The 107962-nt window shown below is 52.2% G+C and overlaps 5 protein-coding genes and 1 long non-coding RNA gene across 12 annotated transcripts; 2 read left to right on the forward strand and 4 right to left on the reverse strand.

Moving 5' to 3' along the window:
- Window positions 1-2196: 2196 nt before the first annotated feature.
- On the reverse strand, window positions 2197-3666 carry LOC116497376. Its single transcript, XR_004254101.1, has 3 exons — window positions 3551-3666; window positions 3333-3424; window positions 2197-2325 (listed from the first exon to the last, which is right to left on the reverse strand). It is a non-coding gene; the product is annotated as an uncharacterized LOC116497376 (long non-coding RNA).
- Window positions 3667-5413: 1747 nt separating this feature from the next.
- On the forward strand, window positions 5414-67808 carry TAOK1 (TAO kinase 1). Of its 2 annotated transcripts, none has more exons than XM_032200756.1 (20): window positions 5414-5472; window positions 33648-33874; window positions 37611-37682; window positions 40597-40698; window positions 42395-42440; window positions 43337-43433; window positions 44232-44345; window positions 45159-45250; window positions 47794-47887; window positions 49306-49387; window positions 51350-51517; window positions 52430-52633; window positions 53863-53997; window positions 54582-54818; window positions 55591-55719; window positions 57186-57389; window positions 57865-58104; window positions 61780-61992; window positions 63075-63257; window positions 67149-67808. In XM_032200756.1, the coding sequence occupies exons 2-20, from the start codon at window positions 33743-33745 to the stop codon at window positions 67608-67610; spliced, it is 3006 nt and encodes a 1001-aa protein (XP_032056647.1). In that variant the 5' UTR covers window positions 5414-5472; window positions 33648-33742; the 3' UTR covers window positions 67611-67808. The 2 variants fall into 2 exon arrangements, with proteins under 2 accessions (XP_032056647.1, XP_032056648.1); XM_032200757.1 differs by lacking the exon at window positions 5414-5472 and adding an exon at window positions 32225-32570.
- An 8743-nt stretch (window positions 67809-76551) lies between these two features.
- Window positions 76552-78825, reverse strand: ABHD15 (abhydrolase domain containing 15). Its single transcript, XM_032201161.1, has 2 exons — window positions 77969-78825; window positions 76552-77017 (listed from the first exon to the last, which is right to left on the reverse strand). The coding sequence occupies exons 1-2, from the start codon at window positions 78823-78825 to the stop codon at window positions 76552-76554; spliced, it is 1323 nt and encodes a 440-aa protein (XP_032057052.1).
- A 265-nt stretch (window positions 78826-79090) lies between these two features.
- On the reverse strand, window positions 79091-87708 carry GIT1 (GIT ArfGAP 1). Of its 5 annotated transcripts, XM_032201104.1 has the most exons (21): window positions 87589-87708; window positions 84655-84788; window positions 84449-84561; window positions 84257-84362; window positions 84080-84166; window positions 83825-83955; window positions 83638-83732; window positions 83504-83546; window positions 83240-83266; window positions 82918-82966; window positions 82747-82819; window positions 81988-82085; window positions 81651-81890; window positions 81405-81557; window positions 81084-81311; window positions 80874-80927; window positions 80523-80609; window positions 80354-80427; window positions 80067-80249; window positions 79924-79987; window positions 79091-79850 (listed from the first exon to the last, which is right to left on the reverse strand). In XM_032201104.1, exons 1-21 carry the CDS (start codon window positions 87638-87640, stop codon window positions 79638-79640), a joined length of 2304 nt encoding a protein of 767 aa, XP_032056995.1. In that variant the 5' UTR covers window positions 87641-87708; the 3' UTR covers window positions 79091-79637. The 5 variants fall into 5 exon arrangements, with proteins under 5 accessions (XP_032056995.1, XP_032056996.1, XP_032056997.1 ...); XM_032201105.1 differs by lacking the exon at window positions 83240-83266; XM_032201106.1 differs by lacking the exon at window positions 80874-80927.
- A 2485-nt stretch (window positions 87709-90193) lies between these two features.
- ANKRD13B (ankyrin repeat domain 13B) lies at window positions 90194-98226 on the forward strand. Of its 2 annotated transcripts, none has more exons than XM_032200868.1 (15): window positions 90194-90316; window positions 93808-93943; window positions 94076-94200; window positions 94295-94340; window positions 94520-94663; window positions 94747-94936; window positions 95488-95554; window positions 95643-95724; window positions 95802-95866; window positions 95954-96084; window positions 96199-96356; window positions 96484-96636; window positions 96727-96887; window positions 97708-97788; window positions 97951-98226. In XM_032200868.1, exons 1-15 carry the CDS (start codon window positions 90206-90208, stop codon window positions 98176-98178), a joined length of 1878 nt encoding a protein of 625 aa, XP_032056759.1. In that variant the 5' UTR covers window positions 90194-90205; the 3' UTR covers window positions 98179-98226. The 2 variants fall into 2 exon arrangements, with proteins under 2 accessions (XP_032056759.1, XP_032056760.1); XM_032200869.1 differs by having other exon boundaries at window positions 97708-97784; window positions 97951-98204.
- Window positions 98227-99516: 1290 nt separating this feature from the next.
- Window positions 99517-105370, reverse strand: CORO6 (coronin 6). Its single transcript, XM_032200926.1, has 11 exons — window positions 105323-105370; window positions 103154-103353; window positions 102487-102609; window positions 101938-102067; window positions 101663-101844; window positions 101391-101510; window positions 100567-100671; window positions 100328-100473; window positions 100186-100243; window positions 99859-100089; window positions 99517-99710 (listed from the first exon to the last, which is right to left on the reverse strand). Exons 2-11 carry the CDS (start codon window positions 103349-103351, stop codon window positions 99588-99590), a joined length of 1416 nt encoding a protein of 471 aa, XP_032056817.1. The 5' UTR covers window positions 103352-103353; window positions 105323-105370; the 3' UTR covers window positions 99517-99587.
- Window positions 105371-107962: the final 2592 nt, after the last annotated feature.

Here is a 107962-nt window from a genome sequence, read left to right on the forward strand (position 1 = left end):
AACTAAATCATTGCAAAGGTCCATCCAGAACCCTTCTCCAACAGAAGACATGCCTACCTGGAGTTTCTTGGTAACCTGACACAGGTGCAAACGACATACTGGCAATTATTTGTAGTTGCCCAGCTTGCCAATTGCTGAGGAAGGAAGAGCTGCTGAGTCACACTGCAAGCAAGCCACTTTTCCACTTTTGCCTGGCTGCCCAGAGGGTAGAGTGGGACAGTCACCAGGCTGAGATTCTGTTTATGCCTGAGATTGATTTTCCCCTGTGACAGTAGTAAGTACTTGTGCCTCTGTTTCCCCACTTCTTAATGGACACCTCAACTCCCTTGACTCACGGGACAGGGATAAGTGCACAGCAAAGAACAATTCTGTTTGTCTAACAGAAAGCAGGAGAAGAGTGAAGCAGTATTGTTTTTGTGTAATACAAATGGGGTTATGTAATAGTGTCAGTATTGCCTCATTTTTGTCATTATGGCCTAACAAACTGTCAGAAGGATACTGCCTGACATGGTATCTTCATCCCAGTGAATGTACTGAGCTATTTAACCCGGTGATACAAAACCGGATCGTTACAATCTGTAAGACTACCTCGCTTCTTTTTGACCAACCTTCCTCCAGAACATGTTTTTCCTGTATAACCTCGTAACCCATAATAATGGCCTAAACTACGCTATAGGAATGATGTCATGTTTCATGAGCTAGTAAAAGCAAAACAATCCCTCACTTGTGCATTTCATAACGAGCAACACACTAAAACACACAACCACTTATCTTTACAAGCAGAGAACAAGGTGAAAGTTGGTTTCTAAATCAGTATATAATAGATTCGTAATAGCTTCTTGAAAGAATCTAAAAAAAAATGGATCAATTACATTCACTTACTTGACAAGTTCCCTAGAACAGAAGCAGTGACAAATGCAGTTCATAACCACAATTATAATTAATAACTAAATTTCATTAATTCAGGTTCCATGATTTATTCTGCAATTTATATTTGTTTGCTTAAAAAAAGGTCAGACTAAAGCAGCGTGTGGACTGAAGACTAAGGAAGGTATGCCCGTGATTACAGTGGCTGAAACTGCCCTAATCACACTCTTATCGTTCCTTATCTACTGATAGTATTTATATAGCAATGATTACTGAAGTAGGCCCCATCACTCCACTGAGTTACTACTGCACCAGCGCCTTCGTGTTGTAAGAAGTTTATACTGCTAGAGGTGTTGTCATTCTGCTGAGACAGAAAGCCAAGCTTCTCATCACTTAAAGTCATTAAAAAAAATAAACTATGACACTTCTGAAGAAGTAGGGGTGTTAACCCCAATGTCCTGGCCAAATTCCCAGCTTGAGTAATTACAATGCGCCTTGAATAAATTCTTGCCACAGCTTCCGTTGGACACAGCATTGTTCTCTACTTCCTCTCCTACAGTATTATGTAGTGCTGATGCATGCTCTTAAAGGTCCTGTCTACAGGGGAATGTCGTAAGGGTCTACCCCCAGCCCAGCTCTGCTGCAGAACATTGGGAACACCACACGGAAACCAGTTCTGCCTGTCAGCTGAACCGTTAGGCAATTTGTAATTTTTATTTATTGATGTTCTGGCACCTCCTTCAGACAGAATTAACTTTGTGTATTGCTATCTGATAGATAAACTGCTGCAAATCCCAGATGCAGACATACGTGATGTTGTTTAGTTTTTCTTTAAATCAGCTAGATTTGCATTAATAGGCTAGCAAACTATGCTAAAGCAATTTAAGCTTCCTAGAAGCCTACTACAGTCAGCAGGAAAAGCAACCAAGTCATACCTATTACAACAGGCCTAGAAAACCATGTTAAATATGTCTAGTTCAGCTAGCAACAATAAACATTGTAATTTTTATAGTGCCTGTTCTTTAACAATTTCAGTTGACTTTTTCTAAACGGGTGGTCCACAGCTGATACTGTTTACTTTTGAAGCAGTCACTGAAGACTTATCAAATGTATATCTAGCACTTTAAATAAACTACTTGACAATTAATAGTGAAGCATTACTCATGTTTTTCAGCAGCCACCATTAGACTCTACAGCTTTTTACCCAGAGATTTTATCTTTTTATGTGTGTAATACAAAGAGCTGAGGCCTAGACTCTCTGCTGGTGTTTTGCTGGGTTGGCTCTACGTACCTCACTAACTGAAGCTTTTACTCTCATAATTCACGAGCTTTAAAGGCAACTTGTCTGCAGGAAGAAGTACAAGACCAAGATTTGGAAGAACCTGATCCTTAATTCCACCTTATGACCCCATGGGCAGGCATATCACTCCCTCTTTCTGCTCCATTTAGTTCTCCCATCTCCAAAAAGTAAACGATACCCACTAATGTGACAAAACAAGTACAAAAAAAAATATGTTTATAGGCCATGCTGAACAGATTTGTGTTAAATACTATTGTTCCAACATTTGCAAATACAAATATTTACCTTTCCTCGTAGGCCCTTAATTTCCCCAGAAGCATGCATCCAAAACCATATTATTTTTAAAAGACAGAAACTGTAGTTTCAGAAAGTGGATGGTTTTATTTTTGTGCCATTACAAAAATGCCTTTTAACTTGTCAAACGATACGCTACAAATATCTTTGGCAGATGAATGAAACCAAGTTTCCTGTCATAGCTGCCAACTTCAAGGTTGAGATAATCAGATAAACCTTTAGTTTGCCTTTCCCAATACTTACAACAACATATGTTTGAAGTGATCCACATTTGTCTTACTTTTCCTACTGGGATTTGAAAAGGCAAAGTATTAGACCACTATGTGACACGTTTGCAAAACACTAGATGTGGTCCACAACTATTACAGTCAACCTCTGTTCTCAACATTCCTTAGGTTTCCTCTACCCCAGGTTAAATAATCCCCAGTAGTTCTGTCTGCTTGTTTGGAAGTAAATGTGAAGTTTAGATTAATAGTCTCCAGTACCATCTTCAACATCTGCTGGATACAAAGCCTTCTTACGGTACAAAATACCTCTTTATTTATAGGAAAAATAGGAAAGATGTTTGCTTGGTTTTAGTAGTATCAGTAATATAGGAGCTTACAGAATTGTATTGTTTTATACTGGGGACACCTCAAAGCTCTTAAGTGTTTGCAGGGCACCTTATAACCTGAGAACACTTACTTTGTGTATAATCCTGAATTTAAGAGTGAAAGCAACACCTGCAAGAACACCTCTTCCAAACTTTGTCACTTACGTAATTATTTCTATCGATTTATTATCTGGACATCAGTATAAGTTGTTATTTTGATGATTCTTTGCCCCCATGCTCCTGAAAGGGAAAGCAACTATAAACACAAGGGCGACTGACCTCAGCGATTTCCTCTGTTCAGACAGGAGCACAATGCACTTAAACACCATGACAAGGAGACTTGGATTGTTTAGAATTCCTCCAGCTGTAATCTATGGTAAAAACAAATAAACAAATACGTGACTACAAGACACGATAATTAATCCCTGCACGAAGCCAACTGTTATCTCTAGCTCGTAGACGGAGATACCAAAGCACACAGAGGTTCAACAACCTACCAAGTTCAAAACCCACCGCTGAGAGCCAAGACTACCGCTCAGGAGGCCATGTGCTCGCTCTGTGAGATATTTTTTTCCCCTCTTCTGGCCCTAAGCCAGAGACGGTTGGGGCAGGCGGCCTGAAACACGCTGCTGTGCTCAGGCCAGGGGCGCTGCAGACCCCTGCACCAGCAGGCCCTCAGGGGTACTGCTGGTGGCTGAGCTGCTCCAGCACAGCCCTGTTGGGTCTCACAATTCTTCTTCACAGAATCACACAGAATTTCTAGGTTGGAAGAGACCTCAAGATCATTGAGTCCAACCTCTGGCCTAACACTAACAGTCCTCCACTAAACCATATCACTAAGCTCTACATCTAAACGTCTTTTAAAGACCTCCAGGGATGAGGTCTTCACCCCCTCACCTGCCCCCAGTCCCCACCTTCCCCATCCCTAATCCCTCTTTCTCTCCACACCTCCTTCCTCAAAACCCTTCCTCAGTTTCCCCTTGGCTCCTGCAGCCCCACGGTGCTGTTACACCCTCAGCTCCCCCAACCTCAAGCAGAACCCTCTCAGCCTCCCCCTCATCCCCCTCATTTCCCTCACACCCCTCAAGTACCCCCCATTTCCCTCACACCCCCTAGACCCCTTTGCCCACCTTCCCATCCCTCAGCCCCCTCCCATCCCTCAGCTCCCCTCTTCCTCATCCCCCTCCTCTTCCTCAGCTCCCCTCTTCCTCAGCTCCCCTCTTCTTCCTCAGCCCCCTCCCATCCCTCAGCTCCCCTCTTCCTCACCTCCCCTCTTCCTCAGCCCCCTCCTCTTCCTCACCTCCCCTCTTCCTCAGCCCCCTCCTCTTCCTCACCTCCCCTCTTCCTCAGCCCCCTCCTCTTCCTCACCTCCCCTCTTCCTCAGCCCCCTCCTCTTCCTCACCTCCCCTCTTCCTCAGCCCCCTCCTCTTCCTCAGCCCCCTCCTCTTCCTCACCTCCCCTCTTCCTCAGCCCCCTCCTCTTCCTCAGCCCCCTCCTCTTCCTCAGCCCCCTCCCAACCCTCAGCTCCCCTCTTCCTCAGCTCCCCTCCTCTTCCTCACCTCCCCTCTTCCTCAGCCCCCTCCCAACCCTCAGCCCCCCTCTTCCTCAGCCCCCTCCTCTTCCTCTCTTCTTCAGCCCCCTCCTCTTCCTCAGCCCCCCCCTCCACCTCACCTCACGCCCCCATCACCCCCCTTTACCCCAAACCTCTCCCTCACCCCCCCCTCCAACCCCTCCTCGCCCCCTTCCCTCCCTCCACTCCCACAGAAGGAGAGGGGGGGGGGGGACGAAGCAGAAGGAGGAGGAGGAGGAGGAGGAGGAGGGCGGCGAAGTCTCGCGAGAGGGGCGGGCGGGGGCCGCTGGCTGCGGGCAGCGCGGAGCAAGCAGCGGCGGCGGAGGCGGAGGCGGAGGGGAGCAGCCGGAGCCCCGGGAGGCGCTGAGGGGAGGCGGCCAGGCGGGGCGGGCGGCGGCCATCGCGGCCCGGCCCGGCCCAGGCGAACCCCGCTCGCTCCGCCGCGGGCGGGCAGGCAGGCAGGCACGGCACGGCCCGACCAGCCGCCCGCCCGCCCTCCTTCTCTCCCTCCCGCAACGCCGTGAGGCCTGGCCGCGGCTCGGCGAGCGGGGCCCTGGTGGTGGTGGCGGTGGTGGTGGAGGAGAAGGAGGAGGTGGTGGTGGTGCTGGTGCTGGTGGCCGCCCTGCCATCTTAGCTGCCGTGCCCCGCCGCCTTTGTGCCCGCCGCGCCCGGGCACCCGGGGGGGGCCGGGCCCGAACGCCCCTCCGGGGGCGCCTCCCCCCGCGGGGCCGCCGCCCCTTGCCCCGCTCCTCCTCCTCCTCCTTCTTCTTCTCCTCCTCCTCCTCCTCCTCCTCCTCCTCCTCCTCCGCGGGGGGCCGACCGGCGCTCCCAGCCCGGCTGCGGCGGAGGGTAAGGCGGGCAGCACCGCGGGGGGCTCGGGGTGGGGGGGGGGGGTGGGGAGGATGAGGAGGAGGAGGAGGATGAGGAGGAAGAGGAAGGAGATGGCGGAGCGTGGGGGGGGGGGGGCTACGAGGAGAGATGGAGGGGAGAGGCGAGGCGGAGAGATGGTTGGTGAGGTATGGGGAGGGGGGGGAGGAAGAAGAAGAAGAAGAAGAAGAAGGCGGCGGTGGTGGTGGTGGGGCCGGCGCCTCCCCCGCCGGGCTCTGCGGCACTGCCGCAGGACCCGGGGCCGCTTCCCCGGCCTGGGGGGGGCTCCTTTTGGGGGGGGGGGGGCTGCTCCTGTGGGGGGCTGCTCCGGGGGGGCTCGGGGGCTGAGGTGGCGGCGGGGAGGGAGCGGTAATGGCGCTGCCGGGGTGTTCCCCGCGCCCCGCCGCTGTCACGGCCGGCTGAGGCCTAAGGGCTGCGGCCCGGCCCCCCCCGGGATTTTGGGGATTGGGGGGGGGGGCGGGGGGGGGGGGGAGGTCCCGATGGGCCCCTCTCGGTACTCGCTACCCCCCCCCCCCACCCCCGTGTTCCCGCAGATCTGACCGCGGATGCTTTATTTTTGATGATTATTTCATTATTATTTGATTATTTTTTTTTTCCCCCCAAGCTCTTTTTTTTTTTTTTTTAATTATTATTTTATTTATTTATTTATTTTATTTTTCTCTCTCTTTTCCCTACCCCCCCTCGCTCCTCCTCCCCGAGCGGTGAGTTCTCGGTGTAAATACCACTCGGCGCGGCGCTGGGGTGGGATCGGGAGGAAAGTGACCTATTTTGAAGGCCTTTTGATCGCTTCCCCCCTCCGAACGGGCATGTGCCGGCCGATTCCGTTAGCCAAATAGCGTTTCCCAACCATTTTAATTTGCCAGATTAAAATATCTCGCCGGGGCTAGGCTCCTGCAAGCCGGCGTGCGGGTATGCCTTTAGACAACCTCGCTCGGTCGCCTCTGCTGCAAGCCTCTCGGGAGCCTCGGAGTTCACCTTTGTCACTGTGGGAGCAAAAAAAAAAAAAAATAAATTAAATAAATAGAAAAGAGAGAGATGCCCGGCTGCCTGTAACGTGCAGTTGTACCATTGTGCTGGGCGCGGTAGGAGAACCGAGGGGGGGGGGGGGGAAGGAAAAAAAAAAAAAAAAACAAGGATTAAAATGGTTGTTGTCAAACGTAAGATCTTTACGTGTCTCGGGAAGAAAACGGCAGAGGGGACTTTGGGGTTATTTTCTGAGCAAAAGGCTCGGTGTCGGTGGTGCTCGCCCCTCCTGCTTGTCACGGCGTGGGGCGTTTGGCCGGGTGGCATTCTGGTGGCTGAGGTTACATGGCACTTGCCTTAACTACTTGGCCAAATCGTGTCCTTCACCTTTGCCCATCGCGTTTGGAGAGCCCTCACGGCCGTGTGGCCCTGCGTGCCGAGGGCAGATTAATAAGATGGTACCTAAAGGTTTGGCTGCTATCGATTCCTTACTATTACTGCTATTTATAGAGCGTGTGACATGGCTCTTGTTTTATGTATTTGGGTAGAGGTTACCGGCTTGGAATGCTTCAAATGAAACGTTCCCAAAATACCACCCCTAATGCTTCATATATTGTTGAATGGTACAGCTCAGATCCCCAGAGTCTGAAAAATAGCTTTGGCTATTAGCACGTCATAATAGTGCAAATATTGTGGCAAACCCTGATATATTTTGACACTGCTGAAGGCTTGTTTTCACTTCTCAGGATTACAAAACACCAACTTTTGTTGCAATAAATGCAATTTTAGATATGTGATCCTTGAAACAACTCCCGAGTCTACGTTTTTGTTTCGATTGCCCCTGCTCCTAGTGAGCGTGCTGTGATTTTTGCTGCTTGTGTCCAAGGACAAACCTAATCAACAACTGGTTCGAGCCTTCGTGTTAGGTTCTCCACAACACTGGCCTAGTTCTGGCTGGTGCCTTTGCCATTTTTAGGACTCCTCTTCCTTTTATCTGTTGACTCAAATACATTGATAAACTTGAACCTCCATTTATCCTTTGAACTTGAGGGAATGTTTTTCTCCTCTGTTAAGAATGTCTCGCTGAAGAGAAAGGGATTCTGGCGGAACAGCTTAAATTAAATTTAATCTTGTTAAAAACTGGCTGAAGTAAGAACTCCTTGGGTAGTTTGATTTTTATTTATTTATTTATTCTTTAACTAGGCTGAAATTAAGTGCTGCATGTAGAGGAGCAGATGTTGGTGTCAGAATTATGTACAGATAAGGTGACTTAGGCCTCAAGTGAGACTGCTGGAAAAAGTTATCTGTCACGGCCTTCCATTGAATTCTTCTGCAAGCTAAGTTGGAGAATTTTAAGTCTGTACTTCCATCTAAATAACATTTCCATTTGTGCAGCTTTCATCTGGGCCTTATCCATGATAATTCATCAGGTTTTGTCACTAGAGTAACGTATTTTTAATGTGTTGTAAGACAGCCGCCGTTTTTGCGCGTGGTGAAATATATCAGAAGAGAAGCAAATATCACACCAATAATTACATCTTCAGATGTATCCTAGTAGTGAATTTCCTGTAATGGGGATGTTTTGTGGAGAACAATAGATGTGGCAAAGGATTCAGAGATTTGTTTTAAAGATGTCGTAGGTAGCTGACTCTGCAGCAGAGCGCCCCTTGGACGCAACCTGTGCGTTCCCATCCCTTACCCCAGGTGGTTCCCAGGTACTTCGTCTTGGTGCTAATTCTCCTTTCCAGCAAAGAAAGAGTGGATGTGCTGCTGCTGTTCTCTCTTTCCTGCCTCTTTTGCAAGAATATGCTTCTCTAACTTTGTAGAGCCTACAGAATAGTTGCAAAATATTCCTCACATAGGTTTATTGGGCAGTATATCTGTGTTTGTCGAATAAGAAAATGTTTAGGGTTGATCTGGGCCTCTCTGATCCAGCAGTGGTAAAGAAGCCGTGATAAATATCTCTTCTCCTATTCCACTCTCAATGTATTTTGGAGAACGCTTGCATAATTAATAAGATCCTATCTTAGAAGAATTTTCTCTTCATATTAAAATCCTTTTAACTACATAATATTACGTTGAAGCGCACACCAGAAGCTCTGAGGACTTCTGGCTGCTGGTGTTACCAGTGGTGATCCTGGCTCTTGTCTTCTGAATCACGGTGGTGCTGGCCATTGTGTGCTCCCTTTTCCAAGTGCACTATGGAGCCTGAGGGTTTTGGTTGTATTTTCTTACACAAACCCAGACAAAGAGGAGAGCTTCAGCTCCGGGCCAGAGTCACGCCTGCATCAGAGAGTGTCCCGAGCCTGGGTTGAGCTGTGGATAATGTTGGTGCCCTCCTTCAGTCAACCATGTCTGAGACAACCTTTGTCATAGCAATACAGAGAGGAGTATTTCATTCCTTTTATAACTCATGAGTGTGTCCTACTCCTCTCCACAAAATGCTCGTTCTTGACTGAATGGTGCAGAACAAATCCCCGGTCTGTGCCGTCCTGTGCTCTGTGGTGAGTTCCCGAAACTCTAAAAGTCGATTTGGTTGTGTGGTGCCATCCTCCACCTGCTTTTCTGCGTGTGTCACTCCAGTGTTTCTGGTCTTTGTCTGATCCTGAGCTAAGCCCCTGCGGCCGCACCAGCAGAAAGCTGACCTTGGGAGAAATCTGCATGGTTTGGTGCTGGTTTGGTGAGCTCGGCTGGCTCAGCACACTGCTGGGTGAGTGCAGGGACAACTATGGGCACTGGGCTGCACGAGAGCCCGCAGCTGGATGGAGCTTGTGCTGCCTGCCACCACGGCTGGACCGAGGAGGGACACTCAGATACAGTGGTTGGTGGCACCTCTTCCAAAATATTTAGTAGCTAGGTTTGGGGATTCTTTGTTTTTGTTGTTCTGTAATGGGCGGAGGAGATGATCACCCTACATTGATTTCTGCGGGGAGAAGAGACTGGAAAAAAATCCACTGGATAAAGGGTCAGGAAAGCACTAATCCCCCTGTGTGAAGCTCCAGCGGGAGCTCAGCTGTTCAGAGCTGCAACAGAAAGAGTGAAAACGGAACCTAAAATGTAAAAACGTGAAATGAGAGGTGAAGTGCAAAGTATCTGAGGGGCAAAAGTGCACGAAACAGGAGGGAAGGATGGGGAGCTGTTTGAAGCACGGGTGGCTTTTAACACCATATTCCTTCCTCCTTATCTAAGTGCTCATTTACAGCACAAAACATGGAGGCAGAAAGACTTTCTGAAGGTCCTTAGACATCAGACAGCATAATGGGTGCTCCAAACATGGTTTCTTAAAGCATTTTTTTTTAATATTTGATGATCACTGGGATGACAGCCTTCTTTATTATTATTTTTTGAAATTACCAAAGGGAAGCCATCGAGAAGTTTTAATACTTCATCAGAAATTATTACACTGGACACTCTTGACAACTTTTTTTATTTTTTTGACATCCTGCTAAATCTTCCTGGTTTCTCTGGCAGAAGAAAAAGCAAAGTAGCCACCGGAAACATCTGACAAAAATTGCCAAAACAGCCAACAGGCTTTGTTAATCCAAGGTGATGGCTTCTTACTTGGTGTGGACAGGAGGTGATTGCTCTGCCTCTTCTATCGCTTGGCTAGAAACCCTTTTGATTTTCCTCTAGGGGTCGGGATGGGGTGACAGCACGAGGTTTGCATATTGGGTTTTGTCCTTAGAGTGGAAGAGGCTAAAAATGGTTTGTTTTGGGGAAAAGTTAGATCTTGAGGGGAAAAAGTAAAAATCGCAGAACTTTGAAGCTTGGCTCTGCCGTTCTGTGTGCCTGTGATCTTCTGCTGACCCTTAGAGCAGTCCTACAGCCATGCAAATGTTTTGTCAGGGTGAGATGTAATTTTGTAAGAACAGTTTTCTCCTGTGCTCATCCAGGGTAGGGTGCTGCCAGGGCAGCCTGCTGTCAGTGCGGGTGCGCGGTGTCCGAATTTGGTTAGGAGCCTCTGCTGTGTGTTGGGGATGGTTGGGGATGCCAAGCCTTATTTAAAAAGTAAATTTGGTTCAATTTGGGTGTTTAATGTTAATTGCAGAGATTCTTGCTGGTAGCTTTTGGATTGAAAGCCAGCGTGTGTTTTGCTGGATTTCTTAAATTGCAAATCAAGTTGGTTTCAGTCTTCCAATTAGTTCAGCTAAACCTAAAACCCCCCTAATTCTCCCCGTTAGTGCACTGCTGGTCACCAGATCTCCGAGTGGCATCATCCTGCAGGATGAGCACCCCTCCTTGTGCTGCTGGTTCAGCTTTGGTTCATTTTGCCCTGGGCTGGCTTCGAACCCAAGGAAATCGTTGGAGTCCAGGACCTTGGGACAGGCTGCGTGCATGTTGAAAGATAAGGAGCGATTCTTCCAACAGCTTTTGGCTTGTTCCCCATCCCTGTGCTCAGCCTGTTGTCCGAGCACCCAGAAACCTTTCCTCTTCCCTGCCACACCACTGCTCAAAGGTTGTAGCAGCCCCGCGAGCCTGTTCCCAGGGAGCTGTTGCGCTGGGATTTCTTGGAAAGAATCGCATGTGGCACTGCACATGTTCGCTGTTTTGGTTTCCCTCCCCCTTCTTCATATGCAATTGTCCCTTCCCGCCTCGGTCCCCTTTTCATCGTTGCCTGTTCCTCCCTGCCCCAGCCAAGGAGACGAGAGGAGAGGTTATTTTTGCTGCTTCTCAAATAGGCCACGAGCGTGCAGTGAGGAGCGCGGTGACTTTCTCCGTGGGAAGCCGTCGGTGGCTGGGATTTCTCAAGCCGTGTCCCCCTGGCAGCGCGAGATGTTCCTTCGCTTGCAGCCTGCAGTTGTCACCAAGCTGCCCAAGCTCCTCCCAGTCCCCACTTCCTTGTAACCCAATCTGCAGGGAGATCATGGGATTTGAATGCTTTTCCCCTGCTCCCAGTGTTTGGGTTGTCCCTGCGCTCCTCGCGGAGCCATCGCTGCGCCGCGCTCTCCATTTCTCTGGCTTTGCCTGTTCCAAAAAGCAGTTGACAGTTGTTAAAATCAGTTCTGGGCCAGCCACGATTTGATGCAATTAAACTGTGTTAAATGCGTTCCAGAACTGCTTCTTGGCCTAGATAGCAAACTAGTTAAACCCTGGGTTTGGAAGCTATTTCTGTAGGATTTGACCCTGTACCCTGGGTGAGCTCGCTCTCTACCTTTGTAGATCTCAAATGCAGCACAGGGTCTTCTGCCTTCCCGTGTCTCCTGGGGCCTTTTTGTTGCTCTTTGCTTATCTGAGCCTTGCCTTGAGAATTACAGGCTGCTCTAACCCTAATAATCTCACCCCACCACCCAGAAAGACTAAATGTGTCGCAGCGATGGGATTTACCCTGGCACCAGCTGAACCGGTGCAAACCCCACTTCATACCTGCTCGGTACACCTAGCACAGAGGCAGGCTCTGAGATAGAGGTTTTTGTGAACATTTGCCATTTTAATTAAAAAAGGAAGGTAACCTAGGCCTCGGCAGAACCTCCTGCTGGCTTCTAGAAGTGCTTCTCAAAGTTGGGAAGGAAATAATGCCACATTCACAGGCAGTGCCTTACTGAGAATGCCAAGCTCCGTTTTTCTTACAGGTTAATTTGCCATATAGGCAAACCCTGAACTCTTACCTGGGTTTTTGGCTTGATTTTCCTCCTTCCCTTTCCACGCAAAACCCCTCTAACTCCTGCTTTGAAGTATTTGGAACTGGGTTAGTCTCTGGCTGGAGGTGTGTGGTAGAACCTCGTGTTAATTCTTGCCGGGACCTGCCCGTTTTGCAGCAAGAATGCAGGCAAACCCATCTGCATGCTGATCATCTGTCCTTTGAGGAGAACGGGAGATTATTTTTCCTTCGGTTAACACACTACGTGGGCAGACGAACCCCAGAGCATCGCCATTCCACAAGCCTCAGGTACCTGAGTCAGGGGACAGCTTTTTCGGGATGCTCGGGGCTGAGCTCCGTTGACCTGGGGGTGGTCACTGCAGTTATTTCCCTGCCCTGGGACCAGAAGGTGCTGCTGGAAGCTGCTACTGGAGGAAAATGGCCAGAAATGGCCTGGGCTTAAGAAGGGGTCTCTATGAGAGCTTTGTGTCCCAAGCAAAATATGTTGTGGAAGAAGCAAGTCCTCACCCAGGCTGTTAGTTTGGTTTGCATTGCACTACACGTTTTAAATTGATTTGCAAAACCAAGACCGGACAAAAGATTTATTCCTGACTTGACAATACCGAGCAGAGAGCTCTGGATACTAGAATAACATGACAATTGTTTACTTGGAAAGAACATGATTTATATTCACTAGCTTGTAATTAGTCAGGAAAGCATAAAAAAAATAATTAAAGAATGATTTGTAGTTTATTAAAGAAATGTTTTGACAGTCAGTTTTTGATGTATATATCAGCAGTTCTTTTATTTTTTCCCCCATATTTTGGAAGAGCCCCTACATTTTTCAAATTCTTTCGTTTAGATGGCAGGTGTTCTTTCTGAAATAGCCCCTATCTCCTAAAATAACGTGTGAATTAATAGAATTAATATTTTCAACTATCTTGTATTTTCCCCTGTTGCAGGAATTGGTGGCTGTGGGCCATCGCAGCCAGCCTGGTCCAGCACCAGGGTGCGTGGCCCCCTTTCTGTAGCCTTTCACAGTCTTCCCGTTGCTCTCTCTGGTATTGAAGGCTGATAACTGTAGTGGCTATAAACTGGCATAATCACTACGCGTTTTGCAGGTATTGCAAATATTTTTATGTTTAACTAGAAATAGACGTCGTTAATATTAATACGGGGAGAAATGAAATATTAATCCACAAATAGAAATTTCAGTAAGCTGTAACACAGGAAGATTGTCTTAAATATGTGATGCTTTTATACTTTCCTCTGAGCTGGCAGGGTGATAATGGTAATCCCCGGATCTTAATTTCATCCCTAACTCTCAAGGTACATGAAATGAGTGATGAATACATATTTGTCTCACGTTTATATGGCAGGGGTAGGGAGGTCCAGGTGGAGCAATGAGTGATTTGCTCATGATCTTCCTGGAGTGGCTGACCTACTCGTAGAGCAGCCTGCAAGGGGGTTTTGTTTCTTTACATATTCACTATAGATTTTTCTCATCACAATGGTCACTTAATGTTGCTTGTGAATGAGCTGGATAAATGGTGAAATTTGTAACGTGATATATTGCTGTGATGGGACTCGTTGCCTGATTTGTGCTTATTTTATATGGAAGTGTGAAAAGGGCCTTTAAATACGCCATCAATCGGTCCTTAAACTTGATGAACAGCAAACTCAATCTTTTTGTTCTGGAAGCCAGTCACGCCCAGGGATAACTGGGGACGGCTCACCTAAGCAAAAATATTCCTGAGTGTGTGCAGTTGCAAGAAGGGGAGGTTGTCTGGGCATCTTTATGGAGATCTGTGAGGGTGAAGTGTATCCTTTTATCCTCTCTGTGCAGTCCCTACCATAGCTGTATCCCAAACCTCCGTAAGGGTCTGGATGTTGTGCAATGCCATGACACGCTGATGTTTTTGGTAAAAAAGCTTTCTCACCTGGTGTGCTAGGAAGAAAGAAGAGCTTCGAGCCCCTGTGCCTGCCAGGAGTCTGTAAGCATTGGGCTCAGTTCATCGCAAGAAACTTTTCATCTGTTCTGGATTCTGCTTTAGCTGTCTCCACAGAGAAGTTTACAGCATTGGTATTCATTTAAAACATATCTACGCAGTAAAATTGCTGTGGCTTAGTTGGAAATAATCAAGCTAAGGATTATATTGCTTCAGTTCCATTATTTTTAAACTTGGATAACTGAAACAGCATAAAGGCCTTGAAATTTGAGCCCAAGTGTAGAAGTGCTCAGTGTGCAGGACCTTGGTTTGCTGCGGGATTTCAGTTTGGTGTTGCCACAGCCATGGAGTATACAATTCAGTGAGTTTTTTTTGTGTGAAAATCTGCTTTTAGCTTTGGAACTAACACCACCTGTGCTGCTTTGGAATTGTTCATACCTATTTAGCGTCTGCATTGCAAAATCTACCTCCCTATTTCCACGGGTGTTGGAGAAACAAGGCTGCTAGGGCCCTGTGTGAGTGCAAGGGGAGTATCGTGTGAGGTGTGCTTCTACTTGTCTGCTTACGGTCTGGTCTGGAGGCATCGAGCACCTGCTGATTTCGGGGTTTTCTCTATGTGATTTCATGCCTGTGATTAGCATTTCTGAGGACATGACACATAGGGCCTCACCACGAAGGTATGTTCAGTAAATACATAAACAGAATTACAGCCATGGTCATTGTCAGTCTGTCCTGACTGGTTTCCAGAGGTAACCCAACAGGACACGGCATGCTTCCTTGGGTCCGTGTGATATAACAGCTCTCAGGCTTGAAACTTCTCAGGAAAATTCCTGCCCTGAATGGAGTTCCCACCTCCTTTTGATGCCTCCTCAATGGCATGTGTTTGTCTTTTGTTTTTAATGATCAGGGCAGGATATTGAAGTATTTAGATGGCGTATTCCAGCGCCTCACCATTTTATTGTTCGGAGACTTCAAGTCAAGCTCTGCAGAACACTTCAGCTGCTTCACAGAAATCTGTGGTTGCATTTATCCGAACCCAACCATTTGCTTTGCCGGGATTTCTCAAGGTAGAAGATGACTGGTAATAATAGGACCTGTAAGTTCTGGGAGGTGTGAGGGGTGTGGTCTGATGGCATCTTCTAAAAGCTTTTTCTGGAGAACATCTCGGAGCAGTCCCTGGTTAGCTGATGTTATCATTGCTGCCTTGTCCCTAAGTTAACAGCAAGGCCGTGTTTGTTTTGCTGTTTGGAGAAACTATTAGTATTCTGCCTGAATTGAGCAGGCTGCTAATAATACTGATCAGCTTCTGCATAAGGTGGAGATGGCAATCTCATTAATTTTGTATTTAATTACCAAAAAATCAAAGCAAAGAGCTCTGGAATGATTTGTAACCATTGTGCTGTTCGGTAGCTGTCAGTGGAGCCACGTGACCACTATATATTCAATATTTAATTCTATCATTTACCTGTTTCTTTTTGCTTTGCTGGATTTTTTTGGTATATTTTTACTTAAAATTAAGTCATAAATTGTTAAGAGCAAGGAACATGATTGTGTGGCATCTGGTTTGGTGCCTTGACTCTCCACGAAGCATCTTGAAGCTTCTCTTCAAAGATCTTGAAGAGATTTCTCACGTAAAGCCTGTTATTTCTGAGCCTGCCAGCCACGTCGGTCTGTTGAGCTCAGGTTTGACTTGAGGGATAGATCTGCTGGTGACGTGGGGCAGTCAGCTCACGGGCTTCTAGCACGGACCTCTCCTGAGCTGTAATAAACACGGACAAGGTATGAATGTCTCCTCTCGGCAGGAAACGGGGCTTTCCTGCTGCAGATGCTGCTTTCTGCATGCATGCACATCTCCACATTCCCCCGTCTCTGGCGTAGCGTATTGTACTTGCTCTGCAAGAGGGCTGCTTCCTAGAACGCTTACCTCACGTGGAAGAAATAATTTTATAAAGCTTTTAAGTAAGAGCAGCTTCAAATTTACAGCGACTCAGACGTACTGCGCTCTGCTTTGTTCCGTCATGGTAGAAGCCACTTGCCTGTGTAACTCGAAAACAATAATAAAACAGGCATAAACAGGCATAAAACAAGGCAGTGTTCGAGGTATTTTTTTGGCGAGCAGTAAGTAAACACCTTTCACTTGATTCTGCCTGGCCTGGATAGCGTCAGGGTTGTCGCCTTCCCCTTTGGAATGGCTGCTCGCGGGCAGAGCTCCGAAGGGGAAATTCTTCTGCACGGACATGTGGAGTTGTGAGTTGTCCAAACGTTAACAACCGCAGGCAGCCCCAAAGTTGAAGCTTTTATTTGCCAGAGAGCTCCTTCGCCCTTGTTTGGGTTTTGCTTTTTTTTTTTTTTTTTTGTACGTGTGATGTCATCATTCTGCGAGGTCTGCGCTCCGGCGTCCTCCAGGAAAACAAAACAGGGGACGAGACCGGAATTTCAAATGCAAGAAAACAAGCCGATCTGATTCTTCCTCTCCTCCCGCCCTCTTTTTCTTTGAAAGGAGCTTTCAAGCTGACTTTTTACAGCAGGAATTAGTTTAATAGAAAAAAAGAGCGTTAGGAAGCACGGCTATTTCTCTCCAGTTCTCACTACCAAGTTCTCCAAAATAAACTTTCCTTCCTGCCTTGTGTGCTGTAGGTAGTGAGGGATGTGATGCCTCCTGTGTGCCAGATAGGAGTGGATGGCTACCTTATAAATAGCCAAGGCCTTTAAATATCCAAGTCCTTATTTCAGGGATCTTTTTTTTTCTTTTACTGTAACTTTGCTTTGTTTTTTACTGTTCGGGAGACATTCAAGCAAGCGTGGTGTAGTGGCTTATTGCCACGTTTGTGTTAGTTCCTTCCCATAGAACTATCCCATATAGTTTTTAGGAAGTTGTGGTACTACCAGCAGCCTTCCACTGAGGATACTGCAGGCCCTGGCCAGGGTCAAGGGAGCAGCCAAACCCAACGGTGTGACTGCTGCAACCAGGCTGGAGCTGGAGGTGTCCCGCAGTTCTCGCTTTTTGGGAGCCCTTCAGTGGCCCAGCAGCCACCGCCTTCCGCACACCGAGCTGTACATCCCACCTAAGCACCAACACGTTGTTCTTTTCCAGGCTAGAGCTCATTCATAATGACTTTGCAAAATAATCTGCAGAGAGGTGTTTTTTGATATTTGGAGGACGTAAACGCTGAGTATTGGTCTTCAGAGGTAGGTTGGGGTCTCCAAAAAGCCGTCCAGATGCAGTAAGAACTTGGGGCAGCAAGCAAGGCTGGAGCTGATACTCTTTGCCCCGGTGTGTTCAGGAACTTTAATTAGTTCCTGGTTGCTCTTTCTAGCTCGTGTCCCAAAAGTAAATACTGTTTTCTGGCATGGCACGTTGGGTTCTCAGTAGCTCCCTGTGCAGCTGGGCTGCAGGGGTGATCCGCATGCGGTACGAGCGAGCAGCTCTCATGGTTTGCTGGCCGGTTGTGAGGGCAGGATCTGCCCAAGGTATTCGGGCTTGTCCTACTTTCCCTGCTCAAAATACAAGATCCTTAACGTGTGTAAAATGGACATCTGGCATCCCCTTGGTTTACTGGCCAACAGGAGCAGTCAGCAAATAGATCTTCCTTTTAATATTGAAACTTGACTGGTTTTGTTTTTTTTTCCCTAATTTGTCTGTTCCTTCTGACAAACAAAAAGCATAATCCATCATTCCAAACTGCTGAAAAAAGAGGCCTCAAATTGCCAGGTATGAAATTATGCTGCTTGTTCACTTACCAGTAGGCAACGGCGTGCCAGATGTTTCAGAACCTACAAAGAAGAAAGTTCTTTGTACGTGTGATGTTAGTATTCACAGAAGGTGTCAGATTGACAGCCTTGGAGATTGTGGAGATTGGAATGTTATTTATCCCTATGAAAGGTGCAGTGCAGACTGCAATAGTGCAAAAATTTCTTTCCTTATTCTGCTGTTACACCCTATTAGTGCCCTTCAGAGGCAGCCCCCAGGCGTAAGGAGCACTTTCTCTGTGCCCATTTAGGTAGTTGGCTGCTTTGATGAAACTGCCAGAAGGATATGAAGGTGTTGTTGTTGTTTATTTTTGTGATGTGGGTGCTTGTCTCTTGAAAGCCAAATAACAAGAAAGGAATTCACTAACATCTGCCTCTAAACAGCTCCTGCAGCAGAGGCAACCTTCAGCCACCACGTTCTCCGGTCGTATACAGGCTGCCAGGCTCAAGTGAAAAGATGCTAGCCATCCTAATTCATTCAGTGAGTTATTCAGTGAGTTACCCATTCTTCTGCAAAGCTGTAGCACAGAATCAGGTAAATATATAATGCTGTTCCTTGTTTTAATAAGCTGGGCACTGGATGAAACTTAGAAAAAAAAAATAAAAAATGAAACGACCCAGAACTTGTTCATTTAGCAGTTGGCATAAGGAACTGGACATCAGACCTTTCTGGTTGTGCTGTGAACTTGTGTGATCGTAGGTCACCTCTTATTCACATAGTTCACATCTTGTTTGTAAGGTAAGAATGCTTATTGCAACTCTACCAAGCACCCAGCAGATATCAGGTGCTTTTTAAGTGTCTATAATGCAAGTCTTATTCTGATGTTCCATTGCAATTTTGCCAATTGAATAATACCTCCTTAGGATAAAGTGCTGCAGAAGAAAAGGACAGGAGAAGGAGCAGTGTTTGCACCAGAGTTCGGACCCGTGTAAGACAATAAATGCCAAAGACCTGTGAATGGAGATACCGTAGGTGTGGTCCTGCTGCACTGACACGGTTGGTTGATGTTAGTCATGCAAAGCCTCATTCTTCCTCATTCTGCAGGCTGCAAAACAATAGATCTGGGTTGTGATCTGCTTGCTTCAAGCTGTGGTGGTGATATGTTTGAATACGGTTGGCTAATAACGTTCCAGCTTCAGAATGAATCGTCTTTATTTCAGAAATATGGCTTAATTTTACTTTTAACCAACAATTAAAAACCATCAACCGCAGTGCAAACCATCGTTTCCATCCCAAAAGGCAAGCCTCTTTGTTAAAGCTTTCAGTGTTCACCAGGACTAAATTTCTAATATATAAAATTTTAATATATTTGTAATATTGTTTCTCAGTATGAAATATCTGTTATGATAAAATTTAAATATGGATAGCAATGATTAATTAAGCTGGACTTTAGGTAACAGCTGGTCTTCTCTAGCATAACTCCATCAATTCCATCACAGCATTTTTCACTTACTGTGAGGCAGAAAAATCTAATTTTCTTAAAAAGTAAGGACTACTTCACTGCAGCTGTAGCTGACTGTAAGGCAGATCCTTCAGTAATCGTAAGGAACCTGGACAGAAATGGTGACAGTACTGAACTCTAATGCAGCCAGCTTCTCTTATTTTTTAGGAGTGTTCACCAAACTCTCCAGGGATATAGGAGGGTCTCTGGGAGCTGTCATGTGGGAAAAGTGTAGTGTTTTGTGTGAACTCAGGCCCATCTGCTAAAACAAAAGTGGAGAAAGAATGCAAAGACCTGGTTCTAGGAGAAAAACAAAACCAAACCACATCAGGGGATGTCTTTTTGGAAACTTCTAACATCCCACTGCTCTCCTGAGGCTGTTCCTGGGCTGTCTTTGTCCCCTGATGCTTTACTTCTTCCATATCTTCCCAGACCCAACCCTTTTGTGGTGTATCAGTGGACAGTGGTGAGGAAGCCCTGCTGACCACACAGCTTAATCCTGCTCAGGCTGCATGGAGCGGTTACAGCTCTGGGCAGTGGCTCCTTTGTCATCTTCAGCCTCCGTACTTCACACGATGGTGTGATTGTGTCTCTGAGTTGTGTGGTTCGGCTTTGGCCAAGCCACTGCCTCGAGATCAAAGACTCCTCGCAAGAGCCACGACTGCCAGCTAGCAAAGCGCAGGCTTCGAGCTCAGTCCTGCCAGTACCGAGCGCTTAAGGAGGGGTATGAGATTATTTTAATTGGCTTTTCCTTTGCATTGCTGTTCCTTTACTGCATCTCTCAAAGGTCAGCCTCAGAAAAGTCACCTGTTGGCAGCTCCCTGCTCATGCCAAAGCTGAGGCCGGAGTCCTTGAAGCGGGCAGGACAGCCTTGTTCCAGAGAACCGACGTGAGAGCAGGGTCCACCATATTTCAATTAACCTTTTATTTAAAGGCACAGAAAATAGTCTTCTCCATCAACTCAATCAAATTTTGGTCACCTCAACTAAAGAAGAGGAGTGGAAGTGGTCGCTGATTTTTTTTTTTCATTCATTTGCTTTTGTGAATGATTGCTGAGAACAGCTGGATTAAGCAGCTTTGTATGCGAGCGCACAAAGAACCTGTGCAATATAAAAGTGTTTGGATCTGTGCTGCTGGAATAGACCAATTTCTGATTACAGCTTTCTGTCAAATTTAGGATGGATGCGTTCCTACTGTAGCTGAAATTGCCTTTCCAGCCTTAAAATACTTTAATGCTTACTAGGTACATTCAAGGAACTTAAGCACTTTTCTTCTCACTTCAGTCCAGAAGAAAGTGCAGCATTTCTTGCTTGGGAGCAGAAGAGTTGGTGTACAGGAGGAAGGTTTTGGAAGTATTTCCAGAGTAACAGGCATGGAATGGAGCTTGAGCATTAAAACCTGCTCTGTGGACCTTGTTTCCGAGTTGTTCCAAGTATTTCCTTCAGGTGCAAATGTTCCCCTACCCCTTTCATGCCTTATATTCAGGACAGTTAGTGACACTGCCAAAACAAGGAAAGAGCCAGCTAGCTTTTTTAAAGCAGGCTTTTGGAGAAAAGATGTACTCGTTTACCTTCGGTGTGTGTGCAATGGCAACTGAACCTGTCTTTCTGGTGGGGAGGCAGTTAAGCAACAGGGTGCCTGAGCCCATGGGTTGATGGACATTTTAGGAAGCCCTCTGTGAGGTGAGTTCTGATACATTTCCTGGGCATATTCTGCTGGAAGTCTCTCCTCTCCTCAGCTTTACAGAGCCTGCAGGTCCTGGGATCGAATGGACCCATAGCACTTGAGCACTCCGTGGATGTATCTCCTTCCTGGTGGCACACAGACATCACAAGGATGCAGGCGGGTAAAACGCACAGCTCAATTTTTATATGAGTTCATCAGCACGGAGACTCCTTGCGTTTGCAAACCCGCTGCTGCTTAGCGAGGCCCACGGGGCGCTCCTGGAGCACGCGGGGCAGTGGCAGCAGCGGTGCAAAGCAGCACCGGGCGCTGCGTGGGCAGCTCAGAGCTGCTGGTGCTGGCCAGGCCCAGGGCTGCAGGGCTCAGGAGGACTTTTCCCCTGCAGCAGAGGCTCTCGTTTCCGTTTCCTAGACTGTCGGGAATCTCTGTCCTGCGCGCGGTGAATCATTCCTGGATAGCACCCAGGCAGCGTGGAGGAGGAAGGCGCCTGGTGTGAATGCAGGAGGTATAAAAGTCAGATGAGAGAGGGGAAATCAGAAGTGTAGTGAGGGACTGCAGAGGGATCAGAGAGGGATGAACCATGTCTGATGGAGAAATGGAGCCGGAGGTTTGCAGAAGAGGTGACTGGGGAGGTGGGGAGGGAAGGCAGCGAGCGGAGGTCGGTTGGCAAGGGGGGTGGCAGGCTCAGTTCTGACACCTTCTAATTCTGGAGCGCTTGCCTTTGTAACCTTAATCATTTTGTTCTAATACACTAGATACAAAAATTACATTATATGTTCTGAGGAATTTGGTTACTATGGCAATGGGTATAGAAGTACATAAGAGATAAGATGTCAGCAATCAGAACAGCTGTAATTCAGCACACAAACCCGTGACTGCCTGAATTTGGGGAAGCAGGCCGCTGCAAACTTCTGCTTCGATCTCGTGTTTTATTGCCGGCACGTCTGTTCCCGTGTGAAAGTGACGTCAGGGCTTCTACAAGAAATCTTTCATTTTTTTTTTTTTCAGGAATTTCGGCAGACGTGCCCGAAATTTCTGGGTAAACAAACCACATACCTCCCTCTGTGCCAGGGGAGGGAGGTCTCTGTGTTCCCACCCAGCCTCTGCATGCGCAGAGCGTTTTGCAGACCCGGGGACAAGTTAAAAGAGTGGCTGTCCTCGTGCGGAAAATAAATGGGACTGTACAAAGTGCATGGTCATGAGTAACAAGAAATATCCCGTATAAAACTGGTTCATCAGTTAGAAATGGAAGGATGCGAAAGTCTTGAGTATATCCTTTGGTAAGACGCTGATTGTATAAACGGAGTGCTGTGCGGCTGGGAAATACGCAGATGTGGAGAATTTTGATGTTTAAAAAAATGCTTAGTTTGGGACAGATGTGTTGAAGGACTGCTGGGATGGTCTGGGAAGTGGCTGTGTTGTAAGGGGAGGCAGAACTGGCCTGCTTTCCTGAGCTGGCAGGCTAAGGAGACAGTGCATGTCTGTGCTTGCCCTTATCCCTCAGTATTGATAAGGGAAAAGAACTGCTGAAGCTTTGAATACAGCACAGGAAAAGGAGTAAATCAGTGTAAGCTGGCACATAATAAATACAAACTGTAAATCGCTCCTAATCGGTTATTAAATTGATTCCTAATCAAATAGGAATGGGGTCTGGAGCAGCCTTGTAGTCAGGGTCGTGGCTTTAAGAAGTCCTCAGGGAGCTGGCCACCGGTTGCTAACTGGATTCTGCTGTAGAGTCGCTTAAAATAGCAGGTACAGGACTTGAAGACCTTCAGCCCTATGATCCAGCTATCCAATGGATCATATTCTGTGTCTGAGCCACCGGCACCCAAATCGTTGTGTGTATTAGTTAAGAAAAACATTTTCCCCTGTGAAACTGAATAAAACTCATTAAATTAAAAGGGTATGCTCGTTATCTTAATAGGCAGTGAACGCTGCTTTTTTGTTAGTGGAAGAGAAGTAGCCTAGGCGTCGTAGAACTTGCAGGAGAAGCATTGCCTCAGCTAGGTAAAATCGTGAAAAGGATGTTCTTTGTTGGCGTTTTATTTCGGTTTTAGGTTGTTTGACTAATCCTCTTGCTGTGTGCTATTTAAAAAGTTTTCCTGCTCAGTCATGTGAGGACAGGGAGAATAAATACTCAGCTTGAGCTGGAGCAAAACGGGACCGGTCCCCATTACCCTGGGGGATTCCAGCAGGGACGGACGTGTTGGGCTCCGGGTGCTCGGCGAGGGTCCTCCACTGGCTGCAGAGGATGTGGCAGAACAAATTGCACGGCTGCAGGAGGTTGCAAAGTGTCCTGATGCCGAAATACGTCCTACCTTTTTGAACCTGCTTGAAGTTGCAAAGTGGAGCAAGAAGCTTATATATGCGTGTGTGTGTGTGTGTTATATCTGCATATGTGTGCTCCTTATACGTGTATCCTGCTGAACTCCTAATGCCCTGTGGCTGTGCTCTGTTAGATTGCTCCCTCCTTCATGACGAACAGAACAGCCTCCCACTGGTAATCTGTTTTTAAAAAAGCTTTGCAGCATTTACTAAGTAATGAAGATCCATCGTGTCCGTGCGTGTTACTGGAACCTAGCGAGATAATTTCTCATTATTTGCGTGCGGCCTTTCGATAAACCTCTCCTCTGGATGTGATGCTAGTGGTATATTTTATAACCTCCCGTGTTAAACAAAATTGACCTTTTTCATAACAAAGTGTGTTGATGAAATGTTTGTGTCTCGTCCTGCCTTCTGTCTCTGGCAGTGAGGAACGATTAGGTGCTCCAGCAGAGCCAGGAGCATTCAGAAATACCTCACCTGACCTGTCTGGGGATGCTCTTACGCGTGTAAACATCTAGATTAAAAAGCAGTGTTTGTATCTCTTGGACTCAGTACCTCTGCAGTATTTTCTGCAGGTTAATTTTGGTCTTTATAGCTTGGTTGGTTGAATTCCTTCACCGTTATAAATACGCTGCTCTTACGTTTTATGGACTGTCCCCTTGCTCTTGAAGTGTGAGCATTTACATGACTTTCTTATGTGTCATTTTTAACTCTTACACCTTTTCTCATGGAGTTACGTTTGTCTTCTTGGACATTTATGATTTCGTACTTCTGAAGCCTTATTGTACTGTACTTTGATTTTATTGCTAGTAGATTTGAGTGGGGAATAATAGCCAGGAGCAGACCAAGGCAGAGATTTCCTTAATGATTTTTATCAGAAATTCTAGATTATTTTTGTAGTTGATTTTTCTTCTTTTTTTTTTTTCTCTTTTTTTTTTTTTTTTTTTATTTGACATTGTCTTCACGTAATTGTGCAATTATTTTCATTGAGCTGTCTGCCCAAGGCTCATTTCTTGTGAGTTATGTTTAGTTTGGGAGTAGGGGTGTGCTTGATCACTCATTACTTTGGGAGCTTTCATCTCTTGTTTTGTTGCTCGTTCACGTTATTTTTTTATGGTTCTTGTATCATTTTTGGTGCTGTCAACTGCCCTAAATAAAACTCACGTTCTTTTCCTCTCTGATTTGAGACCTTAACTGCAAATATTTTGCAGGTTCTGCACAGTACCTGTGGTTGCTCAGGGGCTGCAAGGCCCTTTTCCCTTGGAGCGTTTCATCATCTATCTGATCTCTTGCTTTTTTCAGAGCTTCCTATCAGTATTTCAGCTCTCAGTCCAGAGGCGGTTTGGTTTCTAGCTACGACAAACCAATGCTCAGAATAATTTTGTGTACCAGGCTTCGCTCAGTACTTCTTGAAGATCCTTCCCTGTTCTGTTATGTGAATGACAAATAGTTGTTAGTTCTTGGGGTCACCCCAAGATCAGGATGTTATTTCCCCCAAATATTCAGTCAATTCTGTTCGGTTTGGTGTGTGCTGCCCTGGAGCAGGAGCTGTTGCAAGGAGCTGACGTTGTTCTGGAGTTATTGAAGTAACTCCTGGGACAGTTGCTCATCTTCGTAGCTCAGTGATGTTTAATTTCCAGATTTATTGAGTGACCAGCTTGCTTGATGTATGATCTGTGATACCTGCTCTTCTCACAGAGCCAAGTCATCACGATTTTGTGAGTAATTCGGCTTCCTCACTGTCCCCTCGCCCTCCAGCCCGGCAGCAGAGTGGATGGGCGACTGCCCAAGGCCCCTGGCTGATGTGGGTTTGGTTCTGTTGCTGGATTGCTTTTATTTTATTTTATTTATTTATTTTTTACAAGACAGTTCCCACAGAATCTTCCAGTTCTCTCTTGGATTTCTCTGTTCAATTTAATTTCAATCCCAGATCCTTGCTGCTGGCTTCAGTGTCCCCAGGTTTCTGCTTGCTCAGGGAAGATTTGGAGCTGTGTCCCACTGAATTCAATCGTGTGCATGGCATGGTTTAAATGTTTTCCTGTTCTTACTGGTCAGAAAGACTTCAAATTGCTTCCTTTCAGGCCTCCTTTCTGAAACTGGGTATGATACTGAAACTTTTTAATTACTTCTTTTCTCAAGGGTAATTGCCTATATTGTGGGCTTTAGTGGCTTATTTCTGAGTCTGAGTCCAAAACAGCTAATTTGCTTGTTTACTGTATTCCTTGTTCTGGGGCAGAATTGGTTTAGGGGTCAAGAAAAGGTTTCTTAAAGCTCCAGTCCCATTAGGACATCTGGCTCTAGTTTCTTTTATGGGCAGCTGGAGTTTCCCAGTATTTTTCCCTCTGGACCTGATGGACTCCCATCAGCTGGCTGCTCACCAACCTTCTCCTGGCCGGCGAGCAGCATCTCCTGTGCTACAGCCGTCAAACCTCACACTCCTCAATCACTGTAGTGCCAGCTGAGAGAGGTGGGCACGAGCTGTCTGCAGGTGATTCAGTGCAGAACACGTTTTGGTGCGATGCTTCACCACGTAAAGGTAAGTAGCTGGCAGAACTTAATGAACTGCTAAAGAAGGCGGCAGAAGATTTCATTTTTTTCCAGTTGTCTTCCTCATAGCTTTGCTAGCCTAAGGAATTGCTAAATTTAGAGCTGACCTTCATAATAAATATACCAGGACTATCACAAGCAAAGGGATTCGGGAGATGTTAGTGCTGGCTATGCCAGGGTTTGGTTAGTGCTTCCTGGAGTACCTGACATTGGTCCTTGGGAAGCAAACGCTGGCCATTTTTCAGCTTTTGTGTAGGCCTAACTTGATCCAATTGAATGTTTTTGCTTTAATAAGGAGGAAAAAATACAAGATGCTTTTTGGTATTAGTGTTTCTTTCAACGGCATCACTAAGGTGTTTTCTTTGTGTTGTTTAAGCCGCAAGATCAGTGACAGATTTTGTGTTTCTTGGGTGAGTGACGCTGCAGAAATTGCCAGTTAACAAAAGCAATATTTCCAAGATTGCTGATAGTGTTAGGTGTACTCGTGTTTGTTTATAACTGGCATGTGTAACTGTTGTGAAAATAGATTCAGTTTCTTCAGAGTATCTGTCTTTAGCACGGGAACAGGCTTACCTAGATAATTATCTTTTCTGACTATTTTAAGTAATAGAAATACAGAACACAAAACAAAATGGAAAGCACAGGGTAATTGTTGCTTTGGTAATCGCTGCTGGCTTACTGCTGGTGCAGATCATCCTAATAAACACACCCAACCCAGAAGACAATCCTGGGCTATGGGAAACTTAACTTTCTGACTTTTGCTCGTGACATTCCTGGAAAGTAAACATCCAAGCAGAACAGCTCAACTGGATCAGAAAGTGTGCTGGGGTAAGTAATTCAGGGAGTTATGATGGACGTTTTAGTGTCAGAATCTTGAGAGGAAATCAAAGTAAGCCGCACAGTGTACAAGTGCATGTATAAGGCAAATGCAAGCAGTACTCCAAGATAAAAGTATCTTCCTGAGGCTATTCTGTGAAGAAGTATAATACAAGAAAAAAATACAGGTAGCGAAGCAGAGAAAGAAAGGAGAAAAAAAAAATCTGCAAAGAGGTTTTTCCAGGAGAGAACCATTCCTCAAAAATCTTTTTTAAAGTAGAAAAAGGAATCTTACAGGAGTGATAGGCTTGCTTTGTCAGAAGAAGAAGAATTTATCATGTTGGGGAAGAAAAGGCTGTTTGAACGTGGCTGCTCACACAGACAAAAAGCTGCCAGAATTCACCACAATACCCAGCTACAAATTCTTCTTACCTTTATAATCTTTTCCTTCTACAAATACATACGGACGGGAATGCAGAAGGTATAAAGGGGCCAGCGTTTTATGACCGTTCTTTGCTGTAAACTTCTGCTGCAAAGGAGGACCTCGGATCACTCGCAGTGAGCAGCACTCGTGGTACCCAGGTGCGTGTGGGGTTGTAGAGCTTTGTGGAGGCTGTGAGATCTCACCTGCTTCGGCCCTTGGCAGACACACTCTTGTCTTTTCTCTTCTACAATATGTATTTTCAAGTACAAGCTCGAGACTGAGGTGCCAATGCAGAGAACAGTGTTGCAGTGGGGCTTTCCGTGGTCCACAGTTACTGCCTGCATTCCCGTTTCCTCAGCCCATTCCCACGTGTCTTTGTTTTGCCTGTGGTTGGCATAATTTTCAGGGTGGTTCCTTCTTTAATCAATTTAGTGACAACATTTTGGATGTTTTTTTTCCCCTGAATGTTGAACACCTTCCTGACAGTCTCTGATACAGCGCCGTCCGTCTGCGCCTCCATTTTCCTTAATGGCAGGTGGTCCCGGTGGAGAACAAGCAATCCAAAACCAATGATTTTAGGATCATGGATCAGAAGGGCAAGTTCATGACATTGTCAGCATTTTTTCATCTCAGCAGCAGCTCGCTACTAAACAGCAGAAGGCAGTCAGCAGGATCCCAGGGAAGATGTTCCTCAGTGCCTCTTGCCCCTCTTCCAGGGCACGGGAGGAGCAAAATGCCACTTGCTGCATCTCCAGGTTTTTCTTGTTTCATTTTGGGGATTTTTTTTTTTTTCCTTAATTACCACTCTAGGAAGACTTCCAAATTGCAGAACTAGAAGGAGAAGCATGTTGTTAGCTTGATGGGAAAGGCTTACCCAAGTACGCAAGCACTCTGCGGTGTGTGGTTTCACATGAATCGAGTGCTAAAATCAGTCATTTTGTGAGGCTTGAAGATGCTGATAGGCTTTCCGCTGTGAGAGTCACCTAGAATGCACCTGTTTTGATACCATCTGCCACGGCGTAATCGAGCACGGACAGGAGGAAACTGATTTTTAGCTGCTCAAGGAAATGGTCTTTTTCTGCAGTGAGCAGAGAATAACTTGTTTTCCACATTGAGCCACTGGAGATGTTCTCCACTTTTATCAGAACAGGAAAAAAAGAGTAGACTGGGTGGGCCAGAGCCAGTGTTGAGAGATGTTTTAAGGAACATCCACAGCACTTGGTGACTTGGCAGGACTTCTTATTTTTCTTTTTTTTTAAATCAGGTAACAGGTATATTGTTTGGGCAAGCTTGCTGGAAGGAGGAATTGCGTCCCATGTCTTGGAGGGGTAGGTGCCAAAGCAGCACAAACCATTTCTATCTCTTGCCTCAGACACTGCATACGCTGTTCATCGTGCTGCCTTCTCTTTGCATGCACCGTGGCCTCATTTTGCAGTGCTGTAGATGTTTTGCTGTCAGCCTCCTGGGCTCGGCAGTGGAGTCTTACTGAAGTGATGCCTGTGCTACGTAGTTGTGAACCGGGAGAGCCTCTTTGGCAGCTCACCTGGGAGTCAGAGAAGAAACTTCCTCTACCTGCTGGGCAACTCCTTTCTTCAAAGTCCAGCTGAGGTTTGCCCTGCGCGGTGTGTGAGCAGACAGCTCCCACGTGCTGTGTATCTGGTTGGGATGCTGTGTGGTTCATATTTAGGAAATTGCCTGAAAATGCATAAATAGCGACTGCTGCACGTTTTGTGTACAGTCAGCAACTTGCTTTCTATAATGTAGCTTTTTTTTTTTTTTTTAACCTTATTTGTTTCTATTCAGACTGTATTTAAAAATGTTTTGTCTGCTCCTTTAAAAAATATAAAATCCTGGGACTGTAAGTCAAGGCTTCAGTGCTGTACTGAAAGCGAACAGAAATTTCCGAGTCGGTATTTTAAGCATTCGTACCATCTAACTCTTGCTTTAGGATAAATTGTAAGTAAAAGAAAAAAAAAAAAAATCAAAGTCAGTTCTTTCAATAGTTCCAGTTTACCATATTTATGAAAGTGGTGGAAATTTTTAGTGTCAGCTGGAAGCCATTCAGGAAAATTTTAATAGTGTGTTGAGTGGATAATTTAATCTCGGCTTCATACACTCCCTGGATCTGACCCATATGCAAGTGAGAGAAAATCCTTTTTCCCTCTTGACGGTGGCATGATGCACTCGTTGCCCATCTATTTGATGCTTTTGCATTAGGTCCTAGCAGAGGAAATGACTCCAAAATTTAGCAAGTGTTTGCGCTGCATGCGATGGAGATGCTTAAAGGAATAAAAACTAAATACCAGTTTCCAAATGGTGGTGGTGGGCTGTGTGTTTGTGCCCCCAGTTCCGTAGCTTTGATTAAGGAGGATATCAGAGGACTGGTGTGTTTGTGCTGGATATTTTATTCTCCTTATTGTCTGCTGACAGTGCAGCCCTAAAAATCACGGGTAGTGGCCTCCTGAACAGGTCTTTAAGCCAGATGCACACATTATCAGGGAGACATACCTAGTGTACCTACACTTGATATTAAAGATAAGTTTTTATTAGTTTTGCTGTCCTAAGTGTATCGCGTGGCAGATGACTATAACGTGAAGCAAGATTTACATCTCAAACAGCAAATAATTGCTTGTTTGTAAGTCAGTGATGGAGGAAAGCGTTCCTCTTTCCTCGTTAGCCATCGCCGGAGCCCTTGCGGTGTGCCCCTGGTACCCAGTGAGATGGAGAGAGGCAGGGTGGTGGGCTGCCTTACCGTGCAGAAATCTGCTCACTGCTTCCATTTCAAGCTCCCGAGGTGTTTCTTTAACCCCAGTTATAATATTCCTACGTAGAGAAGCCGAAGGATGTTGAATATGTTGGTTCTTTGAAACTTCATTTGTATGGACAGCGTGCGCTGCTTTTTAATGCTAATATCCTACAAGCCACCCCGTGCATTAGCTGTCACGTTTGGGTCTCCACGAACTTTTGAACCATCTGAAGGAACTGGAAGTGCTTTGAGGCACTGGTGCTTCGTGTAGCCAGGTGCCTGTGGTCATCATCATGGCTGGGTTTGGATGGGAGACTGAGGAGTTGCAGGGCAGGTAGGTGGAAGTCTCGGTGAGTAGGTTTGTCTCTCGTTGGCAGCACAGACCCGGTGCCTTGGTGTATTAATGGGAACAGCTCCTTGGGGTGCTGTAGGTTGGGTGTTTGGGTGCAGCATGGACAGGAGTAGCCTGACCAGCCTCGCTAAATGTGCACCCAGCATTATTTCTCCTAATTTCTCTAGAGTTTCTGTAGTGCAACGCTTCAAGAGGCACATAAATACAGCAGAGCAGTGCTCGTGCTCTGCAGGATCCCGGGGGGACTTAGTCACAGGGCTGGGTCCGGCTCGAGCAGGGGATGGCCTGGCAGACGGGAGGCAGAGGTCCCAAGGAACAGGTCTTACCCCTTCTGCACCTTCCAGCTTCCTTGGGGCCGCGGGTCAAGGCGTGCGTGTGCTTTTAGCCTGGCCACGATTACAGGGAACGCGACGCCTTATTCACGGCCTGCTGTGGATGCGTGCACGCAGCTTCTGCTAATTGGCAGTTGTTCAGATGAAAGTAAGTTGATAAAAGTGTTTTGGCCTGTAATCAGTGCCATTAGTACTAGTAATGGTAGCCAGCCAGTCAATCTAGTTCGGCCCAATACGTGAAAATAGAGCTGGTCTGGACTTGTGCTTTGCTCCAGCCCTGGTTTGTTTTGAGTCCTTTTTGCCTCCTCCAGCATCTGGGTGGTTACGAGTGGAACCAGTCGCAGTAGGGATCGTGGTGTTGTACGCCGTGAGATGTTTTTTCTGTCCCTTCATTTGGGTACGTGTACCAACGGGGCAGAGCAGGGGGCTTCACCTCACTGCAGCACACACACCAAATGCCCCCCGGGCGGCAGGGAGCGGTGCAGGCACCCAGGGGACACATCTGTCGGCCTCCAGACCTCCACCACCACCATGAGGTGACTGGTCCTGTCCACTGGGAGCAACTGGGTGTAATGGGAGGGCTGTGCCGACCCTGGAGCTGCAGGAAAGAGAGAGCCCGGGTGGAAGAATGTGAAATATGTAACTGCGACTTGACTGTCATTTAGAAACCAGCTGCTTGGCGGTCTATAATTTAATTTTCGGTGCAGTTTAGCTGCAGTTTCATTTTTATTTTTTTTTCTTAAGGTTCATCTGTATTTTCCTTGACCTAACATCCATTCCCCAAAGCGTTCAGGTCTTGTTTCTGCACGAGGGGGCTGAGTGTGTCGGCTGCTGGACCGGCCGAGCTGTGGCAAGCCGGGCATGTTGTCTGGGCAAAAAGATATCTGGGGAGCTTTGGTGTTCTCACATCCTTAAAAACAGGAGCACTGCAGGCAGCTTTCTGAAGGATGGACTTTACACCGATGCATTTTATTGATCCGTGTGAGCAGGAAGGATGACAAGCAGAGTGCCACAAATCCTCCTGCACCTACTCTCTTCAAGTTCTTAATACCCGGTGGTTTTTACCCTCGCACATCTCCAAGCAGCAGTTACTTCCAAGAACAGGGATAAGGACATCTGCCTTGATGCTCGCAGGACTTGGAGCTCGCCCCAGTGGGCCCAGCCTGGCCCCTGGGTGCCGGCTGGGAGGAAGGCTGAGCGGAGGCTGCGAGGGGTCCTGGCCGTGTGTGTGCAGGGCTTTCTCCTCCGCTGGCTCGTGTGCCTGCTGGCCATATTAGCAGGTTTATCCAAGCCTAGCCCCTCTGACTAACAGATGTAGGGAAAAGGGCATTCTGGGATCGCAGCAGTTGCTTTTGAACAACAATGTCCTTTTTGTAAGAATCCGATGCTTCTTAAAAGATGGAACATGACATCATTACCGTCGATCCAAGAAGCATTCCTTCAATAACACTGAGTGTGCTCTGGTTATCAGCTCCCTTCCCCCAGCCCCTTTCTCTCCCTCCTCTGACTGATGCTTTTTGTCTATTGTTTCGGCCGGGGCTGTAAATGCGAAACAGTTGTCTTTCAGTGTTATGTGCTTGTTAGGGCTGGAATCAAGTGGAATATTGTTGGCTCCTTTGAAAGAAAGGCCGAAAAACAACAACAAAACCCAACTTGCCTTGCAGTCTCCAGAAACGTAGCGTGCTGCAGGTAGGGGCTGAGTCGTGGCTATCGATTTCCCTTCCCACACCGCCTGAGTTACTGCCTCCTGCAAGGAAAGGTGGGGAGGTGGCAGCCCTGTTCCCGTGCACCCAGCCCCGCTCCGTCGGCTGTGTCCTGTGCTAACGGGCTGAAGGCTCCCACGACGATGCTGGCATCGATACAAAATGCGCCTGTGCACGCTCGTGAGAGGGGTACGGCAGAGCTGTGAACAGCTGCCTGGCTTCTGCATGGATTTTGTACTTGCTCCACCGCTGGGATTTCAATCCCGTTTTTTCCCTCGGCCCCCGAGAGTGGGCTAGCGTGGAAACACATCCAGGGTTGCGTTATAAATCTTCTTGAATCCGCTTGGAGGAGAGCTATGAAAATGCTGGATTTCGCTTCCCTGCTCTGCCTTCTCTCTCCCACGCATGTCTTCAGGAGAAAAGCTGGAGAACCTTGCAGTTGCAGCTAGGTACGTCTTGGCTGTCTCTCGCACGATCGTGCGCTCCTTGTAGCCGTGCTGGCAGTTGTTTGAACTAACAAGGAGCAGGCAGTCTTTGGCGCTTCCACGTGCTGCATCTGTCTAGAGGAGAGTACCACCGAGCACAAACACGCAGGGGTATGGCTTTTTCCATGTCAGAATCGCTCCGCAGGGAGGGGAAAACAAATGATTCATTGATGGTCTGGAGGCTTGGAGAAAGGTGGAGCTCTTACTGTCCTGGGAAGGAGGAGAAATGGGCAGCAATAGAGAGATTGATTCAACTGAGTGCCTTTTTTTTTGTCATAAAGATGTAAAACTTTAAGGCTAGGTTTGAGATGTAAAATATGAATTAAAAGAAGTACAAGTCTCGACCAGATAAGGGTTGTGTGAAGGAAGGGAGCTGCGTGAGCAGCTGCTTGCCAGTGACACGGGGTTGGGTTTATTGGTGATAATTTGCGGGAAACCGAGAGGACATCCCGATCCTCGGGCTCTTCCCCTAGGATGAAAAAGCAGGCGTTTCACTCGCGATGGCTGCGTGGCTTTCACCTGTAGCTAAGAGACGGGAAGATTTGAGCACAACCTCGTGATGTGTTATGAAATGGACGGGCTCCAAGGCGCGTTTTCAGTAAATGACAGCAAAATGTAAACAGGAGAGGTTCCGTGCGTCCCTAACGGGGTCTGAACATGCAGTTGTGGTCCACTTCAGGAAGTCCACCAGTAATTTAATGGCATGTGTAACTCTTCAGGGAGGGGATATTGGAGTAAAACGGGCTCGCTAGTGACAAACTGGTTATCACTGCGATTCTGCTGACCCCTGTGCAGGGGGCTGAGCAGATGCTGGGGCAGGAATGCGCCTCGTTTTGTGCTTTGATTTCAAATTGTGTTCTGTAGAAATAAATGCCTGACCGGTGCCTCAGTGGGACTTTGACATCCCGGCAGATAGGTTGCACTGCTTCGTGTAAGGGGGTTGCTTGCTCTGGAAGAAGTGGAGGCTGCTCCTCTGCTGCTTTGTTTCCGTGTCTTTGAGCAGAGGATAACCAGTGAAGGCTTGCAATCGTTTTCTTGCAGTGATCCATGCTGAAGAGGCTCCATTCATACAGATGAGCCAAGGGTTGAGGCAGCACTTTAAACCCAGATAGTCGGTCGGCTAACTGCCCAGCAGGATGCCATCAACCAGCCGAGCGGGCAGCCTGAAGGACCCCGAAATTGCAGAGCTCTTCTTCAAAGAAGATCCAGAAAAGCTCTTCACAGATCTCCGAGAGATTGGCCATGGAAGCTTCGGAGCAGTTTATTTTGTAAGTAGCCTCGTGGCTCGTGAATTGCAGCTGTGTTTCCTTTTGTCTTCAAACTGTGGACAGAGAATTTTTTTGAAATTATTGAGGAAAAGAAACTGTGAATCTTTGTATGGTGCTTGGGGAAGAAGGATTTTCTTTTATGTCTGCACAGTCTGCCTGTTCACAGGCTGACAGCATCTTTAAGGTGTTTGCATTCAAATGGAAAGAAAAAACGGGAGACGTGGCCCTTGTCCAGTGCTTTTAGGTTATGTGGCAAGTAGGGATTTTTCTGCAAATCAAAAAACGTACTTTGGCTCCATCGTTTCTGATCGGCAATGCACTTCTTTTGATTTTATTGTCTCCTTGTCATCTCCTGTTCCTTGAGAGAAATAGAGTTCTCTCCCTTCGTGCATACCCCACAGGCTCCCTTAAAGACATTCTTTGTATTTGACACCTGAATGTTGGTGCTTTTGTTATCCTTGGGCCTGTCACATCCTCCTTCCCTACTGCAGGCAAGAATCCCAGTATTTATCTGTACAAAATTTACTCGATGTGAGCGTCTGGCCAGTAGTTTCTCCCAGGCTGCTTGTAGAGCTCGACTGGAGGTGGGATATTGCATGGGAACCTCATGTGCAGGTTGCCGTATGTTAACCCAAGTGCACACTGCGAGACCTTCATTAAAAAACCATTTTCCTCAGAAAACCTTTTCACGTTTATAATTACAGGAGGTGTGGCCAAACCTGCCAATGTTCCTTCAGAAAGCCATTTGTGTCAGTATTTTATGAGGTGCCTATTCATTGGTAATAATTGCAGCAGACCATGTTGGGAACCTTCCAGCACAAATTTAATGCAGCACAGATGAACTAATTAGGAAAAGCTTCTTAATTTTGTTCCCTGCTTAAAACTAGGAGCTGCCAGTGTCTGGGAACAGATCTGGAGGAGGAAATGTTTTTGAAGGGAGCAGTACTCACCTGCGGCCTTTACTTTACTCATTTGCTTAAAGCGTGGCTATGAAAGGAAGGAACACAAAATCTGTCTTCCTGCTAAGTGGAAATATTATTGAAGTTTTTCAGAAATACTGTAACTTACAAGGGAATGCATGCACCACACGAGTATGCAAAGCCAGCATTCAGCCGTAGATAACCTGCAAACTGTGCTAATGTCTGTTTGGGGGACTCTATTTTTGCTAAATAAGGGAGTGTTTCCAGCAGAGAAGATAAACTGTTGTTATTTGTGTGCTACAAAGTTTTAACCTATACCAATATTGAATTATGATATCTTTTTGTTGCCAGTAATACTAAGAGCTGGAATCTGAAACTGTTCCACATGATGCTTGGTATCTCAAGCAGAAACCCAAAAGGTGGGATGGGCGGCCTGGGAGAAAAATTAAGTTTAGGTGAAATAAGCGTAAAGAAATGAGGTAGAGGGCACATGTTTCGGGTCCTTTATTATTCTGTATAGCTGGAAAAAAATAAAAAAATCAAGTTTCTTTAACAGGATTTTGATTCTGCTAATGTAAACTATTAAATTTTATCTAATCAGTGTAATATTGGATTAGAGTAAATAACTGCTTAAAAACATATTACCAAAGTTGATGACATACTCCACCTTTTGTTTGCTCGTGCCTGGCTTGTGTCACTGCTCAGGGGCACCAGATTTTAAACCTTTGTATGGAGTTTTCAGAGGATATATGCCCCTAAATGTCTGCCATAAAGCACGCCTGGTTTGGTTGGATGAAGTCAGCTGGCCTTCTAACAACTTCATGGCTTTTGTCTAGGAACTCTCTTTTTTCCAGTTTTTCAAGATCACAAGGAAACTTAAAAAAAAAAAAAACAAGCAAAACTGTGATTTTAACATTCACTGGGATGTCAGCTGTGGGGTTGTCTCTCTTCAGTCCCCCTACAGCAAAGAAGGGCTCCAGGTGTTATGCAAATGCAGCCAGTGGTGGCTTGCTTGGGTTTTCTAATATTTAGCACCCAGCCACCAGTCTGCTTTCATTGCATACAGCCTGGGCCCAAAATGTTGATGATAAATAGATGTGGGAGTAATGAACAAGTAGAACAATCCAGATCCTGTCTTTCCTTTTACTGGTGATCCCCAAAAGGGGGTGATATGTTTATCTTACGTGATAATTGGCTAAGTTAACACATCAGAGAAACTGTTCTTTTTTTCTTCTTTGTTTTTGTCACATTAAACATCCTGCAATAGTGCAACAGCAACAAAAGTTTATTTTATAATTAACACGACTTTTGCTGGTTCACCTCATGGGTTTAGTTTCTTAGAAACTGCAAGTCTGGCACCTCTGAATCATTTTGGTATTGTCCTCACCCTACTCCATGTTCTGCAATGTAATAATAGCTTTCATTTGACACAGGAAACCTACTACACGGGAACACTGCAGATGGAGCAGAAGAATAACCCACTCTCTTTTGTTAGCGCTGTGCTCCTTCTGCTCCACTGTAGTATTTTGCTTGCCTGCTTTATTGCAGCTCTTCACTGGCTCAAATGTCTCAGAGATGGCCTATAATTAGCAAAGGTCTAGGAGTTAAAAATTTATTCTTCTTTGCTTAAAAAAAAAACAAACAAACATAAAACCAGACCCCCCCTCAAACCTTAAAATATTGCAATATCAGCAGGGCTGGAGGGAGTGTCCTCTCCGACAGAAAGAAAACTAAAAATAGTGTTGGTTCCAGCATCTCATAGCTGGCTGAAATCAAGACTGACAGGGAATTCTGGGAGCCTTTTTTTTCAATGAATGACAGAATTAAAATATCACTGAAAACCCTTTTTACCAAAGGCAGAGTCCTCATACTTCATTAATCCCTGTCCGGATAGGCTGTGCTGGGTAGTACCAATACATTACAAATCAGCGTTTTCATCAGTCATCAGCGAGTTCGGCGATGCACATCACTTTGATTTATATCATTTGGCTTCGTATCCAAGCTGATGATGCTTATCAGAGAGGCTCAGCGCTACCCTCAGTGCTGTGCCACCCAAACCCTTCAGGAGTGCAGGCTGGGGTTGGGGTTGGCACCGACATCCCAGCGGGGTGAAGCGGTGCTGGGCCCTGTCCTGTAAGGGCGCCTGGGCCACCCTTTGGTGCTGAATTAAACAAAACTCATCTTAGCTTGGATTGTTGATGTGTGAAAAACCACGTGCATTTATTCTGCAGTATAAACAACAACGTTATTAGGCTAAGAAAATCAAAGTCTGAGCTGGAGCGTGATGATGGGTCGCGCAGAGTGCTGCCATCTCTGTAGGATCTTTCTTCCCTCAGGACACGGCAGCTTATTTGTGAGCACTGGGAAGAAAGTCACCAGCTAGAGCAGGATCCTGTGGCATCTTCCCTTATGTTCGAGATGGAATAAGGGGGCTGAGCCTCGCTTCTGTTTTGTCTGGAATCAACCTGGGATGTGAGAGAAGCTGATTTAGAGAGGATCCATCCTGCTGGAATTGCAGCTGCTTTTATAAGCTATGATTTTTAGTTTAGGAGTGATGGCATTCAGCTCCTGCAGAGACTTGCTGAACACAGAAAATTGTTGCACCTTGTCTCACAGATTTCTCATAGATGCAGCAGTCACACCCCTTGGAAGACATTTTAGTTTTTACTCCCTATAAAAGTTTTTTTTTTAAAAAAAAAAAAAGGATAAAATTTCTCTTTGCTTCTGCCAGAGTTAACTCCCTGTGTGTGTTTGTTTTACATCCTATGGGAAATGATGATTTGAAGAAACTGATGCCTCATGTTTTCGTGTTTCAGGCACGTGATGTGCGCACCAATGAAGTGGTGGCCATCAAGAAAATGTCATATAGTGGGAAGCAGTCCAATGAGGTATGTAGAATATCCTGCGTATTAAATCTTGACCTCTGCAAATGCTTATTATGTGGGATGATTTTAATTAGCTTCAGCTACAGCAAGAGAGATCTTCCCTGTAACTGTAAAGGTGAATGGGGAGACTGTATAAACAAAACAAATTTGTTTACTGTTCACAGTGTATATCTGTCTAATCTGCTCCTGGGAAACGTCAGTAAGGCTCATTGCTTTCAGACATGAAGTGCACATTTGCAGGGCCACATAGTATGCTTGTTATGTTTGTATTCAATCTTAAAAAAAGGAGTTGTCGTTTTGCCCTTAGACATTCAATTCTGAATTCCTTTTTCCCTTACTGTTACCATTTTGCTTACTGTACAAAAATTTATTAGGAATTACGGCAACGGATGCAGCCGTGAAAGATTTAGAGAGAATTTTGCATTCTACAAAGTAGTAAGGCAGAATGCATCCTTCCCTGAAATGAGTCTTGAGGAGGAGGTAAAACAAAAGCAAAAAGCAACAGTGAATGAATGAGTGTGAAAATCTGAACAGCAGCACAATCAGGGAAGAGCTGTCAGAGCTGGGGATTAAGGTAGCCCTTGCAGAGTGATCTGTAAAAGTAGGCCTCTGAAATTTAAATGTTAAATGTTTTCTTGGCCACCCTGGATGTTTTTTCTTAAGACGCTTAACAGAGATAATTGATTTTATACTTCAAGCGTTTAAGTGCTAATACAGATTCTTGAAAAGCCCAACAAGACGTGAACAGCTGATTTGGTATTTCTGGTAATGACATCTATTAAGTTAGGGTGCCATTTTTTCAGCAGAAGTATTTATTGCAAGCATATTGTTCGAGGCATTTATAGTTGAGTCCTCCCTCCATGCTCTTTATCCCAGTCTTAGAAGCAGTCTAACTGATAAGTTTGACTAACAACTCGTTGCTTTCTGTGCTGCCTTTTGTGTATTGATCATCTGCGCTACAAGGAGCTAAAGCATTGCCTCCTTTCTGTGTGTGTCTGTATGTCTATGTGTAGGAGGTAGAGGTGGCAATGTCTCCAGCACTCCTAAATTCTAGCTTCACAGTTAATTTTGCTATGCATGTTTCTATTTTGTCACTGCAGTGACTTGTTTAACTGTGTACTGATGAAAGAATAATTTGTACTTACTACTTGTCCTACTGTTTTAATTACTGTGAGCTATAAATACTCTATTCACATGAATGAAACAAACTGTGCATGCTTCAGAAATAGCTTTTGTTTGTCTTCAATGCGTATGTTTCTTTATTTTGAAGAAAGTAATAAGACCAGGATTAAAACGCTTTATATTTTACTTCTATATTTATTTGTTTTATTCAGAAGTTTGCGAAAGTTATGATCTAGTCTGTGTAAAGAGAATTCATTAAGGGCATTCTGGTATCGTTTATATTTACTTCGTTTTCTTAATAAGATTTTATAATTGGTGGGATAAATCACTCCTTAAAATAAGCACATTTCGTTTTTAAAATAAGTTTAAAACCTTTGAAATATGTAGCACTGCGCTCCTAATGTGATCTCAGAGCTTTTTTTGCTCAGGAAATCATGAATAAGTCTTGACTAATATATCGCCTCTCTCATCCCAATATAGAAGAAGTTCGAGTGGCGCTTCCTCGCTTTGGCTTTTAGTGCTTAGTACCTCAAAGGCAACCAGGTCATCCTTGTGCTGGAATGAGAGCGTCAGTGAGAAAATTTATATTAGCATAGCTGCACGAATGTCCTTCTCATAAAATTTCTGGTATTGAGAAGCACTTAGTCAGTGAGTTGCTACCATGCTCCCTCATTTCCTTTGTGCCTCTAACCTCAACATTTTTATTGAGGAGGAGGACTGGGGGCTTTTACATGTTTTCCAAAGCATTTGAGTCTCTGGACCCTCTGTCCATCGATGACTGCAAGCCACACACACGAGGTATTGAGATCAACAGGGCCTGAAAGACAACCTTTGACCCTTTTGGTTACTGGGGGAGGTTTCTCTGCTTCTGATTAACTTCAGAACTGATATTCTTTCTCAAAAACATTTTCAGTGTCAACACTGTCGTGTTGACATCTGCATACTTAAATGGTTTTGGCTACTGCATTTGTTTTTGAACATCTTTTCCAGTAGTTCTTGTTTTTACCATTGCACTTTCCAGCTTCTGCTTTTCTTGCCTGAGGATGGGTGGATGTGCTGCAAATGGAAGGACTTGGTGATTTTCTCCAAGGGAGCAATGAAAGTGTCTAAGCACATATTGGAAAATGACATTTTGCCCTCTTCTGTACTTTTAAGTTGTACTGGCAAAGTTCCCCTTATCATACACCTGAATTTTGTTTTATCTGTTTATTCTTTTACTCCTGCAAAACTGTTCCTTTATTGAAAGATAACTCATGTTAAATTGTTCCTTGTAAGGATTAAACTAGTAATGGAGAAGTGTTATCAAGAATGTAGATATTTGGCAGCTGATAAATGGAGCATCATCCAGTGCAGTGTACTTCCCAGTAGGGATAAGTCTTTATAGGAGTTAAATGAGAGACAGCTGATCCTGCCAAAGGACACTTATCCACACCTTTTTCAGGTCAGGTTGTATGTTTGATTTGACAGCAGAAACGGTATCCCTTAGAAAAGGATTGCTTCAGTACTTCCTCAGGTACCATGTGCTTACCTGTATATCCTATGCATACCTATAAACACAAAACATGACATCGAAGAGAGATCCTTCCCCTACATTTTAATTGATCAGCTTCTTATTTTGTAGGTCAGTTGAGGAGTTAAGTAGTGAGCATCATGGTGTTGATAGAAACTTTTTTGATTTGGAATTTAAGGATAATTTCTGGCTTTTAAAATAAATAAATGACATACTAACTTGACCAAAAAAAATAAACCAACAGTTTCATGAAGTCTTTCTGTTCCTTTTTTTTTTTTCCTACAGAAATGGCAGGATATTATTAAGGAAGTCAAGTTCCTCCAAAGAATAAAACACCCCAACAGTATAGAATACAAAGGCTGCTATTTGCGGGAACATACAGCATGGGTAAGCATCTGCTGCACTCTGCACTTCTCTTGCCTTGGTTAAGGGTGCTTTAAAATATCTCCAGCTGGCTCTCAAGAGGCACCTGAACATTTACATTGCACAGACGCAGATAAGTGTAGCCAAGGACCTTAGAGATGCTCAGCAAAACTGCACGTAGTTTTTGGAAACAAGATTTAGAAAGTTTTCCCTTTAACTTGCAGAGTCAGGTGACTGTGCTGTTATTGTGATGTGTTTAGCTTGGTGGACTGACTATTTAAAATATAAATAAAAACCGGAGAAAAAAAATATCTCCATCGCTTTTCTCACTTTAAGGAAAAGTGAGAATTTCACTGGTACTGCCTGGGAGACAAATATGTCAACTTTATTGGATATTTGAGATCACTGAACAGAACATTTGGTATGTCCCTGAGTGTTAGCGGTTCAGTACTTTACAGGTTGACTGAATGTGTTCCAGAAGTAAGTGTTCAATTGTGTTTTAATGGAATAGGCTTGAATCCCTACTGATAATTGTAAACAAAGTATGTTTTGAATTGTTAGTATTTCTGCTATCAAACTAAATGCTTCTGTTGTATATTGTTTACTTCTGCTGTTTTGTTTGCGGTGGTGGTTTTTTTTCTGCGTGTGTTTTAGTGACAAAACCAACTAGCTGTTTTTATCTCTGGCAGTCATCTCCTAACCAATTTCAGGCATTTGATTTAAACAAACAAAAAAACAAACCCTGAAACTAAATGTGGTTTATTGGACTTTGTTTGCTTAAAACTGTGTGTAGGAATAGATGCGTTTGGTTATGTAGAGGAAGCATCTTGTCAAACTAAATGTGATTTAGCACCTTTCATTGACAAGGTCTTTCTAGTATTATGGACTAAAGAAATCACATCACTGAAGCAATATTTTAAGTTGTAAGTAGTGTTCATGTATCAGCTTCAATAAATCTGTAGGACAAAGTTTTAGTGTTTTTTTTTTGTTTTGTTTTGTTTTTTGAAATCTGACTGGAACAAAATCTGAAGTAAATCTCTAAATAGCCCCTTAATACTCTGACAAGCTTGTTACGTGCAGTTTAACATTTGTCTTGGGTACATTCATATAGAATAAGGTACGTAATACAATACATAACTGGCTCTGAAAATGTTCTTGCCTTCCTTAAAAGTGTTGTTGCTTGGTATCTTACACAAGAAGGCAGTGCTAATTCCAGTGAGAGCTGCTCTTGTGTGAGGGGTCAGTGCTAGGATGGGGCTTATGTTATAAGCAATACTTGCATTGTTGTAGCTGAGCACTGCTGATTCCCAGCTAAGTTTAGCATACAATCCGTGCTAGGATTTTTGCTGGTCACTCTAAATACCATTTTATTGTTGTTTATTATAGGTTTGTTTTGCAGTACAGTAATTTGCTGCTTCTCGTGGATACAATATATTCTGGAATATTTTTTCACCCGCCTTTCTTTCTTGCATAAAAGCTATGGAGTTCTAAGCATATGGAGTTTATTAAAGGGCAGTCTGTTGTTATAAAATGTCATGCTCCTTCTCCTCCTTGCTGGACATGGGGCAGACCAACAGTCCAGGCTGCATTTTATGCACCAGTAATTATTTCTAGATTTCTGTGGGAAAATCTAGAAAATCTAGATTTTCTGTGGGAAAATCTAGAAAATTGTTTGCTATCAGAGATTTTCTAACAACTATTTTGATTTTTTCCCATACAGCTTGTTATGGAATATTGTTTAGGATCAGCATCAGACTTACTAGAAGGTATGTCACACATGCTTACTTGACAGAAAATCAGTAGTACAGAGGTAGGATGTTATAGGATCATGGAATGGTTCCTGAGTACATAGTTTTCTTTGGGAGAAGAGTATGTGTAGACAGTTTGGGAAATTCTTATGTGAATGTGGTGTTTTTCTGTAGAATATCAACTTTCCTGGATAAGCCTAGTTTTTCTTTAGTTCATATTATTTTTAAGTAAGTTGTCAGTCATCTCCTTACTTTCTTTTGAGTTTGAGATTCTCGTGTCACGGCAGTTCAAGATTTATTTCTGAAAACCCTTGCTGTTGATCCTAATGCTTACTAACAACTGTAGGCCTATTGACCGAAATAGCACTGCAGCAGTATTAGGGTTTTACTTGATGGGATCTTTGGTTAAACGGTCGCTTTTCTGTCAGGCTTCTTGAAGTGAACTTTCTTGGAAGAAATATGTGTGTTCAGGAAGTTGCTCATCTCCTTCCCTTGCCAGAAGCATTTCAGGACAAAAGGCTGAGCTGTCTGGGAGTCACCTTTATTGCTGCAGTTTGTTTATTTGTGTCTGAATTGTCATAAAGTTCTAGGGTTTGGGAACTTAGATGGAAAATTGAGTTTCAAACATATCTGGGAGAATTGTCATCAAACTGACAAGAATGTAGTTTTCAGTTGCAAAGTAGTCTCTTGATAGTAAATAGCTGCTGTTTTACAGTGAAAGATTACATCTGATTATAGAGTATATTTTATGCTGTGAACTACTTTTAAATTGCACATTTGCTTCTCGTGCTGGACCTAGTAAAATTAAGTTTTAGTATTTTCTCTGTGTTTACATTGTTAACAGTACTCACTTGCATGCTGCAAACTACATTGTTTTCTTTAATATTGAATTTCAAATAAATTCTTTCCTGAAGTTCATAAAAAGCCATTGCAAGAAGTGGAAATAGCAGCAATTACCCATGGTGCTCTCCAGGGATTAGCATACTTGCATTCTCACAATATGATCCATAGGTAAGTGGTTATACTTTTGCTGTCTCATGCACTTATAGATAATTTACCTTGTTGATTGTATCCTCTTCATCCCAAATTTAATATTCGTAAGCAGGTATTTTCTTTTTGCAGTGACCATATGCTCCCAAACTAGTAATTTATAATAATAAAAAAAAATCCTAGCAAGCTATGTATCTCTGTATGCAGTGTCTCTGGCGTTCATAATTTCTGCACAAGGGCAGAATTTGCTAAGCTTTTCAGTGCTTGGTATGGTGCTGATTGTTCCCTGAAGCAATGAATAAAAAGGTAGACTGAGTTCACCTAAACAGCTTGCAGCAGCTTCAGTAGAGACATTGTTGGGAAGAGGAGAATGTTAATATTAAAAAAAAAAAAAAAAAAAAAAAAAAAGGCTATATATGAATTCATGTGTTGAGAAACACACAGCAAGGATAGGATGCAAATGGCTCTTTTATTTAAAGTACCAGCTACATTTTAGTAGGACAAGTGATTTGAATAATTGCACTGTTAGGACTTCCTGAAAAACATTTATAAATGTTGGTTAAGGAGTTATTGCTGAACTGTATATGAAGCTTATCTAGGTGTGCCATTAGAAGTAGCTGAAATTTTAAGTTGATTTTTGAGACAAACTAGATTCAAAGATCAAGGGTGATGTTAAGCTATTAGCCCAGAGCTTAAAGGTTTTGTCTTTGGAGGAAATGTGGGTATTTTGCAGATTGAACAAGTGAATGCTTGTCGTGTCCTATAGAAGGTTTTCTTTTTTGGAGAGGAATAATACTGACGTTTGTATTCTATAACCAGAGATATCAAGGCAGGAAACATCCTGCTGACAGAGCCAGGACAGGTGAAACTTGCTGACTTTGGATCTGCTTCCATAGCATCTCCTGCCAACTCATTTGTGGGGACGCCATATTGGTAAGCCAAGTGTTTTAAGCGTTTCTGGCTATGTGAAGTGAAAGGATCATTTACTGGGTATTTAATGTATTTGGACTTCACTGGAGCTAGCTTTGTAATCCTCTAGTTGTGGTAGTGATAAAATGTACTTTGCAAGAGATTAAATCGTAATTAGGTTCTGACTCCAAGAAATTGGGACTCCTTGTACGTGTAGTTCACCAAAAAAAAGTAATAAAAATATTTTGTTGTTCTATTTACCCTGACTTTAAGTGGTGGGGGTGGGATTTAATAACCTGAGGTATATTTTAATCCCTCCCCCCAGTGGCTTTAACAATTCGTATGTTCTTACCGCATCTGGCTGTTGAAATAACTGAAGTGTTTTTTCTTTCATAGGAAAGGCCAGGTTCATTGAACAAAACCCTTTGCAGATCCCTTGTATGCTTTTGATCTCTTACACCGAATCTGTGGTGTTTACACAACTGCATGCTATAATTATTTCACCAGAGTTGGCCAGCCAGCTAAACTATTGGAAATGTGGGAGGGCGAGATGGTGGCGATGCTCATGAATGGAGAGCTGGGCAAAGCACAAGAAAACATCATGCAGCCTCCTTAGGGGGTTGTACTAGTGTGGGTGCCCAGCTGAGTGGCATTCTAAGGTCCATCCACATACAAACTGATCCTTGTTTCCAGTATCCCATGTTCATGGCTGGTATCTTGGGGAATTTTGTGTTCGTGGTAGCTGAAATCAGTGAAATAGTCTGTTTCATTGAAACACTGCTGATGATAATGTGTTCGGCTGAACAAAATTGTATGAGCACTGATTTACTATTTTAGGATGGCCCCAGAAGTGATTTTAGCCATGGATGAAGGGCAGTATGATGGCAAAGTAGATGTTTGGTCTCTTGGAATTACCTGTATTGAGTTAGGTAAGTTATTTTCTTTGCAGAAATTATGAAATAGAACTGTTTAATACTTAGAACTTTTCAGCTGAATGACAGTGCTGAAGACATATGTTTGCATCCTGTCCTGGTTTTCTCAGGGGCTTGAATTTTAGGGAAAAGAACTAAATGTGCTCTACAAAGTTGAAGACCAAGTCTCCAACTTGATGTTAATTGAGCTGGTGTTTTCAGTACCCAAAGAAAGAGTTACATAAACAAAGCAAATAGCTAATCTATATCACTAAACGTGTTCGCATTCTGTGAGAGAGGCAATTAACTTTTGAACTGAAAAACAGTCTACTTGCTGAACAGGTTTATAAATGAACCATTGAAAATACCAATGTTAAAATATATTTAGTGGTATAAATTGATGTTGTTTGCCTGGAACTTTCGGATATATGAATCAGTCCTGCAATGATGGGAAGTTTGGGATAAGTGAACAGTTTCAAAGCTATATTCAGTGTACATTGCCATTTGTGAATAGATTTGGCTAGAAAATCGCTTTTTACCAAAAGGAAAAAAAAAAAAGAAAGAATAATCTAATTTGAAGTGTTAACCTATAAATCAAAACCAGAAGAAATTATGCTACTGCCATTTGAACAGACTTCCTAAAGCTGAACATCAATTGAAAAGGACTACGTTAGTATGGCATTCTATTTAAATGTACTGCGTGATATTTTCTAGGAACAAAAATACACTCATGGAAGCACAACACAGCACTACTTAGATGTTAGTCAGGACCCGGCTCTTTAGGAGCACGTAGCTGTAAGTTCCAGGGATGGTGAGGTTTATTCCTGCTCGTTGTACCTGAGGCTGTCCTGCCATCCTTGTCAGATCTCATTGCTTGTGCTCCAAAGCGACCACGCAGGAGGAGCAGCCTGGTGGGGCAGCAGGAGCTCTCAGGAAAACGCTAATCCATGTGAACTGCACAGTTTAGCTAAAAATGCTGTCTGGCATTCCAAACTGTCAACTTCATTTTCTTCCAGGACGCGAAATAGATTCTTTCTTCAGAGCAGAGATTTTTTGTTGCCAATATAAAGCAAGTTCAAGGGGTGTGACTGCCATGACAGAATCCTGCTCTGAGTGGACCGAGGAGATTTGGCTGGCTGCAGTGCTCCAGGAATGCAGTTAGCTCATGGCCACCACACCCCCGGGTGCTGTACTGCACGCTGCATTTTTGCAATACGAAGCGTTAGGCTTTGTGTATGGCTTCTAACTTGGTGGGAGGTGAGGCCAGGTCAAGACGGCAGAGTATTATAGGCTGGATCGGTGTGGTTATCTCATGTGTGTTGGTTTGAGTAAGCATGGGAAGAAGGCAGGAAAATGAGACATCTCACAATCTTCTCAAACTGTTGCTTAGTCTTAGAAATGGCCCTCACTGAGGTCTCAGTTTCGCTGTTTCCTGAAGATTTGTACTTTATCCAGGTGAGTTAAGAGAGAAAAGATAGGGAGAGCAGCCAGTTAAAATAGTTTAATGGATCATCAGTCTGATCCTGAGTAGAGACAACTGGTTATCTGACAGCTTAGAGCAGGTAAATTGCTGCATGGGGCTTAACTCCTCAATTTACCAGTTGTCAGGAATTTGTAGGGCTTAGTCTGTTCCCTGACAGCAACAAATAGCTGTGATCTCTGATACATAGGTTACTGCTACTATTCAAGTTAAAGAGCAGTATAAAAAACTATTTTTTCTCCTTTTTTTTTTCCCAGGAAGGAAAGCTTTCTGTTGCATTTTCACTGGTGCAGGAATGTCCTCATGGCCTGACCAGCTTCTCTGGAATGTTTATAGTGAGGCTGAGCTTCATAGGTTTACCCTATAAACATTCTGATGAAGCTTCAATTTTGTTGTTACAGTGAGATCATCTCCTTCCTCATTAAGTTTTCATGCTGTGTCAGTCTATAAGAGTAACACAAGCTTGAAAGAGAGAAGAGCCAAAGAGAATGCAACTCTCAAAATAGTATAGAGTTAGCCTGTGCCTGACTTCCTGCCCGGGTGCTTAGTCAGTTCAGTGTGATTCGATGGCTGTTGTAACCAGCTTTTTCTACATCACTGCTGTGATGTCCTGATAAAATGAAAAATGTATTAGCTTTTTAGCAACTCTAGTGTTGTGCTGTTTTGTTTTCAAACAAAACAAGCAAACAAAAGCAGAAGGGTGACACCAAACCAAGGATGTTAGTGGCTAAACACTGAGTATAGATCTTACTGTTAACTTACTCCTATTTTAGGACATTTAAATGAGTCAGAGAACTCAACTATGATAAACCACGTAATTTAGAAACTTGAGAGGACGAGGCATTTGATCTTCAAAGTGCTTTCATCTTCTGCAGTGGAGAAACTGATGGTATAGGACATATGCCAACATATCTGTCTGATTGCAGGGTAGGGTTGGTTTGGGGTTCCGTGTTCAGGCAACAGTGATTCTGCTGATGTGGTTTTCTTGTTAAAGGGATGTAAACTAAAAAATATAAAAGAGCAAAAAAAACCAAACCTGAGACTATCTCCCTATATAAAAATTATTTTCTTTTGTGTGTAGCGGAAAGGAAGCCTCCTTTGTTTAATATGAACGCAATGAGTGCCTTATATCACATAGCGCAGAATGAATCCCCTACACTACAGTCTAATGAATGGTGAGTATTACTGAGGGAGGAATGTTGTAGGGAACTGCTGTAAATGGAGTGCTTTGTCATGCTGAGTTCTTGAAATGGCTGGATTCCTATTGGGAAGATGTGAGCTGGAAGGTTCTTATTAGGATCGCTGTACACTATACACAAAATTGACCAATTACTAAATATGCATTTTAGGGTCTAGAATGTAGTAGGAACAGGACGAGCTGCTGGAAGAATGCAAGATCCTGTAATAAATACGATACATGGGCCAGTAAACTTTTGAAGCTCAGAGGCTAGCCAAAAATGTGGGGTTTAGTGTTTTTTGTTCTTTTTGCTTTTTTTTTTTTTAAATCACAAACCACACTGTCAATTCCTAAACCTTGTTTTGTTGAAGTATTGCTCTGAAAGATGAAGACACTGCTTGTATGTGGCAAGTGTCTGTTGCATAAACTTCAGAAGAATAAATCACAGTAGCAACATTTTGTGCCACCCAGCCTCAAATGACTGTCTTTTTTGAAACAGTAAACTGATTTCAAAAGTTAAAAACTTCCTAATTATGTCTTTCTGAGCTGTAGTCCTAGGCCCTTAACATAATACATTGTACCTTATTTTTAGATTTTTTTTTTTCTACTTCAGAGATTTTCTGGTTAGGCTATTTCACACCCTGGTGCTTGACAAAACATTCGACTCATTTGCTGCATTTTTCTGACCAAAAGATGCAAGAACTTAATTTACTGAAAAATTGCGGTAGCAAAACCCCACATTACATGGTGGGGGGGCGGGGTGGGATGGAAAAAGAAAGAAAACCTGTACAGCCGACGTACCGCTATTCTCAGTGTTTAATCGTGCTCTTCTGGAAACTTGTGTCCAGGGGAAAAAAAAGACGAAATAGGGAATTTTAGCTGATGGGGGAAGAGGTGGTGTTACTAAACAAATCGTGGCCTTAAGCCTTGCTTGTGACAGATTGCACAACAGGGTGGAAGTCGGGTCTGAAGGCATTTCAGGAATGGTGTGTTGATACAGTCTGAGGATGACACACACCTGCACACGGGGGGCAGAGCAGGGCAGAAGCTCTGCTTAGGCCTTGAAGAGTTTGTGCAACATGGAATTTGACAAGTTAGATGCTGACATGGAAACGAGTGGGTGTTTGCTTTTATACAAAACTTCTGTTGCTCTCGAATTGCCCCGTGTTTTCATGTTCTTGAGCTGAAACTTTCTCTGAAAGCTGAGGTTACAGGAACCTGCCCACTGGTATCTGTGTGCTTTGGCTTGATTAGGGATGTCAGAGGCTGTGGTACAAGGTGGTGGGTCTGTTTGATTTCCCCCCACTCTTTCTACTAGCAGCACCCAGATGTGAATGTCTTAATGCCTTACTGAGCTTTCAAAATCAACTGGGTAGTTAATTCAGATGGATTTTTTTCCCCCTTTCCTTGCCACAGGTCTGATTATTTTCGAAACTTCGTAGATTCTTGCCTCCAGAAGATTCCTCAAGACAGGCCCACATCAGAGGAGCTTCTGAAGGTTGGCTTGCTTGTCCTTTTTGTTTTCCACGTGGTGTTAGAACGGGGCTGTGCCCTGTGACATTCTTCTGTCTCACCTACAGTACTAGGTTACAGTTAACGACGCTCTGCCTGTTAGCCTCAATGTCTTTGAGCTAAGGGTCTGGGGAGTGTAATCAGCTGGCATTCCTAGCTGTGCTGACCCTTAGCAGCATCTCGGGCAGCTCCCCAGGTGATTCTCCATGCCAGCCTTGTTCTCACGATGAGAACACGCAAGTGACACGGGCTGACCATCAACATGTCGAGGGTTTCGGTTGCTTAAGCTCAGTTTATCCTTCCAGTGATTATAATTAATCCTGACAGAGCTGCCATGCATTAGTTAACAAATGCCTTTCTTTACTTCCCTCTTTATTCTATGCTATATATACCCCTAAAGGCTTTTTATCCTCTCCCATCACCTATGTGCTTTACACGTAGGACTGAAGTCTGTTGTTCTAATGGTATCTCTGGGGGAAGGGGGGCAGAGAGAGGCAGATTTTCTTCCCCATACTTCACCTGGACATGAATATGCCTCAACCATCTGCAGATTATCTCCTGCTTTATTTCTTGTTTTGTTTTGTTTTATTTTTCCTCTGGTATGCTGCAGGTACTGGATACCAGTGTGGTAGATGGTTGCAAAAAGCTGACGTGTTCCCTCAGCGAACACGACTTGCACAGAACTTAGGTGTTAGAGCTGCTTTATTATAAGTGTGACTTTGATGGATTTCCTCTGTGGCATCAGGTGGCATTCAGAATTTTGCTAGCTTGACATTCTCTTTGCAGTGCTCATGACATTATTTTGGGGAATTTTTTATCCCTGCCATGTTTCTGCTAAACTGCCATTTTTCCAAAATACTGCATTAACTGAAAATGGATGCTATTTATGAAGGTTTTATCATCACCTTCTTGCATGTTTTTACTTAGCTGGTTCTGAGGACTTTTGCCTCTTTAAAAATGGTGCATTCAGAAAGTAAAATGCAATTACCCTGTAAAGGTTTTGGTGTGGGTGTGTAGTCCTGCCATTTCAGAATTCTGCAGATTGGTTTTATTTTGAGCAATGCACTGCAATTAAAGAGAACATTGATGGAAATTAAACGTTTGTGAATGTATTCCTTCCATATCTATAGTCTGAAACAGCTGCATGCCACTTTAGAGGGACAGGTAGGGAATGTGACATGTTGGAAATGGCAATACAGCCCTCCAAAGGAACAAAATGAAACTAGTGGTGATGTTAATAATGACTCATGCTTGCACAGCACATTTCATTTGGAGACTGGAAAAACTGCTTCTGACATATATAGGGAAGACTTGTTTTAACTATTAGCAAAATGTAGCTACCTTTGCAGTGAAATGTAGTGAATATCTCTCAAAAAGAAAAAAAAAAAAAAGCATAACATGGCTTTTAGGACTGAGCGTGCAGTTCACGGCCTATTTATGACTGAGCTGTATGCTTGAATATTTGATTCTCAAGCTTTATTAAACTAGGAAATTGGTTTTATAGGAAGAGTTAGCTGATATGTTCTTTAACATTCAGTTAGCGATGTTAACCAATGTAAGACTTCTAATATTTGTATGTTATTTGCTGCTCTTTCCCTACTGAGACACAGCTAGATAATGTATCCAAATACCCAACACCCAAAGAAGTCTAATTTTAACCTGAGCCTGTTTTCATAGTACATGCAATACCACTTCTGTTTTTTTTTTTTTTCCCTGTTTTGTTTCACATCGTTATTTTTTGGTGGTTGTCTCCCATCAGAAAACAATCATTCAGAAATCTGTCTGGATCATGAAATCTAAATATAGTGACAATGTAAGCTGTCAAGGTATTCTCCTCCTGTGCAGAAAAGAGGGCTAACAAAACCAACAAGATTTCCTAACTGTTATATCCTCAAAGCATGTGCACTGGAGGCATGAGAGGTCCCTCACCTATTTGTGTGTTCTGCAGCACATGTTTGTTCTTCGGGAGCGGCCTGAAACAGTGTTAATAGACTTGATTCAGAGAACAAAGGATGCAGTGAGAGAACTGGACAACCTGCAGTATCGTAAAATGAAGAAGCTCCTCTTCCAGGAGGCACACAATGGCCCTGCAGTTGAAACACAGGAGGAGGAGGAGGTGAGAGAAACTTTGGATGTCATCACTGAACCAGAGAAAGATGATGTCATTTAAATAACTGTAGCTCAGATATTGCTAAAATGAATAGAGGACATTTACACACCTGGCTATAAACTCTGTCTTCCTGTCTGTACTTGGAATAAAGCCTACCTAAAGGCACATACAAGGACAAACAAGGTAGATGGCTAGTGCTGGCAAGAAGCCGTGCCATTTGCCTATGCCTGAACAGTTAACTTCCAGTTATGCAAATCTTACCTTCTTTTGTCCATTTATAAAGCTTTACGAGGACTTTTTCAGCAGCTGTATTTAGTCCCTAATTTGACTGTGTGTACCGGGCTCATGCTAGTCTTCTGGATACACCCAGAGAATGTTTTTCTGAGATTTAAGACAGAGAAATTCATACCTGATTTAAAAAAAAAAAAAAAAAAAAAAGAGGGGGGAGAAAAAGAATTTTATTTTTCCTTTGTTGGGTTGCATTCTGCAGTCACCACATGAAAATTCAGACTCCCTGAATTGCAGAGAGTCCAGTGCTCTCATCTACAGAAAGGAACTGTGCAAGGTGCAGGGTCCCAGCTGAACGCTTACTTAGATGATACTGGTGTCAGAACAGTTTCTGGTGACACGCTGGTGCTGATTCAAGATAGAGTTCAGCTTGTTAACAGGCTCGCTGTTGAAAAGAACCTGACATCAGCCAGTTAATCTTGACAAGGTTGCTTCTTTCTCTCCCCAGCATCCCACAAGAGAAATGTTTCACGACAATGCCTGGAGGGTGGGAACTGCCATAAGATGGCAGGTAGATACCTATATAAAGGAATGGAATGAGCATATAATTTGGTAATGTCCACAGATAGAGCTGTAATGGATTTGAGTTTTCTTGTTTTCTAATTTTTTCTAATAATTCCTTTCTTCTAGGAACAAGATCATGGTGTCGGCAGGACAGGAACAGTGAATAGTGTCGGAAGTAATCAGTCCATTCCTAGTATGTCTATCAGTGCCAGTAGCCAAAGCAGTAGTGTTAACAGTCTTCCAGATGCCTCAGATGATAAGAGCGAGCTGGATATGATGGAAGGGGACCACACGGTGATGTCAAATAGCTCTGTCATTCATTTAAAGCCGGTAAGCATTGGATTTTTGGCTGGATAACTTTGAAAATATAGAATGGGAGTGGGTTTGTATTGATACAATGATAAAAAGTCATTGAGTGCTTCCTATTCTAAATCATTATTGGCAGTTCGTGTGATGTGTCCCAAATACATTAATGTGCATTGGAAACTTTGGACGGTAGCTGTAAAAATCATTTCTATTAATTCAGTAACAATTATTTCGGTAATTGAATTGTTTCAAAATTGTTTGCTTGATCATGAGGACTTGGAATGGCAGGTTGTGAAAACATTCGTTTAGTGAATGCCCTTACCTTGCAGAGCACTGCTTCATGGCACAAAAGGATGTGAGAGTTCCCCTGTTTTTCCTCCTAGGTAGTGAATTCTTAAATTTAAGACCTCCACTAGTGATTGAAATCTGTTCCTAATGCTCCCAACTTCCCAGCACTTGATTGGAATATTTGGTTAATGAGCAAAGAGGCACAGAAAAGGAAATGCAGCACCGTGGCCATGGCAAGCTGTGAAATCCCTTTGAGTGCCTTACCCCTCTGCATGATGAAGGATAACTGCAGATTGTCACTGAACCGTGCTGCTCTTGCTACGGAGGGGTTATCATACATTTTCTCAAACCAGTAACGTTTCCCTCGCTAATGATAGGTGTGGTTAGAATGTTTTGTTCTTTGCCCAGATATGCAACAAAGACACAGGTATTTCCTCAGGGAGTTAATTAGTATATCATATCTAACTACTAATCGCTCTGTGATGAATGACAAACTCAAAATAAGAACGTGGAATACACCATGACAAATTTTAAATTTTGCTTTGAGGTATTTCTGTAGTGGGTGTAATGAAAATCATCCTCTGTCTTTCAGGGTTACAAAGATGTTGTTTTTGTCTCTCCGGCTTGATATAATCTACTTTATAGCTTTTATGCTTTGTTGAAGTAAACTATTTAACTCAGTTTTCAGTTTTCCATTTATTTTTTTCATTTACAGCAGTAATTAGTAATTTTCCTCCTAGTAATAAAATTGCGCAATGAAATTTCCAAATTAAACATCCTAGACCACAGCTCCCGTTGCAATATATTCCTTTGTCCAACCTGTTGGCAGTAGGATCCCTCAGAGCCGATGAATGTAAAATGGGTTTACTTTCTTCTCTTTTAAATGTTTTTTGTAGCAAACTAAAACAAAAATATTTAGTAATGGTGATTCTTTTTATTTTCTCGTGTTAATATTTGCTGATAAGGAGGAAGAAAACTACAGAGAGGAATCAGATCCTCGAACAAGGGCATCAGAACCCCAGTCTCCTCCCCAAGTATCTCGCCACAAGTCTCATTATCGCAATCGAGAGCACTTTGCTACTATACGCACAGCATCGCTGGTATGTTAAGCTTTTTATTTTGATGAAGTTGTAGAGGAAGGGATGCCTTTGAACACGGCACTATTAAACTACTTAGAGCTTTTAGGATTTCATGAGAATATGAGCTATCTTCATTGACTGAGATATTATCGCTGAAATAGCTTAATGGGAGTTAATAAAAGCATAAAGGAGACACCTGGACAAATGTAATTTGTGTATATTAGGTATTTATAAAACCAATAGGCTTAGTAGAATGCAAGAACCAGCTTATAATAATAATAAGCTGGCTTTTATTTTCATATGTATATTATGTACATTTGTGTATGCATGTACATATGCACACTCGTATTACATTGGGCTAAAGAGACATTATTTAGCACCAGCTTTATAACAATTGTACAGTTTTTCTGCTGGTTCCCTTGTGAGCTTATCATCTACAGCAGAATTCAGTTTTTAATCTGCTCTACTGCCATGAGGAGGTGTGCTTTTCTTTACAGCAAAATTACATTTCTTTACTGAATAGTTTTCTTTTGTGGTCTGAAGACTGCTGAAAAGCAGAAGAAGCAGCATTAACTTACTTTGCCCCGATGTGGTTATCTTCCTAGGTGACAAGGCAAATGCAGGAACATGAACAAGACTCTGAACTCCGAGAGCAGATGTCTGGCTATAAACGTATGAGACGGCAACACCAGAAACAACTGATGGCATTAGAGAATAAACTGAAGGCAGAGATGGACGAGCATCGCCTCAGGTTGGACAAAGATCTTGAAACACAGCGTAACAATTTTGCTGCAGAAATGGAAAAGCTAATTAAAAAGCACCAAGCAGCCATGGAGAAGGAGGTAGGAGATTACAGTTTAACAGACTAGTCTACATTTGTTAATTACATTGAATTGTCCACTTCCCCTCACTGATGAACAGATGACATTGTAGTCTCTTACATGTCTGTTTTCAGGAGCCAAGCAAATTGCTAATTAGAAAAAGGCTAATACAGCACCTCCTTACACTAAGGGGTTTATGTAACTAGAGGAAAGGTATGTCCTTCATCGCAGTGCGTTATACTAAATGTTAGTATGCTGACCCCAGAAAAACTACTGTAAGGGTTTTCCTTTCTTTTGCCTTGTGTATGCTGTCAATAACTGACTGCCATCGAGTGTTATGGAGGCAGATGAGCCTGCAGAGAAATGTGCCAGCTGTGCTTAAAGGCTCACTGTCTAGTTGCTTGTGGATATGGGGGTTTTTATGCTTTTAAATAATTTATAATGAAGTGGTGCCACCTACAGAGATTATTATTGATTATTTGTTCATCTTAGATCTCTTGGTGGAGGGCTATGAATATAGCTGGTCATAAAGTGTTGACTTTGTTAGGAAAGAATAGCTGAACAATAGGATTGAGAAAATGAAGCACTGAAAAAGGACTCCTACTGGTGTATTGTTGGGGGTGGGAGGGAATAAGAAGAGGTTAAGGACAAACTCCTGAGGCTTGTGCTTTTTCAGAGTCATGGTGAGTATTGTGGTTGTTGAACCATGAGTTCCAGGTCTTGGGGCTAAAATGGAACATAAGCTACAATTGATTAGGCCTCGGAAACTGATCTGCTTCTGGATTTGCTGTAGGCTAAAGTGATGGCCAACGAAGAAAAAAAGTTTCAGCAGCATATTCAGGCCCAACAGAAAAAAGAATTGAACAGTTTCCTGGAGTCCCAGAAGAGAGAATACAAACTCCGTAAGGAGCAGCTGAAAGAGGTAACCCGTCTGTAATGAGGAATGTGAACCAATAGTACAGTGTATGATACAGTGTGAGTGGTGAACGGTCAGAAATAAGAGGGCCAATGTGAGCAAGAAATCTTTACCTAAACTGCAGCAAGTTCTGCATTTCATGAACAAAGTCTTGTATGTACTGTATTTGTTTCATGTCTTTGACCTTGGAGGAAGAAGGTTGAAAAAACAAAGATTAAGGAAGGTTATGAGCATTTTTCTCATACCTGGTTGCTGCAGATATTGAATGTGCACTGCAGCAGTTAGTGAAGTTTCTCATCACTAAATATTTCTGCAGCATGAAGAAAACAGAGCAGTAAAGGTGACTTGCAGATTATGTTTAAAGGCAAATATCTGTGAAAACACTTAATTTTAATGGGAAAAGCAGTCCAATAGTTCAGTAATCACTTTATTGTCGTGAAAACCATGACCTTTGTGAAATGCAGAGAAACTGTAGAATCAAACTTCCTGATTCTTTTTATGGAGTGGCTGAAAGTGTAAGCACTATAAATAATTTTTTTGAAAGAACCGTTTAGAGCTCAACCATCAACTTCTGTGACGCAGCCTTGGAACTTTCCCCAAAGGAGAATATTCCCAAACATAGACATTTCCTGGGAGAAAAAGGCCAAAGAGCAGTAGAGCCATGAAAGATTTAACAAAAACTATAGTAACATGGGCTTTTTATAATAACATGGAATCTTTTCCTGGGCAGGCAGTAGATTACAGTGTAGCAAAAAAAAAAAACGTGATATACAGAGGAATTCTGTCTCATACTTCAGGTGAAATGTATCACAAGTCTAGTTACTGTATGGGCACCTCTAGCATGCGGTTCAAGTAAGCAGATTCTTTTGTGGCAGATGCCTCAAGCTGTGTATTTATTACAAATGTGGAAACTGTGGCCTTACGTTTCACCTGTGCACTTCTTTTTATTGTTTTTGTAAGTTATGAAATCTTAGTGAGTAGTCCCACCATGATGAGTTTCTTACAAAATGTGTATGTGTTCTGATCAAGGAAGTGCAGGAATTTTCTGTTGTGCTTCGTGTGACTGGAGATTTGTGTGAGCAGTGTTTGTAAATGATATGGGGTGATAGTGCTTTTCTTCTCATCCCACTCCTTTGGGACCATGTATTTGGGGCCTATATTTTCTGTGGCAAACCATCCTTTTTATGTTTTGAGCTCATATATATGTCTGGGAACTGTGGACATGAACCCGATTTTGACTCATTAAAAGGGCCAATGCAAAACCAAACCAAAACAAAAGGCAGCTATGAACTGTCTCCTGGTGTTCCCTTGGATATGTGATATGATGCGCTTTGCAGAGGCTTAGATCATACTGAACACGAGAAGACCGTGTGGAATGGCTCTGTCTGCAGCATAGTTTATTAGGCAGATCCACCCAGCTGTTCAAGGCCGAAGAGCTACTATTCCACAATTAATTACCTTACTCTTATCAGGAGCTGAATGAAAACCAGAGCACTCCAAAGAAGGAGAAGCAGGAGTGGCTCTCCAAGCAGAAGGAAAACATCCAGCATTTCCAGGCAGAGGAAGAAGCCAACTTACTGAGGCGTCAGAGACAGTACTTGGAGCTGGAGTGTCGCCGTTTTAAGAGACGGATGCTCCTCGGCCGCCATAATCTGGAGCAGGACCTGGTTCGGGAGGTAAGAGAATAGGCAGAGATGGGGCTCTGGAACCATCTGTGTGAAATGTATCTCATCTGCAACCCAACTCCAATCTCACCTAAGTGTTATTTACCAATCTGAAATATTTTAGTAAAACGATGGTTTGGTATTTTCTGCAATCGTTAAAGAGTCAAATGTTCAGATTAGTCTCCTATTTTGAGAGAATTGTTAGGTCCAAAAAGTCAGCAGATGGAACAATTAAGGTCCTTTCCAGAAAGTGCTTACTGTTTTGCATCTAGAACAGGAAGAAGAAAAGTGAAATGAGGAAGGAAAAATTACCTGTAGCGTACTTCTGATAAGGTGTAGAAACCCTGCTTTGTCCTCAAATGGCTTGGAAGGAGAGAAGTGCCCATGTGAACAGAGAAGTGCCCTTCTGAACAGAGTGAAATGTCATCTTGTGCTTTGAGATTTGCATTCTCCAAGAAGCTAATAATTCCCTTTGCCGTCCTGTTAGGAGTTAAACAAAAGGCAGACCCAGAAGGACCTGGAGCACGCCATGCTGCTGCGTCAGCACGAGTCCATGCAGGAGCTGGAGTTCCGCCATCTCAGCACCATCCAGAAGATGCGCTGTGAGCTGATCCGACTCCAGCACCAGACCGAGCTCACCAACCAGCTGGAGTACAACAAGCGCCGGGAGCGGGAGCTGAGGCGTAAGCACGTCATGGAGGTCCGGCAGCAGCCCAAGAGCCTGAAGGTACGGCACGGTGCAGGGCTGCTGGGTGTGAGCTGCGGGAACGGGGTGGTGGTGGTGGTGGTGGTGGAGAAGTGCTACGTTGCAGCTCGGTTCTCGTTTGCAGTGTATGTGAACCCAGGGTATTTCGAAGCTTGTTAATTTGAAGAGGTGTCTAATTTGACAGTGAATATCTTGTTATAGAAGTACCTTGTTTGTCGAGTTGTGTGACCGCACCAGGTGTCTACAAGCACCATACGTACAAACAGTAGCAATGGTGAGCAGGGTTGCAGGGCGTTGTAGGCAGGCTGTAACAGCACTGTTCCCTCATTTTGTTTGAAAAGCTGTTATTCCCAGCAAACCGTCTTCCTTTTTGTGGTAGTTTAAAATCTATTTAATCTTTTCAGTGTCATTTCCCCCCCCCTCCTTCTTCCTACGCTGTGTTCTGATCCTCTTCTCCTCACATACGCAGGGAAGAGAATCCACTTTTCTATAATGAAGCTGTGTCATTAAAAAAAAAAAAAAAAAAAGTGAAATGCACTATCAGTCTTGGCTTGCACACCTTGTTGATGGTTTTTATATTGAAGCTGGTATGTTAGCAAGCGTGGGGAAGAAAGAAAGATACCAGCCAACTGCAGTGTCCTCAGGAAGCTCCTAGCACTGACCTTTGCCATGAGGTGCTCCCATGGGCTTCTTGTAACTGCAGTGGCTGACCAGAACTATAGGGCCTCTGTAATTGAGGCTCTTACTTGTTTTCATTGCAAACCCTCACTTCATCCAAAGAAGTCCAGTGGTTTATTCTGAAGTGTCTAAGAATGGAGTGTAAGGCTTCCACATAGCTGCCTGGTACATGGCCTTTGAGGAGGCAGACTGCTCTCCACCCAGTGTTCGGCTGTGCCAGTAACACAATGGGTGATGGCATACTGAACACGAGATCTTTGTTGGTCTAGGTCTTCCTGCTTTGTGATATTTCACATCTGACTTAGCTTGCACCAACTGCAAGTCATCTCCTTGCAGAGAAGAAAACAAAACAGCTCGAAATGAGAACTTCAGCAAGAAAAAGAATGTTATTTGTCAATATTAGAATAATATTTAATAGTGAAAACCTAGCTTGTGAGTACAAGGGACCATCTGATCACTGTTGAGAATCTCCAAGGATATAAAGTATAAATAGCTGATGACTTCACAGGGAAGCTGCGCCGCACTCTGAGCTGAATAAAACTGAAGCAGCTGCATTAGGTTGATCCTTCGGAGATTAGCATGAATGAGTTCTGCCTCCCCAAGGTGATGCGGCGCAAACACGAGTGGGCAGCACGTCCCTTTGCGCTCCTCGCTGGCAGCAGGGACAGCAGAATCGGAGGCCTGTAGGGGCTTAGCTGCCCTCTCACCTCTGCGGACCACCCAGCCCCGTCCCTTCTGCAGTGAGGACAGGGCTGGAGCGTTTTGGCAGCGGGCACGGAAAAGCTCGCACTGTGCCTTGCATGGCTGTTGTGCGATTAGGGAAGGATTTCAGGCTTGAGCTGTCAATCCAGCACCTTTTGCATGCACACAGCGCTAATAACGCAGCCTGCTGGACAATTGTTCGGTTTGTAGTACAATCCCCCATTTATTGAGGCTGTTTCCTAGAATTAACTCATTCTCTTGCTTCTAATGCAGGCGAGTATTCTTATTTGCCTAGATAATTTGACTATTTGTTCAGTTTCTCTCTCCAGCCATGTTTTCCCTGGAGGGCACATCTCAGGCTTTCCCTTTGTTACTTGGTGAAGGCTTTTGTCCTGAAAACAGTTTTTTTTAACGGTCAGTGTCTGTCGCTGCTGTTACGGCACCAGAAGGACTGGTAACTAGAATTCAGGAGAAACTGCTCTGTTATTATTTTGAGCGCTTTAATTGTGATGCAAATGGCCTCTTGCTGGTGTTTCACAATACTAGGTCAAAATGATCTTGTCAGAAGTCTGACTGGAAACCTTACCCCTCCCTTCTGTTTCCTGTTGTTGAAGGCCTCGGGTTGGAAGGCAGTAAACAGGCTGGTGTCCAAGTGAAACTTCGCAGAAAGTGAGGACAAAATAGATTGCTGGTGGTCTGCTGGGACCAGGTCCTTGATGGGAACGTGTAACCTGCAGACGTTTCTCTTAGGGGCAGGGAGACACCACCTGAGAGGTTTCCTGGTGGGAAATAACATACTGTGAATTAGAATTGGCAAAAGCGATGTCTTCCTCTCCGTGATAGATTTGTTTGAATAAAACCCATCTCTGTCCTGTTTTCTGCATCAGGTTGGCAAGGTGGAGTTGTTGGTTTATGCAGCAAAGCTTGGTGATGGCTAAATTGGGCTGGTGCATTGTCTGAGCCCACCGGGTCTTTGTAGGTAGCTCCAAGTGCTGTGCTCATCGCCTGCCCTGCTCAGCCTGGAGCTAGTGCCAGGAGCAGCCAGTGGAGGAGCTGATGGGAGACATGCACACATCTGCATTGCTGCTTCAGGTCCCAGGGCTCTCCCAGCTTATTCCAGGGACACAAATCTGCTCCTATGCTCTGTTCCTGCCCCAAGTGCATCAGGATGTGACCGTGGTGGCTGACGGTGTGAATGGCCCGGGCTGTAGTGACTGTGCTGGTGTGGTTTGTTCTGTTCCGTTTCATCCTTTGGTTTTGTGTGGTGTTGGTTTTTTTCTGACCATGGAAAACTTGACTGTCTGTCAGTTACCTGCTGTCACTCATCACTTCTGGATTTGTTCGGGTTTTGTTATTAGTATCCCAGCCAGTCTTCCTGTAGAAAGATGCAGGAAACTCCACAACACCTTCCTTTTCAGGGCCTTAAAACGTTTGGCAGGTGTTACCCCTTACAAGCTGCTCTGCAGGCAGGTAAGGGAGGTGAAAAAAAAAAAAAAGAAATAATTTATCCAAGGTCGTACAGCAAAGTCGGGCCCAGATACCTTTTCCAAGATTGATGTCTCCCGGCCCTGTGTGCAATAACACAGTTATGTCTCTGCACAGTACTGAGATGCAGCAAGTGCAAAAGGAAAACTCAATCTCCAGTAAGCCTCCGTTGGGACTGGGGAATTGTTTTGTTTGCTAGACTGGCACCATACCAGTGTTGCTTGTGGTATACATCTTCAAGTGTCAAACCTTTCCCAGCCATTTTTGCTTATCTTTATGAAAACCAGACTCTTAAAGTTAAGAGTTAAGCATATCTTACGCTCATCAAACCATCATTGGAAAAAGTGTTGCTCTTTTTCCCTGTCCCTTCCCATGCACCAGATCTGCTTCTTCTCATAACATTAAGTGCTGTTCATCTATATGTGCCATACAACCATGGTCATGTGCAAGTATGGCTTTTGGTGCTAATTAATATTAGTTCTGTCCCTCAAGAACTCTTCTTGAAAAGCAACACCCAGCACTGGATCCAGTCCAGTGACAAATGTGAGGCTCTTTGTGCGGAGACAGCTGTATTTAGGCTGGAGCTTTGTTATAAAAGTGTCTCTATTGTAATTGTTTTGCACAGTGGCAGTGTCAAAGCAGCTGCAGCAGTAGTCATTGCCTCTTGTATATTTTGCTTCCCTCCTTGCACTGTAGATGTTAATATACATTTGTGTATTCTTGAACTCATATCCTTAATGTAATCCTAAATATCCATTTGAATGGATATTTCTCCCATTTGAAACACGCTGTTTTTTTTTTCTTTTGTTTGTGTCCCCTCCATCTTTCCAGTCAAAAGAACTACAGATAAAGAAGCAGTTTCAGGATACATGCAAGATCCAAACCAGACAGTACAAAGCACTGAGAAACCATCTGCTGGAGACCACGCCAAAGAGTGAACATAAAGCTGTCCTCAAACGGCTCAAGGAGGAGCAGACCCGGAAGCTGGCTATCCTGGCTGAGCAGTATGATCACAGCATTAATGAAATGCTCTCTACACAAGCTGTGAGTCGCCTCCGAGGGACCCAGGGTTCCTCAGCCAAAGAGGGATGTTTGCATTTTAACCGATCTGTATCCTGACAGCAGGCTATCTGCTTCCTTGCTACACATGCCATACCCTGCGCAGTCGTTCCTCTGTATTTAAAAAGCTGAATTCAAATACAGAGGAAAGAGGTGTTACTCCCATCAGACAGGTTGGAGCTGAAGCTGCTCTTGCAGAGATGCAAAGTGATGCATCCGTGTGGCTAAAGGTCTGCTTTTGCATGAAGTCTGACAGCGTGAATGTCTCTGTTAGAGCATCATTAAATCATGTGCAACTTGCTGTCATAAGTCGTTTAGGTTTTGATTTGTCATTGATACCAACCAAAGCATGTCCCACTGGTGGAAGATGCTCGGTGAGTCATGGAGGAGTTCAGAGGTTTGACTTTAAACCTGAAAAAAAAAAAAAGTGTTAAAAGCATTGTGAAGGCTCTGTAAGCCCTTCTTAAAGAATGACCACCTGAGCAATTCTTTGAGTCCCTGCTATAACTGAATGTGCAGTTTTCTTTGCACTTCTTGCATATTGCATCCTGCTTGCCACTCTGCACAAATTTGACACTGTGAGGCAGGGAATCTGGCCTAATTTATGTATCAGAAGTGAAAAGTTCAGTATTGTATTGCTTTTAGGTTTGTGTCATTTTATTCTTTTGCCCTAAGTCATACATTGGCAGGGATATGAACTTAAAGTCTCCTGCTCACAGGAAATTGGTTAATCCAGTTGAACAGAGCAGGAGACCTTTTCTTTGCCTCTAGCAAAAGGACAGCTGTGGATATTAGCACCTCCAGCAGTCTGCTCTCTGCAGCATGGATCGTGGTTCCTGAGGCGCCACCGCTCATCAGCGTCACTTGCATCAGCACTGTGGGCTCACAGTCACCAGTCTTTGTCACTATAGGTTCTCTGTTCAGTGAAACCAAGTACAATGGAGACCAGTTGTATTGCTAAGAAAACAAAGTCCCATCCCATTCTCTCCCTCTCCCCACAGTCCTCCCCGAGAGTGTCATGAGTGGTTACCCCATAGTGAAACATCTCTATTGTCTGCCTTTCCCAGCTGCGTTTGGATGAAGCACAGGAAGCAGAGTGCCAGGTTTTGAAGATGCAGCTGCAGCAAGAATTGGAGCTGCTGAATGCATATCAGAGTAAAATCAAGATGCAGGCAGAAGCCCAGCATGATCGGGAGCTGCGTGATCTTGAACAGAGGGTATCCCTCCGTCGGGCCCTCCTTGAGCAGAAGGTAAAATGGGCATGCGAGCATCATTAGCACACTCAGATTTCAGATCCTAAATTGCACTGTACCTATCAGCATAGAGAGAAATTGTTTTTACCTCGCTGTATACAGTAACATGGATCATTTGGATATTCGCCTTTCTGGGATGATAGCTCAGTGACACGCAGGCTAAACTTTGCCAGCTCAGCCATCCTATGTAAGCAGCTTCTGGCTGGGATAGAACTGCTTGAGGCATGCCAGAGCCGGAGGGAGTCATGCCTCTCTGCACAGAAGGGAAAGCAAACTCTTCATTCTGTCTCTGAGCTACAAATTAAAATCCCCAGTTTATAAAAGAACAGATATAACAACCTAACATGAAGTTTTTTGGCTTTTGCCTTGAAGTTTGCATGGTACAAGCAATTTAGGGGGGCAAAAAGGTGGCAGGGGGACGGGTTAAAATGTATTAGATGGTCTTGGGATTTGAGACCCTGTTTTTTATGGTAATATGTTTGATTATTTTGGTGTAGCTCTGCTCCATTTGTCAGTGTGCGGAGACCAAGCTGCAGTTCCCTACAAAATGACACTTGTTACAGAAACACTGCTGTCAGCAGCATTGCCCTTAAACTGCAGTAGCCAGAGCCACAAGCATGGGCAAACTGCTGCTCCCTGGGTTTCAACTTGAATTGGCTGTTATATGTGTTAAGGGGCTCCTTGTTGAAGCATGCTTTTCTATGCAGTGCCAGAAACATGGTGTTTATAGAAACGTGTGCGAGGGAGGGGTCTGTGCAATCCAGAAGAAGGGTAGTTAGTGCAGCAGTCAGTGAAAGGAAATGCACAGCTTTCCTCCTGCAGCTTTTTTCCGTTTCTGATTTGCTCTGTGGGTGCCAGCTGTCACCATTCACACAGCAGTCCCAAACTTTGCTGCTGCTCGGCGATTATTAAATTACAGCAATTACTCTGTGGCCTCGAGGTTCTTCACGCTTCTCCCAGAGGCTAACAGATGGATGCTTGGCTGGTAGAGGGCCCTCGTTGGAATAAAACTGCTCCACCTCATGGTGAGCAGAGGAAGCATCTCCAAGAGCACAGCATGGGCCTGCTGTGCTTTGGTCCCCTGCAAGTAGCTGAATCTCTGGAAGTGACTGAATTTGTGAAAGCAGAGATCCTGTGTGGCACCCACGCGTGGAATAGCTGTCCTTAAATCCCATCGCTAGTCGTTCTGCTCCCATCCAGCTCCTGTCACAGCCCTGCACGTAAGCGTGTAACCAGGCTGGGTGTGCATTGCCCTCTGGCGGTGCGACCTGACGAGAGCTCTGGGAAGAAGTGTGACATAGCAAACCTGCTGCTGGTCACTGCTCTTTGTGCGGGGGATCAGCAGAGACTGCACTGCACACAACATGATGCCAAAAGCTGAACTGAGGCCAGTGGCTTATGGAAACGCACATCAACCAATATTAATGTTGTACCAGTCTGTCAGCGTGCACAAGGATCAAAGTCTGTGCACAGAAGGCCCATACAAATCATTTGCCATCGGTTATGGGGAAGGAAGCTTAGTAAAGTTATAGTATAGAGGAGAAAAGGAAACAATAACAGTAAGTTCTAAGATAATTTTTCCCTTTTTTTAATGTGTTCTGTATGTCCCTGCAAGACTAACACCTTAAAAATAGATAGATAAATAAATAATTAAATAAATAAATAACAGTCCATCAACTCCCATGGGAGGGAGCCTTTATTTAGCAATATAAGCAATGCCAGTGCGTTGCTGCTCACAAAGTTGTGGAGCAGTGGTGAGACTTTCTTGCTGGGATTACAGTTACTTAGTGGCAGCTCAAGGAAAAACACCTGGGTGCAAAGGTAGATGCACCCTCCTTTTGCAGGGATATTCCTTACAGGGAGGGGTGGTCTGACTTTGTAGGAGCTGCCAGTGCTCTGGTGTGGGTTGCTCAGCAGTGTCAGCTGGGATTTGTGTGCCTGTGCTCACTGAGGCTGTCTGGCAGCCAGGGAGAGGGCAGGTACGTGCACAAGTCGAATGTCTGAATTCACGTGCACAATTACATACCTAGCCTGTGGCAAAGTCAGTCCCTGATGTTCAACAGTAAATGAGGTTCCAGAAGTAGGCATGTGCATAGGATTCTGCTTCCTCCTCAGCGCAGTGCTCTCCATTTTTGGTGGTGCCCATCACCACAGTAACTCAACAGAGCATAAATGACTCAGGCTAAGGAGCCAGCAGCCAGCCCCATCCCTGCCCAGTCTGTAAGTGCCAGTGACTGAGGTCCAGTTACACCCTGATGCGATGTTGTTTGTATTGCACCAGTCACAAGCGTGTCCCAGGAGTGTCTTTAAAAGACTTCAGATTTACTCATTTCCTTCTCATGTGCCTCAGGCACCTCATCTTCAGTCCTGCATCCTGAGGTTGTTTCTAAGTGATGTCATTTTAATGCAGCGTGTTGGGCACGCAAAGTTTGATTGCACAAAGTCCTGTTTTGTTTTGTTTTCTGTCGCAAAGACTGAAAACTATGTGCAGCTAGATGTGCTGAGGATGCTCTAGTTCTGCAAGAAAAGGGGATTCTTTTTATATAGTGTCACTGGAAGAAATAAGTGCAGCATTTTGAAGAGCTAACATCAGAGAAAGCACCTTCTTCCTCTTGCTGTTTGCAAGCCAGCTGACCACTGCGTGGCTCTCAGCAAGAGTAGGGAAGGCTGCTCCGTGGAGTCAGTGTCACTCACCCAGCAATAAGAAGCAGACAAGTGGAGAAGGCTGTTTCTGAGAGCCCAGAATGGCTCAGGAGATGACTCACATGGGAGCAGATTGTTTCCTAAATTCCAGATGAAGTCATTTTGAGTATTCCCTGACTAAGGCAAGAGAATGCTTACAGCGCTCTGCCCGGTACCTCCAGCACAGACCAAAATAACTCCTCTTGACCACATTGCTGCTGATGCTAGTGAGCTCTGCTTAAAAGCCTTGGCTACTGCTTTTTACCCTTTTGGCCTATTTCACTGAAGCCAGAAGTAGCTTTTTCAGTGCTGGCAAGAAGATAATCGAGCGATTCTTTGGTTCTCCACCTGACTGCAAAGATTTCAGTAAGAAAGGCTTTCATCCCTCCCTGACGGGTGTCAGGAGGCCGTAGCCCAAAGTTACCTGCACTGAAGAGAGCTGATCCCAGCGCCCCTACCAAAGTACAGCTGGAAACTGGTTTGGAACAGTGTCACAGGGAGGATACTGGAGTTGCCAGCTTGCATATCGTCCAGCTAATAATCTGCCACCCGGTGCAAACATCACTGCCTGCTTTCTTAAGTCGCATGCACTGGGGGAAGTATCAGGGTAACACAACCAATTTAGGAAACGGATAGATAAGAGGTGATAAACATGAGCTAAGAAAAGCTGGCTGATGAACATTGGAGAGGAAATTGAATGTGGGCTAGTACATTGAATCCTGGAGAAAAGAGCAGCTGTCATCGTCGGATTCAGCGACGAACAGTGGAGGTCACATTAAGCTGTGTTGGCAGGTATTTGGCTGTATAGATACTGCGCTTGGCTCTGTCTAAAGGTGCTTTTGCAGTAGGTTACTATGGCAGCTGTAGGCTTTGCTGCATCTTAAAAGATTTATCTGTGTCAAATTGTTAGTATCATTGCAGGCTTGGGATTCACATCCCTGAAAGGCTCTGTACTGATGAGGGAGCAGGCACCAAGACACTCCAGCTAGTACCCGCTGAGCTTTGCCATGCACAGGGCTGAGGCTTACCCTTTTGCATTCAGAACAGATTGTGTGTTGGGGACATCTGAGCTAGATCCAGCCTCCTTTAGAAGTCCGGGGAGAAGGTTTTGCATTAGTTTGCTGTTTCAGGTCCTTGGGAGACTTGAGGCCGTGCCCGTAAAGGAGCCCTGCTGCTACAGACTCTCTCTTCTTTTTTTCTTCCCAGATTGAGGAGGAGATGCTGGCATTACAGAATGAGCGTACCGAACGGATACGAAGCCTGCTGGAGCGTCAAGCTCGCGAGATCGAAGCCTTTGACTCAGAAAGCATGAGGCTAGGTTTTAGTAATATGGTTCTTTCTAATCTCTCCCCCGAGGCGTTCAGCCACAGCTACCCGGGAGCTTCTGGCTGGTCCCACAATCCTACTGGGGGTGCAGGACCTCACTGGGGTCATCCCATGGGTGGCCCACCACAAGCTTGGGGCCATCCAATGCAAGGTGGACCCCAGCCATGGGGTCACCCCTCGGGGCCCATGCAAGGGGTACCTCGAGGTAGTGCTATAGGGGTCCGCAACAGCCCCCAGGCTCTGAGGCGGACAGCTTCTGGGGGACGGACGGAACAGGGCATGAGCAGGAGCACAAGTGTTACTTCACAAATATCCAATGGTTCACACATGTCTTATACATAACTTAAACAATAACTGAGGGTGGCAATTCCACTGGAGCTGTCTGCCAACAGAAACTGCCTACAGACACCAGCCCAGCAGCCTCCTCAGTGCGGTGCTGACGTGTGGAAGCTGGGTGCACATGGAATATTGTATTCATTTTGTAAAGCATTACGTTTTGTGTTTACTAACTGGGATGTCATAGTATTTGGCTGCAGGGTTTGGGGGGGGTGGTTTTTTGTTGTTGTTTTTTTTTTTTTTTGTCGTTGTTGTTGTTTTTTTTACTTTTTGGAGGGGTCTTGGGAGGGCGTCTGAGAAATATATGCAATTAGTCAGAAGAGTTGGCTGGTGGTCATCACACTGACAGGACAGAAGGGCCTCAGACTGCCCTCGTCACACCATCCGTAGTAAGTCTGAGGGAGAATGGAGACCTCCTCCCATGTCCATAAATTTCGAACTGCCACCCTGCAAAAACCAGGCAAGCTGCCTTTTAAACCAACATCCAGGGGAGGAACAGCTGGATCTTCTGTTCCGTTTTTATTTGTCGTTAAAGTGGAAACATTTCTAGGGTATTGCCTCTTCTAGGCATTTTCAAAAGACTCGTAGGTGAGGAAGAAGGGTCAGAAGAGAGGCCAGGAGACACCAGGGCTCGGCAGGGCCCTTCTACCCAAGTGCCCGCTCCGTGTTGTGTAAGAAGTGAAGTTCTCTTAGATGGCACTGGTCAGCTTCCCGAGAACTGTGTAGGTAAACCTGTTTGGAGGGAACAGGCTAGAAATGTTAAAAAAATAAATTAAAAAATAATAAAAAAAAATTGTATTCCTGCTTTAGCACTCCCTGACTGTGCTGCTGGTAGCTCAGACGAGGTTGGGCAGAGGAGCGTAAGTAATGCACTTGTACAGCTAATACTGTGACATCTCATTTTAGCTAAGCATCAGAATAATTCTTGGAGCCCAGCGTAGTCCTTTTTGCTCCGTTCAGAAATGTTAGATTTTCAGCCAATCAGTCTCAAATGCCAGAGGTATTTTGAAGGATGCCATAGTCACAAAATGCCATTGATCGGGTTTTTCATTATTACACTACATCCACCGATTTATTACCTTTTTGGCTTGTTGCAATTTCCTGTTTACATGTAGAGTGTAGCCAACTGTTTAAATGTTTAGTTGCCACAGTGTACCAGGAGGAGCTGAGCCAATGACTCTTCCCAGTTGATGACTAACCCACATCACCACTGTAGATCTTGCTGCATGTGAGGCTCCTTTTTATTATTTTCGTTGCTGCAATACTTTACAACCTTTACAGTCCCTTGAGATGCTGTGATTGTTTGGCAGCATATCACACCACGCAAGAAGGCACTACTTCCAGAGGCTCCTCGGAGCTGCTGTACTACTGAAAGGAAGCAAAGGAGGTCGTGAAATCAATACAGTGATAAAAGGGCAGGGAGTCGAATTAACCGAGGGACTTTGTGGCATAGTGTCATCCCTTAGTGCTGGGAACTGGAGATGCCGCCATGCTCTTGTGTCAGTGCCCGAGCGGTCTGGGTCAGCCAGCGCTGTGGGGTTAGGAGAGGTGCAGGTAGATGGAGTTTGGCTTGAGGCAAAGATTTCTGTCTTGGGGACTGACCAGCCAGGGTTCTTTGTAAATGTTTTTCCTTGCACACTAATCATCTTGAAGAAAACACTAGCTGCTAACTCTAGGATTTGCCTTTAATATGTTTATAGGGCTCAAAAGCAAGGTTTTCCGAATGTGTTTGTCCACGTGACATATTTATAGTGTGAATACTCTAGTGTCTCGCTGCTGTTCGGAACTCTCAACAGGGCGACGTTCTTTCGTTAGCTAAATTAACATCCACTCCCAATCCTTAACACTCTGCCAGTGTCCAGTGAATCCAACTGGGACTTTTAGCATCTTGACGTAGCATATCACTCTAAGGAAATATGGAAACTACCAAAACATGTTTGAGCAGCCCCTTAGTAAAAGAGCTTTGTAGTGCTAAGAGGTCACAGAAGCTTGGGACGAGGCAGTGGTCCCAAGGAAGTGACTGGTTGCCCCCTGCGGACAGTGGTGACTATGAATTGTCCTGTCCCTTCCTCTGCTTTGTTTTTATGTGGATGTTTTGGGGTCACTCCTTTGCATCGCAATATTGTTAAAAAAAAATGCAGTGAAACTGATTTAGGAAAGGTACCTGTATTTTCCTGGGTTTGGAAAAGAAAGACAAAAGAAACGAGTTGAAAGGCCAAAACCCCCCAAACTGTATTGGCATTTACCATGTGAGTGTGGAGTGTGTGTCCAGAGCATGGTGCTACCACGAGGTTTTGAAGTTCAGCTCCTCTATCGCGAGCAGCAGCAGCGACAGTGGGGACAGGCTGTACCCGCGAGGTCAGCGGGTTCGTTCTTTTGCTTCTGTTATGGTTTGAATTTGGTCAAAGTCTCTGGCTTAAATTGAGCTACTTCAACAGAATTCTCTCAACCCATCTCTTTGTGTAATGTCGAGCATGACTGAATGCTGAATCCAAATGATGGCTGTCCCATATTGGCTTTTTTTGTATTCAAAAAGAATTGTGTAGTAACCATTTTTACATGTATATCATGTGCAGACCTGGACTATTCCAACAAGTTAATATTTTAATTAAAATAGTTTGCAAAAACTGATTCAGATCAACTGGTCTAAATGTGTGTGTCCCTGTGTGTGCCTGGGGGAAGGAGAGCTGTCCTAAACAAGCCTGGTCTCGAGAGGAAGCACCCCGTTACGCAGGTGTAGCCCGAGGGATGCAGTCAGGTTGTGCGTTGGAGGTGTATGAGGAGGTCGTTGGTGTTGAGAATTTGATTGCATCTCGGATGTCATTCTGAGATGCTTGAACAACTCTAAATTACGCTAGAGCGACGCAAACGCTTTCTGAATCAGTTTGCAAACTCTGTTTTTAAAAGCAAGACCAATTGCTCCCTATTGTACTTGTTGCAGTCGTGCCCTAACCTTGGCTTTTAAAATACTGTAATCTCTAAATTGTAGAAACTGCTCCAGTACCTCAGCAAAGATGTTTTTTACATCTTTTATGCTTGTGTTTAACACTGGGGAATCTCTGCTGTGTGGACTACTTTGCAAATTTTATTGCAGTATTCTCAAATCACCAGCTTGACACCTAAAATCTGTTTTTCTGTGGTTATTTTCTTTTCCCCTTTGCAAAGACCTGAAGTTCTGATGTAGTTTAGCTCAGAGATTGGAAAAACAGTGGAGCCAGCATTTTCACCTCGTTACCCGATTTCAATTTCTTTTGATTTTATTTAAGTAAAATCAGTGAAAGGGACCACATTTTTTCTTGTTCTCCGTGGTGTCGCAGGGAGTCAGCAGCCACCTCTCCCATCCGTGTTGAGCGTTTCGTGCTTTCTTCCCGGGATGCAGAGCTGAAATGGAGCCCGCCTCTATTTCACCTGCATTCGGTCCGAGCCTGTGAGCTTCAAAGGGGTTGAAGAAATCAATGTGGTACGATACCAAGCTTCCCACAGAAAATTCCCTGCAGCCCTTCCTCGCCTGGCTTTTGGGGACGGGCTGGCATTGCTCTGCACCCCCTTCGGCCCTCATGCTTCAGAAGAAATGTGCACTGCACGTGAGCTGTAACCTGCCCAGAGTGCACCGTGCTAGATCCTGGAGTAATGCCGTTCATTCACCCCCCAGGGAAGAGGGCCCGTTGCACTTCCAGCCGCCCTGCCCCGCTCCCCCTGTCCGTGTGCCATTTCTTGAGAGGCAATAAATCGTATTGTACCACTGTCTACCATTACTCTGTTGAATACGCACATCTCTCTGGATATATATATGGTCTCTCGTGTGTATATATTTATATACTCTGTGGAAGCGTGTGTGGGTATGCGTGCACACACGAGTCATGCTGTGCATTTCTGTCAGGGCACTTCAGTTCTGCTGTTCTTTAGCACTCCCTCCCTTCGTGAGCTAGCTCAGCCCGTGCAGCGGGGCTCTCTTAGGACAAGGGCACGAACAAAAACTGTGCCGGGGCTGAACGCCGTCAACAGCCCTGGCTTCAACGCTGCCCTGTTAATTGTAGCTTTCTTCTTCTGGGGAGCAGGAGGGCAGGGTAGCTGCTGGTGGTGTGCTGTAAAGCAGAGACGAGAGCTCCCAGAGGGTACCAGGAAGTCAGAAGACTGCAGAGAAGAAAACAAGATGGCATAGAGATAGGAAAAGCGGTTCAGGCAGCGCACAGACCTGCAGGAGGGGCGCTGGGTGGGCAGGTGAAGTGCTCAGCGGGCTGAGCTCAGAGTCCCCGGCTGTGCCTCGCCACGGAAGATCGCGAGCCCAGCGTGGTCCTGGCACGCCGCGCAGGCACCAACTTTTGGCATTCCCCAGTTTAAGCTGCCACTGACCCCGAACACGATGTCTGCCTTTGTTCGTGGCTCATAGCTAGAGCAGGTTACGTGGAGGATGAAAAGAGAAGTGAAGTGGGAAGATTTCATGTAAAGGTGTGTGTGTACACACGTACGTATATGCATACACCTCTGGTGCGTTCTTTATTCCGCTAGGCACGTGTGCTTTGTTACTCAAGTCCCGTGAACAGAGGACAGCCTTGTTCTTCCCCTGGGTGCCTGCTGTGGCTTTCTGGTGAATCTGGCTGTGGTCTTGTCTCGTAGCAGAGGGGCGAGAGCCACGCTGGCCAAGTGGCTGCCCTCAAACACGAGCTCCTCAAGCTGTGAAGACCCTTTCTTCTAACCTCCTCCTTTGTCCTCGAAAGACCCCAACATCTTAGTGAGACATTTGGCACGTTGGGGGGTAAAAATGGTTCTTTTGTGCGTCAGGTCGTTCATCCAGCCGCAATCTTTCCCCTGTGGGGCAGAGCAGCCCCGAAGCCCAGCCAGCTCAGCAGCATGCCAAACACGGGCTCTCTTCTTCGTGCTACCAGAGAATTCGGAGTTGGTTTTCTTTCCCACCCCCCCCCTACTTTCAGAAGGTCTCCTGCAAGCTTTTTAGGAGAGGCTTGGGTTTGGTTGTGGCATCCAGGAGCTGAGCTCCTGCTCCTGGGACTGTCCCGTGCCGGGGGCGAGGAGCGGTGGGTGCCAGGGCAGGGACGCTGCTGCGCGTCCCTCTGCTGTGGTTGTTTCAGTTTGCACTTTTAAGAGTCGATTGAGCCGGAGTCTGTTGAGAAATGTACCTGAGGCACTTCAGAGGGTTGTGGGTAGCTGTTTATGGCCAAAAGAAGAAAAAAAAAAAAAAAAAAGCTGATAGACCTGGTGGTTGTAGTAAACATCACCCCACCGGGGAAAGATGGCAGCAGATAACCCCAATTCCTGTTGTGCAACGCAGCTCAGCCAGCTGCGCCTGTGCCGTCGCCTCGCCGCATCCCTCCCCTGCCCGGCCCCGCTCTGCTGGGGAAGGAAAGGCCTTTGTCAGCTAGAGAGGGACTTAGTGAATGAGATCTGCCGGCAAACAAGCACCTTAACCACTGAGCTGCGGGTCTCCGAATACTTGCACTTCACCCGCGGGCTCCTCGGGGAGGGGGGGGGGGTGGGTGGAGGAAGGCACTTTGGCACAGGACCGTTTGCTTTGCACCTACCCGGTGGCCTCGAAACATCCCGAAGCCATGTCCTAGAACAACCCGGCGCCGGTTCCCTCTCTGCTTGCTTCCTCCGAGTGCACACACCGAGTCCGGACACCCGGGGTAACCCGGCCAGGAGCGGCGGGCGCTGCCACCGCCGACGTGAACGAAGCCGGGGTGCCCGCCACCCCGCCTCACCCCTCTGCTCCCCTGCTCCCCACCCCTGAGTACGGGTACCTCAGAACATGCACAGTTTGAATTTTTCACTGACAATTAGTTTAATTATTGTGAGTGAAAACAATTGTAAGTATCTGTAAATATGTAGTTAACAAATTGACCTAGTTTCTGTATTTTTTAAGTTTTTGTACTAAAATTTATAGATACAGTATGTGCCAGCTAGCAGAAAGCTACTGTAATTGCCAGTCGTAGTTCAGCATGCGTCTAATCCCTGAGACTTGTCGAAGTGACACTGTAAGGATTTGTGCTTAAATATTGCGAGCTGGGGAGGCGGGAGCTGCGGCCGCAGCCGCCGAGCGGGGCCGAAGGACTTCTTCCGAAGCTCAGCCGTGCCTGGCAGCTTCACGAGGTCGGTGGGGTTCCCTGCTCTGACTGCTCCTCTCCTCCTTCCCCTCCGTGTTCTGTGCAGGTGCTGTAATGTAGGCGGTCCGAGGGACGGCAGCGGTGGCTTGGAGCTTTTTTTCTGGGGCTGAACTCCACGGGAACCGAGTTCAGTTTCTTTGCTGCGGTTTTAATATCGTCTTCTTACTCTATTTTTCAGCCTCTGTAGAAATGATACGTTTCCCTCCCCCCCCCCTCCCCTTCTAAACGCTTTTGTCTTAAGCCCGAGCTCATCTAAACTGGAGAGAGAGAAAAAAAAAGAAAAAAAAAGAAAAAAAAAAAAAAGAATTTCGCTTAAGATCATTGCCTGCTTTCAGCGCCAGGACCGCGCATTTCTATGGCAACTCGGAGCTCGGCGCGGCTCAGGCACCGGCGCAGTTGCCGAGGAGCTGAAGGACGCGGCTGCTGCTCCTGCATGGCTCGCCGTGGGCGTCTTGGCGAGACTCGGGCACCCACGGGGGGGATGCACGTGGCGGCCGAGCCCCGCTCGTCCCCAAAGCCCTGTCGCCAAGCGAGGGCTGGGTTCCCCCTCGCCGCGCTGCCTCCGGGTGCCGCCCGTCGCGCCTCCGCTCCTCGCCTCGTGGCAGAGGCAAGTCTGCAAGTGGGGCCTGGCTTCGCCGCGTGTCCTGGGAAGCTGCGAGCAGAGGAGGGCGGAGGCGAGGCCGTGCTCTCGAGGGCTGGTTTTCCAGCCGCCCCCGTCGGTCGGTGGGGACGGGAGCTTTTTTTTTTTAAGGACTCAGAGTGGCAGCAGAGAAGGAGAGGCATCCTCGCGCGCACGGGTTTGGCTTCTGGCAAGCAAACCACCTGCTTCCTTTCTTCGGCTTTTCCTTTCCTCCTAACCCCTCGCAGCTCTTCCCCCTTCGCTTGCTTGGAACAGGGACATTTTTACCTGCCTAGGAACAGCTAACCGTCGTGGGGGAGGGAGGGGGGGGCAGACCCGATGTAAATACTTAACCGTTAACAAAGTGAAGTGTGTATAACATAAAAAGGCTACAGCCGTTTTGGTGACTTGTGAGAGTGCTTGAGAAGGTCGTGTTACCGTGTGGGTCGCTCGGTCCTGCTTGCGGTGCCGCAGACACCACCGGCCCGTGGACACCGAGCAGCTGGGGCGAGGATGGACTTACCTTGCGTTAAGTTAGCCGTGAGACCCCCTTGGTTTAGTGTACGAGAGGGTAGCGTAACGTGTGTCATAAGGGTAGGAGAAGCTGTGTGAGGTGTGTATAGTGTATATTTTTTAAAAAAAAATAAAAATAGCTTGCTTGTATTGTGAAGATTTTAAAGACAAACTTGAGAATTCTAGCCTAACTATTAACACAAGTTTAACATCAGTTACCCCACTGGGTTCAGAGCCTCTTGAATGTATATTCCTTTTTGTAACCTAAATGACCTATTCTTCTACCAGTCAGCCAGACATCCTATTTATATTTTTAATTTTATATATTACTTTCCATTTGTTTTCATTATTTCCAGCATGTTTCTGGTTTTGGTTTTTGTTTGTTTGGGGTTTTGTTTTGTTTCTTTTTGCACAAGCATTGTGTGAAGTCAACGAAATGTTAACTCGAACCTGGTATTTTCCAACCTGTTTCCCCACCCCTTCCTCTCCTCCACCCCTGTTTTTTTTTTTTTTGTTTTCCTCCACCATCCGTTTGGGTTTTTCTGGGATGGGATGCAGCGGGTGGGAGGAGGGGATGGCTATTTTCCATTTGCAGCTTCTGTGCAAATGCCAGGTCTTTTGCCAGTCAACTAAAAAAAACGCTTCACTTGCTGGTTGCTTTAAAGAAAAACAAAAAAAAAAAAAAGAAAAAAGAAAACAAAAATGTAACCTTATCAGTGGAAGTAGACCATGGCGGGAGGAGGGGAAGTGCACACCTGTAGCGACACCAGTCTAGCTTTGGCTGCGAAACAAAAGCAAACCCTTTCTGGCGAGGCCTCAAGGCAGCTTCCAGCCCATTGGGCACCCCCTGCCCCGTTGGGGACGAGGTTTTGCCGGGCTGGGATGGGGCTGGCGGAGCGACGTGCCCTGGGCTTGCTCCTACCCCCGGTGCCCGCGCGTTGGAGTGCACAGAGCCCAGAGCTGCCTATTGCCAGCAGCGAGGCCGTGGCTGCTTTCCCCATCCTCCTCCTCCTCTTCTTCCTCCTCTTCCCCCATCAGGACGTCCAGCTCCCCACCAAGAGCTCGCCCAGCGCCGCGGGGTTTCCTCCAGGTACAGCGCCGCGGCTTCGGCAAAGCCAGGCTGCCGCGGGGGGGCCGGGGAAAGGCACCCGGCGTCGTGGTTCTGTGCTGCAGAGCATCAGGTAGAAAAACACACACATATCTGCTGTTTTACTATGAACACTGGTCTGAGGGTTCCGGGCCCAGCGCCGACGGTGGTGGGCCGCGAAGGATTTAAATAGGGGAATTGAACTCCTTCCTGCTTCCGTGTCTGGTAGCGCCAGCTGGTATGAGTGAATCTACAGGTGTGCGTTTTCCTTCTGGTAGAAAATGCCACGAGCACTAACTGGTAAGGCTTAATGTACAGTATATTGTCAGTATTCTGGTATTCTTCTGGTTCAACATACATTATAGCTCATATATAACCTGTATTAATTGTATAGATTGTGCATTTAAAGCTGTTACCAAGTTGTCAGAAAATAAGAGAAGAGAAAAAAAAAAAAAATAAGGTCATATGTAATATTTTGTTTGTAAGTATCCTTTGTATCATAGCAAAGGAAATGTTAAAAAAAAAAAAAAATCAACTGTAATAAAGTAATTTTAGTACACGGAGTGTCTGCCTGCGTTCCTGAGCCGGTGACGGGGTAGGGGCAGGGGGCTACCTGGTGTAGGACCGCTGCCAGGTGAAGGCGGGGGGCTCGGGGACGGGACCCCCCCACCGGCGGGGCTGCGGCACCCCCGTCCTCCTCTCCTCCGCCCGCAGGAACTCCCCGATGGCCCTAAAATATTCCAGCACGGCCTCGTGGGCCCAGCAGCGCCCGGGACCGCGCTGGGGGAAGCCGCAGTGACCCCCGCGCGGGGTGAGCAGCAGGAAGAAATAGGGGCTGCTGCGGAACAGCTCCCGGGGCAGCGTGCGGGCAGGGGGCCCGCGGACGGGGTCGTCGGCGCTGCAGACGCACAGCACGGGCACGGCCACCTCGTCGGCGTCCCGCAGGGGCTCGTTGCGCTCCCAGTAGGTTTCCCAGCCCGTGGTCCCGCAGAAGAGGGCTTCCTCCAGCTCCCGCAGCGAGCGGCTGCCCAGCAGCTTGGCCACGTCCACCGCCTCGGCCAGGGCGCCCGCGTACCTGCGGGGATGGTGTGGGCTGGGGTGGGGGGGGGTGCTGGGGATGGGGGTGTGCGCCCCGGCAGCCCTAAAGCAAGGTTGGGGATCCCCCTCCCCGTGTGCTGTTGTGGGGTGGGGGTGTCCCTGCAGCATCCTGGCACACAGGAGCCATGGCAACAACAGGCAGCGGCACCATTGCTGTGAGAGCACCGGTAATAAGGGGTAGGGGGAAATGGGGGGGGGCCCAGACCCCTCCCTGCTGCCACCTGGCCAGCAGGAATGTCCCCGTTTAAAACCCCAAATCCCCAGCCTGCATCATACACAGCCTGGAGGCACCCACCCAGGCTCTGCAGAGACTTAGGGCTGCCATGATTTGTTTATGTCCCCTCCTCAATCAGTTTTGGAGTTGATTATTATTTTTTTATTATTTATTTATTTTGACCCTCATTCCACCCCCCCATTAATCCCCTTTTTCCCCCAAATCTCTCAGCACCACCCCCAGAGGTGACACTTGCTTGAGGCCCCCGGCACTTGGGGTGACACCGGGTGACAGGGACACGGCACACCGTGGGCTGGGACGGGGGGGGGCTGCAGCCACAGGTGGGTGGTCAGGGCCCCCCCACCCCATAGGGGAGCCCCCCAGGGTGCTGGGGGCAAGCAGCGCTGTGCCTGGCCCCGCTCTAGTGCTGGGGCTCAGGGGAGGTTCAATAACGCACCCAGTGCCGCTGTGGGGGGCAGGAGGGAGGTGAGGGGGGGGCTGTTTCCCTACGGGGAGAACCCCAAATGGCTGCCACAACCCCGCAGCGCGTTGCTGAGGAGCCCAACCCCGCCGCCACCACCAGCTCCTGGCTTTGGTGTTCATTAACCAGCGCGTTTTGCTGCCCTCAGCACCTCCGCCAACGCTGGGACTCCCGGCACAGGGACACCCCCATCCCCGTCCCCATCCCTGTCCCCATCCCCGATCCCCACTAACCTGCTGAGTCCCCTCTTGAGGTGCAGCAGCAGCGGCCACTCGTAGAGCCGGGGCAAGGAGGCCTCGAACCAGTCCCGGGCGCGGAAAATGGGCGAGATGCAGGCGGCGGCGGCCAGGCGGCTGGAGGAGCCGCTCTCGCCCAGGTAGGCCAGCAGCAGCCCCGAGCCCGAGCCCTCGCTGACGGCCAGCAGCGGGGCGCCGGGGTGCCGGCAGCGCACGTAGGCCACGGCCTCACGCAAGTCCCCGGGGTCCCCGAAGGGCTGGAGCTTGGGGGTGGCCAGGGGGCAGCCGTTGTGGCCCCGCCGGTTGAAGACGACGGGTTCGTAGCCCAGCTCCAGCGCCCGGCGGCCCAGCTGCAGGAGCCCCCCCGGCACCTTGCCGGCGGCGTTGGGGATGAGCAGCAGCACCGGGCTGGGGGGGCCCCCGCTGCCACGCCGCCGGCTCCCGGCACCCCCCCGTGGCCCTACTAACCAGTCCAGGGCCACCAAGCCGCCGTCGGGGACCTGCAGGTGCTCCCGGACCAGCGCCGGTGCTGGGTCGGGGGGCTGCAGGAGCTGCTGCAGGAGACGGAGACGAGGCCAGCGGGGCCACGGCCAGGGGCCCCCCCTCAATGCTGCCGAGCGCCCCAAGCTCCGCTCCAGGTGCTGGGCCAGCGCTGAGGGCTTGCAGAGCAGCCGGCAGCACCCCACGCCGTCCTCGGTGAGGATGGGGGTCCCCTCCTCTTCCTCCTCCTCCTCCTCCTCATCCTCCTCCAGGCCTCCGGGCACCTCCAGCCTCGCCACCAGAAGGTGCCAGGCCAGGAGGCCCAGGAAGGTGAGCGCAGCCACCGCGGCCACCAAACCCTCAGGGGACAGCATGAGGGTCCCCGGCCGGCAGCCCCGGTGCTCGGCGGGTGCTCGGGGAGGTGGCGGGGCCCTACCAGGAAGGCCCAACCCCGGGGCTGGGCGAGCAGCGGGGGCCGTGCCGGGGACAGCGTGACCGGCCGCCAGCCGGGGCCAAGGGGACTGGGTGAAACTGGGTGAAACGTGAGCGTGGCGCCGGGCTCCCTGCAGCCCTCGTCACCCTCCCCGTCGCCCCAAAGCCCCCCCCTCCCCGTGGTGTAGGAGCCGGGGGGGGTCCGTGCAATGCTCACATCTTTATTGATACAAATGTACAAGAACACATCTTACAGTAGGGAGCGCGGCCCCAGCATAGGGCAGGACGCCTGGGGAGAGGGGTTTTTTTTTTTGGGGGGGGGGGCCGCAGGCATCCCGGTCCAGTGTAACGCTGCGGGTGGCCTCGGGGGGTATCGGCCACCCGGCGAGGGATGGGGGGGGGACAGGGGGGGCATCGCAGCTGCCAGCATGGGCAGCTCCACACGCTATGTACAGGATAAGTTAGGCGCATGCCCCGGGGTGGGGGGGCTGCACGGGGCGGGCAGGGGGCTGTACAGGGGGACGCAGGCACCTACCCCACAGCTGAGCACCAGCTCCGTGGAGGCACCAGGGGTGGTTGCGGGGGGGGGGAATACGGGGGCTCGCCCCGCTCCCTGGCCCCGCAAGGGCTAAGGCCACTTGCACCCCCGGGTGCCAAACGCCGTCAAAAAAGAGGGAGGAGGAGACGGGGAGGGGGGGGGGGAGAAGGGAGGGGAGGAGAGGCCGGGGAGGTGCAGGAGGGCTCGGGCCGGCGCTCACTGCTTCTTCTCGCGGGTGGTGATGGTGACCAGCTGCTTGGCGGCCTTGGCGATGTCGTAGGCACACTGGATGACCTGCTGGGTCAGGAGCTGGTAGTCCACGGCGGCGCCCGGCTCGGGGGGCACGGTTTTGCGGCACTCGCTCTGCAGCCGGTAGGCGCTGGCGTTGAGCAGCCGCAGCGAGCTCCGCACCGTCTCCAGCGCCGGCTTCTGCAAGGAGAACAGCGTCAGGGCATGGGGTGATGGAAACGGGGGGCTAGGGGGGACACCCCAAGCCTCCTACCTTGGGGAAGAGAGATGCCATCTCCGTCACGGCCGAGTGGATCTTCTCCGAGCAGGGCACGAAGCTGGGGGGAGAGGAGAGGGGTTAAGGAAGGGGGGGACACAATGGATCCTGACCCACCCGGGGTCACGGCGCAGCCCTACCTGTCGTGCTTGGACTCCTGGGCAGCCCGCAGCAGCTCCTGGATGTTCTTGGTGACCTGCTCGGTTTTGAGGATGACGTCCTCCGTGCTGGGTAGCCCGGGATCCAGCTCCCCGTCCAGCGGGTCCAGCTCGTGGGGGAAATCCTCGTCCTTGCTCAGCTCCACGAAACGCTTCCCCTCCATGCTGCGGGGACCCAAAACACCCACAGGTCAGTGCCCACCCCATGTCCCCAGGTCCCCATGTCCCCAAAGCAGGGTGGCAGCGCAGTCCCCAGCCCCGGTGCTCACCCAAGCAGGATCTCGCCCGCCTGGGTGTTGTCGTAGTCACTGTCGGTGCCACTGCCGTGCCGGTCCAGTTTGCTCTGTAGGGCAGAGGAGGGGTGTCAAAGCCCTGCCCAGCCCCAAATCCTGCACGGGGCCGGGGTCCCCCCACCCCGAATCCTCCCCAGTACGTCACCATGTGCCGGGCACCGTCAGGCGGGCAGGAGAGCAGCGGGGAGGACGGGGGAAAGGGCATGGAGGAGGCCGACGGACCTTTCCGCATCTGGAGGGGGGAAAAAGGGGGGAGACGGCGCTGAACGGGGCGCACAGGACCCCACGGAGCCGACCCCGGGCACGCAAAGGGGAGGACGAGCAGAGGGGACACGGCCACCCTGCATGCGGGAACCTCCCGGGGGGGGGGTCCCAGCGGTGCAGGGGAAGGAGGGGGGGGACACATCCCAGGAAGACGTGCTTGGAGGGCTGGCAGTCGGGAGGACGATGGCCACCACGTCCCATGCAGGAGCCGCCCCCGCCGCGGCCCCCTTACCCGGTACACGCTGGCCGGGATGTGCATGGAGTACAGAGCCTCGTCCTCCGCCTCCTGGCGACACACGAAAGGGTAAAGCCCCCGCCGCCCCCGGCACCCACCCCGGGGAAGGAACCCAGCTCTGCAGCACCACCAACCCCCCTTGGGGTGCCCTCAGCTCCCCCCCGACCCCCAAAAATCTCCCCGTGCCCCCCCTCTGGAGCCACTCACGCTGCTGCCGAAGGGCTGCAGCCTGGTCACCAGCTCCTCCACCGGCTGCCCAAAAGGCTTCAGCGCCGAGCCGGGCTCGTACATGGAGAAGGCCTGGCGGTCCCGGCGGTGTGGGGGGGCCGTGCCGGGGGGGTGCCCGTGCTCTGGGCGCTCGCTGGGGGTCGGAGCCGGGTGCGGGGGCCCCGTCTGCTGCCGGATCTGCGTGTTCTCCGACTGCAGCTTGTGGATCTGCAGCAAGGGGAAGGAAAAATTAGGAAGGGAGGGGGGTACGCAGGGATTGAGGGAGGGTACGATGGGGGTCCCGGCGTCCCCGCGCCCCACCTCGCGCTGCAGCCGGCGCAGCTCGTCGCTCAGGCTGTTGTTCACCTTCATCAGCTGCTGCACCTTGGCCTCCGAGGCGGCCAGGGCCTTCTTCACCTCCAGGTACTCCTGCAGCGTGATGGGGCCATCCGACAGATCCGAGGAGTCCATGCTCTGCGGGGAGAGGGGCTCAGCGCCAGGATCCGACCCCGGCAGGGGGGCTGCTGAGCAGCGGGGAGGAGAAGGAGGGGGGCGCACGGGGCTCACCCGGGCACGGTTGTTGCGGGAGGCGTTGCGCAGCAGCTCCTGGTCCGTGTCCTCGTCGGAGGCGACGCTGTCGTAGTCGTGCTGGTCGTCCAGGTCGCTCTGGCTCCGCAGGGAGAAGTCGAGGTCGCCCGTGGGGCTCAGCAGGCTCTTCCCTTGCTGCCGGCGCTTGGCCTCCCCCAGGATGTCGATGAGCAGCGTGGCGAACTCCCTGGCGTTGAACCTGGCCAACTTCTGCCGGCCCTGGGAGGTGAAGGAGGAAAAAAAAAAAAAAAAGGGGGTGAAGGGGGGGGTCTGGGTGTAAATCCGGGGGGGGCATGAGGGGCCCGGCGGGGCTCACCTGGTTGCGGGTGGCTGAGTACTCGGGGTTGACGGGGAGGAAGGGGACGGCGCTGCGCTCCGTCACCAGTGTGCTGTGGTTCTGCGTCGTCAGCCACACTGCGGGCAGGGACCTGGCATCAGGGGGGGGGCTCCGACACCACCCCAGGGGGTGGCTGTGTGGGTGGGGGGGGGGGCCCAGGGGTGCTGTCCCCACCCCGGGCAGGCCGCGGGGCCGGCAGGACGCAGGCGCGGGCTCGGGGCCAGCGTGCTGGGGCTGGGAGCGGAGCCCAGCTGTGCTGACGGAATCGCCTCCCCCAGCCACCCCCTCTGCCCGGGGGGGGGGCTCCAAACACCCAGGACCCCCAGATCCCTTTGGGGGCACAGCCCCGTGTCCCCCCCAGCCAAGGCTGGAGCAATTTTGGCATGCCCATCGCTCCTGCCTTTCCCTGGAAAAGGGTCCCCCCCCGGCACCCTTCCCCGCGGAACCCCACAAAATCAGACCAGGGCTTGTCCCCCAGCCCCACAGCTCGGGGGGGGGACGACGACACCCAGCACCCACCTCCAGCACCCCCACGTCCCGTGGCGTGGCAGCAGCCCCTTGCGTGGAGGAAACGGCCCCTGGCCCCGGCCGGAGGAATGAGGAAGGAGGGGCCTGCGGTGCCGGATCGCCCCCCCCTCGCCGCCTGCTCCTCCCCGAGCCGGGACGCCCGCCAGCACCGAACGGGGGGGGGGGGACACCCTGCGGCCACCCCCGGCTGCTCCCCGTGGCCCCGCTCACCCGCGTCGTTCTCCCGGCGATCCACCTCGTCGTACACGTCCATGGCCAGCTCCTCGAAGAGGCGGTTGCTGAGCTGCAGCGGGATGGGGGGGGACACATAAATGTCAGGCCGGGGGGGTGGTGGCAGGCGCTGAGCCCCCCCCTCCAAGCCTGGCCCCGCTCCCCACTCACCGCCTGCAGCTTCTTCTTCGCCGCCTTGGCCAGCTCGGAGAGGTCCAGGCTGTGGGGTGCATGGGGGGGGGGGGACACAAATTGGGGGTTATTCCTGGTTTTCCTCACCAAAACGCTCCCCAGATGCACCCCAGATACCCCCGGGCTTGGAGGGGGCTTCGCCGAGCAGGGAGAGGGGCTGGCGGGCAGGCACGGGGCCGGGGGGCGAGGTGGCACGGGGCGAGCGGGACCCCCCCAACCCGGGTGCCCCTCGCCGGGCTGCACCGAGCGCCGGGGGCTGCAGCGGGGGGGCCCCCGGTGCCGAGAGCCGAGCGGACAATACCTCTGTGCCATGCACTTTGGGCGCACCCTGCGCTCCGGAGAAGGCAGCGGAGGGAAGAACAGGATAAAGGAGGACGTTAAACCCCACCACGCTGCACACGGACCCCCCCCACCCCATCCCATTTCCCCCTCCCCCCTTCCCAAAAAAGATGCTCCAGCGCCGGTCACGGGCAGGCGGCCGCGGTGCCCCCCTGGGCCCAGCGGGGACACCGGGGGGGACGGGACGGGGGTGTCGGCGGCGTGGCCGCGGGCACGGGGCGCTCACCTGTCTGCCATCTGCGGGATGATGTAGTGCCCGTTCTTGTGGTCTGCGCAAAGACAGGGGTGGTGAGAGCAGCCCCCCCTTTTTACCCCCAACCTCCCCAAGGGCTGAGCCCCGGCGCCGAGCCCGGCACTCACCCGGCTTCCTGCCGCAGAGGTAGAAGGCCAGCCGGTCGGTCAGCTCGTACTGGCACTCCACCAGCCGCTCCGCCAGCTCGTGCTGGGCCGCCTGCCTGTGTGGGGGCAAGGGCTGGGGTGATGCCGGTCCCGGGGTGCTGGTGAACCCCCCCCCCATCCCCATTTTTACCCCCCCCCCCCATCTCACCTGGCGTAGTCGATGGGGGTCCGGCCGTTCACGTCGGGCGCCCCGGGGTCGGCGCCGTAGACCACCAGCAGCTCTGCCTGCAGGATCTGCCCGGCCTTGGCCGCCACGTGCAGCGGCGTGGTGCCCTTCTCCTGCGGGCAACCGCGAGCATCAACCTCCAGATCCGGGGCTGGAGCACACCCCGAGACCCCCGGTGCCCCACAGCCGGCCCCAAAAGCTGACCCCACAACCAGCCCCACGGCGTGGGGCGCTCACCGGGTGGAAGAAGTTGGCCTGAGCCCCCAGCGAGAGCAGGCGCAGGCAGGTCTCCAGGTTGCCCGTCCGCACGCTGGAGTGCAATTGCTGCGGGGTGAGATGAGGGGTGTGGGGGGGTGTAAGGGATGGGTTTTAATCCCCCCACCACCACCGGGGGGGTGGTCCCCACGCCCCCACCTTGCTGAGGTCCTTGGCGGTGACGCCGTCGTCGTCCCGGCAGGGCAGCTTGTGGACGAAGGCCAGCATCTGGTACTTGGCGCGGATGAACTCCGACTTGGTGGGGCTGGTGAGGATGGTTTGGGGAGGGGGATAGCAGTGAGGGGGGGGTCACCAGCCCATCGCAGCCCCCTCCCCGCGGCCCACACTTACTGCACTTTGTCCTGCGGGTTGGCCTTGCGGCGCCCGCTCTGCACCTGGGCCGGATCCAGCAGCGAGTGCTCCCAGATGGAGTTGGCCCCGTTGCTGGCCAAGGTGTGCACCATCTGCGGGGCAGAGGCACGGCGCTGGGTGCCGGGACCCCCCCACAGACACCCAAATCCCCTCCCCGGCCCCCTCCCCAAGGCCGGGGCACCCACCTGGAGCAGGGTGGCGGGCCAGGGGCTGTGGCGCAGGTGCTTGACGATGGAGATGTGGCGGCCCAGGCTGCGGTGCACGCTGCAGCACTCGTCGCAGATGAGGACGCCGCGGTTGATGGAGGCCCAGCCGGGGTCTGCGGGGGGCACGGGGCGTTACGGGGGGGTCCCTTCCTTCCATCCAACACCCGAATATTTTATTTTGGGGGGGCAGCGTCGCCGCAGCAACGCGGTGGTTTCCCAGGCGACGGTGAGGGGCTCATCCCACCGCCGGGGGAAACCCAAAGGTTTCCATTGGCAACCAGGCACCGCCTGGGGGGGGGGGGGGACAGGATTCGGCCTCCCCCAGCACGAGGGCGGCTGGCAGCGGGGGTGACGCCAGCCCCATGCTGTGAGTGGGGGCACCCCAAAACCGGGGGGGGGGGGCTGTGCACCCCCTGAGCCCCGGGCTGGGCATGGGGAGGGCATGGGGGGGTCTCCGGCTGGGTGCAGTGCGCCCCCAAAAGAGTGGGCACCCCGTGCCGGTGCTCTCCCATGCACGCAGCCATCGCTGGCTCTGCAACCCCTCAGATTTGGGGGGCTGGTGCTGTGCCCCCCCTCCAGCACTGTGCCCCCTCCCCAGCCCTGGGTGCTGCCCCCCCTCCCTGCCCGGCCGGACTGGAGCCCTTTGTGTCCCCATGAGAACAAAGGGACGTTTGAGCGGCCGCGCCGCTGGCACCGGCCCCGCTCCGGCCATGGCACCCACGGGGGCCCTGCTGCTGGCCTCAGGGGGGGGCAGCTCCCCCCACCCAGCACCCCAAACAGGTCCTGGCCCCCACCCTGCACGGTGGGGGACAGAAGGGGCAGGGGGTGTCACCGTCCCGTACACAGGTTGTCCCCGACAGCCCCTCTGGTGCGGCAGAGCCGTGCCAGCCTCTGCCCAGCCCCACAGCCAGCACTTCCACCCTTGTTTCTGTAGGGCCTACACAAACACCCCGCTGTGCCAGGGGAGGAAGGGACACACGCAGGGGCACACAGCCCGGGGGGGGTGACAGCCCTCACTGCCCACCCTGTCCCCAAATGCTGCCTTGTCCCCGCGACCCCACAGAGGAAGGCGGGCGAGCGGCCAGGCTCCGGCGCTTCCTTCCTGCCCGCGGGGTCCCGGCCCCCTCCCCAAAACCCCACTGGCGGTCCCACAGCGTGACGGGCAGCCCTGAGGACCCCATTTTGGGGGTGTTCCCAGCCGCGGCCCCATAGCACCCCCCCCCTCCCAGCCTGGCAGTGCTGCCCGGGCAGATGGCAGCGCCTTGGCAGCCGGCACGGCTGCATCTGCGCCTCCGCGCCCGCGGCCCACGGGGCGCTGCCGGGAACAGGACGCTGCGTGCAGGGCCGTGGGGGGGGGGGGAAAACACACACCACCACACCGGCCAGGCTGCTGCAGCCCCTGCACCCTACAGATTTGGGGTCCCACAGCGTGTCGCCCCCTCTGCACCAGCGGGACCCAGCGGGATGCGCGGGGGCATCGGGGTGGCTTGGAGAGCCTCGGCACGGAGGGACCCCGCACCCCGAGGGAGTGCCAGAACCGTGTTGGGGTGTTTGTAACGGGGGGCTGATGTAGAAACCCCCCCAGCCCCAGCGAGGGGAGGGTTGGGGCCAGCTGGCAGCCCCACCTGGGGACAGCAGGGCGGGTTTTGGGGTGAGCAGGGCGGGCAGCGAGGCCGGGGCACCCCGGGCACCCCTTGGAGCACCCACGTGGGGCCGCGCATCCCCGGCACGGGCACTCCCAGCGCGGTAGGAAGCGGCCTCTGGACTTTATAACTCATTTCCTCACATGGCTGCCGGGTGATAAGAGATTGGAAGAAACTGGTTTCCATTTCACCCCCCAGGGCTGGGAGCTTCGGCACCGCCAGGCTCGCGGCGCCCCGCGGAGAGCCCCGGGTACCCCCCGCTCAGCCCACCACCAGCCGGGGCAGCCCCGCGCCCACGCGTGCCGCCGGCTCTCCTGGCAGGATCCGACCCTTGGCACGTGGCCGGAATAATTTGGGCACAGCCTTCGCCCGCGGGCAGCTTTCCGGGGCCGGCTGCGAGGCCAGCTTCGACGCTCGGGCCCCGGTTCATTCATCGCCTCGGCGCCGCGGGGCCGGCCACCGGCACGGGTTTTTGGGGGAGCGGCCCCCGGCGCGACGCCCGCGGGGCTGGCACCCGGCGCTGGGGCTGCGGGCACCGGCACCGCCGCGGATGGGATCCGTCATGCCCAGGCTCAGGCTGCGGCTTGCAGCCCCGCTCTGCCCGCCCCGCAGCCAGCCAGCCCCATGGCGTGGGCGCTGGGGGGGGCCGTGGGGAGGGTCCCCCCCCAAAACCCTGCCCTGGGCCGGGTCCCCAGATGGCACCGGGAGCGCCCGTGCCGAGGGGCGCGGAGGCTGGGGGCAGATTTGGGGTGCTCCAGGAGATTCCTTGGGCTGGGGGGGTGCAAGGTGGGGGTGCTCGGTGTGGGGGGGGGATATTTGGGGCGCATCGCAGGGCTGCTGGGGGGGTTCAGGGGTCCCAAGGGGTGCGGTGTGGGGTGCGAAGGGGGCGCGCCGTGGGGTGTGGATGCGGCCCTTGGCACTGCTTTTTGAGGGGGGGGCGCACAGAGGGGGGTGCAGGGTTTGGAGAGGGGGGGGGATGGGGGTGCTGCAGGCGTACCGGGGGGGCACAGCGCTTGGTGCACCCGGGGGGGGCTCAGCGGGAGGGCTATGAACCGGCTCCTGGGGGGCTCCGGGGGTGCGAATGTAACGTGGGGGGGGGGGGCACAGACAACCGGGGGGGGGCTCACGGGCAAGGTGCAAGCGGAGCCGCAACCGGAGCCCACCGGAGATGGGGGGGGGGGGCAACGGAGACTCCGGGGGCTGCAGCCCCTGCACGGGGAAGGGGGGGCTCGGGGGGGCCGGGGGTCGGGAGGGGGGGGTCAGCCCTTACCTGGGGCGCTGCAGTCTGCGCACACCTCGGCCCGCTGCGCCTTCCGGGACATCCTCAGCGGCGAGGCGGGCCCGGGCCCGGGCCTCTGCGCCAGCGTGGGGGGGGGGGGCGGCGGCGGCACGGACCGGGCCCACCGGGGGCACCGGGCCGGGCGGGGAGGGAGGAGGGGGGAGGAGGAGGAGGAGGAGGAGGAGGAAGAAGGGGAAAGGGGAGAGGGGGGGGGGGACAGACGGCGAGGGGCCCCCCGGCCGGGGCTGCCGGCTGCTCCCAGCGCCCGGCGGCTCCGCAGGAAGCGGCGCAAGCCCGGCCCCGGCGGAGGAGGGGCCCCGCCGCCGCCCCCGCCCCGCGTCCCGGTACCGGCACCGCCCGCACCGGTATCGGCACCTCCGGCACCGGTACCGGCACCTCCTGCAGCGATACCGGCACCTCCGGCACCGCCCCGGGACGGAGACCGGCTCCTCCCCGCCCCGGTCCCGGTCCCGGTCCCGGTCCCGGTCCCGGTCCCGGCACCGCCCCGCGCGGCCGCCGAACGCACCCAGCCCGCGGGCACCCGCTGCGGGGAGGGGGCAGCGCTGATGGAGCAGCCCCAACCTGCTGCCCGGTTCTGGTTCTGGGCAGCAAATGGGTCTGGTTCGGAGCTTGGTCCTGGTCCTGGTCCTGGTCCTGGTGGTCCTGGTCCTGGTCCTGGTCCTGGTCCTGGCCCTGGTCCTGGTCCTGGTCCAACGCATCTCCTGCTCCTGGGCATCTCCTGGTCCCTGTCCTGGTTCTGGTCATCTCCTGATCCTGGTCCTGCTCCTGCTCCTAGTCCTGTTCTTGGTCCTAGTCCTAGTCCTGCTCCTAGTTCTGGTCTTGGTCCAGTGCATCTTTTGGTCCTGGGCATCCTCCAGTGCTGGTCCTGGTCCTGGGCACCCCCTGGTCCTGATCTGAGTCCTGGTCCTGGTCCTGCTGTAGGGCATATCCTGGTCCTGGGCGTCCGCTAGTCCTGGTCTCGGTCCTGCTCCTAGTCCTGGTCCTGGTTCTGATCCTGGTCCTGGTCTTGGTCCTGGACCTGGTCCTAGCCCTGGGCATCTCCTGATCCTATTCCTGATCCTTGTCCTGGACCTGGTCCTGCTCCTGGTCCCAGCCCTGGGCATCTCCTGATCCTGGTCCCAGTCCTGGTCCTGGTCCTGATCTTGGTCTTGGGCACCCCATGGTCCTGGTCCTGTTCCTGTTCCTGTTCCTGATCCTGATCCTGATCCTGATCCTGATCTTGATCCTGGTCCTGATCCTATTTCTGGTCCTGGTCCAGATCCAGCCCCCAGCCCCCCCAGCCCCGGGCACTGCTCCTCTCTGTCCCCAGCCCTGTACCCCCAGTCCTGCCCAGTGCCCCCCAGCCCCGCGCCCCCACTGCCCCCAGTCCCGGCCGCAGCATGGGGTCACTGCGGGCAGCCTGGGCCGGGTCTGGGGGGGGCACAGGGGTCACTGCCACCCCCCCCACCTATAGACCCCCCCGGAGGGGGGATGACACCAAGGGGAATTGGGGTGAGGGTGGGGTTTGGGGTCCCTCTGGGGGCCGGCCCCACTGGGGACCCCCCCGATGTCACCATAGGGACCCCAGGCCACCAGAGGAGGGGGGGGGGATCCGGATCTTGCCCCTTGCCCCCCCCCGGGCCTGGCAGCGCTGTGACCTCACCGCTGGTTGCCATGGGGATGACCCATGACGTCATGGGGCATTTGGGATGGCGGGGACATGGGGGGGTCCCGGGGGGGGGGTTCTGGGGAGGGGGGGGGGGGCTTGGAGAGGGGGGGTCCCGGCCACCGGCTGCCACCGGCTCGGCGGGGGGGGGGGGGGGGCAAAACACGGCACCGGGGGGCTGGGGGGGTCCGGGGGGGTCCGGGAGGGTCCTGGGGGGGTCCTGGGGGGGTCCGGGGAGGGGGGGGGCGGCGGGGGGGCCGGGCCGGGCAGCGGAGGCCCAGCCTCGCATTGTTCTCGGGAGGCCGCCGGAAAAGGCAGAAACGCAGGAGGAAAAGGGAAACGGGGGGGGGGGGGGGGGGGGAGCCGCTGCTGATGTGGGGGGGGGTCGAGGCTCTACAGAGACCCCCCCACGGCCGAGGGGGGAGAAGAATCATCCATCCACCTTGGGGGGGCGCAAATCGGGCTGGGGAAAGAGAATACGGGGGGGGTGGGGGGAAATTTAGGGAGGTGAATATAGGGTGGGGGGGGACAAGGGTGTCCCTTGGCAGCCCCCCCGCACCATGCACACACACACACACGGCGGGGGGGGGTGGGTGGGGGTGCGGGGCGGAGGAGGAGGAGGAGGAAGAAGAGGAGGAGGAGGAGGAGGAGGAGGAGGAGGAGGAGGAGGAGGAGGAGGAGGAGGAGGAGGAGGAAGAAGGGGGCGATGCCCGCTGCCTACAAGTCCCATGAGGCCGGGCGGTGCGGGGAGGGGGAGCCATAGGGGTGTGTGTGTGTGTGTGTGTGTGTTTGGTGGGGGGGGGGTTTGGTGGTGGTGGTGGTGGGGGGGGGGGGGACAGCCCCGGCCGGGAGGTGCCCGCCCCGCTCGGCTCCGCTCCGCTCCGCGCCCCGCGCCCCGCTCCGCCCCGCTCCGCGCCCGCCGCTCCCCGCAATGCACGGAGGATGCTCGCGTCTTGCTCGGGCAGGAAGGGGCCGGAGGGCAGGTACCCGCTGCACTACCTCGTCTGGCACAACCGAGCCCGGGACCTGGACCGGGAGCTCAGCTCCAAGCAGGTGGGGAGGCGGGGAGATGGAGGGTTTTTTTTTTTTTTTTTTTTTAAGGGGGGTGGTCCGGGGTGGGGGGGGGGGGGGTGGGGGTGTTTGGGGGGCATCCCCGGCACGGTTAGGTGCGCGGAACGGCACGGCCGGGGCTGATGCAATGCTGGCTGCACGGGGTGCTGAGGATGAGGAGGGTGAGGATGAGGATGATGGTGAGGATGAGGAGGATGAGGAGGATGAGGAGGATGATGAGGATGAGGAGGATGAGGACGGGGATAAGGATGCGGATGGAGGTAGGGATGGGGATGGAGATGAGGATGGAGATGGGGTTGGGGTCCCCCTCACCACAACGCCAGCAGGGCTCAGGGTCCCCCCATGCCCCCCCCCCGGGCACGGCAGGGCTGTGACAGCCCCACCAGCTCTGGCACACGGCGGTGCCCCCCCCCCACGTGCCCCCAGCCCCCTCCTCTAGGCCTCCGCGCCCCCCCCCCTCCAAACCCAAGGTGCCGAGGGCCCGGCGGGGGGTGCGCCCCCAGCTCCCCACCCTGTAGGGAGGGCGAGGCAGGGCCCCCAGCCCCAGGAGGCCCAGCACCCTCCTTGTGCCCCCCCCCCCCCCGGTTTGGGGACCCCCCCCCCCAGCTCTCCGATGACCGCGGGCGCGTTCCCAGCCCCCATCTCCCCGCTGGCGTTGCAATCCAGGTAATTAAAACCCAACCCTGAAGACGCAGGAAAACCGCAGGCGCTGGCGGAGGCCGGTGGCGAGGCTGTGCCTTCCCCCCCCCCCCCCCCCGAGCCTCAAATGCAGCTGCTCGACCCCCCCCCGGCACCCTCCCAGCACCCTAGGGTGCTGCGGGGCCCCGTGCCGGATGGGTGCGGGCAGGGGGTCCCCGCCGTGCCGTGGTGCCCCCGCCACACCCGCCTCCATTGTGGGGGCCGTCTGGGGGGGGGGGGGCTGCATGCCGGCATCGCCCCCCCCCCCCCTCCATCACCGCTGGGTTTATTTCCGCTGTAATTTGGGGTCGTTTTGTTGTTTATTTTTATTTTTTTCCACCAGGAGCGGCAGAGATCAAAGCAGGGCGTGGGGGGATGCGGGGGCTGCGAGCGGGGTTTTCTAAGAGGGCCCCCCCCCCCCTCCTTGCCCTAATGTGGGGGGGCTCCTCCTGGGGCCCCCACCGTGCCCCTATGGCTGGGGGGGGAGCAAAGCCAGCCCTGCGAGCACCCAAGGGTGCTGGGGGTGCACTGGGGGGGGTGCTGGGTGCTGCAGGTCAGGCTGCAGGGCAGGAGGGGTTTGGGGAGAGGAGGGGGGGGGGGGCAGCCTGGCCTGAGCCCCCTCCCCATCCCCACCCAGGGCATTTGGGGACACGGCTCGGCCCTCTGCAGCCCCGAGCTGAGCGGGCCCATGCGGCTGCTGCGGGGGGTGCTGGGGGTGCCTGTCCCCTGCCTGGGCACCCTGCCCTCCTGCCACCCCGGGGACCCCCACGGGGGGCAGTGGCACCCCAAGGGACCCCCCCCTCTGCGTGCAGGTGCGTGGGGCTGGGAGCGCTGGGGCAGCTCGTGGGGCTGCTCCTCGCCGTGCCTCTCGCCGTGCCGCATGTGGGTCACCCCTGAATGTCACCGCCGGGCCCCAGGCTGCACTTGTCCCCACCTGGGGACCTCAACCCGGCGTGTCCCTGTGGCAGGGATGGCGTGAGGACACGGCAGGCAGTGCCACGACCCCACAGTGCCAGGATGCCCCACGCCACCGCCTGCCCCGTCTCGCACGGCAGTAATTGGGGTCACCCCGCTGTCCCCTGGGGCTGCGCAGGGACAGCAGCGCCCAGCACCGCCACCGCCACCCCGTGCAGGTCCCTGTCCCCCGCTGCCACCCGGGCACCAGCTCTGGGGTCCGTGCCCACCCTCAGGTCCCCCACCCTGGGGACAACCCGCAGGGTTTGGGGCGAGGAGCGGCCGTGCTGCGGCCTCACGTGGCACCGCCACCGCCCCAAACACGTCCCCGTCCCCAGCGGGTGTCACAGCCTCAGGACAGGAGCTGTGCCCCCCCCGGCCCGGAGCCGTCCCGCGCTCTGCAGGGTGGAAATTGGGTCACACCGTGTCCCCCGGGGCTGGCTCCGGCATCGTGTCCCCAAATTGGTGGCCCTGGACCCCCCCCTCTTGCCCTGTGGCGCTGGGGCACGGCTGTGGGTGGGGAGCCCCACGGAGCCTGCAGCACCCGTCCCCCAGCTGGGGGGCGATTGCTTTAATTAGAGTCATTTCATTAGCGCAATTAAAAAGCAGCAGTCGCCTGGAGAGCGTTGGAGCAGCACGCGGGCTCCTGGGGAGATGGAGGGGGGGAAATCTGTTTGGTTTGGGTGGTGGGGGAAGCCTGGGGGGTCCCCTGCATGATGAGCCCCCCAGGGACATGGGGGCACTCACGGCCCTGGGGACATCCCCAGGACATCGCTGCGAGGAGCAGGGGGACACAAGTGATGAGTGGGGGGACTTGCTGGGGGGGTCAGAGCCCTGTCCCCAGCAGCAAGAGCCCCCACTCGACCCCTGCCTGTCCCCAAACCCCTCTGGGGTGCCAGGTCCCAGCCGGCACCTTTGGGTGGCACCTTTGGGTCCTGCAGCTGCGCCTCCTGCCCCGGCACCATCCGAGTGCCCCCCTCTGTGTACCACCTGCTGGAGGGTGGGGGGGGGATGCTGAAGCTGGGGGGCTTCCATACAGCTCCATCAGACCCCCAGCTGTGCCCCCAGCCCTGGCAACGGGGTGGCTGCAGCTTCTCCCCCCCTCTCCTCCCCCAAGTAGGACGCTGGGTGCTGGGTGCGCCACCGCCGCTGCCGTCGGGGAGAGCCGGAGCCCGGGGAGAGGTGGGGGGGGGGATTCCTCAGGGCTGGCTCTGCGCCAGCCTCCAGGCTTGGCACAAACAATCGCAGCCCCAGCACGGCTCCCCGGGGCTGGGGATGCTCGGAGCAGCCGCTCGCTCCGCTCACGCAGCGCCGCCCGCCCCCGGCTCCGGCGGGGAACACGTGCGCCCGCCGCAGCACCAAGCGTCGCCCGCCGTGCCGCGGAGGGGGCTGCCGGCAGCTGCTGCCTGGCAACTGGGCGCAAACCCGCCCCAAAACCCCCTCCCAGATCCTCAGAGGTGGGGGATTTCCTCAGCTCGCAGCTGCATTGGGTGCTGTGGAGCCCCGTGCACCGGGCTGGGGGCACGCACCCATCGACCGCCTGCACGCGGTGACCCTGCTCCGTGCCCGTGTCATGGGTGCAGCCCTGCCTGGCTGTACAGAGCCGTGCTGGGTGCTGGCAGTGAGTCCGTGGGGCTTGGGGGGAGCAGGAAAACCTTTGGGTTTTGAGCATTTTGGGGTGCGGTGCCCATGCATCTGCTCAGGGGGATGGGGATGCTCATGGAGATAGAGGCAAACGTTGGCTGCTTTCCCCGGCCACGAGCCTCATGTTCGTGGGAGGGCACGGGCAGGGGGTCCCGGCCATCCTGGTGCCCCCTAAGCCCTGCCAACCCCCCCGGCAGGCCGACATTGAGCAGCTGGACCCCCGAGGACGCACCCCACTGCACCTGGCCACCACGCTGGGCCACCTCGAGTGCGCCCGGGTGCTGCTGAAGCATGGAGCTGACGTGGGCAAGGAGAACCGCAGCGGCTGGACGGGTGAGCAGGGGCTCGGGCACGGGCACGGGCACGCTCACCCCGCTGCCCCAGCTCCCCGGGGGGCTGCTTGCACGGCACTACGTGCGTGTGGCCCCGTGCCATGCTGTGCCATGCTGCCCCTTGGCCCCGCAGTGCTGCAGGAGGCCGTGAGCACCCGCGACCTGGAGCTGGTGCAGCTGGTCCTGCGCTACCGCGACTACCAGCGAGCCATCAAGCGCCTGGCCGGGATCCCCATCCTGCTGGAGAAGCTGCGCAAGGTACCTGCCCCCGCTGGGGCTGGGGGGGCGGCTTTGGGGAGGTGGGGGCACCACGGCCAGCCTCCTGCCCACCCCACTGCGCTCCCACCGGCAGGCCCAGGACTTCTACGTGGAGATGAAGTGGGAATTCACCAGCTGGGGTAAGCTCGGGCAGAGCGGGAGCTTTCCAACGCGTCCTCCCCCACCCCTGCCCCGTGCCCACCCCCCAGGCTTGCCCCTGTCCCTGGGTGCGTTCCCCCGCCCCGCTCAGCGCTCGCAGCCCACCCGGGGGACGCAGGGTGGCCCCGTCCCCGGCTGGGCTATCGCCGTCTCCCCCCAGTGCCGCTGGTGTCCAAGATCTGCCCCAGCGACACGTACAAGGTGTGGAAGAGCGGCCAGAACCTGCGGGTGGACACCACGCTGCTGGGCTTCGACCATATGACCTGGCAGCGGGGCAACCGCAGCTTCGTCTTCCGCGGGCAGGGTGAGACGGGGGCCTGGGGGGTATGGGGACAAAGGGGGGGGGACACGGGGGCCGTCCCCGCGCCGACCGCCCGCTCCCCGCAGACACCAGCGCCGTGGTGATGGAGATCGACCACGACCGGCGGGTGGTCTACTCGGAGACGCTGGCCCTGGCCGGCCACGACCAGGAGGTGCTGCTGGCTGCTGTGCAGCCCACGGAGGAGCAGGTGATGGGGCGGCTCACGGCCCCCGTCGTCACCACCCAGCTCGACACCAAGAACATCGCCTTCGAGAGGTGGGCACGGGCTGCGATGAGCCCCCCTGGGTGCACACATCCTGGCCATCCAAGAGCAATGTCCCATCCCATCCCATCCCATCCCATCCCATCCCATCCCATCCTATCCCATCCCATCCCGTCCTTTCCATCCTGTCCCTTCCCATCCCATCCTATCCCATCCATCCAACCCATCCCATCCCATCAGATCCTTCCCATCCCATCCTATCCCATCCTATCCCATCCTTTCCATCCTGTCCCTTCCCATCTCATCCATCCTGTCCCATCCTGTGCCATCCCATCCATCCTATCCCTTTCCATCCCATCCTTTCCATCTCATCCTATCCCATCCTTTCCATCCTGTCCCTTCACATTCCATCCCATCTCTTCCCACCCTATCCTATCCCACCCCATCCCATCCTATCCCATCTCTCCCCATCCTGTCCCTTCCCATCCTTCCCATCCCTTCCATCCCATCCCATCCTATCCTTCCCACCCCGTCCTATCCTTCCCATCCCTTCCAATCCCATCCATCCCATCCCATCCCTGACAGCGCCCCACCTCACCCCCAGGAACAAGTCCGGGATCCTGGGCTGGCGGAGCGAGAAGACGGAGATGGTGAACGGGTACGAGGCCAAGGTGAGGGGCAGGGGGCCGAGCCGTGGCGGGGGTACGGCCGGTTTTCGGGGAACACCCACCACCTCTGGCACTCCCCTCCCTCGGACAGGTCTACGGGGCGTCCAACGTGGAGCTGATCACGCGGACGCGGACCGAGCACCTCTCGGACCAGCACAAGGGCAAGAGCAAAGGTAGGGCGAGGGGCTGCGGCGGGCAGGGGGCTGCGGCGGGCAGGGGGGCTTCACCGGCCCCCATCCTCACCCCGCAGGCAGTAAGACCCCGCTGCAGTCCTTCCTGGGCATCGCCGAGCAGCACGTGGGGCCCAACAACGGGGTGAGTGTGGGGGGCACGGGGAGGTGGGGGGGGTCCCCGTGGCCGTGCTGCCCCCGCGCTGTGCCACCGTGGGGGCCGTCCCCGCAGACGCTGATCACGCAGACGCTGAGCCACGCCAACCCCACGGCCATCACCCCCGAGGAGTACTTCAACCCCAACTTCGAGCTGGGCAACCGGGACATGGGGCGGCCCATGGAGCTCACCACCAAGACGCAGAAGTGAGGGGGCGAGCGGGGAGGAGGGGACCCCAACCCTTGCCGTTCCACTGCCCCCCGCCCCCGCCATCGCGGGGTCCCCAGCCCGGCGCCTGTGTCCCCCCCGCGCCCCCGCAGGTTCAAGGCGAAGCTGTGGCTGTGCGAGGACCACCCGCTGTCCCTCTGCGAGCAGGTCGCCCCCATCATCGACCTGATGGCGATCAGCAACGCGCTCTTCGCCAAGCTGCGGGACTTCATCACCCTGCGCCTCCCGCCCGGCTTCCCCGTCAAAATCGGTACTGGTTTGGGGGCATCCAAGCACCCATGGGTGCAGGGAGGGGGACCCTTTGCCGCCAGCAGAGCCCAAGCAGCCAGCTTCAATCCCTGCCCTTTATAATTTATTTTTTGTATCATTTGGGGCAGAAATCCCCATCTTCCACATCCTCAACGCCCGCATCACCTTCGGGAACCTCAACGGGTGCGACGAGCCCGTCAGCTCCCTGCGGCACAGCCCCAGCAGCGAGGCGCCCTCGCCCAGCAGCGACTCCTCCAGCGTCAGCAGCTCCAGCTCCCTCAGTAGGTGGTGGGGGAGGACCTGGGGAGGGGTCCCGGCGGGGGTCCCGGGCGGCGGGGTGCCCAGCCACGCCGGCCCCTGTCTCCCCGCAGCGTCGTGCCGGGCGTGCGAGATGGACCCGGCGCTCTTCGAGGTGCCGCGGGGGTACAGCGTGGTGGGCACCCACCAGGACGCCCTGCGGGAGGACGAGGACGACCTGCTGCAGTTCGCCATCCAGCAGAGCCTGCTGGAGGCGGGCAGCGAGTACGACCAGGTGGGCACCGCGGGGAGAGCCCGTCCTCGGCATCACCCACCGGCCTCCTCCTCATCTGGCATCCCCGGCCTCATCCTCATCCAACACCCTCAGACTTGTCCTCCACATCCAACATCCCTGGCCTCATCCAACATTTTTTTCATCCAACATGCTGATCCTCCTCATCCAACATCCTCATCATCATCATCATCCAACATCCTCCTCCTCTCCCTCCTCCTCATCCAATATCTTCCTCCTCCTCATCCAACATCCTCCTCCTCATCTTCATCCAACAACCATCCTCAACCTCATCCAACACCCTCAGCCTTGTCCTCCACATCCAACATTCCCCAGCTTCATCCAACAGTTTTCTCATCCACCATGCTGAGCGTCCTCATCCAGCATCTTCCTCTTCCTCCTCATCATCATCCAACATCCTCCTCCTCATCATCCTCCTCCTCCTCATCCAATATCTTCTGCCTCCTCCTCATCATCCTCATTCAATATCCTCCTTCTCCTCATCCTTCTCATTCAACATCCTCCTCCTCATCATCATCCTCACCCAACATTCTCCTCCTCCACAGCCTCATCCAACTTCCTCAGCCTCCTCATCCAACTTTTTTCTCATCCACCATCCTCCTCATCCTCTTCATCCTCATCCAACCTCCTTCATCCTCATCCAACCTCCTTCTTCATCCTCACCCACCGCCCTCCTCACCCTCCTTTGAGCCCACAGACCCCATGGGGACCACCCACCCCTCTCCCCCCACCCCCACGTGCCACAGCGGGGCTGAATTTCCCCTCCGAGCCCCCCCCCCAGCCCCCTCTCCACCACCCCCAGGTCACCATCTGGGAGGCTCTGACCAACAGCAAGCCGGGCACCCACCCCATGTCCCACGAGGGCCGCCGGGGAGACAGGTTGGTAAGGTCCTGCCAGCGCCCCCCCCCCCACCCCAGGGTGCAGAGGGGGGGGATAAAAAAAAAAAAAAAGGGTCAGGGGGCAACCACCAGCGGGGGCACCGACCCCCGGCACATCGTGGGGGTCCCGGGGGGATGCCGGCTGAGGCCGTGCCGCCCGTCCCAGGACTCCCCAGCACACGGCAGCCCCCCGAGCCCCGGGCAGCCCGTCCCCGGGGGGGGGCGGGGGTCCCGGGGCGCTGCTCCCCAGCTACGCGGAGCAGCTGCGCTTGGCCATGGCGCTGTCGGCGCGGGAGCAGGAGGAGGCCGAGCGGAGGACGAGGCAGGAGGAAGAGGAGCTGCAGCGCATCCTGCAGCTCTCGCTGACCGACAAGTGACCCCGCGCCCCCGCTGAGCCCCCCCCCCGGTTCCCCCGGTTCCCCCCCCACACACACACCGGGGACGGGGAGAACGCGCGGATGGGGCACGGGGTGGGGAGGGGGAGATACGGGGGGGACACGGTGGGAGTGGGAGTGGGTAAGGGGGGGCGCGCGGAGGAGAAATGGGGGCGCACGGGGGTCCCCATAGCTGGGGGGGTGAGGGTCTAGGGGGGTGCTGGGGGGGGGGGTGGCAGGGAGCAGGGGGTGTCCCCCACCCCTCCCAGCCACCCCCCTGGGGTGCTGCCCTCGCCCTGGGGAGGTGGTGGGGGGCACCCCGAATGGTGTGGGTGGGGGGGGCTATCCCGGGGCACCCCCAGAGCTGTGGGGCTCCAGGCACCCCCTGCTGCCCCCCCCCAAATTGGCCCCACTGCCCAGGCGCTACCAAGTGCACTTACCCGGGAGCTGCTCTGCCTGCCAACGGGGGGGGGGGGGCTCAGCCCCACTGCACCCCCAGCCCACATGGGGCAGCCAAGGGGGTGCCCACAAAGGGGTGCCTGGTTTCACATCCCCCCCTTTCACCCCCTGCTTGCACCCCACCCCCCCCTCAAATTTCCCTGCTCGGCTGCCCCCCCCCCCACCCCCTTCTCCCAGCCCCCCCCATCCCGGGCACTGCCCCCCCAAGCCCCAAGAGAAACCTTACATCAAATGGTGCTAACCCCCGGGCCCCCCCACCTCCCCGCCCCGGGCTGCTCCTTCTTTGCACACTGGGGGGGCTACGGGAGGGGGCCCCCGGCTCGCTCCCGCGGGACTTTTCGTAGCGGCCCCCCCCGCCACGCACCCCACAAGCGACGTCTGGGCCAGGGCCGGGGGAGCCCCGAGCAGCTCCGAGCGCGGCCGACACCAATAAATGCTCTTGAACGGGCGCCTCTCGGCCTCTCTCTGCCCCCCCCCCCGGGGCCGTGCGGGCAGGGGGGGTGCAGGGCAGGGCCCCCCCATACGGCCCCCAGGTCCCTGCCCCGCAGCCACGGGAGGCCGAGCCCTTTATTGGAGGGGGACCCCAGGAGCACCCGTAAATAGGAGCTGTGGGGTCGGGGGGGGGGGTAGCACTGTACCCCAGTGTGTGGCTGGATGGGAGGGGGGGGGCACAACCCCACAACCCCCCCCCCCCAGTCCTGGGAGGATGCTCCGGGCACCGAGGTGGGACCCCCGTCCCCTGGGTCATCCCCGGACACCTCTCGGCACCCGGGGAGCAGGGGGGGAGCGATGCGGTTGGGGAGAGGGGTGCGAGGTGGGGTTGGGGAGGGGGCTGCATTTGGCCCCCCCCTCCCTGCGGCCTCGGCTCCTGGGGAAAGAACATGGCTCTGGCCTCCTGCCCGCTGCGGGGACTCGGCTTTAATGCCTGCCTCGGGCGGGCGCAGTCCTCGCCCTGCCCGCGGCCGCGGCGCTAGTCCGTGCCGTTGGTGAACTGGCAGAGTTTGTGCTCCAGGTCGGAGATGCGCTTCTCCTGCGCCTGCACCGTCTCCTTCAGGACACGGATCTCCTCCAGCACCTCTTCCAGGGTGGGCGACTGCATGGGGGGGGAGACACACATACATGGGGTCACCCCGCTGGCACCATCCCAACCCACAGCACCCAGGAGAAGGGGACGGCCCCGGTGCCGAGGGGTGGCACGGAGCCTGGGGTGCCCAGTTAAAGGAAGGGGGGGGGACACTCACGGAGAGGTCGGCGTTGGAGGTGGAGTGGCTGCGGCGGGGGCCCGGGGGGGGCCTGTTGTCCAGGATGTTTTTCTTGACCACCTTCAGCTCCCGGTTCTTGACGGGGACGTAGCCGTCCCGCAGCGAGATGAGGATGGGCTCCGCGTCCTTCCCCGACAGCCACTCGTCCGCCTCCAGGGCCGGCTCGGGGCCCGGGGTGTCAGGGTACAGGTCGTCCTGGAAGAGGTCTGACTGCGGGGACAGAGGGGTGGCGGTGAGATGAGGTGTCCCCCACCCCCCAAAAATTAAAAATAAATCCCATTCCCATCCGTGTGCCCAGGGGCTCACCTTGCGCGGCACCGTCATGACGATGGGCTCGCACTTGCGCTCGTGCAGCTTGAAGAACCTGCGTGGGGTGGGGATGCTCAGGGTCCGGCTGCCCCCCTCCACCTCCCACCCCCCTCCCACCCTAAACATTCCGGGCCCCCACCTGGCGATCTCGCACTTGCTGACGTCCAGCCCGCGTTTGGGCATGAAGCCCATGCCCCGCTGTGGCTCCTTGCTGCTGTAGGTGTTCAGGTAGTGCACGTAGGGCGCCTCGTCCGTGATCTCGAAGTACCGGATGCTGCTGTCCCCCTGTGGGGATGGGGACACACACATCAGCCACCCGTGTCCCCAGGGGTTGGGGGGGGGGGATAGCAAAATGGGGGGCAGCCCCCCCGGGGTTACCTTTCCGCACAGGTAGACGATGCTGGAGTCGGCGTCGTAGAAGGGCAGCAGGACCCCGTTGCTGGTGTCCATCTCCTGCAGGGCGATGGGCTCCTCGAAGTTATTCTGTGGGGTCGCAGCAAGGGGTTGGGGGTGAGGAGCGGCCCCGCTCCCCCCCCCCCAGCTCAGTCACAACACGCCTTGGCCACAGCACACTGCGGGGACGGGGACGTCCCCCCCAGGACCCACTGCTCGGCATGCCCCTGCCCCACACCTGCTTACCTGCACCGGCCCCATTCCTCTTCTGGGGGAGCCCCCCAGCCCCCCCAAACACTCCCCACGCCCAGGCACAGCACAGCACACATGGGAACTTGGCATGGTTATTTTTTTTTTTTTTAGGGGGTGGGGAATTTGGGATTGGGGTGGGTGGGGACCAGGGGAGCCACGTTCCCAGGAGCATCACTCCATGCGGCCTCGTTACCGGGTCCCACAAGCCCAGCTCCCGCTGGCTCATCCTGGTGAAGCCCGTGGTAAAGATGTGTCCTTCCCGCGTGAAGATGGCCCGCACGGGCCTCAGCCCTTCGTGGGGGGCAAACCTCTCCTGGGGGGGCGGAGGGGGGGCACAGAGTCAGCACAGGGCAAGGGGAGGGGATGAGAGGGGAGTCCGGATCCATCCCTGAAACATCCGCTGGGTCCTGCTCGTGGTGGGCACGTGGTGGGCACAGGGGGAGGTCCTGGGGGGGCGCACGAGGTCCCGGGGGGGGGGCCCCGCTCGGCGCGGCACGGCACGGCTCGGCACGGCGGGGTCCCCAGCACGGCGCTGGCCGGGCGCCGCCGTCTCGTACCAGGTCCCAGAGGCCCAGCTGCCGCTCGCTCATCTTGCTGAAGCCGGTGGTGAAGATCTTGCCATCGGCCATGAAGATGGCGCGGATGGGGCGGGCGCCGTCGTGCGGTTTGTCTTTCTCCTGCGCCGGCCGTTAGCGGGTTAAAGGCAAAGACAGAGACGCGCGGGCGCGGGCGGTTAGTAGGGTCGGGGGCGTTAGCGGGGCCGCGGGGAGGTGGGTGGACACAGCAGGGACACGGACACCGTGTTGAGGGGGGGGGGGGGGACACTCACCGCCACGACCTGCTGCTTGCGGGGGTCGATGACGCGGACCTTCTTGTCCTTGCAGGTGGTGACCAGGAGGCTGCCGTTGCGGTTCCAGCCCACGTTGTAGATGAGGTCGGTGTGCATGTCCTCCAGCGCCAGCAGCATCTCCCCCGTGCCCACGTTCCAGAGGATCACCAGGTTGTCGCAGCCTGACCGGGACACACGGACGGGGGTGGATAGATGGATAGGTGGACGCCGTCGCCCCCGTGGCCGTGTCCAGCCACCCCCCGGGGAGCCCTTACCTGCGCTCAGCAGGACGTTGCGCGCCGTGGGGTGCCACGAGATGATGCCCACCCGCTTGGAGTGCCCCTCCAGCGTCACCACCGGCTCCGTGATGCTGCGCACGGGCACGTAGTCGGGGATCTGCCACACCTGGGGGGCACGGAGAGCACAGCGCGGGGGTGGCGACCTCCCCCCGGAGAGCGCTAAGAGCGCCGGAGCCAATTAACAGCATCATTAATTGCAGCTCGAGCCACGGGGACGACAGCGGCGCCTCCGTCCTGAGCCCCAGGGGGGACACACACACACAAGACCCCATCCTGCCCGGTGCAGGACGCAGCCCCCGGCCCCCCCCCCGGCTATTCCTGGGTGCTGAGTCGCCGGGGCGGGTATATTTAGCACAAAGTGCTGCATCATGGAGAGAGCAGCCACCGCCAGCGCGAACGCATGGCACCGGGGCTAAAAATAGGCCGGTGACACTTCGCAGGCTGCGAAGCACAGGACTGGGGGGGGGGTCAGGGCCTCCTATAGCTCCCCCCTTTTAGCCCCCCCCGGAGGGCTGGGCCCCTCACCATGACGGTGGTGTCCTCGGAGGCGCTGGCGATGACGTTGTCGTTGTGGGGGCACCAGTCGATGTCCAGCACGGGCGCCGTGTGCCCCGTCACCAGCGGGTGGTTCTTGTCCACGCGCCCCGTCTGCAAGGCCCAGCGCCCGGCATCAGCACCCAGGGGATGGGGAGGGGAGAAAAAGGGGAGGGGGGCACGCCGGGACCACCCCCCAGACCCCAGCATGGCTGCTCAGAGGGGGGACACGCAGGGGACCCTGACCACAGGCAGAGTTTTGCATCTGCCTGGGGGAAACTGAGGCACGAGGCCCTGCAGGGAGGTGGAAGGGAGCGACGTGCCTTGGACCAGGCTGCTTTGTGTCCCCTCTGATGGTGGGGGGGGGCTAAAAGAGGGGGTCCCCAGCCCCTCTGCTGGGGTGGGCAGGGCAGACCCCATCCCACTGTGGTGCCCCCTGGGTGTCACATGCAGAGGGGGAATTTGGGCAGGGGAAAAAGCAGCCAGGGGGGGTCCCACATCACCTCAGTTGCCCTAGGGTGCCTCTGCCCGGAGCCCCCACATGGGGACAGGGATTTTGGGGCAAAGCTGAGCAGAGCAGAGCCCGTCACCACGTCCTGCATCCCCCCTGCATCCCGGGTGGGGGCCGTGTCCCAGTGCCCCCCCCGTCCCCGCTCACCTTGGCGAGGGGCAGGACGATGAAGGCCCCCCCGCCGCCGGACTCCACGATGATGGCCAAGAACTTGGGGTTGACGGCGCAGAAGGAGCTGTCCCACGTCACCTTGGAGACGCGGATGTCCTCGTACATCTGGTCGGCCTTCACCGGCTGCCCGAAGACGTGCCGGAACTTGCTCTGGCGCACCACGCGGCGGCTCATGGCTGGGGGGCGCGGGGTCAGGACGTGGGACCCCCCCCAAATGGCACGGGGGTGTTTTGGTCCTCCCTAAACCCAGCGCTCCCAGGGACCCCTCCCTGACCCGGGTACAGGAGGGAGCCAGGGGACACGGTGATGGTGGGGATGGAGGTGTGGAGGGGGGCACGGGATGGAGCCTGACGTGGCCCTGGCCCTGTAACAGGGACCTGGGGTGGCCCCGGTGCACCCGGATGGGTGCTGGGCACGGGCATCCCGGGGCGTGATGCTGTCTGCCTGCTCCATACCCCATGGCCGTGCCGTGCCCCATGGCCGTGCCGTGCCCTGTGGCCGTGCTGTGCCCCCTGGCCACGGCCGGGGTGGGCACAGGAGCAGCGGCAGTGGAGGAGCGGGCCTGAAAGGAGAAGCCCCAAGGGGACACGGAGGTGCCACGCACCAGCTCACAGCTTGTCCCCTCGTGTCCCATCCCGCAGCGGTGGCCTGAGGTCACCCGGCTCGGTTGTGCCTCCGACGGTGCCTCCAGAATCGCCCCCACCCAGAGCTCCCCACGCCCACCCGCTCTGCGCCCCCCGCCTGCCCAGCACCTCAGGACCCCAGGTGAGGGTTGGATCCTGCACAGGCTCCACTGCTGGCACAGCCCCACGGCCCCACGTGCACAGGGGGTGCAGAGAGGAGCCCCCAGTGCTCAGCACAGCCCCGGGGGGGCTCCAGCCCTGGTCACAGCCAGGCACGCGGTGCCCCCATCACCCTGTCCCCTCCTGAGCCTGCGCTGCTCCCGACACCTGCCTGGGGGCACCGAGCCCCCTGTGCACCCCAAAACCCCCCAGGTTGGGGCTCTGCGGCACCCATGAGCTGCTGACCCCTCCTGGGGGCACCCCCACGTCCTTCTGGGGGTGCAGCCACTGCCGGGGCCATGTCCAGCCTTCAGAGCCCAGCCTGCGGGGCCGGTGCGGGCAGGGGCAGGGGAACCTCAGCTCCCGGTGTCCCGGCCAGGTGGCTTTCGGCCAGGCCACGTGCGGCACCGAGCCGAGCCGCCTCTGCCGGCTCCCTGCAGGTCCCCAAGGGTCCGTGGCCCTTCAGCATCACCCCAGCGGGTGCAGGAGCCAGGGGTGGGGGTCCCGGAGATGGCACTGCTGGTGTGTCCCCCCCTACACTGCCCTAGGACAGGGTCTGCAGTGCTGGGGGACAGCGAGGGGGCTCCGTGGGGGACACCCTGAGGGTGCTGCACAGCTCCCACTGGGAGCACGGCTTGGGGTGCAGATGGGGACAGGGAATTGGGGGCAGCTTGGCTGGTGGGGTGGGGTGAAGGTGGGGTGCAGGAGGGGTGCAGGAGGGGTGTGTGCGGGGTGTGTGTGAGGGGTGTGAGCAGGAGGGGTGCAGGCAGGTGCAGGCAGGGGACCGGGGGGTGCAGGAGGGTGCAGGCGGGGAGCAGGGGGTGCAGGTTGGGTACAGGTGGGGTGCCATTGGGGTGCCACTGGGGTGCCATTGGGGTGCCATTGGGGTGCCAGCAGGTGCAGGTTGGGCACAGGCTGGGTGCTGACGGGTGCACGCTGGGTGCATGCGGGTACAGACAGGGTGCAGGAGGGTGCCGGTGGGTGCGAGCTGGGTGCCGGAGGGTACAGACTGGGTACAAGGCGGGGTGCACGAGGGTGCAGGCGGGGTGCAGGCGGGGTGCGGCGGGCCAGCCCCCCTCCCGGCCGTGCCATTACGTTGCCACAATTGAATCCGCAGCGGCTGCCCGGCCGCCCGGAGGTCACTTTCCATTTATAGCCATCTCCCGCCGGGCGCGGGCGGGCGGGCGAGGGGCCGGGGGCCCGGCACCCCGCACCCAGCTCCGGCCGCCCTCTCCCCGGGGCTCCCCACCCCTTCCTCCCTGGGCTCCCTCCTCCTCCTCCTCCTCCTCCTCCTCCTCCCTCCTTTCTCCCCATCTCAGCCCGGCTCGGCTCGGCCCGGCCCGGCCCGGTTCCCGTTTCCCACCTGCGCTCCGCGGCTCCCTGCGCGCTGCGCCCCGCTCGGCTCCGCCCGGGTTCGGCCCCGTTCCCCCGTAGCCCCCGGCCCCCGGCCCCGCTCCTCCCGGCTCGGCTCGGCTCGGCTGGGGCTGGGGCTGGGCGCGCAGTGCCGCTGCCGCAGGGAACAGCTGAGCCGAGCCGGGAGCCGGGGCCGGCACGGCCCCCCCGCGGCGGGCACCGGGAGGAGGCGGAGGGGTAGCGGGGAGGGACGGAGAGAGAGGAGGGGGGGGGGACCCGGCCCCGCCTGCCCCGCACCGGCCCCTGCCCGCCCCCGACACCCCCGGCCCTGCCCCACGAGCCCCAAATTGGGATGAGGATGGGGATAGGGATGGGGATGGGGATGGGGAGGGGGTGCCCGGAGCCTCCCCGCGCGCTGGGAGGGAGATGGGGAGGGGGGGTGCAGGGAAAATCCGCTCCCCCCCCCCTTCCCCTCCTTGTCCTCTTCCCACCCCGCAGCATCCTCCCCGCAGCGCGCAGCCCCTCCTGGTGTCCCCCCCCCCCCTCCGCAAGGTGTCCGTCCCGGAGACCCCAACCCCAAACCCCTCCCTGGGGATCACGGCCGTGGGATGGCTCCTGGGGGGCCCAGCACCCCCGTAACCCCCCCCCAAGGGGCTGCAGGCAGGGGGTGAGCCCCCACCCCACGATTTGGGATGGCTGCGGGGACGCTCACCGGCTGCCTTTGGGATTTAGCAGAGCCCGGCCCCGCAGGGATGCCCTGGCCCAAGGGGATTAAGGGATTGTAGGGCTGGGGGAGCTGGGGGGGGGCAGCCCTGGGTTCCTGGAAAGGCAGCGAGCGCTGGACCCTACAAGGGCACCGAGCGGAGCCGGGCCCAGCATTGGCTGAGGCGGGCAGGAGGGGGCAGCTGGCGAAAAGGCAGCGAGAGGTGACAGCCCCGACCCGCCTGCCAAAGGGGTGGTGGGCAGGGAGGGGGCTGCAGGGGCACCCCCACACACCACACCTCGTCCCACCACGGTCCCAGCTCGCTCCGTGCTTGGAGCTGGGGCACAGAGCGAGCCCCGTGTCCCCAGCACCTCATCCCTGGCAAGGTGGGAGAGGCCCCAGGAAGCCTTTTCCCAATGGGTGCTGGGGGAATGGGGTGGGACGGGGCACCCCAAAACTCCCCAAGCCCTACAGGGATGGCTCCGCACCCCCACCCCTCATTTTAGGCCCAGATTTGGCACAGGGAGCCCGCAGGGGAGCAGCTGGGGCTGGGCTCCTGGGTCCCCCCACACAGGTCCCTTGTGGCAGGGGAGGCCATTTACCCCTCTGGTGGGGGCCACGAGCAAACCCCACAGCCCCCCCATGTCCCTGCTCTGCCAGTACCCAGTCCCAAGCAGGGGGCAGCACGCGGACGTCGTCGTCAAAATAAAACTTTATTCATTCGGTAACAAGAACATTGAATCTGCACGTCAGTGCACAAGTTCACATTTAAAAACAGCTGAGCACATCGGTCTTAAGTCTAGAGGGGGGAAAGGGACGATCCCAGCCACCACGGAAGGTCCGGGAGGGGCCGAGGGCAGCGCTGCGCTCCCCTCCCCAGTTTGCAGCCCCCGGGGGGCTCGCTGCCCCACGGCCAGCCCGACAAACCCCGCACGGACATCGCATCTCCAAGGAGGAAAAGAAAAGGCACCGGCACTCGCATTCGTGCCAAGGGAGATGTCTGCAGGGCGGCCGGGCTGGGGGCACCGCTTGTGGCACTGCCAGGTGGCCGAGCCCCTGCCCAGCCCGACCCCGGCTCCCACCTCTGCCCACGCCAGCAGGGGTTTAGGGCTCTGGCCCCTTTATGCAGAGCCAGGACGGGATTAAGGCAGGAGGCACCGTGAGCAGGGACCCGCTGCAGGTGTGGATTCCTCGTCCCAGTAGGGCTGGTGGGGCTGCGGGGCTCCCAGGGCGAGGGCGAGCGGCACCACGGTGCCCACACCGAGTCCGAGCGGTGCCGGGTGCCACCAGGCTCCCTTCCACGGGACCCTGGCCCAAAATCCTCGCCCGGCTTCGAGCCCAAAAAGGAGCCCAAAGCGGCGTCGCCTCCTGCCACCCGCTGGGACCGTGCCCCCCGGGAGAGGGCCGAAGGGGAGAGATCTGTACAGGGGGCGACTTCTCAGCAGACCGGACGCACGCACGCACACGCACACACACACACCATCGAGTGCAACAGAACGCAGTGTAAAAACCAGTTTCACGCACACGCTATCCGTTTGTGCAAGGCTCACACGTTACAGTACAGCCGGAGATCAGGCGGGCAAGGGGTGGGGTGGGGGGGGGGGGCAATGGCTGAGATATTGTACAGGAGTCAATGTAAACAACAAAGCGTCCTCCGAGAGGGCTTCGCCAGAGACCAGGACAGCTGCTTTGTACAAAAATGCCCTTAAAACAACGCGTTTCTCCTAACCCCACTCTGTCAGCGAGGCTCGTCAGCTGCCGAGCGCCCTGGAGATGCTGCTCCTTCCCTGGGGGAAGGTGCTGCTCCCCGTGGTGCTCAGCGGGGCGCAGGAAGCACTGGGGTGGCCGTGGGGACCAGGGGCGAGCCAGCGGCACGGAGAGGGGACAACTGTCCCCGGGCAGGGACCTCTGAGCCCAGGCACTTGCCAAGGATCTGCGCTGCGTCCC

The sequence above is a fragment of the Aythya fuligula genome, chromosome 20 (genome assembly GCF_009819795.1).
Source record: "Aythya fuligula isolate bAytFul2 chromosome 20, bAytFul2.pri, whole genome shotgun sequence".
Taxonomy (NCBI): domain Eukaryota; kingdom Metazoa; phylum Chordata; class Aves; order Anseriformes; family Anatidae; genus Aythya; species Aythya fuligula.

What these genes read in the sequence shown, in the direction of transcription:
- TAOK1 (XM_032200756.1), top strand. Translation starts at nt 33,743, where the DNA reads ATGCCATCAACCAGCCGAGCGGGCAGCCTGAAGGACCCCGAAATTGCA. An exon ending in AAACACAGGAGGAGGAGGAG is followed by an intron (nt 51,518 to 52,429) that starts GTGAGAGAAACT and finishes CCTTTCTTCTAG; the next exon opens with GAACAAGATCATGGTGTCGG. An exon ending in GGGCCCTCCTTGAGCAGAAG is followed by an intron (nt 63,258 to 67,148) that starts GTAAAATGGGCA and finishes TTTTCTTCCCAG; the next exon opens with ATTGAGGAGGAGATGCTGGC.
- ABHD15 (XM_032201161.1), bottom strand. Translation starts at nt 78,825, where the DNA reads ATGCTGTCCCCTGAGGGTTTGGTGGCCGCGGTGGCTGCGCTCACCTTC. An exon ending in CTCAAGAGGGGACTCAGCAG is followed by an intron (nt 77,018 to 77,968) that starts GTTAGTGGGGAT and finishes CCATCCCCGCAG; the next exon opens with GTACGCGGGCGCCCTGGCCG.
- GIT1 (XM_032201104.1), bottom strand. Translation starts at nt 87,640, where the DNA reads ATGTCCCGGAAGGCGCAGCGGGCCGAGGTGTGCGCAGACTGCAGCGCC. An exon ending in CGAAGAAGAAGCTGCAGGCG is followed by an intron (nt 82,820 to 82,917) that starts GTGAGTGGGGAG and finishes ATCCCGCTGCAG; the next exon opens with CTCAGCAACCGCCTCTTCGA. An exon ending in TGCAGCCCTTCGGCAGCAGC is followed by an intron (nt 80,928 to 81,083) that starts GTGAGTGGCTCC and finishes GTGTGTCGCCAG; the next exon opens with GAGGCGGAGGACGAGGCTCT.
- ANKRD13B (XM_032200868.1), top strand. Translation starts at nt 90,206, where the DNA reads ATGCTCGCGTCTTGCTCGGGCAGGAAGGGGCCGGAGGGCAGGTACCCG. An exon ending in CTTCGTCTTCCGCGGGCAGG is followed by an intron (nt 94,664 to 94,746) that starts GTGAGACGGGGG and finishes CGCTCCCCGCAG; the next exon opens with ACACCAGCGCCGTGGTGATG. An exon ending in CGGGCAGCGAGTACGACCAG is followed by an intron (nt 96,888 to 97,707) that starts GTGGGCACCGCG and finishes CACCACCCCCAG; the next exon opens with GTCACCATCTGGGAGGCTCT.
- CORO6 (XM_032200926.1), bottom strand. Translation starts at nt 103,351, where the DNA reads ATGAGCCGCCGCGTGGTGCGCCAGAGCAAGTTCCGGCACGTCTTCGGG. An exon ending in TCATGACGGTGCCGCGCAAG is followed by an intron (nt 100,090 to 100,185) that starts GTGAGCCCCTGG and finishes CTGTCCCCGCAG; the next exon opens with TCAGACCTCTTCCAGGACGA. An exon ending in CCTCCAACGCCGACCTCTCC is followed by an intron (nt 99,711 to 99,858) that starts GTGAGTGTCCCC and finishes CCCCCCATGCAG; the next exon opens with TCGCCCACCCTGGAAGAGGT.